Source organism: Topomyia yanbarensis, chromosome 2 (assembly GCF_030247195.1).
Source record: "Topomyia yanbarensis strain Yona2022 chromosome 2, ASM3024719v1, whole genome shotgun sequence".
Taxonomy (NCBI): Eukaryota; Metazoa; Arthropoda; class Insecta; order Diptera; family Culicidae; genus Topomyia; species Topomyia yanbarensis.
In genome coordinates this window covers 57,410,255-57,515,519 of record NC_080671.1, presented here as the reverse complement: position 1 = coordinate 57,515,519, position 105,265 = coordinate 57,410,255, and the positions used below count along the sequence as shown (strand labels likewise).

The window sequence follows — 105,265 nt, the reverse complement described above, 5'->3', positions numbered from 1 at the left end:
TGTTAGCTCGCCGATTCATTCGTCCGTCAACTCTCCCTTTCCTTTCCTACCGATAACTTTCTTTTCTTTCTTCAGTTTTCGTAACCTCGTTCCCGTACGCTTCACAACATGTCCGACGCATTTTTTCTTCCGTATGATTATCTCGTCCCCAAAAAACAAGAAACCATTCACCAGACGCTCACATATACATAAACCGTCAAGAATGGACCGGTGAATTCTTTAAACAATAATTTTTCCATAGACAAGCGCCATCGTGGTGCGCCGCGTTTAGTATCTCAGAAACGGCCGGAGATGGGTACCTTTCGATTCCCAGAAACATTCCAAGGAATATGATTTTCACCAAATCCTTTCTGTGGCGTATTCTCAGATACATATAGATTGAAATTAAACAAAGAAAAAAAATCGATTTTTTGAAACCGTGAGAGTAGAAGACCCCCTTGTTTCTGAAAATTTTGTTGCTTTTTTTGATTCATTTATAATGGATAAGATCATTCTGATCTTTCCGTCATTGAAAATGATATACAATTTTCTATACCAAATTATCCAAATTTGGGATCTAGAATTAGAAAATATCCTTTATCAGTAAAAGGTCTTTTTTGTGTATAATTCAGGAAAAAGGAGAAACTAATTAATGTTCTACTTATTTCGGCTGAAATTTATCAACAATTTAAAGTAGTAACAAGTAAAAAATCTTTTAAGGCAAATTAAGAATTCATTTTGCTGCTAGTGGTAAGGTAAGTTTTTAGCCACATCCTTGTTTATATTTCACGTGGTCTTGTTGAGATTGATGGAGTAATTTAGATGAAACCAGTGATTGTAATGATATTATTAATTTTGGTTCAGGAGTCATTGAAAATAAAAAAATATATCAACGTGAAAGTTAATATATAAAAAAACTGTAATTATTGCTTCAACCAGATGGTCATTCTGCCTATATATATATATATATATATATATATATATATATATATATATATATATATATATATATATATATATATATATATATATATATATATATATATATATATATATATATATATATATATATATATATATATATATATATATATATATATATATATATATATATATATAAACAAACGAAGATATTAATCAAGGCGACGCGGCACGGTAGATTTTTTGAGCCGGGGTGGAATTCGGACAAACCTTCTTGGCGAAATCGAATACCCAACGGTTTGAATATTCCACGTTGATACTGTTTCGGTTTCGCATACGTCGGGTCGTACCCCAAAGAGTGCTCATCGATGTTTCTCTTGTTAACCCGTTGACAAACCGGCGCCAGTAACTGCGTTTCTTGGCTTTCATTAAATTTTTCATTCGCTTTTCTAATATCGCGTACAGTCGATAGCTAGCGACTAACCCGTCGTTCCGGAAGGCTTTATACGCGGCAGCCTTCTCCGCGTATACATCAGAGCACTCTTTGTCCCACCACGGGTTGGGAGAACGCTTTTGGGTGTTTACGTCGGGTACTCGCCTCGTCTGAGTTTGAATCGCGGTATCGAAAATCGAGTTGGACAAAAACATATACTCTTCCTCCGGGGGAAGTACCTATGTCGAATCGATAGTTTTGGATATCGCAGCAGCGTAGCTCTTCCAATCAATGTTTCGTGTGAGGTCATAGAGAACATTGATTGTTTCCGAAGGTTTTGAACGAGTGGTGATTGCAATTACAATCGGCAGGTGGTCACTACCGTGGGGATCAGATATTACCATCCACTTGCAATCTAACCGTAGTGCTGTCGAGCATAGAGATATGTCCAGTGCACTTGCTTGCGCTGGTGGTCTAGGAATCCTTGTCATTTTCCCTGTGTTCAGAATTGTCATATTGAAGTTGTCACAAAGGTCTTGAATTGTCGAGGATCGATTATCGTCGTACAGACATCCCCACTCTGTACCGTGAGAGTTAAAGTCTCCAAGAAGCAGGAAGGTTGGAGAGTTTTCGATATGCCATCATGGCCCTAGGAGGAATGTAAATAGAAGCAATGCAAAGATCTTTGCCTTTGATTGTTGTTTGACAAGCGACAACTTCAATGCCTGGCGTCGAAGGGAGTTTGATTCGATTGAAGGAGTAGCACTTTTTGATCCCTAAAAGTACCCCTCCATATGAGTCTTCTCGATCCAAGCGGATAATCGTGGAAGTTGTGGTTTATATTACAAGTAAGCCATGTTTCACATAGTGAAAAGCATCACAATTATTGTAATCTATCAAGCGTTTTAATGAATCAATTTTGGGGATAATACTTTTGCAGTTCCACTGTAAAACAGTGATCAGATCCGTGATTCCGTCTAATAAGTTAGCCATCGAAGGATACGATCGCTGCAAGGAGGGGTCATTGTGCAGTCAACTGTTTTAAAAATGTTCTTACTGTTGGTAGAATAGCAACCAGCAAACTTTTCAGAGGATCGGTAATGTTGCAAGTTCACAATGTCAGAAAATTTAAGGAATCTCGTTTTAGGTTGAGTTTCTGACTGTAAAATGGAAGCACTTGGGATTTTTGGTGCCCCGGGGAGTGCTGGGAACGTCTGGTTGTATCTCAATTTCCCAAAACCAGGAGGAATTATCTTCGGATTTGTAGCAGCACTTCCAGTTGATGGGTTATTTTTATTTTGTACCCTTGTTTGGGACAATCTAAGACCCTTACGTGGAAGTTCGGGTATGTTTGGATTAGGTCTTTTCCTAGTGTTTCCGAGTGGAGCCAAATAATGCCCCTTGCAAGGGTCGTTAGAGGCATTATCGTCAGTTGGCAAGAGAGCGTATGGGTTTACGGAGATAAGTGGAGCAGCTCTTTTAAGCATTTCTGCGTAAGAGCGTCTAGAGCGATCTTTGGCGGATCGCTTCAGTTTATCCGCGCGAAGTTTGTACGTTGGGCATGTCAAAAGTGCATGCGGATTCTCCCCACAGTAAACACACTTCTCAGCGTGCCTACTGCAAGAATCATCCGCATGGCGTTCCCCACATTTGCCGCACCGTGGCTTGTTGCTACAGTAGGTGGCCGTATGACCTAGCTGCTTGCAATTGGAACAATTCATAACCCGCGGTACAAACAGACGCACAGGTAGACGAGCTCCTCCCACTTCAACGTAGCTCGGAAGTGCAGATCCGGCGAAGGTTACGCTAAACGAGTCTGATGAATAGTAATTCCCATCTTCGATGGACTTTGAATGCAATTGCTTGCACTCCAAAATCTTAACTGATCGAAGGTTAGGGTCCTTAAAGCGGCCAACCCCATCATTCATCAGATCATCGACAGTTAGACCCGCATCACTTACCACACCGTCGATCACCACATCACGAGAAGGAATGTAGATGCGATACTCCAGCGTAAATAGGCTATTTCTAACGATACCATTGGCATGTAGTCAGTATTGACTACGCGCAGTTTATCTGACAGAACCTTTTTAATCTCGGTTACGGCCGAGTAACGTTTTGTCAGCTCCCGTGCAGCAGTTATGCTGTTTAACGGTTTATTTTATGGGCCGAAAGTATACCACCCAAGGACCAGCGGATCCATCCTGGTAAACCTTGACTCGGGGGGGGGGGGGGGGGCTGTGAGACATTGGGGGGAAGTGGATCGACCATAACATCATCTGTCTTCGAATCAGATACACGTTCTTCTTCCCCATAATATTCGTCTTCGGAGGGTGATCCTTCTGTTTGTTCCATTTTGTTGCGGGAGCAACACGCTCGACCGCACTATTTAATTTAAATCAAAATAAAAAATCAAAAACAATTATAAAAAAATCGATAAGAAAAGTAAAAAACGAAACACTTCACCATTTGGTTCCTGACGAGCTGGTAGGTGAATTGATCCTTCGTTTGTTTTATCCGTCACCCGCGTGACCTTCATACAGTAGAGAGCTGATATAGCTCGTCTAAACAAAGTCTTTCAGGCAAGAAAACTGTTTAGTAACGCACTTCACTGCACTACCTGACACAATTTAACGTTTATAATGTTTATACTCCAGCCCTTGCTGGGATAAAACCTTCACCGATATCGCAGGTAATAATTATCACTCGCGGGACTGTTTATTAGTGACTATTTAACTTAAATCAAAATAAAAAAAAATCAAAAGCAATAATTAAAAAATCGATAAGAAAAGTCAAAACGAAACACTTCACCAGTGAGTTCCTGACGAGCTGGTAGGTGAATTGATCCTTCGTTTGTTTTATCCGTCACCCGCGTGACCTTCCCACAGTAGAGAGCTGGTATAGCTCGCCCAAACAAAGCCGTCTTTCAGGTAATACAATTGTTTAGCACCGCACTACACATCACTGCCCATGATCGCATATCAGTCCCATAAAGATAGGAGATCCCATAGAAAACGGGACAACTATGCGATCATGGGTAGTGCACTGCTTGACACAATTTATTGTTTATAATGTTTATACTCCAGCCCTTGCTGGGATAAACACCTTCGCCGATATCGCCTAGCACAAAGTAATGTTACATCATACAACGCGCATGTGTAACGAACGAGCGCTCGGTTACGAATGATTTCCACATTTGATTTTATTGGAACATATTTTTCCTGAGTGTCCAAAAAGTTGACAACCTTCGTAATGTATCACCTTGGGAATGGAAATTCTAACATTAAAAATTACACTATTGACATACAGGAAATCAGAATCTTCAAAAGTGACACGCACTGCATTTGAAGGAATAAAATTTTGATTAATATCTTCGTTTGTTTATATATATATATATATATATATATATATATATATATATATATATATATATATATATATATATATATATATATATATATATATATATATATATATATATATATATATATATATATATATATATATATATATATATATATATATATATATATATATATATATATAAACAAACGAAGATATTAATCAAAATTTTATTCCTTCAAATGCAGTGCGTGTCACTTTTGAAGGTTCTGATTTCCTGTATGTCAATAGTGTAATTTTTAATGTTAGAATTTCCATTCCCAAGGTGATACATTACGAAGGTTGTCAACTTTTTGGACACTCAGGAAAAATATGTTCCAATAAAATCAAATGTGGAAATCATTCGTAACCGAGCGCTCGTTCGTTACACATGCGCGTTGTATGATGTAACATTACTTTGTGCTAGGCGATATCGGCGAAGGTGTTTATCCCAGCAAGGGCTGGAGTATAAACATTATAAACAATAAATTGTGTCAAGCAGTGCACTACCCATGATCGCATAGTTGTCCCGTTTTCTATGGGATCTCCTATCTTTATGGGACTGATATGCGATCATGGGCAGTGATGTGTAGTGCGGTGCTAAACAATTGTATTACCTGAAAGACGGCTTTGTTTGGGCGAGCTATACCAGCTCTCTACTGTGTGAAGGTCACGCGGGTGACGGATAAAACAAACGAAGGATCAATTCACCTACCAGCTCGTCAGGAACTCACTGGTGAAGTGTTTCGTTTTGACTTTTCTTATCGATTTTTTAATTATTGCTTTTGATTTTTTTTTATTTTGATTTAAGTTAAATAGTCACTAATAAACAGTCCCGCGAGTGATAATTATTACCTGCGATATCGGTGAAGGTTTTATCCCAGCAAGGGCTGGAGTATAAACATTATAAACGTTAAATTGTGTCAGGTAGTGCAGTGAAGTGCGTTACTAAACAGTTTTCTTGCCTGAAAGACTTTGTTTAGACGAGCTATATCAGCTCTCTACTGTATGAAGGTCACGCGGGTGACGGATAAAATAAACGAAGGATCAATTCACCTACCAGCTCGTTAGGAACCAAATGGTGAAGTGTTTCGTTTTTTACTTTTCTTATCGATTTTTTTATTATTGTTTTTGATTTTTTTATTTTGATTTAAATTAAATAGTGCGGTCGAGCGTGTTGCTCCCGCAACAAAATGGAACAAACAGAAGGATCACCCTCCGAAGACGAATATTATGGGGAAGAAGAACGTGTATCTGATTCGAAGACAGATGATGTTATGGTCGATCCACTTCCCCCCAATGTCTCACAGCCCCCCCCCCCCCCCGAGTCAAGGTTTACCAGGATGGATCCGCTGGTCCTTGGGTGGTATACTTTCGGCCCATAAAATAAACCGTTAAACAGCATAACTGCTGCACGGGAGCTGACAAAACGTTACTCGGCCGTAACCGAGATTAAAAAGGTTCTGTCAGATAAACTGCGCGTAGTCAATACTGACTACATGCCAATGGTATCGTTAGAAATAGCCTATTTACGCTGGAGTATCGCATCTACATTCCTTCTCGTGATGTGGTGATCGACGGTGTGGTAAGTGATGCGGGTCTAACTGTCGATGATCTGATGAATGATGGGGTTGGCCGCTTTAAGGACCCTAACCTTCGATCAGTTAAGATTTTGGAGTGCAAGCAATTGCATTCAAAGTCCATCGAAGATGGGAATTACTATTCATCAGACTCGTTTAGCGTAACCTTCGCCGGATCTGCACTTCCGAGCTACGTTGAAGTGGGAGGAGCTCGTCTACCTGTGCGTCTGTTTGTACCGCGGGTTATGAATTGTTCCAATTGCAAGCAGCTAGGTCATACGGCCACCTACTGTAGCAACAAGCCACGGTGCGGCAAATGTGGGGAACGCCATGCGGATGATTCTTGCAGTAGGCACGCTGAGAAGTGTGTTTACTGTGGGGAGAATCCGCATGCACTTTTGACATGCCCAACGTACAAACTTCGCGCGGATAAACTGAAGCGATCCGCCAAAGATCGCTCTAGACGCTCTTACGCAGAAATGCTTAAAAGAGCTGCTCCACTTATCTCCGTAAACCCATACGCTCTCTTGCCAACTGACGATAATGCCTCTAACGACCCTTGCAAGGGGCATTATTTGGCTCCACTCGGAAACACTAGGAAAAGACCTAATCCAAACATACCCGAACTTCCACGTAAGGGTCTTAGATTGTCCCAAACAAGGGTACAAAATAAAAATAACCCATCAACTGGAAGTGCTGCTACAAATCCGAAGATAATTCCTCCTGGTTTTGGGAAATTGAGATACAACCAGACGTTCCCAGCACTCCCCGGGGCACCAAAAATCCCAAGTGCTTCCATTTTACAGTCAGAAACTCAACCTAAAACGAGATTCCTTAAATTTTCTGACATTGTGAACTTGCAACATTACCGATCCTCTGAAAAGTTTGCTGGTTGCTATTCTACCAACAGTAAGAACATTTTTAAAACAGTTGACTGCACAATGACCCCTCCTTGCAGCGATCGTATCCTTCGATGGCTAACTTATTAGACGGAATCACGGATCTGATCACTGTTTTACAGTGGAACTGCAAAAGTATTATCCCCAAAATTGATTCATTAAAACGCTTGATAGATTACAATAATTGTGATGCTTTTCACTATGTGAAACATGGCTTACTTGTAATATAAACCACAACTTCCACGATTATCCGCTTGGATCGAGAAGACTCATATGGAGGGGTACTTTTAGGGATCAAAAAGTGCTACTCCTTCAATCGAATCAAACTCCCTTCGACGCCAGGCATTGAAGTTGTCGCTTGTCAAACAACAATCAAAGGCAAAGATCTTTGCATTGCTTCTATTTACATTCCTCCTAGGGCCATGATGGCATATCGAAAACTCTCCAACCTTCCTGCTTCTTGGAGACTTTAACTCTCACGGTACAGAGTGGGGATGTCTGTACGACGATAATCGATCCTCGACAATTCAAGACCTTTGTGACAACTTCAATATGACAATTCTGAACACAGGGAAAATGACAAGGATTCCTAGACCACCAGCGCAAGCAAGTGCACTGGACATATCTCTATGCTCGACAGCACTACGGTTAGATTGCAAGTAATTGTAATTGCAATCACCACTCGTTCAAAACCTTCGGAAACAATCAATGTTCTCTATGACCTCACACGAAACATTGATTGGAAGAGCTACGCTGCTGCGATATCCAAAACTATCGATTCGACATAGGTACTTCCCCCGGAGGAAGAGTATATGTTTTTGTCCAACTCGATTTTCGATACCGCGATTCAAACTCAGACGAGGCGAGTACCCGACGTAAACACCCAAAAGCGTTCTCCCAACCCGTGGTGGGACAAAGAGTGCTCTGATGTATACGCGGAGAAGGCTGCCGCGTATAAAGCCTTCCGGAACGACGGGTTAGTCGCTAGCTATCGACTGTACGCGATATTAGAAAAGCGAATGAAAAATTTAATGAAAGCCAAGAAACGCAGTTACTGGCGCCGGTTTGTCAACGGGTTAACAAGAGAAACATCGATGAGCACTCTTTGGGATACGACCCGACGTATGCGAAACCGAAACAGTATCAACGTGGAATATTCAAACCGTTGGGTATTCGATTTCGCCAAGAAGGTTTGTCCGAATTCCACCCCGGCTCAAAAAATCTACCGTGCCGCGTCGCCTCACAATACCGCCAACGAAACACCGTTTTCGATGGTGGAGTTCTCACTTGCTGTCTTATCATGTAACAATAAAGCCCCAGGGCCAGACAGAACCAAATTCAACTTGTTGAAGAATCTGCCACACTCTGCCAAGAGGGGCTTGTTGAATTTATTTAATAAGTTTCTTGAGGGTAACATTGTCCCACATGACTGGAGACAAGTGAGAGTAATCGCCATCCAAAAACCAGGAAAACCAGCCTCCGACCACAACTCGTATCGACTGATTGCAATGCTGTCCTGTATTCGGAAGTTGTTCGAGAAAATTATCTTGTTTCGCCTCGACAATTAGGTCGAAGCAAATGGCTTACTGTCAGAAACACAATTTGGCTTCCGCAAAGGCAAAGGGACGAACGATTGCCTTGCGTTGCTCTCAACAGAAATTTAAATGGCATATGCTAACAAAGAGCAGATGGCATCAGTATTCTTGAATATTACGGGGGTTTTCGATTCAGTTTCTATCAACATTCTTTATGAGAAGTTGCACCAGCATGGTCTTTCACTAAATTTAAACAACTTTTTGCTAAACTTGATGTCTGAAAAACAAATGAATTTCTCGCATGGTGATTCATCGACATCACGATTTAGCCCTGGGTCTTCCCCAGAGCTCATTTCCAAGCCCTCTTCTATACAATTTTTACGTGAATGACATTGACGAATGTCTTGTCAATTCCTGCACGCTAAGGCAGCTTGCAGACGACGGTGTGATCTCTATTACAGGTCCCAAAGCCGTCGACTTGCAAGGACCACTGCAAAATACCTTGGACAATTTGTCTGCTTGAGCTCTCCAGCTGGGTATCGAGTTCTCTACGAGAAAACTGAGCTAGTTGTATTTTCTAGCAAGCGTGAACCAGCGAAATTACAGCTTCAGTTAATGGATAAAACTATTGCTCAGGTTTCAACATTCAAATATCTCGGGATCTGGTTCGACTCTAAAGGTACCTGGGAATGTCACATTAGGTGTCTGAAACAGAAGTGCCAACAAAGTACTCACACAGGAGACCTAATCAGGCTGTACCAAACAACGATACTATCAGTGATGGAGTACGGATGTTTCTGCTTTCGCTCCGAGCATACATTTCATCAAATTAGAGAGAATCCAGTATCGCTGTTTGCGTATTGCCTTGGGTTGCGTGCACTCGACCCATACGATGAGTGTAGAAGTGCTGGCGGGCGTCCTTCCGCTAAAAAATCGATTTTGGGGCCTCTCATATCGGCACAGAACATCAATTCATCTTCGTATAACGTTAACCGTTAACCTCTTAGATATTTCTGATCCAACTGTATTTTTCGACACATCGATGAAGGAAGAGATTTGTGGAATCCCGGATCACATTCGCCCACAAGTGGTCCCAAACATTTTCTATAATAAATACCATCAAGTTGACTACGGCAAAATATTCTACACTGACGGATCAATTCTCTACGGGCTCACAGGCTTCGGTATCTTCAACGAAATTCTTGCTGCCTCATTCAAACTCAATGATCCTGCTTCAATTTACGTCGCAGAATTAGCTGCCATTCAGTATATTCTCGGGATCATCGACACCCTGCCCGCAGATCATTACTTCATCGTTTCGGACAGTCTCAGCTCAATTGAGGTCATCCGTGCCGTGATTACCTTGGTTTGGGTCCCGTCACATTGCTCTATTGCGGGCAATGAGAAGGCGAACTCTTTAGCCAAGGTGGGCGCATTAGAAGGCGACACTTACGAAAGACCAATTTGCTTCAATTAATTTTATAGTATTTTGTCAGAGGACGCTCGATAGTTGGCAAATTTCATGGAAAAATGGGCATCTGGCACGGTGGCTACATTCCATTATCCCGAAGATATCAACGAATGCTTTGTTTACGAGCTTGGATGTGAACCGGGACTTTATTCGTACGATGCCAAGGCTCATGTCCAACCACACGTTTGATGGGTATCTCCGTCGTATAGGGACTGCTGACAGTAATCATTGTGTTTGTGAGAACGACTATCACGACATCGAGCATGTTGTTTAGCTGTGCGCAGAGTACTGTGTTGCTAGGTCACAACTAATAGATTCCCTTCGGGCCTTAGGTAGATCACCCTATGTGCCAGTCCGGGACGTCCTGGCAAGCCGTGACCACCCCTACATTTTTCTTAACTATACCTTTTTGAAAAACATTATTGTCCAAGTTTAATACATTTTCCCCTATCATTCACAGTAGAACCTCGTCAACCTCTCCCTGTATCTACAATATGGCGGTGCTTCACGAGTCTACGATGCATACCCTTCTTGATAACCGTCCATCCAGAACATCATGACACACGTCACAAGAACATCATGACAGCATTCAGGGATGCAGAGTGAAATTACGGGCCCGGGGGGTCCTGCATAAGGGCCCCTCCATCATTGTAGATTTTTCGAACACAGAAACTGTTAAGCTCGAAATCTGAAATATAAATATCAACTATTGTGTATTTCACTATAGGAGAATAGTGCTGTTAATTTCAATGACTTTTCTCATTTCAAAGGGTGGTACGGTCATTTTTTTTGTTAATTTTCCGTCGGTCTCTGTCCGCACTGTGTGCCTGGTGTGCACTCACAGCAGAGAAGTGACTCCAAAACCAGATATCAGTTCATCTACACCGGGACCAACTACTCTACTTCCCTTGTGAATAAAGACGTGACACAGAGTTTTCACCTCAGAACATCCTAACGACTTCGGTTGGGATTGAAGTCAGACCCACTGAACTGAGCAGGGGTCACGCTTACCACTCAACCACCGGCGTCGTCTATGATCAAAGTTTTGTCAAACAACAATGACTAGGTTCAATTAGCATAAAATACAGAACAATATTCAGCTATGCTTTCGGTTGAGCGTTTTTATTACTGTCATCAAATTCTGTACAACCACCTCGTCTCATTTGTTCATCACATACAGTTTACTTTGACAGTTTTAAGTCTTCTTCAGGTTCCGCTTGACGATGGACCAATATTCCTCGATAGGGCCGAGTTCTGGTGTGTTGGGAGAGTTCTTGTCCTTGGGCGCCACCAGATCCTTATAGGCGTTATACCACTACATGTCCTTTTTTCCGTAATGGCTGTATTCAAAATCCAGACAAAATAGCGTGGAATAATCGTGTTGCTTCATGGAAGACGTTATTTTCATGCACTTTTTCACATACATTTCCTTGTTGACGGGCTCGGTCGCAATGAAAATGTCGCATCAAACCACAGGTACAGAAAGCCTGCCGATTCAGATATTTCTGTGTGATCTTCGACAGCTTCATATGCCATTACGCTGGTGATAGTTGATTTGGTCACTTTTAACGGTTCCACTAACTTGGCGTGCAAGTACTTCGAATTCAGGCAATACGCGCACAAAATTTCCCTGTGTTTCTTCTCTTGCTTGGACGACACTGTCCAAGAGCAAATGTCAAATAAAAAAGTCTGTACGAAGGCAAATGAGGGTTTTGCGAATTTGTTGAATTTCATGCAAAGAAATCCGTCGAGTTTAAGTCAACCAAATTTTTATCGTAAATCCTTTTAAATATCTCTACGAAATTTGGAGTGGTTTTGAAGGTAGTTAAGTTATCAATATTTTCATATTCATCCAGAAGTAGGTATTACATGGATTTTTTCGAATCTTTGCATTGTTCCGCCTAGAATTCGTTAAACAAACAACACATTCGGCCAAGTCGGTGCGCTACAACATTGCCAGTCTCTGAAAATACAACTTCTCATTTGTTCGGTAGTGTTGTTGATTTTTGTTGGTTTCAGGGAAAACTGATTCAGGTAATTTGCGCGAGTTCTCTATTTATATATTTGGTGCAATATTATTGAAAAACTCATAATTAAAACTTTGCAGAAACTGCGAATATAGTAGCAAAATGGAAATGTTTTAAATTTTAATAAAAACAAAAAGAACATTCAATCGAAATAGAATTAAAAGAGGGAAAAATAAAAAAGGAACAAACGAGGTAAAACTAATAAATAGATACAATAAAACAAAAGAAAAACCTGTTTTAATCCACCTAGCGGTGCAATTGTGCCTTTCTCATTTCTCTAAACTATGGCACGGAGGCTTTTTATGTTCAACATAATTGTGGAAATGTCCATTACATTCTTAGTACACTTTGCACTTATACACAATGGCATGCCAGCCACGAACTTGATGAGCTACGTGTCGACGGTAAAACACTTGAAACAAAAAATGTTATACTCCATTAGCCTAATCAGCATTAGATCAATGTTATCTGCTTGCTAACTAATTTTATCATGCGGGGGTGGGTATGTGAGGAGGGCGAAAGTCCCATGAACGAACGACTCCCCAGCTTAAATTGGTATGCTTTGTGATATAGTGGTGGTTTAAAGATGATGGGGTTGAAAGGGAGGGTTTGAGGGCTGGATGGGGTGGTGGTCTGAGGGGTGATTTAAGGAGATTTTTAAAGGAGGGGAATGAACAGTAGAGGGGGGGGGGGGTGTAACCCCTCTCCGTAAACCATCAACTACGCCCCTGTTAAAATCCAAAAACCTTATGCGAGTCGAAAAAAAAATTGTGCCGGGATTAGGTTGACGTTTTTCAGAGTGCATAACCTTTCTATATGAGAAAGGCAAAAATGTGCCAAAATCCAAAAAAGTGAATCGTCGTCAAATTTTTTTTCGAGTTTGCATCAAATCTCGACGTTTCATGCACCTTGAACACATTTAGCATCAAAAATAAAAATTCTATTTTTAATTTTTCCTATAGTTTATATGAGAAATTTCTGTGTGGCGCACTCTGAAACCCGTAATTCCGGAACCAGAATTCCGATCGATCCAAAATTCAATAGCAGCCGATGGGAAGATTGCACCTTTCATTTGAGACTAAGTTTAAGCAAATCGGTCCAGCCATCTCTGAGAAAAATGAGTGACATTATTTGACACATACGCACATACATACACACACATACACACACATATATACACACATACACACACATACAGACTTTTTCCGATCTCGACGAACTGAGTCGAATGGGATATGACACTCGGCCCTCCGGACCGGGATTAGGTTGACGTTTTTCAGAGTGATTGCATAACCTTTCTATATGAGAAAGGCAAAAAGGTACAAAATGACATTAAAATAATGGAAAAAGATTAAAAATATGCAAATAGACAAAACCTGCCAATATCAAATAAATAAAAGGATCCAAAACGGAGAAACAACAGAAAAAGGACAAAATTATGACAATGGAAAAATTAAAAAAATGCATGTGTGAAAACAACTTGAATAAATAGCAAAATAAAACCGAATGCATAATTAAAACAATCAAATTAAACGAAGGAAATGAAAAGGAATTATTGAATATTGAAAAAAAAAAAAAAACATGCAAAAGAAAAGCATAAATTTCAAAACTGATAAATGGAGAACAAAAAAGTTCACAAAGCGAAAAAAAGTTTAAACGAAAAAAATAGAAAGAATAAGCAAATGAGAGAAAGCTATAATGAAAAATATGGAAAAAAGAATACAAAAAAATTCAATAAAATAAATTTATTGAAGACGTGAAAAAATACAAAGAAATAATAGAAAATACAGTTGAGTTAAATAAATTAAATAAATTTAATGAAATCAAATAAACAAACGAATACAAAAGAAACGAATAGATTGATAGATAAAATGCAAAAAAGATGAAATGAATTGAAAAATTGGGACAGATACAAAAAATGGGACAAATTTTACAAAAGTCGCAAAAATGGTAAAAATAGAAAAAGAAAAATATGGGGTAAAATATATAAAAAAATAAAATAAGATTGAATGAAGGAAATATAAAGAATACAAAACCTGGATGAAATGGAAAAGGAAACAAAAAAGCAAATATGAAACAAAAGAATAAATGCAAAAATTCATTTAATTTGAGAAAGTTTGTTACAGATGGCAAAAGCTGTCAGGTTCTCGTATTTAAACAAAAATACGAAAAATTACTGTGGATCGTTTTCTTCGTGGATTTTCATGTTCTTTCTTGATTTGGGTAGTTATTCAGAATTAGTTTCACAAATCTTAATTGATCAGTCGAGCATTCTAAAATAAGGTTGCTGAGTTTTCTTCTTATTTCTAATAGATTATTTTGTGATTCATTTAGCAGCCACGACGGATTGAAATAAGTAGAAATAGAAGTCAATCATTAAAAAACCACTGTTTTCTTGAAACCCACACACTGCCCATGATCGCAAATCAGTCCCAAAAAGAAAGGAAATCCTATAGAGAACGGGACAAATATGCGTTCATGGGCAGAACACAGATTGAAAGTTTCGAAATAATTAGTAAAATACGAATCAAAATCAATTTCGAGAGACCAGAACTTTCACCTTTAACTAAATTAATTTTTTAAATAGTTGGTCTAAATCATGAGATAATTGTTGTAAAGTATGAAATAGAAAATCAATTTCATTCTTTTACAGCACAATTCACAAAAAAGATCTTGTTTTTTTGCCCACTGCCTGTTGAAATCGTTTTTGCGTTCTATGTTTTAAAGTTTTCCTTTGATTAGCTTCATGCAGTATAAACTTTATAATGCAATAATGTACGATTAACTTTATAATAGAAATTGGAAGAAACTAAATCATTGAAACTCTAATTGAGTTTTCAAATAAATTGTTATTGAAAAAATATTTGACAGAAGAATTCCTTCTGTTCAAAGTCCGGGCCTCCTCCAGGACTCCGGGGGAAACACCCCGTTCCCAATAATCATCCGAAATATCGACCCTCCCCTCGCCCATGCGATTACAGGATGGTGCATATCCGCCACAATCATCAACCAGCCAACGATAATGTCAATTTTACAAAATTTTACAATATGTATCCCACTTCCTACCTTTTTCCTTTACTAACATAAGAGGGGACCAAGCCGCCCCCAAATACGGCTTTCTCTTCCCCCACTAACACGTGCCATGTATCTGAAAAAAATGAATTATCGGTCTCGTTAAGCTACCGCATTTGGGCCTAAATAAACATAGTTATATAAAAAAATAGATGTAACCTTCAATTGTCGCTTAGAAGTATATTTAGTATCGAGTCGATCGCAGATTGACTTGCAAAGTATTATCCTTTTCTAAATTTTATTCCAGTTTTATGGAGCGCCTTGTTTATTTTTGCTTATTCGTATCACTTTGTCATCATTGGTGTTAATTGAATTAGTAATAATAGTGGTGTTTTATATTAGTAATAAGTGTAATACACTTAGATAAAATGAATATTCCGATACAAACAATTGTCGACGTATTTTTTGTCTGATTATATAATTTTTGCCACGATCTGGCGGTTCGGACGGTAAGGCGATGGTTTCATAAGCCACTCGTTGTATGTTCGAGCCTCAGCCAGGAATCTTAGTGATCAGTAGGATCATAGCACTAACCCTGCAATTATCCAGCACACTGAGAATCAGCTAAGAAAGGGCTGCGTTTGTCGAAACAGAAGGTTATGTCCCGCAACAGAATGTAGTACCAAGGTTATGCATAGCTTTAGATAGAATTTTACATCTTCGTATTAAATAAAATATAGCATCTCTGGTGTAAGAGTCGGCAGAATAAACTGGAGAATTTTTAACGACACTAATCCATGTGACCTACGTCGCTCTTTTATGGGCTTCTTACGAGACGCAAAATTACAGGCTTTTTCGAAGTGTTTACGTTATCACTTACTGCAAAAGGGAACGCCATCAATACTTCATTGATGCATGTCGTCAATTTTTCAGCATATTGGATGTTTTTGAAAATATTGGGTTGCAGTTGGATTTCAATGTTATTCAAGGAGAACTAACTCTGAAGCCGCCATGTATGGTTTCTCATTAAAAAGAAGCTAGATTGGCCAAGATTTTTTCACATGTTGGAAAGATTTCCACAATGGGATGCTATGTCTGTTTGGTACGATGTGATGGTATATTACTGTTTTATTAATTTTCACCACGAGATATTAATGCATAATTTCCAATTCAATTTCAACTCATAAACCAACAGTTAAAGGTTGGTTTCTCATTCTCTAATTCAATTGATTAAAGCTCGAAAATTTAGTTTTAAATGCACGTAATTCGCCTCACTTTTTCGTATAATTTCTAAAAGAATTGATTTTCTAAGATTTAGAATTTTTCGAAAATCCCGATACAATATTGTCGAAAATAAAACAAAAATTGCTTGCGCAGATAAAAAATCAACCGCAGCAAGGGTCCATATCCAATGCGAGCCAACATTACGACTATATGGATCATTAGTTGCACCAGTGGGTGCTAATTTCCCGCGTACATCACTCAACATAAGCCTACCATGCTCTCCGTGAGGATTTACAAACGATCATTAAAGCCCCATTAGTCCCATGCTGTGAGATTTGCTTTTGGGGTCTTACACCAGTGTACGGTAGTGTAATATATACTACTATAAACTTAAAGAGTATATGTTTCTGTTTTTGCGCAAGATGACAAGTAAAAATATTCGACTTTTTACTAAAATTAGAGCTTCGTAGTGGAAAGAGAAAAATGTGGCTATAGTCCGCGCGGAGGTAACAGAGATTTTCTATTTATAAAATTTTGACCGCCTCGAGACGCGTGCTAGTTAGGACGTTACTTGACTTCAATGTGTAGGTGCGTTCCGCCGTTTTCTTGTAGCACATGCCAACGAGAAAACGGTTATTATGAGCATTTTCACGACGCGCGCATCCACTGCACTTTCCACCAACGACTGGGAATCTAAAAATATTTTTCCTCCTCTATGCCTCGTTCGAGTTCGTTTCCGAAAGCTGAAAAATCTACCGGAGCGCTCACACAAATCTGAATGGATGTCTCCATCATCCGACAGGAAATACCACTTGAACATCCCACGGTGAATTTGCCCGAGCGCTCCATACTTCTTTACATTCCATACGTTTCAAAGATCACTATTGAATGCAAGGAAGCATGGAACTTTCAGAGGCGACGTTTTCCAGTATACCGATCATGGTTTCTGACCATACCATTAGACTATTCTGGACTCCAACTATTGCATAATATTCACTACTTAGTCACCAATCTAAATTTGAAACAGCTCATTTTTTTTTCAAAGCACTACCGAACTCGCGCACAGAAATCATCGCGGCTTGAGAGATGATGAACAACTGATAAACCTTAAACGTCTAGGATGTGATCGCAGTCGATTTGAACTGTCTATATATTTCGTTGAACACGTTGTGTGCCACTAAATCAAGATACGAAGAAAAGGATGAATAATTTATGTAAAATTTCGAACATTATGTAAAAGCTGGTATCTATCAGAATTTCGGTCTGGACTCGTTGCCAAAACTAAAACAATATCATAAATGGTTTAGAATATGCCATCGTATGTTGATCACATGTTTCCTGGTAAATCCCTTTTTCGATTCTCTCATTTCTTGTGCCTGACTTAGCGGCCCAAGATGCGCTGGCAGCAGATCAGTTGAAAGCGTGAAAATATGCTAATAACTAACAGTTGCAAAACGCATGCAGGGCAGACATTGCATACGCATTTTCTTCTTTTTCTGGGATCAATTTGTACGAATAGGAGCAGAAAAATGTAAGTAAGCGCACACATGTGACCAATTCGGACGAAAGTTGCATTTCAAATTTGTAAACTGCAGAGAATGAAATGATGTCGACTTTCCGTTTATTTCATTCATAGGTGGTGGCAGTATTTTCAAATCACTATCCTAAACTATCGCACTGAGCACTAAGAAATATTACATAACACATAACATCACTTGGCGACCGTGGTGACCACGCGGTTTTATCCAGGTTACACTGCACACTGTTGGAGACAAATGTTGGAGCGCTTGGAGAACAATCTAGCTCGTGGAGACACTTCCAAGTCCGATTGTCAACTACTCAGTTCGGAATGTCGCACTTATTGACGACGTCCTCTCCTGCCAAACTAGCGGCTGTGATTCCTGGTGTGATGGCAGGAGACTGTCCCGGACCAGCGAAAAAGGTGATGTGCACCGCTCGAAATCCAAATATAAAATGCACTGGATGCACAAAAATTCTACCCGGAACGATCGTGTCTTAGAAGGGGTCTCTAAAAATGGCTACATACACATTATATCGCGACACGGATCGCGCACACATGGACGGTATCGCTCGCGCGCGGAATGCATGAAGCGAAAAAGTGCGCGCGCACTCGGCAGGGATCGCACCACCACATTCAGCCTCTCTTGTGGTGGCCTCTTGGCGAGCGATTCCACTCGGTAGGCGAAAGTATAAAATTAAATCAAGTGTTTTGAAAGGAAAACAGCAACAAAAACCTTTCTATATGAGTAAGGCAAAAACGAGAACAGATCAACCGCGGAGAATAAAAAATCCCTTCAGCATAACGCACTGCGCTTAATGGATCAGCACAAGATGCTAGAATCTCCCATGGCATGATCTAATTCAGGAGAGTGCAGTTTCAAGGGGGGTTATGGATTACACGGTGTATGGGTCCACTCTGCCACACGGTGAGTGAAGAGCCACGTTTCACGTTCCTCCAATGTCTTACATAACCAAAGTTTGTGAAGTGGAAATTTGTTTTTTCCTAAAAATATGAATGGTCGTCCGTTTGAATGAAATTACAGCTCCCATACCGCGAAGTCTAAGGGTAGACGTTATTAATCCTCTCAAAACTTCTCCAAGGACTTCGGGAAACGGATAATGTCTCAAATTTTGTTAATGCTAGGCGAGTACGCCATAAACCTCGGTTCAAATACGTGGATTTGAGTGCCTGCATACCCTTTTACAACTTTTGAGTAATAACTAACAACTGAGTGTAAAAACGTACCAACTCAAAAAAACAGTTTTGAGATATAAGAGAAAAACAAAAACTACTGAATATTGTCTTTTTTATGTAATATTGTAACTAGAATACTGTTTTGATTTATTTTTTTGGCAGAATCTATGTGTACCGAACCAAATTGCCTTTTCTTTGATATATTATGTTCCTTTCGAAATCAAGGAAAAACGTGTGTTTGAATTAAAATTCCCAAATTTGAAATTTTTAATTATAAGCCATCTTCAGCACAATTAAATCGATAATCAAAACCAGTAAACTCATTTTTAAAGCTTTTTGACTTGGGCCTCTCAATTAGCAGCGTAAAAACGTACGTAAGTTTTCAAAAATGTTTGGTTTAGAATAAAAATGTACTTCGAGTGCCTTAAATAGATACTCATGCAAGGCTGCCAAGCAATATTACGGATTATTGTCATTTGCCACATGCAGACACGGTATTGAGCCAGCAAACGTAGAATAATGGTAGACTTTGGCGAACTGAGCGTGTACAGTATGTGTCATAAGAAATGCAAAACTTTGATTCCCATTATTTATAGGAAACACGTTTGCGGACGCCTTTACACCTCAGTTGGACAGAACGTATGTCATGGACGATGTTACCAGTTTGCGGCTCGTATAAAGGCTAGTAAATAAAACTGCGGTTAGTGCGACATGTCACCGGATTTGCAGCATAGACGGCTCCAGCCCACGGATAGCGTGGAGGCATATCATCCTGATGGTAGATAGTTTATTCGCGATTTAGAAAAATAAATTTTGGATCTCGTATAAATCCTTTCCTAACTAGGTTCACATCTAGAGTGTAAATAAATAAAGGGACGATCGCAGTGTTTAGGTAACAAATAGTTATTATTCAGACTATTCCAATCTTCAGGGAGTCCAATTCGCCATTGATCCACAAATGCCGCGCGTTGAAAATTGTTTCGGTCCGGTTAACCGGATTGGAAATTGCAATGCACATCGAAGTAACATTGTAAAAATATCATATCACCGGAACGAGAATTCGAAACGAAACAATTCGCAAGCTATAAGGATGGCTGGAAAGAAACGGGACTGTAATCAACTGAATTTACGGCTTTAGTGCTATTGATAGAGCCTAGACACTTACCACTACAGCTAAGACCCATTTTTATAACCCCTTGGTGAATTTTAGGCTGATACAACGGGGACATTGACAAAATCGGGGCATATATTTTTCTTTCATTTTAAGAAACTGAAGCTCTTAAAATAATATTTTAAGTCCCTGAACTTTCCTGATTATTTAGCTTAAATTTCTCTTAAGGGGGTCTGACAGCGCAAAATTTAAAAAAAACAATTTTTTACATATTTCGGATTTTTAGGATAAGAAAAATATACCAACGAAAGGATTAACTCGATTTCAATTTGGTTCGTCTGCTAGAGCCTATCAAACTACCAACTATCAATTTTTATATGAGGCCGACAAAGTCGGGTCAAAAAGCTGATAAAATCGAGTGTAAATAAAATCGGGGACTGTATGTGCGTGTGTGTATGTGTGTGTGTGTCATTTAAACTCACACAATTTTCTCAAAGAACCGATTTTCACAAACTTAGTTACAAATGAAAGGTATAACGCTCCTATAGCAAGTCGTCGCTGTTGTGCTATCTTATGACAAGCGCCATTTTGTACATTTCGAGAAAAACGATTTTTAAAGTTTGAGATTGAATATCTTGAAACTTATAAATGGTATAAACAATTCAAAGAAGACAAATGATGCTTCTATCTATTCTGCATTAATCTCTCAAATATTACGAAAATCGGTTAACTACATTGCGAGTTTTCTTTAAAAATGTAAACAAAAGTCGGTCTCACACGTGTCATAGTTGATGACAAAATTTGTATGGCATGCAGGCATTGTAATTCTCTCTCACTCACGCGAGAAGCAGCTTATCTGATGTCCAACTTTTCCGAGATAAGATGAATCGCAAAATTTTCCGTCTCCACAAATAGCGTGAGAATGATTTTCCGGATAAAATTTATATGACTTTTTCCTTCTCACCGGAGAAGGTGATAAAATTTTAATTTCGTCGAAATCAACAAAAACTTCAAAAAATACACTTAATTACAAAGAAAAGCGGCAAAGAAGTATGATAGACTTGTTTTATCGTGTTTTGAAATAACGACAGCAAAGCGGGGAACGCACAAAGGATACCGTGATAAACTCATTCACTCATTCTCCGGCTGTTTTATTTATCCGGAGAAATAACACGTTGTATTTATCCGGAGAAGTTGTGTGAGTGCCAATAACTTTTCGTGTAAAAATGTGAGTTTTTATTGTCGCAGTTGCAAACTATCCGGGCGCATTTACTCATATGAGCGATAAATGCAATGCCTGATGGCATGTCATAATCGTGCATGGAAAATTTGCCATAGAAAAAAATCATCAATTATTAACTTTTATTCATATCTTTGGCTTCATTTGGTCTATAAACAATCGGTGAGATGCATTTTGAAGGAAATGAGTCAGGCAATCTAGAAAAAATAACTATTTTTGGTAACAGTGTTGCCAAATATGCTATATTTCCAGTTTAAAACTTAAATTGCATTTTTCTCACAGTTCGTGCATTTTTGTTTCGAAAATGATTATTCCATTGTGTTTATCAGATAGTTTTACATATAAAAACATTTCATACATAAAGATAATTAGAGCCAATCCCCAGACACAGTCATTTGAAGCAAAAAATTAAAAATTTCTCAGCATGTTTCTCGCTATATCTCAGTAACCAAGCAGAATGTCAAAATTCTGTAAACGCCACTTTGTAGAGATTTTTTAGACAAGTAATGTGGCATATCTAACTCAGTTTACCCCAAAATGGCGTTTGTCATAAGATAGCACAACAACGACGAAGTGTTTTAAAACGTCGTTTTCGTGCTCAAAATTAATAGCGTCTAAACCGTTAACTTTAGAGGTATAGTTTGTTCGGAGAAGTTGTTGTTCTTATGATTGCGCATCCACAGAAGTATACCGTTCAGAGATTAATTCACCTATAAGTGATATACGAAAATTATTTTCCGAACTAATTAAGATAGAGACTTTGTGTCTTCGACAAAGTTGTAGTAAATGCTATTACAAAAGAAATTGCTGAAGACATCATATATCTAGCTTTAATAGTTTTCGAGTTATGGAATATATTATATGGAAGACCCCTTAAAATTAGTTTTTTCATGATAACTTTTTTAGACGTTCTCTTATCTTCTTGGAATCTTCCACAAAGTTGTTTGCGGTATCGAAACACATATTTTTGCCGAACATAGTTAATTCCTATCTGTTGAATTTAAAAAGATATTCCAAATTTTACGATTTTTTTTGGGTAACTTCCACCTTAAATAATTCGTGAAGGAGCAAAAAGGAGCAAACAACATTACATTCAATACAATATGCCATCGCAGTGGTATAAAATGAAATATTCAAGCGTACTTCGACAAACAGCTTCATGTTTTTATAATAAATTTCATAGAACACGTTCGCCTATAATATGCAATGCATATGGTGTGCCTTGCAAAAATCAAAGTGTAGTTTTGGATGTGTTTAATGAACAGATAAATTTATTTTTAATAATCGTTTTCTCCGTCATCTTCAAAGCTTTCTTCGTCCGCTAGAAGAGCTTTGGCGTCTTCTAAAAATCGTTTTATACTTTTTTAGCTATCCCCGAGCTTCAGTCACGACAGGATCCACATTGTGAACAGGTGACGTTAATCAAGCTCCATTATAAATGTCACAAAAGACATTAATAAACCTTCTGGTGGGATTTCCATCGTTTTTTCAAGCTTACCAGTATTCACTGATTGTTTAAATTTCACGTGACTCACTTCTCGAACGCACGATATACTACGTTTCGTACTTTGATCTTGATTGTGGTCAAAGTTTCCTTTTCCTTTTTTGGATATCTATGAATATGTTTTATGCAATTTACCATAAAAACATTAAGCTGTTTGTCGAAGTGCGCTTGAATATTTCATTTTATACCACTGCGATGGCATATTGTATTGAACATAACACTCGGGGAGAATCGCGTCGACTAACCATCGGGCCACTATATGGAAGCAAAAAGCTATTACTTTCAGTATGTTATGATGTTGTTTGCTCCTTTTTGCTCCTTAACGAATTATTTAAGGTGGAAGTTACCCCAAAAAACTCGTAAAATTTGGAATATCTTTTTAAATTCAACAGGTAGGAATTTACTATGTTGGGCAAAAATATGTGTTTCGATATCGCAAACAACTTTGTGGAAGATTCCAAGAAGATACGAGAACGTCTAAAAAAGTTATCATGAAAAAACTAATTTTAAGGGGTCTTCCATATAATATGTTCCATAACTCGTAAACTATTAAAGCTAGATATATGATGTCTTCAGCAATTTCTTTTGTAATGGCATTTGCTACAACTTTGCCGAAGACACAAAGTCTCTATCTTAATTAGTTCGGAAAATAAATTTCGTATATCACTTATAGGTGAATTAATCACTAAACGGTATACTTCTGTGGATGCGCAATCATAAGTATGACAACTTCTCCGAACAAACTATACCTCTAAAGTCAACGGTTTAGACGCTATTAATTTTGAGCACGAAAACGATGTTTTAAAACACTGTGCATAGGCTGCCATTGAATTTTTAGTTGATCCGACGTCCGGTTCCGGAGTTACGGATTGAAGAGTGTGGTCAGACAGCAAATTCCCATATAAACTGGTAACAACCCAAGTAGCCAATCGCAACTAGTTTTAATCGTCTAAGTCTGAAGTATGTTGCAACGAGAAAACAATAAAGTTATTTTTGTTGCACAATAACATCTTTTGTCACCGTCATAGTCATTTATGTAGCCAGCTATAACATGTTCATTAGTGTTCCGAACTGCTTGCTGATGCTGCAGAGTTTATGACAAGAATACGACTAGAACGTTTTCAGCAAGAATAGTATAGTACAGGGTCATATTAAGGAAATGTATGTTTTGATGTGAACTGAAAATTGTTCGATGGAGACAAAACGTATGCTGGAATAGTCGTTGTTTATCAATTAAAAGCTTTGCTCATTGATAAAATTTTGTTCGAAAAACGTATTGTTCCGTATTCACCAAAATCACATCCTAAATTTGGCCCTGGATTTTCTATTGTATTGGAAATAAAACCTCAACCGGCTTGCGAACATTTATAAAAGTCTACCGTTAAAGCAATTTATGTTCCTGATTTATGATCAGTGAGTGTTTTATTGAATAACATTGAATTTCTAATATGATTCGGGTTTCCCCTTGAAAAATTGTGTTTAATACTATTTATAATTTGGTTTCACCAAGAGCGCGTGAAATAATAAGAAGTGGAATAAAATATCACTCGATAGACTCTGATGCGCAGTAAAATTTGATGCTTCATTGGCAATTTTTAATATTTTGACTTGGTCTTCAATTTCATTTCCACTGGTAACATAATCTTAACTATTTGCATGAAAATATGTTACTTTTAAGTTGCGATTGACAGTCCAGGTGGACGACAAAAAGGTATCATTAAGTAATCTTGTTGCGATCTGCATTCAACATATTGACAACAATATGATTTCAGTTAGCCATTCTCGAATCGTTATTGCAACGAAACGGGAACTAGTTTTTACAGCATTGCTCAATCATAATTATGTTGAAAATCGGCCTAAAACTGCGCTTTTTGGGTCGCGCAGGAAGTTAGATTTCAGTTGCAACAGCACCTATTTTTTGTTACCAACTGGTCATGAAATAGTTACTGAAACAAAAATTGCTACTTGGGAACATGATGTCTAAATGATGTAATACATATTAAAATGGGTGCAACATTACTTAGATTTGCAGGTCTAGATCACTTATAACCAATCAAAGTAACTTTGACCTCATTGGCCACCAATGACGGTTCTTGATGCCCTCGGGGAACTCACAGTTCCTAAACTAATATCATACCTATTTTCCAGCGAATTCTCTACCGATTTTTACAAACTTGATTTCAAATGAAAGATACAGTAATACCATTGACTGATGCTGAATTTCATTCGGTTCTAACTCTTGGTTCCGGAGTTACTGGTTGGTTAGTAAAGTGACACTGGAACTCCGCATATAAACCGTTACAATCGTAATTCCTTATAGGCTAAAAATCTATTGAAATAATAACCAAATTACTTCGAAACGCAAGTCTAGATCATTGATTTCCAATCAAACAATCTTTAAATATATTGTCAGCTATCGACAATTCCGGAGTTCCGGGCATATTCCATAATTGCAGTCACATCGATTCTTAGGTGATGATTGAGCCGATTTTCTCAAACTAAGTCTCAAATGGAAGATATAATATGCAGTTGGATGTAGCATCGTCGCCCCTCCTCTTACCCTTACAGCTTTCCCCTTCATCATCTTCTCCCCCTGAACCATCCTCATACCTGCATTTTCTTCATCCACCCCGTATACCGAAATAAGATGAAGGGTTTTTAACGCACCCTTCATTCTCAAACCACTAAACCCCACCCCTCCGCTTCCAAACCCATTCCCCCAACTGATAAAGTCAATTAAATATCATACTTTTTTGTTTGAAGTGATTTTGTGTTAACTTTCGTGGGATACGTCTACGTATAATAGTTATGTAAAAGACATTTTTACAATTATATCGAACAATCCCAGCTAATTAGCAAGGGACAGGAAGGTGTGAAATATTTGTCAATATTAAGAGCTATAGTACTCAAGGAAGAGCAAGTAGTAGAAGGAAGAAAGTTTAGAAAAGCGGTCATATGTGCAAGCTTAAAATTTCCCAGCGATTCAGTGGTGGATCCAGGGGAGGGTACTGGGGGTCCGGACCCCTCCAGAAATTTTTTAACTTGTTGAGAAATTTTAGAATAGTTTCTAGTATTTCGCGCTGCGTGTAAGATGTCAAAATCCTACAAAAATTTAGACCTACATTCAACAAAACATCGAACAAAATGGGTCAACGTAGGACGTTTGTTAAACAAACTTTTCTGCGAGGGAGTGCAAAGTTGATACAAAAATGGAAATTAAATGCATTTTTATTAATTTGTGCTAAATTTGTTATACATTCCTCGAGTGATCTGCCCCTAGAGGTTATTACATATTACGTATCAAGTTACGTATTGTACAATGAACATTTCAAAATCGAAATTTCGGACCCCCTCCGAAATTTTTTTCTGAATCCGCCCCTGCGGCGATTTAACCTTTTGTCTTCTGCAACGCAGGGGTGCGAACGCGAATGACCTGAGTTTGCATGCATCCACGCTTTTCTAAACATTCTTCCTTCAACTTCTCGCTCTTCCTTCTGCAGTACTATGGCTCGAAATATTGAAAAATATTTCACACTTTCCAGTCCCTTGCTAATTAAATATCGTTACGATATAGAAAAAGAAAAAGATTGACTTACTCTAAGTCATTAATAAAAAAGAAAAAGAAACAACTAAGGAATCATAGTTTGGATAAATGAGAAAGGCACAATTGTACCACAAGGCGGATTAAAACAGGCTTTTAAATTTGATTTAATTTCATTATTTACTCATTTTTTAAGTTTATTCATTTCATGGATGTCATTCATTTTATTCATTTTGTATATTTGACTAATTTTGCAAATATATACGATCATTGCATTTTAATAATTTATTTCATCAAACATTCTTTTTATTCATTTTGTTTGTTTGAGTTCATTTTATCTCTTTTAGTCATTTCACATATTTTATTCATAGCATTCACTCATAACTTATTTTGTTCACTGTTTTCATTTTATGCATTCTATTTAATTTTTCCTGTTCATGCATTTCATTCAGTGTCTTCATTTCAATAATCTGACTATTTTTTTCCAGTCATTCATTTTATTCATTTTATCCAAATTATATATTTGATGCAATTTATGTTATTCTATTAATTTATAATTTTTGCCTTTCTCAATAGAAAGGTATTGCAATTGCCCTGAAACCCAACTTTTTGACCTAGGCCCGGAGGGCTGAGTGACGTATACCATTCGATTCAGTTCGTCGAGTACGGCAAATGTCTGTGTGTATGTATGTGCGCGCGTACGTATGTGTGTATGTGCACATACATACAGGTATATGTGACCAAATATTTCACTCACTTTTCTCAGAGATGGCTGAACCGATTTTGACAAACTTAGTCTCAAATGAAAGGTACAACGTTTCTATCGGCTACTATTGAATTTTCAATGGATCCGACATCCGGTTCCGGAATTACAGGGTGATGAGTACGATCACACAGCAAATCCCGATTTTAACGAATTCTGCGATGAATGTAAAAAGGTGAAAATTTTTCCAAAATGTAACTACAACTGCTTCGATTTGTAGTATTAGGTCACTAACAGCTATTCAAGGTCTCTTTGGCCATATTGGACACCTTCATCGGTTTCTAAAGCCCCGGCGGAAGTATCCAAATTCAAAATCAAGTTTTATCGGTATCTCGAAAATTGCTAAACCGATTTGACGAAACTTAGTCTCAAAAGAAAGATGTTGCGTCCCCGGAAACTAATCTTAAATTTCATCTCGATCCGACTTCCGGTTCCGGAATTACGGGTTATGGTGTGCAGTCACATAGCAAATCCTGATTCAAACCGATACCGCGATGAATGCAAAAAATGTAAAAATTTTGCTAAATGGGTTCCAAATAGTTTGCATATGCAACTCTAGGTCACTGATGACAAACCGAAGTCTTATCGACCACATTGACCACCATAGATGGTACCGGAAGTGTCCCGCAAAATGTACCCACCTATTAAAATTAACAAACTCACATCAGTTTCCCGGAAATGGTTTTCACAAACTTGGTCCCAAATAATAGCTGTATTATCTCCACAGATGTCTATAAAATTTCCTACGGATCGCTTATATCAGCGGCTCTCAACCTTTTTCGTACCACGAACCCCTTTGAAATCAATCAAATTTATTTTCCCAGCGCTGGTTTCTTTCTCTGGGGTTCTTGATGTCCTAGGAAGTGCTGGGATAGGTTTCTGTGACCGGGACGTAATTGACGAGTAGGAACATATACATTTAATATTGACAATATGTAAGATGAGTCAGTACCAACGACACGACTTGAAACTTAATGAAATAATCAGACGAAAAAGTGTCCTAGTGATTTACCGCCAGTTACCAGTACATCGAGTTACCCCTCGGCAATGATGAAAATTGCATTTCTCACGCAACACTGCTTTGATTTTCGTATCAAGGCAATCGATAAACTTTATCGGAAAATAAACAAAACTTTTCAGAGGGAAAAGTTACAAAATATATTGAGAGGTGCCCAGGAATAATCTAAGGTTTAAATTAGTTAAATAGAGAATAAACGTTAATAAATGCTTGGAAAAGCACTTCAATGAAGTGTGCAAGGCTGTTGCGTATCTCTTCTTTCTCCAATGGGCGAAAATTTCAGGAAATAATGGACTGTATGTAGGCTAATTACGGTGATACAATGCCTATAGTGTAATTTGTTTTCACAGCAATCACTTCCATTCCATCATCCACGTAAGTCGAATTCTTCGGATGTTAGATTCACGTGAGACACTGATCCCCTCTTTCAGTCCACAGATGCAATTTTTTCCTTGAACTGGTGTATAGTTTTGAACTGGCGGACTATCGTACGATTGATAAAACAATTACAAATGCGTATTGTCGAGGAACCTTGGTAGATCTTTAATATTGCCAGCAGGATTCCGCCAAACTGTTTGAAACTTCAAGTGTTTCTGCATTAATAAATATACATCTATGTTAATCAAGACCTCGATCAAGGCGTTCGTTCGAAGCTCTTTTTGGAGTAATTTTATCACTATCATGTATGAGGCTATTATATGATTTTGATGCAAATTTACGTATAAAATCATAAAATTTAACAAGTTTCATAAAATTGGTTATAGTCCGATACTTTTTTGTTCTCGATATCACCTAGAATCCTTGGAATTCAGTGCTCAAATAATACTCATACATTATCGTTATTTTTGTCAATGACTATCACCATGAATACTTTAACTTAAATGTTCGAAAATTGGTGCATGGAAAGTTTGAATCAATTTGAATGCCTGGCCTGGCTGTATATCTGGCTCTGTTTACGCCATATTTTGAATTTATACATATTCCAATATACAGAATCATCCATTAAAAATAGTCCCATATAAATCCTGAAGCACCGCGATCCTCTTGTGTACGATGATGTTCTCATTTTTTAAACAACGCTGTTTCCGAAACTTTTCTGGAAATTGAAACTCAAATTATTCGATCCATCGGTTTGATAAATAAGTTAGTGTGGCTTACGCGATAATCCCACTCTTTGTATGATCAATTATAAAACAACCACCTTTCTATATATATATATATATATATATATATATATATATATATATATATATATATATATATATATATATATATATATATATATATATATATATATATATATATATATATATATATATATATATATATATATATATATATATATATATATATATATATATATATATATATATATATATATATATATATATATATATATATATATATATATATATATATATATATATATATATATATATATATATATATATATATATATATATATATATATATATATATATATATATATATATATATATATATATATATATATATATATATATATATATATATATATATATATATATATATATATATATATATATATATATATATATATATATATATATATATATATATATATATATATATATATATATATATATATATATATATATATATATATATATATATATATATATATATATATATATATATATATATATATATATATATATATATATATATATATATATATATATATATATATATATATATATATATATATATATATATATTCAGACCATTGAAAGTTTGGGAACTCACTCGAAAGTAATATTTCAAAGGCTGGCGATAATTAGTCATACAATCATGTTTATTTCGAATATAAAATTAATAATATTGGTTACGGATGCTTTGGTGTTCGTTTCATTAGTAAATTCATTCGGATCTTCGCTTCTGATTGGCATAGTGTACCAACTATAAAAATCACACTTGTGCGGCGGGTGCATTTGCTTATTCCGCGTGAGGTTAAAGTTTGTTAACATATTCCACATACGTCACACTTCCATATGTTTGAATCAGTATTTTCACCTTTTACAATGTGCTTGTTGACGATAACAGAACTCAAGGTATCCTTGCACTGTTAGGGGTTTTCATTGCTATGTATGTTGTGAAGTATAACTAATGTTTTGATTGCATGGCACAAACTTCAGGCTCAGATTTTTTGCGTTCGACAAACTGCCTCGCTTGCTAGCCGTCATCCAGAACAGTTCCATCGCTCTAACCGCCGCTCACAGCCTATAGAGATATTGCGCCATATCCCATCTCATTTTCGCGCAAACTCTTCGCCAGCAGAGTGTATGTAAGGAGAGTGAAGACAACTGTCATGATTATCCGTCAGTGATATTCCAAACGAACGAACGACCTGTCAAAATACATGAATTTGACTCGTTTGGAATGACACTGACAAATAATAATTGTTCCAATTTTGACAGTGTCGTCACTCTCCTTATATGCACTCAGTTCGCCAGCTAATCCTTTTTCCAAGCAAACCACAAGCTGTTCTGTAACTCGGTCTGTTATTTCTCCAACAGGATATCCTTGCAATTTCCACCACTATCGTCTTTCCGGCACTGGCCAGGTAATTCTCCGAAAACTTCTATTAATCTTTCGACAATGGATTACCCACTCTGTTCGATGACCCATCCTTATAAATAATGTTCAAAACGTAGCCGAATCCTCCAGATACATGCTTCCCAGTTTCCTTCTCAACGCTATCTGCTCTGCGTGGCTTTAGCTTCCGGTTGATCCTTGCCTCCACTTTTTTCCACAGGCTACCCAGTGCATCGGAACTTTCTTATGGGAACGTTTCTGGACTGATATCTAGTATCGGTTTCATAAACAAAAGTATAACATGACGATTCTAATTCGAATAGGAAGGTAAACTAACCGAACACACATTTTTATACCAAATCGCGGCCGTTGTGGTTTCCTCGCCGATAGCAACTCCTTAACTTCGTACAGATGCGTACACTTTGCCGGCAATAGATCATCGATTTCTGCCCTCTGTTCCGCTACATCACCACTAACGGCACCCTCCGCTTTTCTATTCGACCCTCGTATAGCCGCTTTCAGCATCAATTCTTGCACGGTCTAGTCCAGATACTACAGCCACAGATGATCCCGACGGTACTGTTCATCGTGCATCAGACGAAAAATGGCATCCGCCCTCTGAGCAAGCACGTGTTTTGTCTCGATGTCCAGATCTTCGTAAGCCCCATTTGATTCCTGCAGATCGGCAGGTAGGCGTAACCAATTTTAAATAGTTTAATACACAACCCGAGAAGAAAAAATATTTCGCTTTTTTCTTTGTTAAGCAAAAAAAAAACTAGGAGTGGGTAATGTCCGGGACGTAACCGCGGTGTTGACGTAGGACTAAACTTGGGCATATCATATGACATTCATGGATAATTTGAGCCAATGCACTTTTTGAATGAATGTTTACTGGAAATTTCATGTCGAATGAGATTGCCACATTCACTGATTTTCTAGGACTTGCAAAAACCTTCGGGTTTGTAGATTAATTTGATAAACATTTGCTTATATGAATCACTGGTAAATGTACACAAGAATTGACAGGCGCAAACTTATTAAATGGAACTTTCTAATTCAATTCTTTCTCCATTATGTTTTCATCCCAAAAAGAACGGTTTGTAGATAACTATGTTTGGTGATACCAGACGAGAATCCTTGCTAACGATTCGAACCTTGCCCGAAGTCGCTTCTGCTGCGTACATACACGAACATTCCCCTTTCGCAGCTCACATCGAATGAGCATTGTATATCGGAATGCGATCTCTTTTATAAACTTCTTAGTGCAGATGGTAGTCCATCCCTTTGTGCGACAAATGAAAATATTTTCATCATTCTTTTTGGCGTGGCATTCGCTTAGTAGCAGGGTTTCCACATTCACTAATGTTCTAGAAAGATTTGCAAAAACCTACGGGTTTGTAGATTAATTCGATAAACATTGGTTTATGTGTCACTGCTAAAGTACAGCAGACTTGACAGGCGCACACTCAATGCAAGTTATTAAATGGAACTTTCTAATTCAATTCTTTCTCCATTATGTTTTCATCCTAAAAAGAACGGTTTGTAGATAACTATGTTTGGTGATACCAGACGAGAATCCTTGCTAACGATATGAACCTTGCCCGAATTCGCATCTGCTGCGTACATACACGAACATTCCCCTTTCGCAGCTCACATCGAATGAGCATTGTATATCGGAATGCGATCTCTTTTATAAACTTCTTAGTGGTGATGGTAGTCCATCCCTTTGTGCGACAAATGAAAATATTTTCATCATTCCACATTCACTAATGTTCTAGAAAGATTTGCAAAAACCACCATTCAAAGCACGGCTAATTAATGCTTTTACAAAATCATTTCTATCAAAATTTACGGTAAAATCTACGGAATCTACTACACAATTGTTTTAATTATTTCCCAACAAATCGCGCAAAAATCTGTTCCGTACAGCACAGCGCAAATAATTGACGTTGGAAAACAAATCGGCAACTTCAGCTGCCAAACACTTAGAAACGATCGAAGCATTTTTCCGTTAATATCACTTTTTTGACTCAAATTGTTGTAGGTATTTTATTGCTTCCGTCCAATTGGTCAGTTTATTGGTTTTATCGCACATTTTTCGGATATTATTATAGAAAAAAACTAACCCGATAAGAGGGAAGTTATTTTCCAAAGCACGAAATGGAAATTTCAATTGTAATTCTTCTGAGAACGATTTTGTGGTCCTAATAAGGACCGTTTGTTGTGAATATTATTTCGCCGTTTCCCGCTCGGCATGATGATTATTCGCTTGGCATGGATAGCGCACAGATTGGTATTTTCCAACAAACTAACCAGGCAGGCCTCGCTGGCTTCTTAAAGGGCCATTACGGCTGAGCTCCGGAAGAGTAGGTTTTGAAATTCTGTGCAATCTCACGGACCAGGCACTGGAAGAGCAGCTTGCGAATTAGTAACTCTGTCCACTTCTGAGAGCAATGAATTTCACGCAGGGCGACGACTGTTCTTGGTTGGCAGCGATAAGGCAGTAGCTATGATTTGGTTGGTGGTCAAAATGCAGCTTCTCGTTGAGCAGCACACGTACGTGTGTTCTGCTCTGTGGCTTACACACGTCTGGCTTTAAGAAAAACTGTGACACCCATATTTATAGGTTTTAGCATTAATGTTGATTCGCATTAAAAGTAGTTTTTGAACTTTTTAAACAAGTTTTACATAGCAAACAAGGTATCAATAGCAAGCGTTGAACGTTTTCCTTTCGATTTATGAAACAAAATTAGTAATTCCTTGAGTAGGAGAAAAGTTATTAGAGTTCAAAGTGTACGTAACGCATCCGTTTTGAAAATTTTGAAATGACACCCAGTATAGTAAAGAAAGACGTAAGTCCTACGTCAAAACGTAACCAATGGCTGCAACGGTAACTAAAGGCAAATAACAACAGATTTATCAATGTTGCTAGATTCGTGCATTTTCTAGCCAAATGTCAGTTTTGACACTACCAGTTACCTGAGTCACTAAGGGGTAGTTATATTTGCGATACAGTTTTGGAATGGTAGTGTCTAGTCGTGTCGTTGTCAGTACGCTGCATGACGATATCGTTTAGGAACGAGATCATAGCATAGTCCCGACGTTCTTTTAATGTTTGAATATCTATCAACATACAACGTGCTTCATAAGATGAAAGAGGGAATACTGGCCATCTTAACTTGCGTAGTGCATATAATAGAAACAGCATTTGAATTGACTTAATTCTCACTTCGTGTTTTTATGTATGGTGACTAAACAATACTACAATATTCTAAAATAGAAGTGTTTTAATTGTGTATGGATCTTGAAAGTGATACCCGAAGCGTTGTATAAAATTAAGCTTATTGCTAGCTCTATGAACAATTGTGTTGTAATGTTCCACAAATTTAAATTTTTTATCTAAGATAACTCCTAGATCTCTTATTTTATCACATTTCTGAACGATTTGATTACCTAATGTAATTAACAGGGAAGTCGTGGTTTGTTTTCTGCTAAAAGTTATAAGATTACATTTTTTAATATTTAATTCCAGTAAACATTTACAACACCATATATAAAAGATTTGTGTTTCATTGTGAGAAACATTATAGTCATTATTATTTATAATTTCTAAAAATAGCGTCATATCATCCGCATATATGAGAATTTTAATGTCTTTTTTTTTAAAAAAGAGAGATATCGTTGACATATAAAATGAAAAGAATAGGTCCTAAGTGTAAACCTTGAGGAACCCCCGATGTAACTTTAGTTATATCGGATGAAAAGTTTAGGAAAGCAAGACAGAATGGCAATCCCACGATAATAGCGAATATCGGATTTTTTCCCGACTTATAAATAGGTATTAAAAAAGATTTTTTCCAGTCCATTTTGTGAAAGCGATACACTCAAAATGTTTTATTAAACCCAAACCAGATGTTATTTATATATCTATTTCACGTGCAATAACATGTAAAAGTAGTCCAGTTACAATGTATTTAGTTCTATCAAAATATTTTGAAAATGAACTTGATGACGGTCCGTGAACGCTTTTCTAGTATGTATATTACAAGCCGCACGCACTACTGCCGCTTTCATTGCAATTATTGGCGTTGATCACAGATTAGTGAGAAAGGTTTTACTGGTTGGTTTTAAGACTGAGATAATTATTCGGACTATAAGCATAGTAGCTGGTTCAGAGGTTACTGATGAGTTAAAATATCTTACAGCAGCGGTTCTCAACCTTTTTCGTACCACGGACTCCTTAGAAATCATCCTGGGTTGCTGCGGTCCGCCACGGATAGGCATCGATTTTGAATGTTATCACTATGTTTTTTTCAGTTTGCTAGGAAACAAGCCTTGAAATTTCAATATGCATTCGAAAAATATATTTTTCTTCGCGGACCCCCAGTAATGACTTCACAGTCACTGAGAATCACTGTCTTAGAGAACTTATGACATATATAATAATGATGTTAGTTACGATAGTGTACTCCAGTACAAATAATCTTACATCCGGGAATTAATAAGAGAATGGCGTAGACTCGCATAGCTATATACGGAAGACCGATAAAACTCGGCATACTAGAGAGGACTGGTCGTGTAGCGCAAATGTCGGAAACAATACCAACTAAAGTTGACGTTCAGTAGAGTAGAGGATATTAACTTAAGGGCAAATCACGTAATCCATGAAGATGTGCGTAATCTATAACAGCAACGTGACTAATTAGCCAGGAAGAGAATGAAGAATGATAGAAATCAGCATACTAGAGAAAGCAATAGAAGTGATATGTAGAATGTTACTAAATATCAAGCAAAACTAACAAAATTGCAGCGACAAGAACGAATACATAACAGTTGACAAAAAAAATGAAATGTATTGGAATAGAAACTTGCGGCAAGAGCAGCGAAATATGATTTATACGAAATAAAATAAAATCATCAAAGGTTTAAAAATAATTTTTCAGTTTTTCCACCGACAACCAGCCACAACTACCAGTCAGTCGTTTGCCTATGTGGAAGTAAAACCAGAAAATGGCAAACGTGGAAAGCGTTTCCCGTCGATTCAGATCTGCGTTATTTGCTTGGCTCTATAATTTCCACTAAATGGTTTCTCCCGATGGGTTCGGTCAAATATATCTTCTAGAATACCTCTGCTCTACTCAACTAGTTATGCCAAGTAAAACTATAATGCGGCCAACGCGAACGCTTTTTGAAACCAGAATAGTTTAAACCTACTGCACACGTCTCGGCATGTTTGCAGCTTTGTCGGTGATGGTGCTGGAAGTTTATTTTTACCTCCACTGCGCACAGTGTATTGATCTTTTACTTCGGGGAAAAGTGAAAATGAGTAGGAAAAATTTCGAAATATTTTCACCGCCCCTTCTTTGACATCGTCTTCCCGGGTGCAGCCCCTGTTGGTCCAGTTGTAGTTGGGAGTGTGTATTGTACCCAAGAGGTCGGAGAGATGAGATACGCTACTAGCGAACGGTTTGGTATATTTAAAATGAAATACAACTTTTGGCTCGCTGGTAATGTTCCTATCACGCCTATGAACAAGCAACGAGCTTCTTCACAAATGGGGCTATTACATCACATATTTTATTTATACAGAGCTAACATATACGACGTGGTATATGAACAAACCAGAGTTCCTGGGGTAGTGAATATGATTTGGAAAATTATCGAGTAGATGCAAATAATTGGGCAGACGTCAGTTTAATGAGTGTGTCAGATATAACAAATGAGAGGCATTTTGTAACCGCAATGTTTTTAATTTCTGGACTATACTAAATATTTGAAAATGTTCCACAAAAAACATTTTTTCCATTACATACTTAACTTGACTACTTTTTAGTTGGACCTCCACTAGTTGGACCATTGTCCAACTAAAAAGCATCTAATCGGTAAAATCTGTCAAATTCACATTGACAATCAATCTGACAATAATTAGAGATGCCAAAAGATGAATTTAGACATCTCTTTTGGAGAGTTTTTAACATCTGTCAGGCGACCCAACTAAATTAAATTCGTTAGTTGGACAGAGGGTGTGGCCCAACCAGCGAATCACGACTGTACTTATTTTCACGTCATATTTAGTTTTTTTATGTTGTAACGAGTAACGACATTATTAGCAAGGGATCGAAAGTTGTAAAATATTTTTCAATATTAAGAGCCATAGTACTCAATTGTAATTGTAATTTGTTTATTGCGGGTTTTAACTTAATGCAACGTTGCCTAATGGCTATAGTTTTCAAGGAGGAGCACGGAGTTGAAGGAAGAAAGTTTAGAAAAGCGTCATACAGGGTCATATAAGCAAGCTTAGAGTTTCCCGAAGACTAAGAGCCGATTTCTTCACCCTCGCTAAAGTTTTAAGCCAGGTTCACCAGTACGTTTAAACCTGGCTTAAACGTTAAGCGAGGGCACCTTGATTTTACAATAGTATTTACCCTACGAACAATCATAAAACAATAAATATTATAGTTATTACTGTTTCAACATTGTTCGATGCCAAGTTCTTACAGTAGATTTATAATAAAATTTCATGTAACAATAAATTTCACTGTTCAGCAAAAAACTGATACAGTGCATTCACATTAAATTTTACTGCTTTCGAGAAAAAAAATGTGCGCAGAAAAATTGGTTTTTTTAATGTTAAGATACATAACCACCCCCCTTTTTCACTGTAAAAGTCTATTTTACATTGAAATTTACCGTAAAAACGTTAAAGTTTATTGTTTTTTTTATTGTAGCATAACACCAAAACTTACTGTAATTTATTGTAAAATTCTCGACAAACATATGATTACGGCCTAAAAGCCAACTGTCAAAATCCACTTTGAATGGAAATTCCAGACAAACCGTTACTAGTCGAACACAGTTCACAACAGTTTATGAAAGAGAAAACTTTTCTCTTTCGTTTACTACCAACATCTGTGATTGGCGTGTAACAGTTTGTCCGGAATTTCCATTCAAAGTGGATTGTGACAGTTGGCTTTTAGGCCGTAATCATATGTTTGTCGAGAATTATTGTATTGTCACAGTGAAAATCATGGTTTTGTTACTGTACATTTCTATACGGGTGATGAAATCGGCCCTTACTGGAATTCAATCTGGTCACCTTAAAACAGATTAATATGTTTTTCGCAAAGAGAATAGTGAAAGAGACGAAGAGTGAAAATCAGTCAAAACGGCAACACTCCCTTTATGATGATTTCAACACTAGAATTTTGGCAACCGCTTCCACAGGCAGCACTTTACATGACTCCTATTATATTTTGAAAACAAACCGTATGTCGATCGTTGGATTTGTTTATCAAACGATGCGCATTTCGAAACAAAGAGATGAAATAATTCTAAAGCTTGTTTTTACTCATACATATACTCTAGAATGCACCTCACAATCACGATTGAACCAAATTCTGACGAAAATTGAAATTTCTTTTTTAATAGATGTACAATACTTATCTCCTCCAACTCAAAGAGAATAGGGAAAGAGACGAATAGTGTGAAGCCAAAAATACCTTATTGAGCAGACCAATCGTGCAATGTAAATAAACATTACTCATGCCTGAGTTGGAGGAGATAAGTATTGTAAATCTATCAAAAAAGAAATTTGAATTTTCGTCAGAATTTAGTGCAATCGTGATTGTAAGGTGCATTCTAGAGTCTATGTATGAGTAAAAACAAGCTTTAGAATTATTTCATCTCTTTGTTTCAAAATCCACATCGTTTGATAAACAAATCCAACGATCGACAAAAGGTTTGTTTTCAAAATATAATAGGAGTCATTTAAAGTGCTGCCTTTGGAAACGGTTGCCAAATTCTAGTGTTGAAATCATCGTAAAGGGAGTGTTGCCGTTTTGACTGATTTTCACTCTGCGTCTCTTTCACTATTCTCTTTGCTCCAACTCAGGCATGAGTAATGTTTATTTACATTGCACGATTGGTCTGCTTAATAAGGGATTTGTGGCTTCACTCTATTCGTCTCTTTCCCTATTCTCTTTGGTTTTTCGTACGTCTCCGTATTTATATATCGTCTCTGATCCGGGCTCTGCCGTCAAAATTTCAATTATCGGTAAAGTAGGAGCTAAATTAAGCCGGAAACATCGAAGCAATCATATTTTTTTAAAAAATTTCTCGTAACAATAACGTTTCCTATCATAAAGTTTTGTACTTAGTTAATAATTCAATATTACCAGCAAAATCGTGTGCAAATTGCAGAAATAGTGTGCTGTTTATTATATTGTGAAATACGAAGCAAAATGTCTGCCAATTTCGATACGTTGAACGCGAAACTACGCAAGCGATTGATCCAATTGAGTGAATACAAAGATCCGGAAGAAAAGTTCCGAATGCTTAAACGGTACTTGTCCCACTTTGTCAAGTTGGCCCAATGTGGAAGACACTTTGAATCGTCCTTTGCCGATCATTTGCAAATCTTAGTGGTAAGTATGGTCGCCAAACATGTTTTGCGTTTTGTGTAATATTCATTTACTATTTTTTTTGCAAAACTACATTTTTCAGACGCACCTCAATGAACGTCGCAGAAAACCCGCAGACGCAGAAGTGCTTGCGACGATCATGAAAACGTTATGTATAGTTTGTTGCATAACGGATGTTCCTTATCAAATGGTGATGATAGCGCTGCAGGGTTTGCTCGAGATATTCGAGCGAATTTCTTGCAAAGAGACGCTAGACAGTTTGAAGCATAGTGAGAATCATTTTAAAAAAATGGTTTTCTATCTAAAGAAATTCAAATATTTTAAAATTCAGCATCAAATGCTTGAGCTAGTTTACGTTAGCTCACTTGCACACACTGATATTTCTAAACGAAGAGAATACGTTAAACAGTTTTCCCAAGTAATAGGGTATTCTTGGGAGCAATTGCTCACTTGGAAATCATGTAGCGTGGCTGAGGAATGTAGATTGCTTCTTGTTGATTTGCAAAAACAAGATTCGGATGTCTTTTCGCTTTCGGTTGATTATTGTCAGCTAGACTTTTACAGACTGGCTAAACCCAACGATACGGCTACGTTGTGGTTGGATTTCAATACTAGGCCAGCAACTGTTAGTTTTTCTGCTCTTGTTGCGGTTAATGGTAGCAATGATCAACCTGAACTAACCATTAATCTGGAAGTAATGCAAAACAACATCAGTCAAATTGAATTGGTTGACGGGTAATAATTTTTATTGCGTTAACGCTTTACAAATTGATCGTTTTTTCCTTGTAGACCGAAAAACGTAAGTCTGTTGACTATACACTATGAAGCTATTTGTTTAGAACCAGAGGTTATTAGTATTGGCAAAGAAGGAAGCTTGGCATTTAAGCTTTCCCCTGGATTTGACCGAGCTCGTCTTCTCAACGAAGTTCTTCCTAATGTACGAATGAATTATCGTCAGGAAGTACATGAAGATTTGCGTTCCTGTGTAACTAAGTTGGATGGCCTGTTAGATATTTCCAGACTAGAATCAGTCGCCTCTGAAACGCATACTATTCGTAATTTGGACCAGTCTCAAAGATTGCGTGATTATCGAGTTGCTATTGAGCAGCATCAGAATATTCGTTGCCAGCTGTTAAATGATACTGAAGAGAAAGAAAGCAACAAAGAAAACGAAGCACCAAATGTGAACTCGGATTGTCGAGTTCTAGTGCAAGATGTACAGCGTTTACATGTTTTTGAGGCTTTGAGACAAGATTGTCGACAGCAACAAATAAGGTTAAACCGATTGTCAAGACTAGAGTCTAGCGAGCAACGTGTCAAACAACAACCCAAATATCCGACAACAGACATGTCCGCAAGAAGACGGAAACTTTTTGATCAGCACGTAGAGGAAGACGATCTGAACGTGAGTAAAGATTCGCAAATTCAACGTACTAACTTTGTAGAAGGCAAATTGGTAAACACGGTGAAACCAATGAAATCTCGTGAAACAAAGAAGGTTGTGAAAACGGGGGACCTTGATTGCAGATCAGAACGAGACGTTTTGAATGAATCTTCTGCAACGGATATGATGTCGTCAGAAGAATTTGAACAATCAATGCAAGCCTATATTAACAACAGCGGAATCTTTGGTATTGCTCAGCAGAAAATTTTGGACAAAAAGCTGGAGAAAAATATTCGCAAGATAAATCAAATGGTGGATCGTTCGGCAAAAAGGTTTTTCAAGCGCGAACAAGCTCCTGAGAATCCTTACGATTTCAACGAGCCAAGCGATAAACAGAGAAAAAAAGTAACAAAACGTAAGAATGCTTCAACATTGAAAACAAAGCGCAAATCAGACAAAAATGATCAAGAATTTGTGCCGAACAAAATGGCCAAAAATGCTACCAATGCATCCCTTCGTGGTAAAAAATCGAAAAAACAGCAATTATCAGCAAACAATATGGAAAATGTCCCAAATCCAATCATTGTTAAAACGGAACAGAAGCCATGTCGCGTTTCGTTGCCACGCAGCAAAAAACCGTTGATGCTGATAGATTTAACATCAGATTCGGAGACTGAAGCCGAGGTGGCGACTACTGAGAGAGCAATTTTTGTTAAAAACAAGAAAGACTACACAATGCAAAATACCTTCCAAGATCTGGACATTTCGTCTATTGCACCGGAACCATCTACTGATCCGCAGCGTAAGAAGCCTATTACAAACCGGTTGTTCGACAAATCGACTCCAGCTGAAATTGCCAATAAACGTGGGAAGGTGCTTCAGAAGGTCAAAAATACGGACCGTGTTCCTCAACAGTCATTGGCTTTTGAAGAAATTCGTGAACCACTTGCTGAAATTAATGGCAGCATTCTGATGCGCAGGGATTACAACAAAACTAGAAATAACACGTTGGCAGCGACGGCAGCCAAATTGATACAGCAAGAGAAGGAAAAAGGTATGTGTGTATTTGGCATAAGGCGGCGCCTCGTAAGCAAATCTTTGATTCACTTGTTGGCCCGGTTTACTCAAGCGACAAAATGTTTAAAGTTTTCAGGTTCTAAAAATGGATTGGTAATTTCAAACGATACTTGAACAAACCTGATATTTTATTAACAATCAATGATCTCGAGTTCGATTTGGATAAGTCAATAATAATTGCCAACTGCCTGTATTAATGTACACCCTGAATTACCTAAGGGGCTACCCTTGTATCAGGTGTACAGTTTACCCCTTGGGTAATCGAGTCATTATCGTGTTAGACGAACTCGTATTAGAGTCTAAATGTAGAGGACCGCCTGCTGAAGCTTTAATACGTTTCAGTATTGTACACTCAGTGTACATTGCACAGTGTCTTCCGAAACGTCCAGGAAGGTTAGAGCACTTGTCCGTGGATAGGGGGCTAGGAGACTCATCATTATTTATTTTTTCCTATTTGCTCCTTTTTCTTCAATTTTGCCGGTAGTATGAAACGCTTGAAGCGCACATGTATGTTTGTTTGTTTAAAGCGCACATGTATTTCTGTACAACAAAAACGGCACTACCATTCCCTAGAAACATCCAGAATAAACCAATATGCAGAAATTTATTCCCCAGAAATAGCTAGTTTCCAGCAGTTTTTGGTAAAATGGGAAAACCACCCATATTGTTTTGAATGGGGAAAAATCTTGACGAACATCAATCTTCTCATTCTGAATACTGCCCGTCTTACTCCCTTCAAAAAGCGCAGCAATTCTTCTCGTTCCGATTATGTGATGGTTTACGTTCTTTGCGGGACATTGTCCTGCTAAGTAGCAACTGAAAAAATTGACATGCGCCGAAACATCTAGTCAAAGCTCATTTACTAAAGGCAATTCCAATAAACCAAGAACCCGGGTTCGAATCCCAAGCCGGAAATAGGGTTAGACATTTTTCGTAAGAGATTTTTCTAACCCGAAGAGGCGAATGACTTGAAGGTTAAAACCTCTAATCGAAATAAAGACAATAATGAAACCGCTCCAAAACCAACAACTAGCTTCACCAATAAAGAAGCAAATACTGATGAAGACGGATTTAGCGACAGCGACTCATAAGAACAAGAAACAAATAAGAACCTCTGACCGTGAAAAACAAGAGGGCAAACCGAATGATAACAAAGACGTGAACGATAACGCTTAAGAAGGCAGACTGAATGACCCCCAAGCTGCGACAGATAAGGCAACTAATGCTTCACCGCTAAGGAAAATGATCTCAACACGTAGCAACAAACTGCGTCAACAAGATCTGGCACAGACATTCTTTAGTATTTTTATTTTTACCTATAAAAACTTAAAAGATCCACGACTCAGTTGTGCTAACGCATTGAGCCGTGTCAAATAAACCTTTCGAAATAAAATATTATTTCCTTCACACAACGCAACTACTAATGCTATTCAAATTGCCAATCAAACCCGCACTACCACTTGCCAGGAAAAAAATAAACGAAGAGCACACTCCAATGTACACATAATTTAAGGTTGAACAGAGAATGGGCAAAAATCGAAAACGAAAAAAGCAGCGGCACCATGTGTTAGATTTCCATAAAAATCAATCAGCACTACTGTAACAACATTCTACATAGGCTGATTGATTTTTATGAACACACGGTCTGGAAAAATCTGCTTTTTTCGTTTTCGATTTTTGCCCATTCTGTCCAACATTAAAGAGAAAGAGAATGGGTCCCGCGCCCAACCATCGTTCTGTTTTTCTGTGGTGTGTGATCATTGTATGCATTAAACTGGCATGCCTGCGCATTATTGTATGGAATGATAGCTGGCGGCAGTCATGGAATATATTGCCACCGAACAGTTTGAGCTGACATGAAACGTAGCACCTACTACAAGCTCAGTAAGTCAACTGATGAGCAAAACCAATTTATCGGGTTAAAAAAGAAAATTGCAGGATTACATAAAGACATCGCTTTCCTTAGAACGCGCAGAAAATTTCATTTGACTCCAACTTCCCATAAAATCAAGTTGAAGACGTCAGTTCCTATTAGCGTAGCAAAGAGGATGGAATCGGATTTCATGAAACTTAGCATAAAACGTTTATACAGTGTATTAAGTATGACAACCTTGCACAGTGGTCGGAAACGCCAAAAACGTGAACTTAATTCACTAGAGGCCAAACCATCGAATATATTCACAGTGTCTTTGGAGGAATTGTGCATATGAATATTCCCCATAATTTGATACCAATCGAAATTAGGCATGGTTTACTATGATCGAACTAAAAAAAAAAACTTTATGCTGACGAGGTAGAAATTTGGTGTCTTCGACAGAGTTTTAGAAATTTTGAAGAATTTTGTTGAAGAACTTGAGCTTGTAGGGCTAAAGGTTAACGATTTATAAGGCGTTTTCTATGGCAACCCCCTTAAATCTAGTTTTTTTTAATATAACTTTTTTCATTGTTACTTTTTCCCTCGGCATGATACTGTACCTTGATGTGGTCCGGGGGCTTTTCCACCAAAGCAGTATTACAGTGATTATATCACAGAAACTTGGGATACGATTAATTTCTTTTTAGTTAAGCTACATTGTGATCAATTTTAGTACTTAATTCGGCGACCTTTATTATTCACTGCCATGGTCAAATAATATACAATGTGGGTTTAGGGCCCAATTCTCTCTGCAGGCACCCTTATTTTGTTGCTATATTTTCAATTAGATCCATGCTAACACTCACTAACACAAATTGCTTATTCTCTCATATACACTAACAATCTCTCATTCCAAACGTACAAACGTGACCTACGCGATACCACAAACCTAGTCACAAATGCGAACGCCCGCGATCTCGCCAATATTCGATCACCCCGATTGATTAGGTGAACGTTGGAACCTAAGAACCTTAGCTCGCGCAATCATGAATCGGTCACGTCCGGAAGTCTCCGCCCTTGATCCTAGCAGCCCAAATTCACGCCTTAAGTTGGACCAATAGAAATAAAAACTTGACAAGACGTCCACGCGCGATCATTGAAGAATACGCGAACATGCGAATGGCCACACGCTTATAAAAATAATGCGTCCACGCGAAGTTACATACATATTAGCACACGCTACAAAAACGTCCACATACAACCGCTCGAGTCCTTCGCGATCATCCACGCACGACCACAGCCACGATCTCATAAAAAGTATAACGCCCCGGTGACTAAGTGAATGGTTTAGCACTTATAAATTAACAATCCCGGTCTCGAGAGTGAACCTCCAAATGCCCGTGTTGCCCGATCATGAATCGGTTTCGTCCGGAATCCCCTATTCTCAGCCCTAGTAACATAAGTCCAATGCCTTCAGGTGGACCAATCAAAAATATAATGCTCATATCCACTAAACTACATAAAAATCGAATGTATACACACAAAGTCACATACACGCGACAAACAAATATAAAAATGCTTGAGCCCTTCGCGTCCATCCACGCAACCTATACTCGCGCTCTTTCAGACATTATAACACCCCGGTGATAATATGAACGTCTCAGCGTTTGTAATCACTCAAACGCAGTCTCAAGCGTGAACCTACAGTCCCCCGTACTCGCGCATTCATGAATCGTTCACGTCCGGAAGTCTATCCTCGATTCCAGAAGTCTAGGTTCACGCCTTAATTGAATCAATTAACTCTACAGCTCCAGTAGGACAACTCTCGAAAAAAAATCTCTTTATTTTATTTTTATTTATTTTCGGTCTCATGCGTTATATTCTTGTGATGACCTTTTCAAGCTCATACATCCAAGAAGAGCAACATTGCTGCCAACAATGATTCTTCTCTGCCATCAGACGTCGCCAGGTTTTAGAACAATGGAGATGTATTCTCATACTCGATAGAATCAGATAAGTAGGAACGATCAACAAACTGCAAGTAGTATATAACCAGGGGTTGTAATTCTCTCTCACTCACGCGAGAAGTAGCTTATCCGATGTCCAACTTTTCCGAGATAAGATGAGTCGCAAAATTCTCCGTCTCCACAAATAGCGTGAGAATGATTTTCCGGATAAAATTTATTGGCTTTTTCCTTCTCACCGGAGAAGGTGATAAAATTTTAATTTCGTGGAAATCAATAAAAACTTCAAAAAATACACTTAATTACAAAGAAAAGCGGCAAAGAAGTATGATGGACTTGTTTTATCGTGTTTTGGAATAACGACAGCAAAGCAGGGAACGCCAAAAGGATACCGTGATAAACTCATTCACTCATTCTCCGGCTGTTTTATTTATCCGGAGAAATAACACGTTGTATTTATCCGGAGAAGTTGTGTGAGTGCCAATAACTTTTCGTGTGAAAATGTGAGTTTTTATTGTCGCAGTAGCAAACTATCCGGGCGCATTTACTCATATGAGCGATAAATGCAATGCCTGTATATAACACATTTCGACACAGATCTTTCAATAGGGCCAAAGTCGCAATGTACTCAAATGGAGAAAAATCAGTTTCAATATACGGCGATGCTTTTCTAAATGTAGTTTTTATTGTAGGTAGAAATTACTTCATGACCATGTTTTTCCGGAAGCATCTTTGGTTAAACCTTATGACAATATAACAAAGAATTTAATTCCTATGTGCTTTTAGTGGGTAGAAACTAAAAAAATGCTTACGCCCAATTTGCATCCCAGTCGTGATTTCGCCCTTCAGCAACCACCATTTGCGGAAGGGCTAAACGGTGTAAATAATTTTCAGAAGGGCGCGGTAAAAGGGCTAAACTGACTCTGTCTTGCTGGGTAGGGCTGGGTAAATGGGCGAGCTTGACAGTATACTTTTTAATAGGGCTCAGCAAATGGGCGCATAGAAACCCAATGTAAATGATAGGGCGCGTGCATCTTTTCTTCGAATTTCATGAAAATATCGAAATATTCGAATGTTTATGTGCAACAACTATCGAGTAGACATGATCCTAGTAGATATTGCTTATCATTTATATAATAGAACCGCCGTTTAAAGAATAATTTAGTGAATAATAACCGTACGCCCGGTTCTGTCAAAAAATGTAAGTTTAGCCTTTATATTCCATATGAGAAGAAGGGCCTAAGTCGAAATCTCGAAGAAAATGCTTGTTTCGCCGTTTTGTTTTCTTTAATTATAAATCGAACTAAAAACCATTTTAACTAATTTTCACCTCAATCTTGTAGTGTTTTTGTCGCATAATGTCATAATAGCGAAAACGCAGTTTGTTTACATTTGCGATTTAAGCCCTAATGAAAGATCTATGTCGATTTCTTGTTTTGACGTATAAATTATTATTCGCATTAAAATATTATTTACAGGCTTCACACATATCTCAACATACACAAATACACAAATGATTGACAGGTGACTAGGCCAAGTGCATTCACTCGTAGGATCTATCATTTCGATGATCGCCTCGATTCTACGAAACCAGTGCACAAGTAAACTGACATAAGCTAGTCTCATCTGGTGAATGCATGTAACCTGGAAACCCCAGACACGACAGGACGAGACGGACAGACTGGACTCGACGAGGCCTAGTTCAGAGTTTTCGGGCATTCTGCAATGCATGGTTAGCGACCTAAAAAAAGAAACATTCGGCATGTTATTTTTCCTTTAATTACTATAGCTTAAGTTAGGTTCATACTCATACTCACTAACACAATCAATAGCATATTCTCCCATATACACTCACATCCAAAGCGCACAAACGCCCTTAACTTTCGCGATAACAAAAACCTGTTCAAAAAGCGAATTTACATTACAATTTCAATCATCCACACTCACCTACGCTCGCAATTTCACCAACATTAAAACACCCCCTTAAGTGAACTTTTCAGCACCTATAACTTTACAACCGCGGTCTCAAGCATTAATCCACCACTCGTGAGATCATAGACCAGCTACGTTCGGAATTCTCTACTCTCGACTCATGCCTTCAGTTGGACCAATCAAAAATGATGCAATGAATGATGCATATTCACCAAACAACACGTTCTTCTACCATACACTAAAATTAATTATCATGTTCACGGTCCGCGCGCGAACGTTCAAGAATACACGTGAATATGCGAATGGCCACACGAATCTAAAATCGAATTTATGCACGCAAAGTTAGAGACACGCTAGCATTCAAATGCTCGAGCCTTTGGCGATCACACTATTACACAATTAGTAAACGCCCACGCTAACCCAGACAGATATGCACTCCTGGACTCGAACGCTAAAAACCACACCTTCCACGCATACACCACCCAGGACTGAACATTAGATTCATACATACAAAGCAACAAGTAATAATTACAGGTATTCGTCTGGCAACCGGGAGAAGTACATCTCAAACGCAGAACTTATTTCAATGATGGCCTTGGATCTGCGTTGCCTGTGTTCAAGGCACCATAGCTTTGTCCGTCAGGTCAAGGATGTATGAAACCCGCTAGCCACCACCCTCGGCCCTAGCTGCCCATAAAGGGATAAAAAAAAACTTTTTTCATTGTTACTTTTCGTGCAAACTATATTCAAGACAAATGTGTAGGTATAAAAACTACATAATATTGTCGAAGACTGTATGTAAAAATACGTATTCATTTCAAAGTTATTGACGATTTTAACTTTTTTTACACCGACTTCAACTACGTATAAGAAAGAAAGGTGCAAACCAAAATGCACGAACAGGCACTTTTTTCACTGTCTAAACTATGCGCAATAAAGCTTAGAAGGTTTGGTGCGTGGCACTCTAAAACCCTATGAATAGGGTAAGCTTACTTTATCATGTATTTTGACATTTTGCATGCAAATATAAGCAAAAAAAATTTTTTTTAATTTTTTTCCCCAATTTTTTAAATTCTTTGTTTGATATTCAATTACAAGTATTATTTTCACTTATGTCTGAATATTTCAGAATTTACAAAACGTGGGAGCAAAAATGTGAAGTTTTTAATATCATTGGAGATTCTAAACAAATAGACATGCCACTATGAATTTAATGCATACAAATGAATGTCATACCATTAATTACTATATTTTAAGGAAAAAATCGAAAAAATTGTTTTTGTTGATTTTTGTATGGAAAACGTCAAAAAACATGATAAAGTTAGCTTACCCTATTCCTAGGGTTCTAGAGTGCCACGCACCAAACCTTTTTAGCTTTATTGTACATACCTTAGACAGTGAAAAAAGTGCCTGTTCGTGCATTTTGGTTTGCACCTTTCTTTCTTATACGTAGTTGAAGTCGATGAAAAAAAATGTAAAAATCTTCAATAACTTTGAAGCGAATAAGTATTTTTACATACAGTCTACGATATTATTATGTAGTTTTAATACTTACACATTTGTCTTGAATATAGTTTGCACGAAAAGTCACAATGAAAAAAGTTATATTAAGAAAACTAGATTTAAGGGGATTGCCATAGAAAACGCCTTATAAATCGATAACCTTTGGTCCTACAAGCTCAAGTTCTGCACCAAATTCTTCACTATGAACATTTCTAAAACTGTCGAAGACACCAACTTCCTACCTCGTCAGCACAAAAAGGTAATTTTTTTAGTTCGATCACAGTAAGCCATGCCTAATTTCGATTGTTAGCAGATTGTGGAGAATATTAATATGAACGATTCCTCCAAAGACACCCTGTGTACATATTCGATGGTTTGGCCTCTAGTAAATTAAGTTTTTGGTGTTTCCGACCACTGTGCTTTGGAGTGTTACAACTTCTATCTGAAACTAGCCAAAGAGTATCAAGAAAATTTCAATTCATTTTTACAAGAGTGAAAATAGCCGAAAAATGCGAAGCGGAACGCAAGAGGAAACTTCTAGACAAAAACTCAATAATCTAAAACATGCATATTTCATTGAATGCCCCTCTTCCAAAATCGACGGTACAGGTTCTCGTGAACTTTGTAGTCAACCGCTCTTCACAAAACTTCACTGAGGAGCAATTAAAATTACTAAACCAGGGTCTTAATTATGCGATAGCATTCAAGCCAAATTTTGGACAAATAGTTATCGACATCGAGACAGGACTAAATGCTTGCAGGCTTCCAATTCCAGAAATTAACGACGTTAGAACTATAATAGCGGAAGTTGTCAAAGAAAATATACCTGACAAACAACATACACAAGAAATAAAAAACAATTAAAGAATTGAGGGAGAAGCCGGTTTTCTACATAAAGGCTGACAAGGGAAATAAAATAGTAATCATGGACAGAGAACAATATGACGCTGACATGAGACAAAAAATTTTCATCTGGTCCATATAGAGCTCAGAGATTAAATCCTCTTCCAGAAATGATCAAAAGACTAGACAAATCCCTCAAAGAGTGCAAACCAATTCTGGGAGAAAATCTAACTCGACTTAATGTGGTACAGGTAAACTTCGATATAACGTACCCTTGATATAGCGTCACTAGATACAACGTACATTTTTCCTCGATATAACGTACATATTTTAAAATTTATTTTTCTGGTCCAAATTTCTCTTCAATAACGCATGTATTCCATATTTTAAGAACTGAATATGTTATACACAATCTTAAAACCTACTAATTGGGCTTCTATTGAGGATGTTAGCAATTGGCTACTTCATTGGAGGTTTCGAGAGGTTTTTATCCAATTTTATTTGCGTATGATCGTAGTTTATCAAAACCAACCATTTATCTCAATAAATAATACATGATCAGTAAGTTCTAACTGGAAACAAGAAAAACTAGAATTAATAATATTGGTGTGGCCATTGATGGATGGTTTCGGGACGGCGAAATCTGATTCTCTGAGCTGAATTACAATGTTTAAGTTCCATGGAATGCTGTGCAACAAAAACAGCATGTGAAATGCAATCATACTTAATAACAATCAGATACAGTTGCTTCACGAAACCCCGGAGTTAGGTTTTTCGAATTACAGATTCTTTTTATCATTCTCGACGTGTGGCTCATCAAATTACATCAACCATATGATCTACGAATCATATTGAAAGTGTTGCGGACACATTTAACTCCTATATCGCATATTGCGGAGTTCAGTTCCCTGGACCGATGATTAATTTTAAAACTTGCCATCATGTGACGCAGATACAAATTGACGACCTACGAGGAATCCAGTGATGTTTATCAAATTTTTTCTGCTGGTTGCTGAGACACCTCAATCCGGTTACAAGAACCAATGATAGTTTTCGTACCCTATCATGTGCCACATCAAACAAATAAGAGTGAGAGATCATATTTGTAGTTATACGGACAACTGTGCATGTTTTACGACCGGTTTGGGTATTTAGGAAACCGGTTAACGGAATAAACAATATTTTCAAAAAATCTTCCATCAGTCAGTCTATTGTAATGATTAAAGTTTTTAAATTGCTTTTATTTGATGAAGCGTATACGGTGTGAATATAAAAAAAAATATTTTGCGAGCTCAGACAGAATAATAATTAACTAATGGCTTAATAATTAGGAAAGGAATAAGAATATTTTCAATATAATACTATGATAATTGCATTTTGGTTTAGGTTTAAAATTTAATTCATATAAGCAAAAAAGAATAATTACATGGAACCACATAATTTTCTTAAAAGAAAAGTTGTTTCACACTGCTAAGTAGGTTAGATTTTACGAATTAGTTACGTTTTGTTAAAATTCTACAAAATTCTGGCTCGTAGATGAATTTCAAAGTATGCCCAGAAAAAGCAAAGTAAGAGCTTATATGAAGCCTTCCACGCCTTTGCATGGAAGAAAAGTATTTCACATTTCGGGGTGTCTTCGTTAAACAAACTAAAGGTTCTCCAATGGGTAACCCACTCTCTCCTTTTCTTTGTGAACTATTGATGGCAAATATTGAGGAATGTCTGAAACAAAAATGTATGTTACCAGAACGCTGGTTGAGATACGTTGATGATATCTTCTGCATCATCAAACGAAAAAAATTACCACAAATGTTAAAAGTCATGAACAACATCCATAAAAATATTATGTTTACACACGAGGAAGAGAAAGATAACAAATTGGCCTTTCTGGATGTCCTGGTAAAGAGAGGGGGAGGGTTCTTGACTTTCGAAATATATAAGAAACTTACGAATACTGAAAGAATTATACCAAATACTTCACACCATTCTTACCAGCATAAAATGCCCGCTTTTCATCATATGGTTCATAGAATGCTTAGTTTACCTTTGGGGGAAGAAGCAAAAATTAAAGAAACAGAATTTATTTTCGAAATAGGTAGGCTTAATGGGTATCCAGAGCAAACCATCCAATCAATAATTCACAAATAAAACAAGATGTTCAACATACAAGTTCTCACAACCTTAACTCCAACAACTGAAAGATTAAAAGGGATAGCTGCAGATTTCAACAAAAATATGCCATATTCACTCAGAACAAAATTAAAAAAGTTTGGTATGGATCTTGTTTTCAGTAGTAGAAATTACCAATTAAAATCAATACTAGGGTCCACAAAAGATCCAATAGACACTCTAAGCAAATCTGGGATATACAAAATATCATGTTCTCAATGTGATAAAGTTTACATTGGGCAAACCAAGAAAACATTAGAAATCCGGTTTAAGGAAGACATGGTAGAAACTATTAAAGCTTCTGAGGAATCGGATGAAGATGTACCATTTTACTTCAAATCTAAGGTAGCGGAACACGCCTTTTTCAAAAAGCACGACCTAACTACCGAAGATATAAAAATTCAAAGACAGATCTCCAATCGCTGGAAATTAGATGTAGCTGAAAGCTTGGAAATTTTCAAACAGTCCTCTTCGTCCTTACTCAATCGAGATCAAGGTAGCGGTTATTCATGGCTTTTCAAACTACTACCCTACTACTACTACTTACACACAAAAAACGGCCAGCTTCACGCATCTAGTTACCTACAGTTCTTTCTATCTGTTTTTTCCTGTATAAAAGGTTGTAGCAACAGCAATTTGCTTTAGACTGAGACAAGAGGGAATGAGACACTTACTACCATTGAAATGAAATTTGTAAGTAGCACTAACAAACATCTAATTTCAGGAGCTGTACGAGATGGCGCTGGGCCTGTGGCCTTCGACTGGCATGGTCCATTCTCATTGGTTCGGACGTCTTTTTGGCTGTGCTCCTACATGCAAATCGAACAATTTGCTTGGGTGGGGGACATGTGGATCCTACTATTTGTCGACTCTTTTGACCGTGGATATGAGGCTAGCTCAGGAAAGGAGTGCAGGACGGGCACCTAAGAGATAGTTATTTATTCAGGACTTCTTCTTATGATTATTTAACTCGACCAAGCACAACGGCTCTCAGAAATGATAAGCAACCCTTTCGGGTCGATGTGGTGTATTCGAGTCGAACCAGGCGGACATTCGATTCGAGCAAACTTTATGGCGAATGGTGGATAAATAATTCTCATGTCTTTTATGGGTAGATTCTTTTTCTGAAACACTAGAATGCCTTCACTCGTCTAGCTACTCAGCATAATGATAATAGAAAAAATTGAGGATTTGCCTGGTCTATAATGTAATGAAAACGTATATTGACTAGAACAGGGATAATCGAATCCTATAATAAGATAGACATGAAATAGCACGGTTGTAGGAAAAAGTATTTGCGAGTAAGGATTAATACTGCACCGTAGTCGATTGATCCGCTTCGGACCTATGAGACAAAAAGGAGATTAGCAAGAGACAGAAGCGGATTCCATGAGAAATTTGCCGATATGACGTAGACCCGAAAGCGATAGACTAGATGACACGACATTACACGCTCTAAACTTGTAATAGTATGTATGTATGTATGTATAAATGAATGGAAGCCCGTATGTATGCCTGTATTGGTGGATGTGTATAGGAGCATGTATCCCTGAGCAGCATGGAAGGACAGACAACGGTGAGACGGTAGGTGTACACTGTACAAGTTAATGCAGATAGGTTGCAGAAATATGTTGTTGAGACAGCCCGATTGCACACTGATAAATAACAATAACAAATAACAATAAATCCGACGTTCCTCAAAACCTCCTCCTCTAGGTTGAGGGGTTTGACGGTATTGCAAATATCATCGAGCTTAAGCATTATGCGAACCTCTGACAGATAATTGCTTTAAGATGGCGATTGCATTACGCTTCGATAGTGGTGTATCGAAGAGACCGAGAGGGCTTATGGGCCTTTTTTATGTTTTGTGTGTTTTTCTTACTCTACACCAGCCCAAACTGACGGTCAACCAACAGCCTGTGCATAGCGGCGAGGCCGGCTGGCAGTCGTCGTGGATTGACATTTTCTGTGGGCTGTATTTGCAAACATTGTTCAACAGCTTAATACCAGTGTTTCTGGGCACGGCTCGTAGTGGGGTTTATTGTGTGTCGATTTATCGGTCGACTTCATCATCGTGCACAGGCCAAATAACTAATTAATTAAACAAATCTAGAAACCTATAAGTTAGTTTTCAGTACGAGTGTACAATTGTTATGTGCTAGTCGTATTTCTATCTGTGTATGTGTTCGTCTGACTATATGTGATTACTGGGTCAGGGAATGGATGCAGAACTGGCGCATGTGATAGAATAGTGGGTAGATCCGGTCTTCAATTTTTACATTCGATTCTATTCATTCGGGAAGACGCATTGGATAAATTAAGGTACAATAAATTTACCGACGGACGTGAATCATCATCCGGTCAGCATAGCATGATGGAATCCTAACAGAATGCAACTGTCGTTAATGATAAATAAACATCATTTTCTGGAATTAAGAAGAGTTAAAGTAGTTTGATTGCATGTTACATGTGTTTTTCTACTCCATTGCTCTGCTTTTGTTGTACTTCTATTAGTTCGCTTTTCCACTACTGATGTACACTAAAAATAATATCTGTCAATTTATACACTTCTAATCAATCTCATTGTATTTTTTCTTTATTCGGCATGTTATAATTCCTAGTATTACTATATCCTAAATTAGATTCATGCTAACACTCACTAACACAATTAATTGCATTTTCTCTCAAATATTCTAACGACCTCTCCATTTTCAAACGTACAAACGCTCGTGGCTTTCGCGATAACGCAAACCTGGTCACAAACGCGAACATACAATTGCAATCATCTACACATACTTACGCCCGCGATGTTGCCAACATTAAAACACCCCGGTAATTAAGTGAACTTTGTAGCGCATATATATTTACAAACCCGGTCTCAAGCATTAATCCACAGCTCGTGCGATCATGAATCGGTTACAGCAGCTTAGACTCATACCTTCTGTCTTACCAATCAAAAATGACGCTTATATTTACTAGACAACACGTTCCACCGTGATCTCTAGTGATATGGGGAAACTGACTCTTGTAGCATCTCTACCATACACTAAAATTAGGCATCATATGCATGGCTCGCACGTGATCGCTCAAAAATACACGCGAATATGCGATTGACCATACAATTATAAAATAGAATTCAGGTACACGAAGTTACACCTACGCTAGTGCAAGCAACAACCCCGTTAACATACAAACGCTCGATGCCTTCGCGATCTCACTATTACGCAATTAGTGAACACCCACGCCAAGCCAAACAGATATGCACCCCTGGTCTCGAACGCTAAAACTCACACCTTCCACGCACACACCACCGCAGGACTCACAATTAGACTCATACATATAAAGTCATACATAATAATTGAATGGCTAGCGTCCAAACGGGGCTAACCCACATTTTGCATTTTCTACAGGAAATGGAAAAAACTTCCGCAAAATTGTTTTTATGGTAAAAATACATTATTTTATTAGTAGTTCATTGACCCATGTTGTCTAGAAAAAAAAGATCATTACATGTACTACTTTTGAATTCACGAGCATTTTCGTAATTCGGAGGGCTAACCCCGGGGGTACCTAGCGTCCAAAAAGGGCTAACCGACAATTCACACGTCCTTTCCCCATCTTACGTTTTAGAGTTATGGTGTCTTTGGCAAAGTTGTTCTTTAACATTTAGCGCTTTATTTGATCATTTCATATTAGTTCGGAATTCAGTCGCTAGGGCGGCGCTATTATCAACTTTCTAATGGAATGAGATAGAAAGATGGTGTCTACGGCGAAGTTGTACGTCAGGTAATCATAAGTATATCTTCTTAAGACACCAACTACAGGTTTTGAAATATGGCGCATCTTTGAAAACATAATATGTAAGTAAATGTTTTAACTTAAACCTTCTGTATCTGGGTTGAAACGTCAACGTACAATGCAACCCAACTAAAAACTGTGATATATCGAGTTTACCGATATGTGAGCTACTATACAAAATTTACTCATTGCGAATCGATTGACTACTTGTTCTTAAAACCTCTGATAAATTGTGCAAAATTTTAAAATGATTGCGCTAGTAGATTTGGAGTTATAAGGGATCATCCATAAATGACGTAGCATTATATGGGGGAGGGGGAGCTTTGAATTTTGTGATGATGTGTGACGACGAGGGGTAGGGGGTCATGACAGGCCACGTAGATTTTTTAAAGGGAATAACTAACGTTTTTTATTTAAAAAAAATAAGGGGACTGGGGGAAAGTTACCGTCAAGCTACGTAATTACCAGGAAGTATTTAGAGGTTTGTGACGAAATGCTACGATGGGGGAGGGGGGTGTTAAAAATTACTCTAAAAATGCTACGTCATTTATGGATGGTCCCTAACGCAAAACAAGTTTTCGAAATTTTCACTATCACTCGCTCAATTGTCAGTATTTTGCCATGTAAATTCGAGAAAATATTGCTTTAAATGCGGAATTTCTGTATCGCTATAGCAATATTTTAAAAACCTATTTTAATCCACCTAGCGGTGCAATTGTGCCTTTCTCAATCATGAATCACGAGAATGTGTAGCGATCCGTACGAAATTTTATAAACATCTTTGGGGATATTATAGCTATCATTTGGGACTAAGTTTGTGAAAATCGGCCCAACCATTTCCAGGAAACTGATGTGAGTTCATCAATTTTGAAAGATGGCCGCTTTTCCCGGGCACTTCCGGCACCGTCTATAATGGTCAATGTAGTGAACGAAAGTTTGGTTGGCCGTCGGTGACCTAGAACAGCAAATTTAAGTTGTTTGAGAGACATTTTAGAGAAATTTTCACCTTTTTTGCTTTCATCGGAGTATCGGTTTGAATCACAATTTGCTATGTGATCGCACGCCACAACCTGTAACTCCGGAACCGGAAGTCGGATCGGGATGAAATTAAATTGCCATTTACGGGGACGCAATACCTTTCATTTGAGGCCAAGTTTAGTCGAATCGGTCTAGCCATCTCCGAGAAACCGATGTAACTGTTATTTTGAATTTAGATACTTCCGCCGGGGCTTCCGGAACCGATGATGGTGGCCAATGTGGCCAAATAGACTTTGAATGAATGTTAATGACCTAATACTACAAATCGAAGCAGTTGTGGTCATATTTTGGAAAAATTTTCACCTTTATACATTCATTGCAGAATTTATTAAAATCGACATTTTCTGCGTGTTCGTACTCATCACCCTGTAATTCCGGAACCGGAAGTCGGACCCATTAGAAATTCAATAGCAGCCTATGGGAACGTTGCACCTTTCATTTGAGACTAAGTTTGTCAAAATCGGTTCAGCCATCTCTGAGAAAAATGAGTGACATTTTTGGTCACATACACACACATACGCACATACACACACATACATACATACACACATACATACACACACAGACATTTGCCGAACTCGACGAACTGAATAGAATGGTATATGTCACTCGGCCCTCCGGGCCTCCGTTAAAAAGTCGGTTTTCAGAGCAATTGCAATACCTTTCTATTGAGAAAGGCAAAAATTTCACCTTTTTACATTCATCGCAGAATTCGTTAGAATCGAAATTTGCTGCGTGATCGTACGTATCACCCTGTAATTCAGGAACCAGAACTCGGATCCACACAAAATTCAACAGCAGCTGATGGACCTTTCATTTAAAATCAAGTTTGTCAAAATCGGTTCAGAAAATTCCGAGAAACCGATGTGGACAAATCAACAAATTTTGTTTTGTAACCATACTCTTCAATTCGTAATCCGGGACAAGATGTCGGTTGAAAATCAAATTCAATAGCAACCTATGGGAATAGTATACCTTTCATTTGAATCTTAGTTTGTAAAAATCGGTTCAGCCATCTCCAAAAAACCGATGTGGACATTTTGTTAACAAATCCACACATACACACATACATACATACATACATACATACATACATACATACATACATACACACATACACACATACATACACACAGATATTTTGCGATCTCGGCGAATTGAGTCGAATGTTACATGAAACTCGGCCCTCCGGGCCTCGGTTAGAAAGTCGGTTTTTGGAGCAATTGTATAACCTTTCTATATGAGAAAGGCAAAAGAATAGTATTTAATTAGCTTAATCAGCATGAGTTCAATGTTATCTTCATGTGATTATATTTTGAAATGTTGGTGGAATGGGTTTAAAAGTGGAGGGAATGGGGGGTTAGTAGAGTGGGAGTGGAGGATGCGTCAGAAATCCTTCATCTTATTTCGGTATACGGGGTGGATGAAGGAAATGCGGGCGTGAGGGTGGTCCAAGGGGACGGTAGTGATGAAGGAGGGAGATGTAAGGGCAAGGCGGGGAGGGGGGGGCGGAGTTGCTCTGATGCAATACTCAGCTGCATATTTTGCCTTCCATTTGAGACTTGGTTTGAGAAAATCGGTGCAGTCATCACCGAAGGACCGATGTGACTTTATTTGTGAAATATGCCCGGAATTCCGGACTTCCGGAATCGTCGATAGTGGACAATATATTCAAAGAATGTTTGATTGGCAATCAGTGATCTAGATCTGCGATTAGAAGTAATTTGGTGACCATTTCAATAGTTTTTAGCCTCTGAGGTATTACGATTGTACCGATTTATATGGGAAATTCCAGTGTATCCTTACTAACACCCCTGTAACTCCGGAAGCAAGAGTCAGAACAGAACGAAATTCAGCAGCAGTCAATGGTATTACTGTATCTTTCATTTGAAATCAAGTTTGTAAAAATCGGTAGAGAATCCGTTGGGGAATGGGTGTGATATAAGCTTAGGAACTTGGCGGGTTCCCCGGGGGCGTCATGAACTGTCATAGGTGGCCAATGTGGTCAAAGCTGCTTTGATTGATCATTAGTGATCCAGACCCGCAAACTAGAGTAATGTTACATCAATTTTAATATGTTTTACATCATTTGAACATCATGGCGGTACCAGTTTATGATTTAGCATCAAAAGGCTGAAAATCAAAAGGCCGAAAAACATAAGGCGAAATTTCAAAAGGCGAAAATTCGAAAGGCCTAATGCTAAAAAGGTCGAAAAATCAAATGGCCGAAAACTTAAAAGGCGAAAACTCAAAAAGCCGAAAACCCAAAAGGCTGAATCTCATAAGGCAAACTTTTTTTATTATTCGATTATTTCACATTGTGTTGTTCCTGATCACAAGTGTGCGTGCAAGAGTTATTTGGCATACAGATTCCAAGAACTGCTCATATTTGAAAGAAGGAATCAATCCCTATATTCGATTAAACCGGGAATACGAACAGTTATGCAGTTGTAAGCAGCTGGCATGTAGCTCAAATGTTGGAGCATAACGGCAACTACCTAAACATTTAAATAACTTTAAATGAGTTTGTTTACTAATACTACTAATATTGTACTTGAACCAAAATTAGACTATTCTTCTTTAATAAAATTAATTAATAAAAAACATTTACGCCTAATGTGGCTACGCCACATGGCTTTAAGTCGCGTGCTGTCCGACATCGCTGTCGCTCCGTCGGACCTAAACCAATTTATAGCCCCTATGTTTGAGTAATCCGGGCTAACGAGTGGATCACAGGCTTGCTTGCGAGGGGCCGCCGCTTCCGACGGCGGGTCGGCGGCCACCTCGACCGGCGGATCCTCAGCGGCTTTGCGCCGCTTCGGATCCTTGGTCTCGGTTATGCGGCAAAACCGCATTACACTGGCTTCGCCCCAAGTGCTAGAGAAGTGTAACAACCGGTGATTGAATATATGTAAGTTCATTCCATAAATCATCGTTTGAAAAACTTAGCGGAATTCACAAATGATGAAGTATATAATTCAAAAGAACAGCTCATGACTTGGCTCATGACATAAAGAAACATAATAAGGATAATTTAAATTATTGAAACGCTGTATGGAAAACCAAAACCCACTGGCGATCATAATAATAATGGTCAAAACAAAACCATACGTCTGGTGGATCGCAGTTTTACATTATACTATACTAAAACGTAAGTCATAGCCAAGTATTCATAATTGCAAAAGTGAACAAGCATAAAAATTTCAAAAATGAAACTAAAAAGAACTGCTCATATTTAAAAGAAGGCAAAATCAATTATAAAATGTATTCACTCGAAATATAATCAATATCAGGTAATGGATAACAGCACATTACTATCATTGCTTTGTTTGTTTTGTTTCGTCCTTTAAAAAGGTTTGCCTTTCAAAATTCTGCCTTCTGAAAAGTTTGCCTTTTGAAATTCCGCCTTCCAGAAAGTTTGCCTTTTGAAAGTCCGCCTTTTGATTTTTCAGCCTTTTGAATTCGGCCTTATGTAATTTCGGCCTTATGATTTTCAGCCTTACGGCCTCGACCCCCAGTTTATATGGGAATTTGCTGTGTAACCGCACTCTTCAACCCGTAACTCCGGAACCGGAAGTCGGATCAACTAAAAATTCAATAGCAGCTTATGGGAGCGTTATACCTTTCATATGAAACTAAGTTTGCGAAAATCGATTCAGCCATCTCTGAAAAAATTGTGTGAGTTTAAATGACACACACACATACACACACACACACACACATACATACACACACAGACATTTGCCGATCTCGACGAACTGAATCGAATGGTGTATGATACTCGGCCCTCCGGGCCTCCGTTAAAAAGTCGATTTTTACAGTGATTGCATAGCCTTTCTTTATATGAGAAAGGCAAAAAGTGTGTCTTTTACCTAATTAACTTTACTCCCACCCCCCTCAACACACGACAGTTATAACGTTTACATGTTGATTTTTTTGTTCAAGCACAATCTCGGAAGCGCTCTTCCTCTCCATCGGAATGCAGCATTCAGGCCAACATCACCATGAACGATTTGATTCCTGTGCCGCGCTATTCAAAAGTACAAAAAATAGATACTGCACCACAACCGTGCACGTTGACGAAAGCACGAGTTAAAGATCATCGTTCCAATAACGAAACGCAGATGCCAGTCTCTTTGAGTGTGATTGCTAGTCCAAAGTTACCGATACCCGAGACCCTATCGGATGGCACTAATGCAGCAAAGTATGACCTAAATTATGCCAATAACAACTTCTTGCTGAGCAAATTTATTGCCAGCAACCAAAATGTGGAATATCAAAGGGAAATGAAATCTGTAGTTAGTGAAGATATTCGAGTTGGTAACATGTGTACCAATCCCCCGTCAATGGGTGATTCAAGTTACTTGAGAATTGTGTCAGACCAAAGTGTAATACTTGATTCTAATTCATTGTCCCCTTGTTATCCGAAGGCCGCAAAGTCGCCGATGACAAGAGGAACAAACTATATTGAATCTAATGTTAACGCTACTGACAACAAGCCACTCAGGAGAAAAAGCGTTCCTTTCGACACGGAGCGGGTTGACAACCGTACAAGAGCGACAGTTGAGACAGTGGCAGTGCCCGAAAATCCGACTGAAAGGACTCACATAAAAACAAAAGTATTGGCACCCCGTGCTACCATCGATTCGATCATGATCGAACAGTTCAAGACTAAGATACACCAGGAACTGAACCCCGCGTTAGTAGCCATGGAAGACAAAATGCAAAGGCTGAACGGAATGAACAAAGCTTTCGAACGTCTTTCCACAAACATTCGCGGTGAGGAAATACGAGAAAAATGCAAAGAAATATTGACTCTTGAGACACGACTGGATAAGTTATTAGACGATATGGTTACAATATGCGCCGATTCTGTTGACAGGTAATGATCGAAAAAGCTACATATTTTAAGCTGGGGGCTTATAAGACACTTTCCAATTTCAGGAGCAATCAGGCTATTCAACTGGCTAAGAAGTTGGTTAAGTATGGAGAGACTAAGCGAGAGAACTACAAGGAACAATTGCAAACTGGTCGTCGAGAAATTCCAGTCATTGTGGACGATTGTATTAGAAGCATTTGGAATGGACAAGTGCGCACTAGGATGAGCCAGTTGGAGTTATTGATTACCAAAATGATGATGTGAACTTGGGTTGATGGTATCAAATACGGCAACTAGTTTTCACTTTCTGTAACGGATTGATATTTATTGCTGTTAAACATTTTTTGAATTGTGTAGAAAATTCATAACTCAGACTAATTCTTGTCAATTGTTAATACTTTCTTTAATGAATTAATTATTTTGGTACTGAACCTTGTACTGAACGTTTTGAATTGTGTAGCTAATCCTGACCTAAGTTTCAGTAAATGAAATAAAATATGTTTTCTAATATGCTCAAATAATTCCAAACCTATTCAATAGGGTGCCACACTATATGGGAGAGTAGTGATAGATAAACGATTTTTTAATGTATTGTGATATTTCTTAGAAATTTTGCGATGAAGTATACTCTGTGCATGAATATAAATGCACTAATAATGATTTACGATATGTAATACAATTCAAAAAAGAAAACTAACGTGTCATCGTAATTATCACCATTTTGCATATGTATGTGGAATAGTTCAAATATCCCCGCGGGTATACGTAAACCCTGGGAACAGTTGAATCATTCTCCTGGCTATCATTATAAACACGCAAGACAATAGGAAAAAAATTTTATTCTATTTACTTTTGTTTTCTCTGTGCAACGTGTCACCGAATTGAAATACATTTATAATGATGCACCTATCCACACTATGACGAAAAAAAAATTGTTTATTTTTATAAAAAAGATTTGACTCAAATGCACGTGATGTTACCAAAACAGCTAACACATACTGTGTGCATGTCCATCCCCACTCTCCCCTACATGTTATCCGTTATATGCACGTGGAACACGGTTTTGATCGCCTGCATGACGACTATTTCTGCAGGCTTCAAATGAGTCTAGCTTTAGGCGTTAAATACCAAACAACCACGAGCTCACGGACGTTGGGATGTAAGCCGTTTCTGTTCATGCGCGGTTTACATTCTATTCTCCCATGCTTTTTCATACAGACCTAAGTGACAATGAGAGCTATTACTATGTTTGATTTTCTTTTCGATTATTACTGCCCTACTACAAAACTTTTCAAAGAAAGTTCTAGTGCATATCGAAATATGTTGGTTTTTTCTAGTGTTGTGCAAACATTTAAGAAGAAATCGTGAAAAGCTTTCGGGTATTAACGTTCACTTAGAACTTTTTGTAAAAACATGCTAGAAATACCAATGTCAAGATTTATCAACAAATACAAAATTTGTTAAATTTCAATCATTGACGCGTCAACGGTGAAGAGTAGTAAACAAGGGTGTTAATGCGAAAGTCGCATAAATTCAAGCGCTAAATTCAATCGTTCGACGTGAGTTATGCTTAAACTTAGTTAAAATACACCAATGGACAGTACAGAGAAGCCATTTCCTTGTAAAATTGATGGCTGTGAGCTGAGTTTCGCTACGGAGGACCATTTGATTGTGCACCGAAAGAAGCATGATATGTTGTTGAATCTGGAAATACCCAACAAATCCAATCTGTTTACCGATCAAACACCTACCCCAACCCGTCTGATTGGAAAGTGCGAAGAGGTGGGATTGTTTGAGGATCTGCAAAATGTTAATCCATTTGAGGAAACATTCAGGAGAGCCGTGGAAGAGAAAAGTGCTAAAGTTGAGGGTGGTTCCAAGGAAAAATTGCCGATTGCAGTTCCTTCAGACGATACTTTGCATACGCCACATATATTTCCGCTTCTTGAACGTCGTGAAAGCATGAAACTTTCGAAGCTTGTCATCTCAAGAACCAACTCCAGGAGGGATGAACCTTCCACGGTGACTGAAGATGTTCGAACTGCTCAGTCTGCACAAGCCAATCTCGTGCACTCGACTTCTACTAAGAGACAGATGCAATATGAAAACTTTGTAGCTAAAAAAACAAAATCACTTGTTAAAATACTACCCAAGACAACACACCCTGTACCGGTTCAGACTTCTGTGATAATCATCCCATCCAATACCAGAACAGGTACTGTTCCAGTAATAAAAACAAGCAATACGTTAAATCCTGTTAAAGCCAAGTTGAAAGAGCATTTGATTAAAAACCTTACGGAAGCTCCAGTCATTTCGGAACCGAAGGTTGCTCAAGTGAATGTTCAACCAATCAGCCGAAACATCACAGCTAGTGAAGAGAAATCTAAGTTTGCAAAAGATGTCAAAAGTGATAAATTTCAAAAACACGAACGATGGAAAGCTGCTGCCAAGCGATATCGGTAGATACATTAACTTACATCTTTAAAAATTTTGGATTAGTTATAGTTTTCACTTTTAGGGTTCGTGTGAAACAAAATCAGGACATACTTCATCGAAAAAACATTGAGCTGGCGGAAGAGAATCATCGTCTGAAGACTGAGGTATCTCGCCTGAGAAATGTACTGTCCTTACACAGAGATTGCTCTGTCACCAAAGCGTTAACAGCTGATGTAAATTTGTGCACGGCCGGTTCGTCCAAAATCAGCACATCTTCGGTGATAAGCATTCCACTGCAGCAGATAAGAGCTTCCCATGTCATTGAAAATCCTGCGGGGGATCAAAAATCAGTATTTATTGTTTTAGACAGATCTGGAACAGTACCGACGAGTTTACGTACTATAAAACATGAATAGCTCTGGATCAGCAAATTAAAAAGTTAAACGTCGCGAATTTTTTTTTCAAATGTAAGGAAACCATCGTTTCTTAATCATCGGCACATGTTAGTAGTCTAGTCTAGTTAACGAATACATACTAAGTACAGTTGTGATTCGCTGGTTAGTCAATTTTTAACTGAACCGCTTGTTAGAAGTTGGACCTCCGCTAGTTGGACCATTGCCACCATTGGCATGGGAATGCCAAAATCTCATGTTATATTAGCTCTGTTAATAGTTAAAGATGTGAATAGGTACATTTGCACAACCAACGTCTCGATTAGAATGCTGTGACATTAGTCAGTCGCACCAACCTGGGACCAGTGTGAGCCAGAATGAGAAAGCATGTCAGTAATACGTGAACCAGAATGAGAGCATATGTGAGCAGAATGGGAAACGAAAAATGAAAAAGAAAACATCTATCCGCATGTGCCGTCCTAGGGTCCAACTGGCGAATCAAACTCGTTGGACAGAGGGTGTGGCCCAACCAGCAAATCACGACTGTATAGTAATATAGTATCGCCAAAATAAGCAGACATGCTTATTTTAGCGACACTATATTACTAAATCAAAAAGGATAGGAATACATATTTGCAATAAAATTTTCCATACAAATTGTTATTTATCAGTGTGCAATCGGGTTGTCTCAACAACCTATTTCTGCAAACTATGTGCATTAATTGTACACGAACCGTCTCACTGTTGCACTTGCTTTATGACCTATGACCGCGCACCCGGCATCCCATGAGCGTTTTGGCGGCTCAGAAGCTGTCCTTCCATGTTACTCAGGGATACATTGCTCCTATACACATCGATACATACAGGAATACATTCTCTTCCGGCATTTCGACACCGTCAGTCTGTTGTCTCATAGTATCAAAATCTCTGTCATCAAATCCGCCATTTCCTTCGGAGCTCTGTTTGCGCGAATACCAACTATCTGAAGCGAAAAAGCCATTATATATCACATTATGCATATTCCCTATTCTTATAATCAACAAAGGCTGTGTGCCGATTCTAATGCAGAAACGCTTATGATGTGACCATCAAGAATACGTCAGGCATCCTTTATTAACCCCATTCGACACCCGCTTGGCCTTCCCAAGCCGTAATGCGGGTGGCGGAATGAAAACTGCCGAATAGGGGTTGAGAGCAGTTCGAAGCAACATCTGATGTTGCTCCAAATGACCAAGACTTGCTTGGATAGTTCCATCGAGCCTAGTTTGCAATCTGTAGCACACAATATTCTCATCTTGCTTAGATCGGAAGTTAAATCAGTAGCTAAGACAAAACAAACAAATTTACCCGTGTCTTGTTTGCTTTGTAAAAGCAAAATATCGTTGCGTCTCGTTTTCGTGACACGGTTCTTCGCTTCTAAAACCTGTGACGTCCTCGATAGACTAAGGACCGAGCTGTCCAAAAATAAATTAGAAATATCGCGCTTCACTAAAACGGATTCTATAGCTACTACTACAGCCCGACCGAATTTTGCTCCTTCTCAACTACCTTTGGAACGTTGTCGGGTGGATGACCCTAATCCGAGTAATGCTTGGTATATCTCCCGCCTTCACAGCATTAGCAAGGAGACGGTCGAAAGATTGGCTAAAGAAGAATTAATCTGCCACGACGATATCAAAGTTATGGCAGCTTTATCACGCTAACTTTCCACCTAGTGCAGCGTTCACGCCCTTGAAAAAAAAATGTGTTCTTGAGCTAGATTTTCACTACTACCACATACTACGCGAATCGCGGAACTGAGCCCATAACCTTGGGATATTTCGAATATCAATAGCGATTTATAGCAAAAAGATGTTTACATGCATTTATTCATGTTAATAATTTAGATTCAGGATTTGGGTAGGTGTTAGCTCGATTGAATTCTGATGACCCATTTCGTGTACAGGGAAAACCGTTTTCTAAAGCCTTCATTCCATCATCTTGCCCCGTATTATGGTATTATAAAAACCCTCGATCTTCTCGCCATGGTCGAGTCTCTACTGCTAGTCTGTCCCGCTTATAGCTATCGTCACGAGCTGCTGTCATTCCGTTGCTGCGCTCCAAATTGCACCATCATACATCACCGCATACCAGAGATGCCAGGTACTTTTTTCAAATGTCTGCAATAATAATTTTAAAAGTCTGGGAAGAACAAAATATGTCAGGAAAGCTAGTGTAACCAAAAGCCTTTATATTCAAAAATCTGTAAATATCTGCAACCAAACTAAAAAATCTGCAAATATCTGCAACGAACCTAAAAAATCGGCAAATATCTGCGTCATCGAAAAAATTTGCAGCTTAAATTAAAAGTCTGCGAATTCGCAGACTTGTCATCTGGCTGACTGGCATCTCTGCCGCATACTGGAACGCACTGTACTTGGCCCTCAAACCCCTCGCTATTGCAGCCGGCGATCATCAGTCGTCCTGGTCCTGCGTGTGGTACCCGGTGTTAAAAAACGTTCCATGGCATGAAGCTGTCGGACTGTCTTCTCCTCTTCTTTTTCTCTTCAGTCTACGTATTAATAGCATTAGTACCGTAAAAACGGGCTGTCAATCTCTGTACAGTAACAGCACAATATTTCGCCTTTTCTAGCATAATACTAGCATTATATCAGTATATAAGGTTTGGCGGCTCTTTAAGACTACCCTATATGTAGATTTAAAGCAGATATTAGGCTACGTTATAATGCTTATTGATAACTTGGGTAGTTCCCTCCCCTAGGTTGACGGGATCGACGTTTTTGCAAACATCATATTTATGCATCAATTTAAAAAAACTGACAGATAATTGCTTTAAGATGATCATACCTCGATAGTGGTGCATCGAAGAGACCGAGAAGGCTTATGTTTTGTCTTTTCATGCTCTGCACCTGCTCAATCTAACGATGAACCAGTAAACGCTGGTGTGGCCGGCTGGTGGGATGGCGGGGATTGACTTTTGTTGTGGGCCGTGTTTGCATACGCGTTAACACAACGGCTCGCAGTGGAGGTGTGTCGATTTATCGGTCGATTTCGTCATCGTGTACTGGCCATTATATTAAAGAATTGTAAAAGTAGAATTCTATTAGTGTTAGTGTAGTATTAATTGTAGTTTTAAGTACTAGTGTACAGTTGTTATGTGCTAGTCGTATTTCTATCTGTACAGTGACCCGCAACCAAAAAATCCACCTTCTCTTTATACGGATTTGCTGCATGAAAATGTGGAGCTAGGCATTAAACATTTAAATGAATGTCTCATCTGGAAGATCCTATTATTATCAATGTAAACCTTGATATTCAATCCAGAATCAACTCATATTTTTATATTTCGTTTATAAAATAATTTGTCAAAATGAGTGAAACATGGAAAAAAATCCACTTGAAAATATTACGCCCAGCCGTCACGAAACATTGAAACACCCCTCGGTATTTGTTTTGAAATAAGTCAACATCAAAAGCTTGCCCTTCATCGTCATTTGAAGTCGTCCGTCACTTGTGTATCGCGAAAAACAGTGTTCTCTTACTGAAAAACAATGGTTGGCAAACAAATTTCGATTTCTATCCGAAATTTGGTAGTGAAAGACTGTCAAAACAAGATATCACAACAGAAAATTGCTGAAAAGTATAATATTAGTCGAGGAGCAGTTCAGCAGATTTGGGCGAAATATCAGGAGACCAAATCCGTGGCCGACAGAACAGGTAGGGGAGGCGTGCGCAAAACGGATCGAACTGATACAATGATCATTCGAGAGATTAAGAAAAACCCTACGATCGATCAAGGAGAACCTTCAGCTTTCGGTATCCGATCGTACAATCAGCCGCAGGATCAGTGAACAAGGCTTGAAAAGCAAATTCGCAAGAAAGCTGCCGTACATCAGTGCCCTAGATTTCTGGAAACGTGTCTTGTGGACCGACGAGTCAAAGCTTGAGCTCTTCAACCGCAAACGTCGATTGAGAGTGTGGAGGAAACCAGATGAAGCCTTACAGGATTGTCATCTTCAGCCTACTGTAAGACACGGTGGTGGGAACATCATGGTGTGGGGTTGCTTCGCGTGGGCTGGAGTCGAAAACTTGGTACGAATAAATGGCATAATGAATACCGATGCCTACATCGACATTATCAATGACAATCTCCGGGAATCCGTGGCTAAAACTCGAGTAGGAAAAAACTACATATTCCAGTAAGACAACGATCCGAAGCATACTGCCAAGAAAACGAAGGCTTTCTTTAAGTCTAAACGGATCACACCATTGGAGTTGCCTGCCCAAAGTCCAGAGTTGAACCCCATTGAAAATCTATGGGCAATACTCGATAATAAAGTAGATAAGAGCGGTGTAACGAACAAGGACACGTACTTTTCAGCCTTATCTCGTGCCTGGAGTGGAATAGACCCTCAGTATCTAAAGAATTTGGTGGAAAGCATGCCAATACGTCTTCAGAAGGTGCTTGAAGCTCATGGAGGACATACCGGGTACTAAAGATTTCAAAACGATATTGCGTCAATTTTTTTGTTTCGAATTAACGAATCGGATTTTTTTTCTTGTCATATCATTTTTAGTTGATTTATTTTTCATACCATTATAAAAAAGTAACTTTTCGAATAAATGAATTAAAACATCATCTTTTCTTTTCCTGAATGCTTGATTTATTATTAGAAACCGAATAAGTATGTGTTTTTTTTAATTTTTCTTTAGTTTTGAGTAAACATTTAGATATCAATTGAGGTGGGTTTTTTTTCGTTGCGGGTCACTGTATGTGTTCGTCTGAGTACATAGTAGTGACAGCTGGGTCAGAGAATGGATGCAGAACTGGCGTATATGATAGAATAATGGGTAATCCTTCCGAGGATTCGTGGATCACGTTTCTCCGGTATTCAATTCGTACATTTGATTAGATTCATTCGGGAAGATCGGATTGGATGAATTAAAGTACGATTAGTTTACCGACGCGCGTGGATCATCCATTCCCAGTCGGTATAGTATGATAAAATTGCAATTGTCGTTAACCCTCCGGAAGTCGCACAAAAGGCTCACTGAACGAGCAGCCGCTGGTGCGCTAAGACGATTTCACTAGATTTTCAGAGCAGCGTGCAATCAGTGCACTAGCGCGACTTCCGGAAGGTTAATGGTAAATCAATATCATGTATTGGTATTTAGACGAGTTCAAGTAGTGTGATGGCAAGTTACATGTGTGCTTTTCTTCTACTTCATTAGTCTGTTGTTACTGTACGTCTGGTAGTTTGCTGTTCCACTACTCATGTATACAAAAACAATATCGGCCAATTTATACGCTTTTACGTAATCTCCTTGCATCTTTTCTATTCTTTATTCAAAATGTTATTTTTCCTTTTATTACTATATTTTAAATTAAATTCATGCTAACACAATCAATTGCATATTCTCTCATATACATCATAATCCCTCTCATCAAGACGTACAAACACTGCACAGTGGTCCAGATCGCTAATTTAGGAGGAATTTTTACTTTCTGACAAACCTGTATAATTTAGCCGTATCATGTCTTAGGATGAATTTGTGTACTTTAGAAGATGCTTCTTTTTATTGGAATAGTTATTAGGGTGGTTCTAATTTATCTAAAATACGAAAATAAACTTTTTACTGATGAAAGATAGAGCTCCACAGTCTTCCACAAAGTTGTAAAGTAACTTATTTTGAATAAATTTGTTGAACATATTAAAGCTCTATCTCTTTTAGTTTTTGTTATACAAGAAATTTTAAAAAAAGATTAGGGTGTTCCTGAAAAAAACGTTTTTTTAGTATAACTTTCGTATCTTTTACTTTTTGTTAACACAACCTTTGAACAGCTTATTGAAAACTTCAAGCCGAGTATTTTTCTCCAAGACACCGAAGGTCTAACTTTTTTCTTTAAAAAGTTATGGACACTTTTCGTTAAAAAAATAGCCTATTTCAAGGCTCAATATCGCTGATGCGGGCACCTAAAATTGAATTCTGTTTCCACCACATGAAAGACCATACTTATTAGTATATTTGAGCAAAAATTGGCGAATACGATATTTTTTTAAAATTTGCAATTTAGATTTAAAGTTTGTAGTTTTGCAGGTTCAACGCATTAAAGCATTTACACACATATCGTTGTATTATGAAAAAAGCCACTTTCAAATATCATTCTCTCATCGCAGCAAGCTTTGCATAAGTGAAACGACTGTCAAAAAAGGTTTCTGATTTTATTCGTTTTAAATAAAACTAGTAAATATGGATATTAGTCGAAGAGAGTTGGCGAATTTGCTTATTGCTGGTAAAAAGACAGATGAACTGCTTAAGTTCATTACAAGTAGTAATCCAAATGTAAAATTGAGACTTGTTAATGTTCGAAAGAAATTTTATATTTTGTTAAAACAACCTTTGAACAGCTTTTAGAAAACTTCAATCCACGTTTTTTCATAACTCTGAAAGTCTAACTTTATACTTTCAAAAGTTATGGAAACTTTTCGCTCATAAATAGCCCTTTTTCAAATGTCATTATCTCTGATTGGGGCAAATAAAAGTAAGTTCGGATTGAACCATAGAAAAGAACATACTTTTAAGTATATTTGAGCAAAAATTGGAAAATATTATTTTTTTTAAGCATGTAATTTTAAATTTACTAACCAAAGTTTTAAATTTTATCGCATAGCGACATAAAAGAAATTGCCTAAAGCCTTTGTATTTCCTTTTCTGTTTTGCTTACATATCAACAATACAGAATGTGTTCATTAAAAATAATTTGGCTATGACAACAATTTATGATTTATATAAGAAGAATTTATTCAATGCCAATTAATTCAAAAGTAGATGCATTACATTTTCAGGTATATCCAGCGGTGCTCGTTGAATTCGACGTTTACATTTAAGAGAAATTATAGGATCTGATGAAACAAGAAGTCTCTTGAAAACGTCATCAAGATTGACGAGTCGATCGAATTTGCGTGCGTGGAATTCTCGGAATCTGCGAATTCTTTTATTCCTGGTTTCTTGAACTTCTTCACTGCACATACCTACTGGCAGCATGTTATGTTGAATAATGCTTCCTCCATGGACCAGGAGTTTATGCACGGTTGGTGAGAGAGCGTACCAACCATACAGGCGTACATAAAGCAATCGTGTATCTTCGGCGTAACTCCGGTAAGCATCCGCGTTAATTCCCAATTTGCTGTTGATGATTGTTAATAGCACATACATACGTTCTAGCAACATTTCGTCCAACCCGGTTTCTTCTGCAACGACATCTCGGTTTCTGAAAAATTTTCGAGCTGTGTTACCATCGTTAGAATTTCCGCCACCTGGCAAAGGTTCGCTAATACGAAGACCTAAACGGTCACGTAACGCTTGTCGAATTTTTATTTGTCGTTCCTTAAGCTCGCTGGTATTTTTGCCTACGCGCCAACGCGGTTTTGCTAGAGCTAAACGGTAAGCAATATTCAATAGTAACTCCATTGCTCGTATTAATGCATGTAAAGGTGAAAAAACATATAAACTATCCGGTGGATCGCTGGCTTCCAGTAAAGGATCATTCAATCGCTTTCCGGAGCGTTTGCATATACACTCAAGTTTTTTTTTACGCGGTTTTTTTTTGCGCGGTATTTTTTTACGCGGTTTTTTTTTACGCGGATTTTGAAATTTACGCGGTTTTCATTTACGCGGATTTTGAAATTTACGCGGTTTTCATTTACGCGGATTTTGAAATTTACGCGGTTTTCATTTACGCGGTTTTTGAAATTTACGCGGTTTTCATTTACGCGGATTTTGGAATTTACGCGGTATCCATCAATGAGGTTCCCTTTATCGCGGATTCTTAAATTTAAGTGGTCTTCATTTACGCGGATTTTGAAATTTACGCGGTTTTCATTTACGCGGATTTTGAAATTTACGCGGTTTTCATTTACGCGGATTTTGAAATTTACGCGGTTTTCATTTACGCGGATTTTGAAATTTACGCGGTTTTCATTTACGCGGATTTTGAAATTTACGCGGTTTTCATTTACGCGGCTCGTATCCCCCGCGTAAAAAAAACCTGAGTGTATAACACGCTTGAGACGGTGTGCCTGTTACGTCATTCACTACCTTCGTATCAACCATGGAAAATATGAAGCTTGAACTAATCGGAATCTTGCGCATATTAACATTTACTATAGTCGGGACTAATTCATCGATTTGCTTGTTCATCGCGGCAACTTCATCCTTTGTTAGTTCAGGATTTTCCTTCTTGAAAATTAATTTTACTGGTCGGCACAGGGATACTGAAGATGGAAAATCATTATTCCAAAGAATGCAATCTCTTGACTCATCTTTCCGGCGACTAACTACACGTAAAGGTACTATAGATAGAGCAAATATATGCGAATCGTTATACTCGAATAGTTCTCCATTTTCATCTTCAACGCACATTTGCTTGTATCTATGTTCAAGTGGAAAAGAGACTGTCAGTCAAAGTTTAGAAGAAAAATAATGTTGCCTACCGGGAATGGTTGCTGCTTCCATCGCAGCCCCACTTAAAGATAACAAACGTATTATCCTCAGGATGCAGTGGTAGAACTCCAATATTCAGAAACGAGATGAGTCGTTCCACGGTATGGTTAACAAGAGCTTGAAGGGGAACATACGCACAAGAAGGCTGAACAGAAATTCCTGAAAAAAATTGTTGATTCAGGGACGAATCTTTGAGAATAGTACATACCGATCGGATAGCATAGTTTCTTTTCCTCTGCTATTTTATTATACGCGGGATAAATGTCCAAACCCTTCTGCATAACTGAGCTGCGTATGTTTTGGTACTGCGTCTTAGAAAAATCATTTTCACAAATAAATCTAAGTGCCTCCTCCGCAGTAAACGCTTCTGCAATCGGGACAGCCATAGATCCTAAATTCTCTACGGTAGATCTGACGGGTCTTTTCGACAATCGTTCGATTTGTCTGCCAACTAAACGGAAACCAGTAGAATTAGCGTTGACGGCTGACGCTAAACCAAGTTCTTCCGTGGAATACTTATCGCGCAACTTTCCTAATCTTTTTATTTTGGCTCTGCGACATATTTCGGAAAATGGTTTCCTCTTTCGGCCTTTACCTTTACCTTCGACTTCGAATCTTAGCTTTCCTTCAAGCCACACAAAATTTTCCAGCTCAAATCGAATTTGCGTGCGCTTACTCCGAATCCACAACCTTCTAAATTCCAACATGAAGATTTTTATTTTCTTCCGTGCACTAACAAGTCTCAATTTTACATTTGGATTACTACTTGTAATGAACTTAAGCAGTTCATCTGTCTTTTTACCAGCAATAAGCAAATTCGCCAACTCTCTTCGACTAATATCTATATTTACTAGTTTTATTTAAAACGAATAAAATCAGAAACCTTTTTTGACAGTCGTTTCACTTATGCAAAGCTTGCTGCGATGAGAGAATGATATTTGAAAGTGGCTTTTTTCATAATACAACGATATGTGTGTAAATGCTTTAATGCGTTGAACCTGCAAAACTACAAACTTTAAATCTAAATTGCAAATTTTAAAAAAATATCGTATTCGCCAATTTTTGCTCAAATATACTAATAAGTATGGTCTTTCATGTGGTGGAAACAGAATTCAATTTTAGGTGCCCGCATCAGCGATATTGAGCCTTGAAATAGGCTATTTTTTTAACGAAAAGTGTCCATAACTTTTTAAAGAAAAAAGTTAGACCTTCGGTGTCTTGGAGAAAAATACTCGGCTTGAAGTTTTCAATAAGCTGTTCAAAGGTTGTGTTAACAAAAAGTAAAATATACGAAAGTTATACTAAAAAAAACGTTTTTTTCAGGAATACCCTAATCTTTTTTTTTAAATTTCTTGTATAACAAAAACTAAAAGAGATAGAGCTTTAATATGTTCAACAAATTTATTCAAAATAAGTTACTTTACAACTTTGTGGAAGACTGTGGAGCTCTATCTTTCATCAGTAAAAAGTTTATTTTCGTATTTTAGATAAATTAGAACCACCCTAATAACTATTCCAATAAAAAGAAGCATCTTCTAAAGTACACAAATTCATCCTAAGACATGATACGGCTAAATTATACAGGTTTGTCAGAAAGTAAAAATTCCTCCTAAATTAGCGATCTGGACCACTGTGCACTGGTGGCTTTCGCGATAACACAAACCTGGTCTGATCACAAACGCGAACATGCAAATGCAATCATCCACACCTACTTACGCCCGCAATCTCGCCAACATTAAAACACCCCGGTAATTAAGTTAACGTTTTAGCACCTATAAATTTTAAAACGCGGTTTCAAGACTTTAACCTCCCGCTCGTGCGATCATGAATCAGTCACTTTCGGAAGTCTCTACCCTTGGTCCTAGCAGCCTAGCCTCATGCCTTCAGTTGGACTAATCAAGAAATGATGCTCACATTCACTAGACGACACGTTCCATGGCGACATGATCGGGAACTCTAGTGATCCGAGTTAAATCACTCCCTGTCAGAATCTGAACCGTACACCGAAAACTAAATATGAGAATGACGGTCTGCGTGACCTTCCAAGAACACACGCGAATATGTGAATGGCCACACGGTTACAAAACCAAATTTATACACGCGAGCACATGCGACGAGCACGTTATCATACGTACGCTTAAGTCCTTCGCGATCATTCACGCACACCTACGCCCGTGTTCGCGCAAACTTGATAACACCCCAGTAATATGTAAGGTAAACGTTTTAGTACTTACAAAGTTACAAAAGCGGTCGCACACGCGAACCCACAAACGGTAACGTCCGGAAATCTTTACCCTTCGGCCTAGCAACTTAGGTCCATACATTCAGTTGGACCAATCAAAAATAACGCTCACATCCACCAGACAACACGTTCCATGGCGACATGACTGGGAATTCTAGTGAAATGGAAAAACTCACTTTCTTCTAGCATCTGAACCGTACACCGAAAATTAAGTATCAGATCCGCGGGCCGCGCGCGATCAACCAAGAATACACGCGAATATGCGAATGGATACACGGTTATAAAATCGACTTTATTCACGCGAAGTTACATACACGCTAGCACACGCGACATATAAACTCCCATGCGATTGAACACGTTAATGTACAAACGCTCAAGCCCTTTGCGATGATACACGCGATTGTGATGTCCCTACGTCCGCACATATCTGAACCGTACAATCAATATCACATTCAGAATTACGGCCCGCTACAATTGGCCTTAAGCAGTGTTTTAGTGGGTGACATTTCCCGAATCGTCTGCAATTGTAGTGAGTGATTCTCACGGGGATCCCTTCGGAGACCCTCGGCCCTATTCTGCGCGTGTGACGTTAGATGACTAATCTCACCTCACGCTACGTGACTTTTCTCACCCGATTCCGAAGAGTCATTTCGGGTGACGTGAGACGCCCATTTAACTGCTGGCCCTATTCTGCGCGGCGTGTGACGTGAGACAACTAATCTCACCTCACTCTACATGACTTTTCTCACCCAATTCTAAAGAGTCACTTCGAGTGACGTGAGACGCCCATTTAACTGCAATGGGGAATCTCACCTCACCCGACTCGACTCTCAGAATCGGGTGAGAAAAGTCACGTAAGGTGAGGTGAGTTTCGTCGTCTCACGTCACACGCCGCGCAGAATAAGACCGTGCAATGCGGAATCTCACCTCACCCGAGTCAACTCTCAGAATCGGATGAAAAAGTCATGTAAAGTGAGGTGAGTTTAGTCGTCTCACGTCACACGCCGCGCAAAATGGGACCGCCTAGCTCTACAGCTCCAGTAGGACAAAACTCGAGAAAAAATAACTCCTCTGCAGAATGCCGGTTTTGGTTTTTGAAAAAAAAAACGATTTCATGGAAATTACATAAAATTTTGCAAAAATTTTATTTTTTTTTGTTAATTTTGTTTATAAAAGCATCAGAAATTATTTTGCAATTTTCTCGATATAATTGTATCCAGAATTCAACGCAGTTTTATTTGATTATTAAATATTTACAATCGGTTGTGCCGTTCTTAAGTTATTGTGCATGACAGTTTAGAAAACATGATTTTCAGAAAAACGCGTTTAACAGTTATGTGTCCAACAAAAAAAACACCTTTAACAGGCCAACGAGGGTACCCGGGTACCCACAAATTAAAATGCTCATAACTATGGTTTGTTTTAACCGATTTGGACACTTTTAGATGTTTTGGATTCAGAAACTCGTCCACTTTTTGATTCTGTAAAATAGAACCGGATGAGCGGATCTGGTTCTTGGTAATCCGAATATTCCGGAGTAGTGTTCCACTATTAGAGTATGACTTGTAAATTTTAATAATGTCCTAGCAATATGAGTATCAAAACTCTTCAATTTGTCTCGGAAGTCTGTTATTTATTGTTAAGGGACCCTATGGCAATTTAAAAAGTGGAATTGGAATGGAATGGCCACTCATGGCCCCACGGGAACCTACTCCGGAATGTCCGTTCCGGGGTCAATTCACCAAATGTTTCCAAAACCGCGAGATACAACCTACTGATGCAATTCCAAGAATTTTGATACCCATATTGCTAGTATTTCATTGAAATTCACAAACCGTATCCCAGGAGCCCCTCCTCACTCCCGCTCTTACAATATCCCCTATCCCCCTATCAACAATATTATTAACCCAAAAGCTTAATTTAGTGAAGTTCTAAGATGCCACAAAGCTTCAATTTCCAGCTATGGATAAAACATGAGAATTTCATTAATTGAAACCTAAAAAGGTACCCGGGTACCGCGTCGGACAATAACGGTTAAAGTTTTAAATTCCATAAGTCACAATGAGAAACATGCCGTGACAAAAAATCTGTATCTTCCACAATTTTTCGAATTTCGGTCTGATGTTTTACTTGTATTTCCCAGCTTTACGAAAGCTGGCAAGCGATCTCTTGAAAGGTTGTTAATTACACTTATCAAACACTGTTAATTCATCATCATCATCACCATCGTGGTCAAACCATGCTGGTGCTCCGAATCATGACCAGGTTACTCGATCTTGGGACGCCATTCTCCACTCCAACCTCCTTATACGCCCACCGCACGCATATCTTCCTCAATTGTACACAGCCAGCGAGTGCGGGGTCTGCCCCAAAGTTGACGACCTCTTCCAGGCTCTCTGCTGAGTATAGCTTTAGATAGTCTCTTTTCCGGCATTTGCACTACATGTCCACCCCACTGTAGTCTGCCTTCCGTTGTCAACATGTTATAATACGTATACTTGGTACACCTCGTGGCTTATGCGTCCGCGACATTCTTTATTGTCTAATGTGCAGCCGAGTATCCAACGTAATATTCTTCTCTCAATCACTCAATAGTCTGCTCCCCTCAAAACCCATTTCTCAAGGCTGTACAGAGAATTCCGTTTTGCTATTTGTTTAGTTTTCTGCGCATCTATAGACTACGGGATTTTAGCTGACTACGCAAATCATAGAAAGATCCTATTTGTAACCGCAACCTGCTTTTTCATCTCGCGGCTACCATTGTTATCATATGGGACCGAAAATAAGAGCAACATGATCAATACATGCTTCGTAAAACCTTTCCATTAAATATTTTAGAATGTAAAAAAAAAAATAATCTTCAAGCGTAAAAATCGGAGATTTTGACCCACCCGGTGTCTTCTAAATCAGCTTAATCCGTTTGCTGGAAAGCCATATTCATATTTACCACAGTTCATTTCGTTGCACTGACTCGTACGCCATCTAAAAATCCACAAATAGAAGCAGAGCCCACAAGTTATGATCCCGGGATTTTTGCCAGATTTATCGGGGTAATCCTCTGGTCCGACGTTGTCAATTACACTTACCATAGATTGCAGTTTTATTTGTGTTTCCTCAACAATACAATCAGATAGACTCTATCGTGTTTTGATAGCATGGGTCTTACTTCTTGAAGTGTATACCACTAAGTTAATGGATCGTCATTTTTTGGCATTATTGGAATATTTGCTGCTAAGAAAAGTCCAGCCCATTGCAGTGCGAAAGATTCTCTGAACATACACCAAGAGTAAAATCTCTCAGAAGATACCCGGTACATCGTTTTAACGCTGCCTGAGCTCTGGCTCCGGTATCGGCCATTCATCGCTGCAGTCATGTTTTACAAGCCGGGTGATTCACATCGACGGTCAAAACATACTATAAGTTTAGTTTCGGTTGGTGACGGTGGATATAAATAAACAAATCAACTGTTACAGCATTTTCCCACACACAATTCATACAGAGGACTAACCGGTAAGTATAGCTGATCGGTGCATCTGCTCGTCGAACCACTAATGGGAATACAAGTTATGAGCCGTACGGCTAGGTTACGCATTCTTTCGATTTGTAATAATATGACATGATTTATGATCAGTTTTTGTGCAACACTACAGTCTTGTTTCGCGCGAACCGACCAGTTATTGAACGACGCAAAAATACGTACATGTGTTAAACTGTGTCAGTAAAATAGCCTATTTATTGTGAAAGGATCATTGTAGCCTCGTTTTTACCATGGCAGCAGAATGTGACATATTACAACGTATATTAAGCTTATTGTCGCTTATTTATTAGTGGATTTCTCTTGAAAGTTGCATCATCATAGAGTGAGAATAACTTTAGTTATAAGTAATGTTTAAAACAGAGAGCGGAGCTCTCCATAGATAAGTGATGGACTCTCCCACGTGGTATGGATAAGGTGTTTAAAAACTGAACAGTGAAATGGCCATTTCACCGTCTAGTGTTACCTAGTTGGAATTAAGAGTAAAAAAACAACTCTATTTTCGGACTGTTTATTCGTAGAAAAGTGGTCCAAATATTTGTAGTACCCCTCTATTGCTTCCATGTGGGAGTTCTATCTCATTCGTTGAAAAATTATCAGGACTGAAAAGATTTGAGCGTTTGTAACTTTCGTTATAACTGAACGTAATAATTCATTTTTTCACTTTATAATTGGAAACATTTTTAAAAATGTTGTATTAAATTTCGAAGTAAGCTTGACGGGAATAAATAACTGATTTTCCAAAAATAAATCTTTCGAACGCGACTTGGAAAAAGGGATAATTTTCAGCCTATCTCGGGCAAAGTCATCAATATAGATCATCATTTGGTTTGTGATATTATAAGTATAGGTTGGTTTAATACTTGTATCTTTTTTTTGATTATAGAGGTTTTAACCTTTCGCCTCTTTGTCGGGTTAGAGAAATCTCTTTAAAAAAATCTCTAGCCCTATGTGCGGGGTTGGGAATTGAACCCAGGTGATCTGCGTACCTGTGTTTGTACCATTCAAAACTTGTACCTGTGTTTCAAGGCGATGGAACTTCAGCTCCTTCGATGCCATTTTCACGACAGCTCCTCTTGCTTCGATGGCATTTTCACCACTGAAAAACAAATGTCAAAATCAAATACATCTTTACAGTGAGGGGTGTTGAGGTTTTCTAATGCACGAGGAAAAAAATGTATCAAATTGAAGTTGATCAATTTTTGCTCTCTGTATCAGAATTATTAGACCTGTACTGTTACCTCGAACTGCACAGGGTGAGAGAAATTATGATTGCCTGTGGTGAATATGAATGTCACCCACCATCACATGCACTCATTTAGAGGGTGACCCATTTGCCTTCGGTACCCGACTAGGAGAAAATAACTGGGCAATAACCCGAGCATACTATTTTTTGGTATTCATACCAAAACTTAGTATTAATTGATTATTATACCGCATTGAGGTATTAAGCAGGTATTGAAGAAACATTTTTCAATACCTGCTTAATACCTCAATGAGGTATAATACTTTATTTTAGTATTATTTATGTATTCTAGTGATTTTTACAAATACCAAATCAATACCTTATTGAATAACTCCATAGAGTGAATTTTGTTATTGGAAGGTTGAAAAATGTTTTATTATTATTCAGGTATTATAATAACTCGTTTCATTATCAAATAGTTATTTGTAGAACATGTCTGTGTAATCTTTTTTGGTATTTTACCTCTTATGTAGAGCTCATTAATACCATATTGTGGTAAACAGTCGTTGGTATTGATACCTAAATTTAGTATTCCGCAGTTATTTTCTTCTGCTCGGGTAATATCACAGACAATGCAACCAGACGAGGACCAGTAAACGGGTGTACTTACGTAGGGGATGCTCAAAAGCTACGACCTGATTAGACTTCCTGGACGACAACCAACGACGAGGACTGGCGACTCCTTTTGAGTCCGAAATTCGAGCAATATCAACACGTGGTGCAAAGTTACTAACCCAAGGCTCAGTTAAGTTACAATACCACTATTCTTCACTATTAAACATCTTAACTCTATGTTTTGCTTATAAATAACCTAATTCTAAGTGACGTCACTTGCTACTTGCGGTTTGGTTTTTCTGGTGTAGATGGAAGATGGCCGGATCGTCGACTGAGTGGCAGTGGGTGGATCTTGGCGGTTTGCGATGACAATTGCTGTGTATGGCGGCAGTGGCGGAGCGGCGGTTATGGCTGGGACTGTGATCCAACGGTTTGCGGTCGGAACGTCCTGGGGAATTCTCACACCAGTGTGTGGCGAGCGTACCTCGACCGGCCGATGGCCTTTTCTGCTACCGGGTGTACATCCGATCTGTGGCTTTTGGTTGTCGGTTTTCAGGGTTGCCGGCAGTCAGAAGAATGGCGTGTTGGCTGCCGGGATTGTTTCCAGGGGTTCTTGGCACGTGGCGACGGACTGAGAACCGTATATTGGCGGTAGTTTCCGTTCCTGTTACTGGTTTCGTCCTGCGAAGGAATAGGTTCCAGATGACAATCTGGAGCCAAGAATAAAAGGCTCTCTGGGAACCTCCCCAGAAGTATTAGTACAATGCCATACAACCATATGGTACCCGCTACCAGCTTCCCGTCTACTTTTTTGTACCCAATTTTTACCTTTTTCCGGTATTTTGATTTGTCTGTGAACCGTCTTCTCACCGTTGTTTTATTTTGCGTACAACTAAATTTTAGATTAATTATTTTAAGCGACAATCAACTTTTAAGGAATATTTTACAATACTTTTTAAACTCTATTGTTCTAACACATTAATCAATCCTTTTATCTTTGAACTTAGCAGGTCTAGATCACTGATTAAATTCAAACATTCTTTGAATGTATTGTACACGATCGATGGTTTCCTGGCATATTGCACAGGTAATGTCACATAGATTCTTCGGTGACGGCTGAACCAATTTTCTCAAACCAAGTTTCAAATGGAAGATACTATATACAGTTGGGTGCTGCGTCGCCCCCTCCCACTTATCCCTTCATCGCCAACCCCGCCTCCCCGCGCTTGGACCACCCTCACACTTGCATTCCCATCATCCACTCCGCGTACCGAAAAAAGATGCAGAATTTTTGACGCATCCTCCACTCTTACTCTACTAACTGCCACCCCCTTTCCATCCAAGCCCATTTCCCCGGCATTTCAAAATATGATCACATGGAGATAACATTGAACTCATGCTGATTAAGCTAATTAAATATTTCCACGATTATATTGAACATAACCAGCTAATGAATCATAGTTTGGATAAATGAGAAAGGCACAGTCGCACCACTAGGTGTATTAAGACAGGTTTTTTTTAGATTTCAGATTTAGACAATCGATACCATGTTAGAAAGGTATTTTTAATACCTTATAAATATATTTTTTGAAAGTTATATACATGAAACATGTCGATTTTGACAAAATCCCCCATATCCTAGAAGGTGAACAATACATCCAAAAACAATTGATACTTTAGGCTTTTCGTTTGAAACAAGTTCCGTTAAGATCGGTTCAGTCATTGCTGAGATAATTACATGAGATTGGTGTGCATTAATTCAGACACAAACAGACTTTTTTCCAATTTGTTGAGCTGAGTCGATTGAAATATGAGAATCGGCCTCCGGAAAAAGTTTTAAAAGGGTGAGCTGATCCTATACATTTCTTTTGTAAGGAATGTAAAATATTATTCGAAAAAAACATAACGCTTGTGCAATACAAAGAGTTCGTGATAGGATAAGTTTGTAATTGCCTTTTCACAGCATATTTTTAAAACATAAAAACACTATACTCGGGAAATCAGTCCTCATTTTGAATATATGATTATCTTAGACTCTGTAATTTGAAGTACTATCGAAATTTCAATACACAATATCTAACATGAAATTAAAAGAATATTCTTCCAATAAATGTCATTTAAAAAACCACTAGTTTATAACACAGCATTTTGTCGCGAGGTGGAAAGTTCAGCGCGATCAAGAATTGATAAGTACGATGTTCTAGCTGGAAAGACCTCTGGCATTAGCAATGCTTGTGAATACCACCATCCGGGCGTCGAGGATGCCTACATGCATTAGCTGGCAGAATCTAAAAAAATAGCAAATGATCTTCTAAAAATAGTAAATATACTCTGTTTACATTCCGACAACGTAAAGGATTGATTTCAGAGCACTGCGAACGTGCCGGATGGTCCATCAACAAGAGCCAACCCGCTCTGTTGGTCTAAAGAGGCACTCAACATGATCATAAATATTAATAACTGCCTATTTCGCGAGTTCCAAACGATCTATTGCACCTGTTCACATATTTTGTCTTCATCCGCATAATGTATAAATCGTCGGAAGCCGATCTGGTAGCGCCCGAGAGCTTGAATCACTAGAGTAAGAAACATTGCTTCCCCGTTAAATAACTACCGGTGGAGTCGCATGGTGGATTAAGCACCACCCACCTTAGCGAGGCGTGAAGAACGCAATATATCCAGCAGCTTCGTTCGCGTTGTGCGATGCAGACCATTACTTAAGCCTCAGGGTTATACGTATATGAAGACACGCAGAAAGTGCTCGGGCCGGATAATGCGCACGTCTATTCGGAAAAACTCAATCGATCTTTCGGCCCTATGAAAAAGAAGCGGAATTTTTTTTTTCTCTTTGAGAGTAAACAAGCAATTTAGCATGCGTCTGGAAAACGCGTCCGCGCGGATTGCAATCTTCAAGCATTAAAGATATTTGGAGTGGGGCCAGATTGTCGATGTAGGATTGATCAGTTTATCATCGTTTGGATTGATACGCATTTTAAACTGGAGGCTGATGCGACATCGTGGATTCATCGTCAGATCGACATTACAGATAGTCTGTGTATTGTTATTAACTAACAGTTTCAGCCTTTTTTGGTATGGATGCTGTAACAACCGTTGACTATTTGGTTTACCGTCCACAATCCTAGCCGGGTGTCGGTTAATGATGAGAAGATTGACACGCAGTTTGTTTACCTCAATCGCTGAACCTCCCAAAAGATGTTCACTGTGGCTTACGGATAAAGGATAAACATAAACACTTCGTTTGATTGTATTTCGTGAGCAAACGTGTACCTTGCCGACTCTGCTGAATGAAAATGAAAATTAAATATTCATTTTATGGGAGCCGTACGGTTTCAATCTAGAGTGTGTGGGACGTTTTACGATTCCTCAACAGCGGATGGCGATAATATAGGTCGAATGGATCGATAATGGCTGCTCTTGATAAAGTCCAGAATGAGAAATTGATTACATTTTTTCTCCATTCACTGACTTTGAAAAAAAATCAATGATCTTTGGTCGTAGTGTTAACTCAGAATGGACAACACATTTTACTTTCAGTTGTGATACAGGTCAGACTCGATTATCGGGTGATTTAAAATATCATCTTGAACGATCGAATCAAGCATTATTTAATTAATTTTATGTTACTATGTTTTAATTGCCGCAAGGTTCTACTGTATCGATTTTGTTGGCTATTTTCGGCAAATTTGAGACTAAGAGAAACGAAAGCAATGAAATTGAAAGACGGATAGGTATTCTAGAGCAAATCAGTTATAAACTTAGAACGGAAAACTAGAACTAGGCAGGCTCATATGGGCATGATCGAAAGGAAATGTGAAGAATTCTTTGCCTTCTGCAGAGTAGGAGTTGGGCGTTGCACCCTTACGGGTCGCTGTTGTAAATCCGTCTTCATCGATATTAGCTCCATTATTGGTGATACTAGCTGTTGGTTTGGAAGTGGTTGTCGTGGTCGTTGTGTTGTCCTTTCATTATTGGTTAATAAGGTCGTTGTTTTCGGTTTATCTGTAAGTGTCGGTGGCTGCTTGTTAGAGTTGGTAGTAGTAGATATGTTTTGATTAGGGTAAACAGGTCTAATAGGACCCCCTTAAGCAAAAATATTTATTTCAACATTAGACACTATGATCTCCGCATTAGTACTCTTATTTCGTCGCTGTTGTGCTATCTTATGACAAACGCCATTTTGGGGTAAACTGAGTTAAATATGCTATATTGTTGGTCTAAAAAATCTCTACAAGATGGCGTTTTCGGAATTTTGACATACTACTTGGTTACTGAGATATAGCGAGAAACGTGCTGAGAAATTCTGTGATATTTACTTAAAGTGGCTGTGTCTGGGCATTGGCACAAGTTTTCTTGATGGATTAGATGTTTTTTCTATGTAAAAATGTCTGAGAAACACAACGATAAATCATTTTCAAAATAAAAATACACGAAATGTGAGAAAAAAGTAATTTTATTTTTAAACTGGAAATATAGCATATTTGGCAACACTGTATCCAAAAATCATTATTTTTTCTAGTTTCCCTGACTCATTTCCTTTAAAATGCATCTCACCGATTGTTTATAGACCAAATAAAGCCAAAGATATAAATAAAAGTTAATAATTGATGATTTTTTTCTATGGAAAATTTTCCAAGCACGATTGTGACACGCCATACAAATTTTGTCATCAATACACACCTATGACACGTATGAGTGCGACTTTTGTTTACATGTTTAGCGAATACTCGTAATATAGTCAACCGATCTTCATCATATTTGAGAGATTAATATAGAATAGACAGAAGCATCAATTGTATTCTCTGAATTGTGTCTACTATTTACCAATTGCAAGATATTCAATCTCAAACTTTAAAAATCGTTTTTCTCGAAATGTGCAAAATGGCGCTTGTTATAAGATAGCACAACAGCGATGATTTTTTGCTATATTAGTAAGAAATTAGTTCCTGCTTCATTTTTTATTAAAACATCCTAATTCAAGTATTATTACACATTTTTCAAAGACGCTCAAATTCTGGTTTCTTCTTACACCCAGGGCAATATGCGTCCGGTTATAGTGTAATATGCCCCACAACAAAAGAATGGTATGCTCCACAGTAATCGGTGAGTATTCCCTACAACAATAGGGTTATAGGCTCCAATCGAATTATTGAAATTTTTATCATGCTGAAAAAACGTCACACAATATACGATACCTCGATGTACTTAAAAAAATCAATATTACTGTTCTTTAAAATACAAAATTGCTTAAATAGTTACTTTGCAGTTATGCTAAAAATGGGGCATACCACCCAGAACTTAGTGGGGCGTTTTGTCCGGTGATGAGCTCTTGCGAAAACATACATAATTTTACACGCACAAATAGTTTTAAGTCATTCTAAAACTAAGGTAGGAAGGTCGTCAAATGGTGGGATAACAAAATTCTCACAAGTTTCCTATCTCATGCCTCCACGCGAGTCTAAATCTATTGATGACATTTGGTCCTTAGACCGGCGACGACTGGGTACTATCAGCCTTCTACCGATAGTAGCAGAATGAGAGGGTGCGAACAGATCTAGCCGAGAAAACATTGCCGTAAAAATGAATAGTTGATCGGAAATTAGCCCCAATAAGACAATAATCTGACTAGTATCGATGATCACGGGTCAATACGTATTGAAAATTTGCCGCGTCTGTTTTTATGAAACTAATTTCAAGCTCCGTTAACAAGCCCGTGAATCAGGTTAACAATTCCTTTCAGTGTTTTATTCCACAAACAATCCGATATGGAAAATAATAAATACTTTCCTTGATTTATAACATCTCGCGCTATCATAACTCTTTGCCTGCATAATGTGTTATCACTCGGTAGTTTTCAACCCAATAAATATATCGTATAAAAGAAGTAGCGAATTCTGTCTAAATACTGTTGCAATAAATAGTGATCCGGCCCATTACGCAGATAAGATTAGCTTTTCTAGGCAATACTCCCACGGTCGGCCGTGTGGAGTTCAAATTGCTTTTGTTTAGGGAACATAGGATACTCTCGGTGGCCGACTGCCCAGAGTTTAAAAAGAACCAAAAACTAAACAAGATTTCTTCTTTTTCGAGTCGTCGTGTACTCGAAGACTAACTAAACAACTACCTAATAAAATATGCTTTACAGGTCGCATCGCTTGCTTGGAGCGAATCCTAGACCTTATACACTTCCAAACCACCAACCCGCGACACCTATGGAAGAGTCTGATGAATCGTCGTCCTTCCGTTAAGTAGGTGGAACATCCCGTCTACGTTATCTTTTATTCTTCCCCGTGAACGATGGAGATGGGGGCCGCCGGCAGTGATGGCTATCATGTTGTTGAAGTTTTAATATGGGTCGGATTGGTATGAATTCCTACTTACCATTTCCTAAGCAACTCTTATTAGATAATCAGCAGTCAAGCATGATGAAGTCAGTGTGCAATCTGCCAAAATCATCGTCACAACGCAACGCAATTCTAAAAACTAAGGTAGAAACTTTAACATTCTAATAAGCTACTTGAAATAGTTCTACCAAATACGACGCTTTTTAATTGGTTGAAATGCCGGTAGAAAAATAGAGAAACTTACATCGAAATGGCTCTTTTGAAACATTTGTTCATATTGTTGTTTTGCAGCATAATAAAAATGCCAATCTAACTTAGTGCGTTGATTTCATGAAATGCTAATGCTCAGTCATTTTTGCTTTTCAGATAATTCAGGAGTGCTGGAAATAGAACTGTCTGATTACAGGATTGGCATGTTGGGGTCTGCCCGGGTTATGTGACCAGTGCTGTTTGCTTATAGATTACACCATTCTTCGGTGATTTGAATTCGATAGTCATGTAAGAAGGTATTGGTTTAGTCGCTCGCGTCCTCAAAATACCAACGCCATTGGGAATTCCGGTGAAAAAAATCAAATGTCTTTCGCAATAGATTCCTCTTCTCCGTATTGTGACATAATTCGTTTAATGTAAGCTTTCTTAGTGTGTTGTGCCAAATCATGGATACGAACGTCCACTATGTCGTTTTCCATATACACGGAGATCTCGATTCTGGTGTTATTAACTTTGACCTCGTGTTGCATGTTGTTATTTGCAATGAATGCCTGTGCTAAACTTCTAAACGTAATCAAAACACAACACAACACATGTGTTATCCCGTAGCACAGGTGCTTTTGTTTCCCTTGGCAGACTCAGCAGTATTCTCTTCTGGTCGGGTAGCGTAGTGATTTTTTGCTTCTACTTTGTTCGAGGTCAGAAGGGTAAACTCTTTTATTTATTGTTAGCGACTCCCTAACAACGATGAAGCATCTTTGTGATATGGACAACCAACTGTCCATAGTATTTTTTCCAGTTTACGTATGAACGTCGTAGAAACTTCAAACATGTCGCCGCCAGTTATCCGCTAAGTAGTTTCTAGAAGCAGCACTGTTACTTTCTATAATGAAAATTATTCAGTCACCAATGTGCACTTGAACGTCGTGGAAGCCACAAGCATTTTGCCGCCGGTGACATACTGTGTTAGTTCTCCTAGAAAGACCGCTCTCTGCTATCAGTAGCCAACGAAAAGCGCCCTCAAAATTGTCCTCGCCGCGAAACATGTTAAGCAGCCACACTGTTACTGGCAGGGAAACGGCGAGTTGTAAAAATATACACACTGTATCGATGTTGTTGGTTATTTTCGGCAAATTTGAGACTTAGAGAAAAGGCAAATTTGAGACTAAGAAAGAGAATCCTTTGCCTTCTGCTAAGTAGGAGTTGGGCGTTGCACCCAAGTCTACCGCATGGTCATTGATAGAACATAACTCATCATCATGTTTTACCATCATCATGCTGAAAAACAACTCGGCAGCTGCCAAACATTTAGAAACAGTAGAAGATTTCGTCGGGAAGGAAATATTTGAAAGCCGTAAATGGCTGATGGATGACACCGGACCGAAGCCAGTCCGTGATTGCTTACAGCTAATTGCACCGTGCCGCAAATCCTGAACAGAAACAATTTTGCTTTTAGTCGGTTTCTATCAGTTAACCTTGTAGCTTGGTCAGAGATTACTACAACATCGGGAGAGAATGTGATTATTAGGATTCAGCCGGCTCTGTTGACTGACTGTAATAATTAGTTTGCAAAGCTCCTTGCTAGTAACGAGGGCCAATTGGAACAGAAACCTCTCACCCAGAGAATATTTTCTTCGAAAAAAAAATTAGCCAGTATCAGCGCTCTCAAACCGTAAACCAAAAATTTTATTTGAACAACTTTTCTTCACCAACTATTATTTTTATTTCCGACGGGTCGAAATTTTCATACACGCACATGGAAAATACCGATTTTAAATCATCTGACTGAAGCTCATTCCTCATTGGTTCCCGCTAATTACACGCACCGAGTCGCAAATCTTGAACAGTTTTTCTTCAAAGCTCCACCTCTTTGACGGTGGAAGTAAAATGATTTCATTCGAACGTAAACTGAACAGAACACAAAACCGGGAATCGTATACGAGTGCGGCATCATTCGTGTGTTACATTCGTGCTAGCTACACCACACATACGCTCGCTATGCCTTTATGTGGTGAAGGAGAAAAGGTGAAAAGAAAACCAAAATCCCGCTTGTTTCATGTTGGTCTTCAGGTCGAATCCACCATCTGCTGAGAAAGGGCATGAAAAATCTTGCGGACTCAAACCCAAGTACATTCAGTGGATCTACACAACAATTGTTAGACCCATACTGGCATACGGGTGCCTTGTTTGGTGACAGAAGAGAGAACTATGCTATATTCCTCCCTAAATAGGAAAGATTGGGTAAACACCAAAATTTCTCCCCAGGGGGAAAATTTTCGGTGAAACCACTCTTTTTACGTAAAGGGTAAAAATCGCAACTTAACAAAGCCATGGGTGCGAGAAGAGAGAAATCATGACAATCCATTCAAAGTTAAATCATCTTCAGAGGATGATCTTGATGGCGATGATTGGTGCGTTCTCGACAACATCTACTGTTGCCCTAGAAGCACTCTTGAACATAAAACCACTATATGTGTTTCTGAAACAAGAAGCACTTTCTTGTGCATATCGAAATATTTTTAGGGCTATTGGTGGATCCAATGCTCTGCGTTTTCTACTGTTTTTTGACCAATGAAGTGCTCCTAATATCGGTTATAGAAGCTATTGGCAGCAATCTGTTCACAAAGTTTTGATCTTGAAATCCTGTGCAAACTTTTTTAAGGTTGGTGTTTTCTCGAAATGCCACGCGATGGCAAAAGGAGCGAATAAATTCTGTCCAAAAGTGATAAAATCACGACATGGTCGGGTACGAGAGTCGCAAAGGAATTGAAAGTAGCCAAAACCACCGCCTGTGCAGTTCTGGCACATTCCAAGTAACATCTGTTTCCCGAAAGGTGTCATCAAGGCGTCGGACGTGGTTGTGGTCCGCAAAATATGTGCTATACATCAAGGCGTCAGACGTGGTTATGGTCCACAAACTATGTGCTATACAGTTCGGTATATGCGCATTCGAAAAGGTTTTAGAGCTGGATCATAAAGCAAAACAGTACCGCCAAAATGCGGGCCCGGAAGCTATATGATCAGGTGCTGGCCAAATCAAACGGATGCGTCCTTCTGGACGAAGTTTCCAAGAAATTTAAATTAGTTTCTGTGGGTAACTTTGCTGGTACGTTGTTGATCTAGCAGGGAAGCAGGGAAACTGCAGCTGTGGCCGGAAGACTTCGATTTTCATGGCAACCAACCGAGGTTTAAAATTGGCCTTGGAAACCTTTCTTTCAATCGAATAGTTTTCAAAGGATGAAACAAAGATTTATTTGGGGGAAACAACCGAAACAAATCATTCATCGTTTTGTCGAAGAAATTCACGCACTTTTCTGCAGATGCCTCACTTCACCCGACACACATCTTCTTCAACCACGGTCTTTGCTGCTGAGACTGTGCTCTTCAGTTTCAATTCTGTTTAAAACGTAACGGACCATCGTGGGACTTAATAATGAAGGGTAACTTCCGTTTGTTTAGGAACATCCTTTACTTCCGAATGCATGGTTTTCTTGCAATAGGAACAAATCCCTTGCTAAATCATATTTTTTCGCGAGCTTATCCGATAGATTAGATAGGCTATCGCAAAGTTTCATCGTTAATGAAAACACATTCATCGAGTTTCATCAGCACCTGGGCTTACGGAGCTGGATTCTGGCCACTGTTTATTGCTTTAGGATGGGTTGTTTACTTGTTGGATAATTTTTATAACCTTCTCGAAGACGGATGTGCCACAGAGTACATCGGTTAACATTTTTTTAGCCCAATTATTTCCGTACGACCTCTCTCCCCTAGATTGATGGGTTTGACGGTATGGCACGTACACGGTTCATGATGGCGGTCACTGTGCGTCGATTTATCGGTCGACTTCGTTATTGTGCACATACTTATTGAAGAAATGCCTATTAGTTGTCGTTTTGTAATAATTCGACGAGAACATTTCAAATGGGCCCATAAACAAAACGTAAACAATTCCGGTTAATACTTACTTCAAATGGTCACTAACAAAGATTTATACACACCTTAAACAAACCGATTCTGAAACCTGACTGTTGACGAAATAATAGATTACCGAAAAGGCACATAAGCAACATAAATTGTTTTGTTTATGTTACCTTTCACTTCCCCTCAAAAATTAACGGTTCATACACACATAGAAAAAATCGTGTAAATTTACGTCTCCTGACCCTGACATATACGAGTACCAAAAATGGCTGAGTTTCACGCTTGATTTTAATTTTACATGACGTTGAATTTCGTAAACCATGTAATTTTGCTTCATATATAACGTTTGTTCTGCATGGCAGTAAGTGTAACTTTATGTCATTGTGCATGTGAAGTATATGTATGAAGTAAAATTTAACGGAAAACGGTAATGCACGGAGAACCAAAATTCGGCTCAGATGCGAAAACCTTAGTTGATTTACTGAATTGAATTAGTTATTATTTAGGACAACTAAGAAAATTCTCAATTTGCTGATTTTGATTAGTTGTTCTCGATCCTCCTAAATAGAGCTAAACGCTAGTTGGAATTTCTGTTTTTTCTGTTGATTTGGCGAGAAAAAGATGCTGTCACTTTTAGCGGAGACACATTCTCCATCTTCTCAACTATATTTTTTGCTGAATTTAATGCTATGTTCTGTTGGTTTCAACTAATTTATTCTCTAAATCCAAAACTTTTTTGCATTAAAATCAACTATTTTTTAGTTGAATTTCTGATACAAATATGCTAATTTTAGGGAGGTTGTTTTGTTCAATTTAGTTTTTTCTTCAGTTGATTTCAACAAATGTCAGTTTTAAATTTAAGCCATGCTGTTTTTAAATTTAAAATTTTTCGTAGTTAAATTTAGAATGTCAATATTTTAGATTTAAGACAGCTTTGGTTGAATGTAGCGTTTTTTTTTCTATTAATTACTGTTGATTATAAGATAGACATGAGTTGAAAATAGAAACCAGTTTGGCTGTTTCGATCTTTTGTTTAGTTGATTCAACTTCCCGACACGGTTCTAACAGCTAATGATTATGTTGATTCGAAAATGGGTTTGGGATTTGTAAATAAAAATCAAATTATTTAAAAAAAATTATTGCTGACTAAACAACAATTTACTATGATTGTAACCTGATTTTGATGATTTCCTATTGGCGAGTGGTGATTAGTTAAATAACGTATTGTGTAGTTCTCTCCAAACTTGCATATTTTGTTCATTTTCTATGATCTGGAACATGACCAAAATGCAATTAGTTAGAAAAATGTTTGTTCTAAAGTATCTTGTTCTACGAGCGAACTGTCAGGTTGAAAAATTCTGATATCTATATAAGTAATGGAATTGTTAAAAAGTCCAATACACATTTTATAGATATTAGAAAATAGAACTAAAATATTACGAGCAAGACGACGTCCATCCTGGAACAACATCCAAATAAATCACTCCAAAGTCTTACCTTTGACGGAATATTGTAAATATACAATTCCTGAGATCGTGTACATTCTCGTGAAACATCAAGATTAATAAATACGACTATCATATGGCGAAGTGTTGTATTCAGGAACCACTCAAGCTTCTTCTTCATGTAACAAACGGAGTAAACAGGAGCAAAAATACTTGCTCCTTTTTACTCCGGTTTGCTACCAGAAGAAAAAAGAGAAGAAGAGAGTACTGGAACGATTTTCTCCGGAGTACTTTCAATTTCTCCTGGTACTGGAACAAACCTAATGAAATTAATTATGTCGCGTTCGGACAGCTCTCTTCATCGTCTTCATAACACCCCACAATAGTCGTTGGGTGATAAGAATCAGCTTTCCGTGCTCAAGTCTAGAAATATTAACGTTGGCATCTTAACATTTTAGCCGGTTATCTTAAAAATTAAATACTTACTTTCTTATCACCATCATAAAACTCTTTTCTAGCTTAGAGGTTCTTGTATTTTAAAGAATCTTGGTGGCACCTAAAATTGACGAAAAAACCTAGACTGAAAAATCATTCGAATTACATTGATTAATTTCAATATATACCTTGTGATTTCAATGGTTCAAACCCGCCAAAGTAAAGGGAAACACGTCAATTTTGATCTTGGAGAATTGATGATGAAACTCAAAATACACTTTAGCTGATTTTGACAAGAGCAAAACACAATACTGAATTAATATACAGAGATGCCAGGTACTTTTTTCAAATGTCTGCAATAATAATTTTAAAAGAAGAACAAAAAATGTCAGGAAAGCTAGTGTAACCAAAAGACTTTATATTCAAAAATCTGCAAATATCTGCAACAAAACTTAAAAATCTGCAAATATCTGCAACCAAACTAGAAAATCTGCAAATATCTGCGTCATCCAAAAAATCTGCAGCATAAATTAAAAGTCTGCGAATTTGCAGACTTGTCTGCAAATCTGGCATCTCTGTTAATATAAGATGTAGAATAGGAAGGTATGGACATTTTTCGTTTGGGAGTGTGTTGGTTTCTTGCCTGTGAAATTAATTAAGGCGGTTGGGTCAGCGAAATATCACATCAACAAAACCAACCGTTAACCTTGGTTTAAAAGTTAAGCGATAGTGAAGAAATCGACCCTTACCAATCAGAATGAAGTATGGCACCAGCCAAGGCAAAAGAAGACAACTTGTAATGCGTTTATTGAATAGTTTATGGTGACGTCACAAATGAACTCGAGTGTTTATTTTTGACAGTTGTCTGTACATGGGCTTAGAAAAATGCTTTGCGATTTACTTCGAGCAAATTTAGTCAAAATTTTTCAAGTTCATGTAAAAAGTACTAGTGAACTGTCAAGAACATTACACATGCCTTAATTGACGGAGATAAGTATTGCATCAGAGGAAAAAATTAAGTTTTGGTAGAATTTAATGAAATCGTGGTTGCAAGGTGCATTCTAGGGTATATTTATTAATAAAAATTAGTTTCATTATTAATTAATCTGTTTTTCTCGAAAAATAGAAATGCATATCATTTGCAAAACAAATCCAACGAGTAATATAGAATTGCCACACCTGTAGAATCCATCACATTGGATTCAAGCATGATTTTTCGATTAGTGTGTCATTTCACCCCCACCTGTGCCATAAAAACTACTGCGCTGATGAAAAAATGACAGATGCCCCAGTAAAGTTCAACCGGACATGAGCAGGAATTCCGGCTGGTTCCAGTTCGTACACCGGCTCCAGTGACAAAATCGATTCTAACTAGAATCGGTTGTGTTACTGGAGCCCGTGTACGAACTGGATCCAGCCGGAATTCCGGCTCATCTCCGGTTGAACTTTACTGGGGCCTTGAAGGAAACTAAAAAAAAATACAAGCGAATCTGTACTGAAACACCAAACACCGTTCAAAATTATTTGAAAATATAGAAGCGAAGTCGATGGACAAAAAAAATTTACAAGATTGTCCTGAAAACAACAAGTTTGAATTGAGGTAAAAACATTAAAAAGTAAAGGGCATTGCGATGTTTTCGTGCGTGTGCAATTAGGCCCCATTCGCGAGAAGGTACTACTCGGATATCTACTCAAAAAGATTCTATATGGCTAACCAAATTGACCAAGTTTCTGGAAAGCACCCGTCGATGTAGAGTTCAGGAACGTCCAACCAAATTGTTTGCCGTAGCCGTCCAATAGGCTGATATTGTAATGCGGGTTCCATGTGAAGATCCGATGTCTCGTGAAATGTTCCTAACCTAAGAATAAGTAGGAAGCGGATTGATATTAGTGAGAAAAAAGGCTTGACGTTTTGCATGCACTTACATCATCTTGGGTCATTTGGTCACATCATGACAATAAAAACCCTTTTCTAATTGGTGGACGATTCTGCAACTAGATAAAATAGATCACGAACGCGTAGTAAGTATTCAATTCTCTTATATACACCGTATTTTAATGCTATATGAAATGAAATGTCAATACTGTCGAAGTAATTTTTGGTTCACCTGGCAGAACGAATCAAAAGATTAAGCAAATTTTCCAGAACTGCTTTCCTCTATTTTAAAGCCATGGGGCTTTCGAAAATATATTATCAAAAGGGCTAAGCGTAAGCTGTACGTGCCAGTAATTGATTTTTCGTATAGAATAGCATAGCACAACAAAAACGAGTCCAATTTTCGTAGGTGGCTGATAAAATAAATATAACAATAGTGTAGTTCATTGAACACCTGGCCATGTCCTTGCGATCGCTAGAGGGAAGAAAATGTTAATTGAATACCTACTTAAAAAGATACGGGGAACCCACGCAATCTCCATAGGTATTACGGATTTTAGATTTTGTTAGTAGGAAAGGACCATGGGGTGTTGATTTGGGGTTTCATGCGCGTATATAGTGTAATTTTTTGATTTTCATATATAGGCATACTAGGTTGGGTAATTCTTACCAAATTGTTGGTCACTTTTATTATTCCTTTTATCTTGGCTTTCTTCTTATGGGTGCTCTTTATCGTTGTTGAATGATTTTTTCATCGAGCATTTAATTCGGAGCCACACTGTCACATAGGAGTTGAGAACAATTTTAAACAACATCTAATGTTGCAAATGTATATGATGTGAGACAACATACCGTACATAACTAAACTCACTGTTCTCCATTCACTCACTATGTGCTAGTAATTGATGCATCTTAGTGCACAATGTACTTGCCACTATTCTGTTACATGTTCAATTTGTTACAATTTTGAATCATGTGATGTAAACGGTAAAAGATATAATATGACATGCGTTGCGTTTTTTTTATTTGATATGATGCATTAGGAACTATAACTATACAATTTGTGAAACATAGAAATCACTGCAAATTACTTCAGCACTAATTCAAACCACAAACATCTATTACTGCATTATAAATGGCAATTACTTCGCTATTACTGATTTCAACTAACGACCTATTGGTTTCAACGAATGAGATTATTGCTTTTTCATTTTGCTTCATTTTTCATATTAAATTCAGCACAGTATTGGTTCTATTAAAACAGGTAGCAATTCAATATTTTTTAATCTGCCGCCATTATCTTAGTACTTACCATTGAATCTGCAGCAAATTTTCAATCTATTTAAACGACAATTGAAACTATACTGGCGAATACTTCTAAACACTGGAACATTGTCCTTACACTACATGTTTACTCTGTTTACTCATAGCACCAAGATAAATTGTGTTACACAGTTACAGTTTCATATAATCAATAAAAAACAGTATATATATTCGAAACAACTTTGTTGGTGCAATCACTTCAGTATGTTATACTTGACATGAATGACATGACATTATTGAACAAATTTTTTATTTTTAACGATTTTTGTAGTTACAAAAACGAATAAAGATGGTTGTTTTCCTACCTGCTGGATTCTGACAGCCAATATTTCCAGCACAGAAAAAATACTGCTGTATTTAAGAATTATGCAGTTAAAAACATCATTCTAACTTCTGATTTTGACAACATACGTAGTTGAAAATGCAAATGGCGTTTTTGGTTTTTCTTTTGCTGTATTGTGTCTAGGATTTAATTTAACTAAACAGCTTTGCTGAAATCAAAAAATCTTTTAGAAAAATCTGAGCTGAATTTTAACTAAATTGTTAGTTATTTTTTAGAATTTTTTCTTAAAATCAACTAATCAAAAAACAGTAATTGGAATTAGCAGCAGAGCTGATTTTTGGTTTTCCGTGTGTGTTTTACGGTTTGCCAAATTGTGTCATGTTTGCAATTACGTCAACGATAAATTTCATTTTTTTGGTATGTCTACACCAAACAACAAAACGGAAAAAAATGTTTATGGGACCTTTTCTTAATGAAAAAGGCTATACTTGAAAGCTAAGACAAGACGTGACAATCGACTTCTTATTTATCCTTCGACATTCTTCTTTTCACACATTTTCTCCCTGCCGAAATCTTCCGAACAGTGTTGCTATTTTTATTATTGTAAATGGAGTCTTGTTAATTTATTTTATGCCGGCAATATTTTGTATCTTTATTGCACTATATTGATGAAGGGCACCGTTTTTCCATATCATGGGTGTTTGATGAAACCATTTTCTGAATAATTTTAGATTATGGTGTGGTTTCTGTCTTATTTTTGTTAAAGTTAATCAACCACGTATACAGTAAATGCATGATAAATACTTGTTTCACTTTGCTACACAATTTCTGTTGAATTTAGTCATTTTTACTTTTTTAACAATAATAATTTTATTTGTCAAAAGTAATGACAATCTTTTCCTATAAATATAGCAACACTGCCAACCATCATTTTGCTATTCTTGCAGTAACATTGCATACGGTGCAAAAAGTCAGAATTAACCAATCAGGAGCCGGACCATTCTGACGTAAAATTGGAACAAAAATGCCCCCCCCCCCTATTGTCACGTCTTGGCTTAGTTTGAAAGGGGTCCAAAACATCCCAACACCGTGAACCCAAGTAGCATTTCGAATTTTATAGCACACTACAAGTGCAATCTAAGTTTTAAGGATGGCTTCAAGAGTACCATAAAACCTTAATTTCTACTAGGGAGAGATCAAAATAAACGTCACATAATCATTTGCTGTAAACAAAAGGGTTCACCCGCACGAACTTTAGGCTAACGTCTCGCCGAAAAGGGATTATTGGAGAGGGCACAAAATCAGTGCGATGTTTCAAAAGGGACCAAAACATTTATCTGCAAAAATCATTCAAAATAGATTTTTTTATTAAATCTGGTATATTATTCTGAAATTTAACATTACGGCAATACGTTCTTATATCAAGCTGCTGTTCATAAATGGGAATATAAAGCTGGAGGTAATTTTTCAGACGCTATTTTCTCAACATGAGCATATTGTATTTAATGCCTTATGAAATGTTGACGTCGTATTGTAGTTTTTAGTACTAGTGTACAATTATTATGTGCTAGTCGTATGTCTATCTGTGTATATGTTCGTCTGAGTATTTTTGACAGCTGGGTCAGGGAATGAATGCAGAACTGGCGTATATGATAAAACAGTGGGTAATCCTTCTGCAGTTCGTTTAGATTCTCTTTGAATCTTCTTATTCCGGATGGTATGTTTCCTTTTAATACTATATCTTAAATTAGATTCATACTAACACTCATTAACACAATCAATTGCATATTTCTCATATACACTCACAATGCATATTTCTCAAAAGAAACTATTTTTGCTCTGACAGTCAGGCTGCCCTGAAAGCACTTAGTTCGGCAGATTCGAGATCGAAATTAGTAATCGCATGTCGAGCTCAAATCGAAGAACTTAGCATTTCAAATGCTATCTACCTTCTATGGGTACCCGGTCATTCCGGTATTACTGGAAATGAATGGGCGGACGAATTGGCTAGAGCTGGCGCTGCGACTGATTTCGTTGGTCCAGAACCAGTTCTACCACTGTCAATAAGTTGGATAAAGCACAAGATTCGCTCTTGGGCTACATTCGAACATGCCAACCATTGGCGTAGCTTGCAAACTTGCGTTCAAACAAAGGCTTTTCTGCCGGATGTGAGTCCGAAAATGTCAAGAAATTTGTTGCATTTTTCCAAGCACAACTGCAGTATTCTGGTCAGGGCACTGACTGGACATTGCAAACTCAATTATCACATGGCTACTGTTCAGCGCGCTGAGTATTATTCATGTGATCTTTTGTGAATCCGATTACGAAACATAATATCATTTGATATGCAATTTCCCTGTATTAATGCAATTGCGCATCCGGATTTTTGGTTCTCCATACATAGATGAACCTATGTACAGAGAGCTGAAATTTAAGGATATGCTTTTGTTCCCAACCCAGTGTGGTAAAGAGCTATAGTTTTTTAGCCGTATTTGAATGACAATATCTCTTCGGGGGTGTTGTCGTTCTGTTATCTCAATATCCCCTCGAGGGTGTTGATATATCCGCTCACTGTTTGAGTAGAGGTTCTAAATCCCTCCGGGGGTTGGAAGTTTTATTCCTGCTGTTGTAGCACCTGCAGATCGTTCAGCATCACTCCGGGGGTGCAGAATGCTCTATTTTAATTGTTATGTGTCGTTGTTTTCCTTACCCCTAACCTTACCACTTCCCCAATCCTTCCCATCAGGAAAATGACGAAAAGACGATTCTTGGCAAGGCACAAATCTCCGATCAACATGGGGATCGTGCCATTTGAGCCAGACGCTACTGATTCCTGAAAGCATATTTTTCAGTCGGTTGCAGGAAAAGTATAGTAATGAAATTACAAAGAAATGAGAAGAGATAGGAATATGACGTCCAAGAACAAATTATTAATCATCCTAAAACCCAGCTTTTGGATAATGGATATTGCTATAATCATACTTCATTATTTCGAGAAAAACTCCTCAAAACCTCCTCAAAAACACTAACTTTTAACTACTTTACAGCTTAAAGATAATTAAAAATAATTAATTAAAGTATATGACAACACCATTCAAAAAAAAATTTTCACCTTTCGAATGGAACAAAAAGATTTAAAATACGAGGTATACTTTTTGAGTTAGAGGTGTTTTAAGATAAACAAGTTTTTTACACAAAAAGTTCAATAACTCTGTAACGGTTGAGATTCGATGGTATGTGTAGAACGATTTTTTGCTCCAAATATGACAGTCAATCACCCCTCGAGAGATTCTTACTCATGAACCAAACACCCTGTATACTTTTTTGTCTAACTTATACCCAACATTGGCATGAAAAATAATTTTATTTACAATGTTTAAACCAGATCCCAGTAAAAAAATACAAATGTCACTTTTTTTCTTTAACGTCTATAAAATTGGATTATTTTTCATCAAAATTGATTGAAATTAGGTATAAGTCATAGGAAATTTTATCTATTTTAATAAATCATATCAATTTCTTATTTCGATTTACTACGCCCTGCACTTGGCGAAGTAGGACGATGTTTCGCGCACAGAGGCCGACGAGAACCGCCATTTTGAATTTTCGAAAGAAAAAATCATTTTCTAATTAATGATAAATAACGAATAGAAGATCAAAAGCAGAAGTTCGTATTTCTGTTCGCTTTTCCACAAAAAAATTATCAATATATGTATATATATATATATATATATATATATATATATATATATATATATATATATATATATATATATATATATATATATATATATATATATATATATATATATATATATATATATATATATATATATATATATATATATATATATATATATATATATATATATATATATATATATATATATATATATATATATATATATATATATATATATATATATATATATATATATATATATATATATATATATATATATATATATATATATATATATATATATATATATATATATATATATATATATATATATATATATATATATATATATATATATATATATATATATATATGTATATGTATATATATGTATATGTATATATCAATATATCAATATCAATTATATGCATGATTTTCCGCCGAATCCAGGAGAAGATCCCGTTAATTAATTATGTTATTCAAACTCCATTTTCGGCCTAATTTATGAATGCTGGGTAATGGGGAAATTCGTGGTCATTCACGATAACCTTGAAATATCAAGGCTTTCAGTTCATCAATAGCGATATTAGCATGGACAAGTACGACAGTTCCAGAGGAAGAGGACTGATTGGCCAACAAGCAGCAGTAGGTGACAAAGCCAAGAATTTCCTACTGAATAAGAGCTTCTCTTCACGAAATATCAAATCGCGTACACAAGATCCGAAGGACACCCAATATTATTTATTTTGTTCACACATCCTAAGCATATAAAAGACGCATGACTCAGCTAAAATAATACATAATAACGTGTTAAACGAATTAAAAAAATACTTAAACACTTTATGCGTATAACTCTAGTCCGCCTAACTTCGCCGGGGTTTCTTACCCTTGAAGTCCTGAGTTTATTTTCTAGTAAACGTAACACCATAATGTCTCCGCTAACATTATTCTAAAAAACCCATTAGTCAAACCTGTTCAATAGCATAACCCCACCAGAAAAGCGATACATAAAAGTATTTCAACACATCAGTTTTTAGCATTTAGGCATCCGTATTACTATTTATCCACAAATTTCAACCGTTTCTTCGCATTCCGCGAAGTGATTGATGTATGTACGCTATCAGCATAACGAGTTAAGAGTCGACGAAAGAATGCGTAGCTTGTTACCTTCTGAACTTGATACTGGGAATGATCTTCTAATTACTTTAAATAATTCATATTTTCAACATGTTTCTTTACAGTCTGTGCCATCTGAAGGAATGACATTCGAGAAAAGTGACACATTTTACGATCTAGATCGGATCTATTTAACCATCGAGCGGATGCTGGTGTTAATTCGGCAGCTGTCCGGCGTTTCGCGCCTAGGTGAAAGTGGGCGGTCATTATCGATGGAACTGCAGCTGCTGAATGCTATTGACGACAGAAGTTATCAGGTTCAGGAGCTGCAAGCAGCTGTTAGCTATTTATTTAGCCAGTTTCGGAAGATCTATCTGGTCAACAAAGATTTGTATATGCAGTTGAATAAACGAGGAGGACGAATCTTTGAGTTGGAAAAGCAGTTTCGCGAGCAAGGTGAAAGCAAATGTTTGTATTATATGGCAGATGCGATCAAGTACGAGCCGTCGCTGTTGGCTATGCAAAGAGTACTGGATAGAACAATTCGAGAGATACGTATTTTCCGAAAACAGAGAAACAAACATAAACTAGAATTGTGCGTCAGTCACATTAGGAACGAGAATTTGGACAAGGCATTCGATGAGTTTTCCTCTTTCGAAAACAGCATTCAACACTTACCCCAAATCATCGAGGACGTGTTTGAAAATTCAATAAAAAACGTGATAAAATTGCTACTATTCCTGAGAGGCTACTATTCATTGAAGAAACCTAACTCAGAGGAAACATTCGTAACTGCGTGTGAATATATTGTCCAGTATTTGAAGTGCACGGTAATGTTCTGTCGAGTAGAAACGTTAACGATATTTAGTCTGATCGAGGATGTACTGCAAGAAGAAAATCATTTCGAAGATTTCTACCGCGAACGCCTGGAGATTTTACTTGTAGATCTGGCTAGCAATAAAGAAATAGCCATCAGGACGATTCAAGTTGATCCACACGAATCATGTCACTTTATCGAAATTTTTAATCACATCTCCGATCGTTTGCTCCTCGAATTAGTTCGGCGAGCCTATCAGGAAGCTAACGACAGTTTAAAACACATTCTACAATTCGCATCTCATCTTCCCTGCATTAACCAAAGTATCATTTGCTATCAAGAACTGCATTCCGAAATGCGACGACTGGGACTATCGAAGTCGGCGGCCATCTTTCTGCTAGCATATCACATTAAAAAAAGCATGCAAAATCCAAAATTTACTCAAGCAAGCCGTGCTGTCGAACTGGAAGAACTGAAGGCTATACTACCGCCCAATGTAGTGAGCATCATTTGGAAACAAGTTACCATTTCGAGGTATGAATCGCGTATTCTGATGAAGTTTAGCAACATTGGTAAGGAAATAGGTTTTTCTCGATACACTGCAGATAAAAACCGTTTCGAATTCGAACCTGTTGAGGAGGGCGACGCCTTCAGGATCCGGAACGTAACCGTTAATGCATACCTGGTGGAAACGGATGGTCGTCCAGTAATTGCGGGACGGAAAGTTTATCCTTCTTGCGCGGAAGGTCACTGGCGATTAATTCCTTGTGATGATTGCAGTTATTTTATGATTCAGAATCGAGCCAGTGGAAAGTGGTTATATTCCAAATTTTCGGAACATTCGGAGAAAGATTTCTACAGTGCCCCTGAGGTGGTACGATTAAGTTCGGACAAAGAATTACTCAATGAAAATAATTCGTGTTGGAAGGTTGAGGAGTTCATGCGAGGATCTAAAGGAGAATCTGAATGTACAATTTTATGAATTGTACTAGCTATTACCAAATACAAATTAAATACGCCAAGGTCCCATACAAACGAGTCATCAATTTTTGGCTCACCGAACAAACAAATTACACAACCCAATTCGTCTGTTTCGTTTTGACAGGAATGATATGGCGAAAAAAATGAAACTGGCAACGTTACCAAATCAAAGTGTGCTGTTTTCGTTCATTTCCGAACCACTAATAAACAATCGGTATCCTTGGTATCATTTTGCTCTTATTAATAAAATAAAAATTTGAGCCTACAACATCCTGTCGAGTAATTTTACAAAACAATATGCTGCTGAACCGGTGTGTGTCAAACTACCAGTAATTCCGCCGATTTGAAAAGAAGATTTATTTATTTATTTATTTGTATTTGCTATTACTATTGTGATAGCTTTCAAGCAGAACAAAGTAATTATTCAATATTTATCCAATTTGGTTTCTATACCCGATGACAGCCAACATTACTAATAACAGGTGGCAAACTGCTAAAATAATATGACGTTCAAAATCATCAGAAACTGACTAGCATCGAACAGCCCTTGAGATTCATTCATTATTATCCACACATGTTCCTGTGTTTGCTACATAAGTCATGTCGTCATGGGAAGGTAAAATCGAAAATCGTCATTGTTATAGACAAACACATGGTTGGCAGCGTTTGATAAATCAAAATTTACGAGTTTTCTCAACCGTGTTTCTGTTTAGATAAACGAAAATTGTTTACAGCACCATCCGGAATTTAGCGTACAGTATTGTACCGCACTGTATCGCATCACAAATAGACCGCGTACTTCAAAGAAAGGCAGTAACAATACGTGGTTAGACCGAAGTTTCGAAACTTTTGTAGTTATGTTCAATCTACCCAGAAGAAAAAAACAAGTTTTTATGTAGTTAAACATGATTTTTTTTCTTAATTTTGAATCCATTGTAACTAAAGTACATCAGGACAAGCCGAAATGCGGGTTAGTTGGAACGGAAAAAGTGCAATCACAGAGATTTCTTTTTTCAGAAAAGCATTCCCTTAAATACACTTTTTAAATGTCGTAAGAGTAAGTTTGAAACAAGTCAATGAGTCCACACTTTTGTTTACTTTTCGTCGTTCGCTAATCTTACGTGACTTCTCTTTTGTTGGTTCTCATGGTAAGAGGGACAAGTCTGTCTTTGCTTTGAGACATGTTGGCAGACTTGAGTGATTCGTAGTAACACTGCCTAAACTCGACTCCTGCCAGCAGAAGACAAAAGATTAGTCTGCAAGATTTTAAGCCTGTTTCTAATGACTTCTAGTTTTCTGATCTGTATGTTTAGAAATAGTTTCCAATTAAATAATAACAGAAGTTGAAACGCATTTATGACCTATGATTGTTTTTGGAACTAATCAATATTTCGAAGCAGTCGGGGGAGTTCGTGGTAATGTAAGAATATTGTATCGATTTTGTTGGCTATTTTCGGCAAATTTGAGACTAAGAGAAACGAAAGAAATGAAATTGAAAGACGGATAGGTATTCTAGAGCGAATCAGTTATAAACTTAGAACGGAAAACTAGAACTAGGCAGGCTCATATGTGCATGATCGAAAGGAAAAGTGAAGAATTCTTTGCCTTCTGCAGAGTAGGAGTTGGGCGTTGCACCCAAGTCTACCGCATAGTCTATGGTAGAACATAACTCATCATCATGTTTTACCGCCGACGCCGGCAAAAAATTCTTCACAAATCCTCGCCTAGAACGACCATGCGATCATTCTTCTCCCTTTCTGATAGCATCAAGCCGTGACGTATGCATTCAATCGATTCCGTCTTTCAATTTCATTTCTTTCGTTTCTCTTAGTCTCAAATTTGCCGAAAATAGCCAACAAAATCGATACAGTAGAACCTTGCGGCAATTAAAACATAGTAACAATGTAAGAATATGTTTGGTTCAATATGACGACGACCGCGCTCAAGTTACCATTACATGGTTATTACATTATAAGAATGTCTGTTCTTCCAATTTGTCGTTAGTTCTGATTAGAGGCTTCGAATAACGAAGATCGACGATATAGAAAAGAGGAAATCATCAAGTGCATTGTCTAACGTATATCTTTACTGGATTAATGTTAGCTTCCG

At 37.8% G+C, this 105,265-nt stretch overlaps 3 protein-coding genes across 3 annotated transcripts; all 3 read left to right on the top strand.

Moving 5' to 3' along the window:
- Window positions 1-39,097: 39,097 nt before the first annotated feature.
- On the top strand, window positions 39,098-62,299 carry LOC131685729 (uncharacterized). The gene is made up of 5 exons (XM_058969639.1): window positions 39,098-39,352; window positions 39,432-40,084; window positions 40,139-41,787; window positions 60,858-61,794; window positions 61,857-62,299. Exons 1-5 carry the CDS (start codon window positions 39,170-39,172, stop codon window positions 62,053-62,055), a joined length of 3,621 nt encoding a protein of 1,206 aa, XP_058825622.1. The 5' UTR covers window positions 39,098-39,169; the 3' UTR covers window positions 62,056-62,299.
- A 791-nt stretch (window positions 62,300-63,090) lies between these two features.
- On the top strand, window positions 63,091-65,276 carry LOC131685728 (cyclic AMP-dependent transcription factor ATF-2). Its single transcript, XM_058969638.1, has 2 exons — window positions 63,091-64,250; window positions 64,310-65,276. The coding sequence occupies exons 1-2, from the start codon at window positions 63,385-63,387 to the stop codon at window positions 64,641-64,643; spliced, it is 1,200 nt and encodes a 399-aa protein (XP_058825621.1). The 5' UTR covers window positions 63,091-63,384; the 3' UTR covers window positions 64,644-65,276.
- Window positions 65,277-78,749: 13,473 nt separating this feature from the next.
- On the top strand, window positions 78,750-103,326 carry LOC131685725 (uncharacterized). Its single transcript, XM_058969634.1, has 2 exons — window positions 78,750-78,876; window positions 101,484-103,326. The coding sequence occupies exon 2, from the start codon at window positions 101,502-101,504 to the stop codon at window positions 103,155-103,157; it is 1,656 nt and encodes a 551-aa protein (XP_058825617.1). The 5' UTR covers window positions 78,750-78,876; window positions 101,484-101,501; the 3' UTR covers window positions 103,158-103,326.
- The last annotated feature ends 1,939 nt before the right edge of the window (window positions 103,327-105,265 follow it).

Coding starts and splice junctions, on each gene's coding strand:
- LOC131685729 (XM_058969639.1), top strand. CDS start 39,170: ATGTCTGCCAATTTCGATACGTTGAACGCGAAACTACGCAAGCGATTG. Junction 40,085..40,138: donor CAAATTGAATTGGTTGACGG/GTAATAATTTTT, acceptor TTTTCCTTGTAG/ACCGAAAAACGTAAGTCTGT. Junction 61,795..61,856: donor TGCGCCGATTCTGTTGACAG/GTAATGATCGAA, acceptor TTCCAATTTCAG/GAGCAATCAGGCTATTCAAC.
- LOC131685728 (XM_058969638.1), top strand. CDS start 63,385: ATGGACAGTACAGAGAAGCCATTTCCTTGTAAAATTGATGGCTGTGAG. Junction 64,251..64,309: donor GCTGCTGCCAAGCGATATCG/GTAGATACATTA, acceptor TTTCACTTTTAG/GGTTCGTGTGAAACAAAATC.
- LOC131685725 (XM_058969634.1), top strand. CDS start 101,502: ATGACATTCGAGAAAAGTGACACATTTTACGATCTAGATCGGATCTAT.